The sequence below is a fragment of the Hirsutella rhossiliensis genome (genome assembly GCF_020360975.1).
Source record: "Hirsutella rhossiliensis strain HR02 chromosome Unknown scaffold00001, whole genome shotgun sequence".
In the NCBI taxonomy this organism is placed as follows: Eukaryota; Fungi; Ascomycota; class Sordariomycetes; order Hypocreales; family Ophiocordycipitaceae; genus Hirsutella; species Hirsutella rhossiliensis.
This window is the reverse complement of record NW_025408667.1, coordinates 11,341,658-11,478,092: the sequence shown is the minus strand read 5'-3', so window position 1 is coordinate 11,478,092 and position 136,435 is coordinate 11,341,658. Positions and strand designations below refer to the sequence as shown.

At 52.1% G+C, this 136,435-nt stretch overlaps 31 protein-coding genes across 31 annotated transcripts; 17 read left to right on the top strand and 14 right to left on the bottom strand.

Moving 5' to 3' along the window:
• Positions 1-25,364: 25,364 nt before the first annotated feature.
• HRG_01474 (PIF1 protein) lies at positions 25,365-25,805 on the bottom strand (the record flags this gene model as incomplete). The annotated part of the gene is made up of 1 exon (XM_044859945.1): positions 25,365-25,805. One exon carries the CDS (start codon positions 25,803-25,805, stop codon positions 25,365-25,367), a length of 441 nt encoding a protein of 146 aa, XP_044726345.1.
• A 70-nt stretch (positions 25,806-25,875) lies between these two features.
• On the bottom strand, positions 25,876-29,699 carry HRG_01473 (PIF1-like helicase domain-containing protein; the record flags this gene model as incomplete). Its single annotated transcript, XM_044859944.1, has 7 exons — positions 25,876-26,188; positions 26,254-27,001; positions 27,337-27,803; positions 27,865-27,956; positions 28,152-28,316; positions 28,369-28,920; positions 29,010-29,699. 7 exons carry the CDS (start codon positions 29,697-29,699, stop codon positions 25,876-25,878), a joined length of 3,027 nt encoding a protein of 1,008 aa, XP_044726344.1.
• Positions 29,700-29,747: 48 nt separating this feature from the next.
• On the top strand, positions 29,748-30,487 carry HRG_01472 (uncharacterized protein; the record flags this gene model as incomplete). Its single annotated transcript, XM_044859943.1, has 2 exons — positions 29,748-29,964; positions 30,036-30,487. The coding sequence occupies 2 exons, from the start codon at positions 29,748-29,750 to the stop codon at positions 30,485-30,487; spliced, it is 669 nt and encodes a 222-aa protein (XP_044726343.1).
• Positions 30,488-35,655: 5,168 nt separating this feature from the next.
• On the bottom strand, positions 35,656-39,272 carry HRG_01471 (cytochrome p450 domain-containing protein; the record flags this gene model as incomplete). The annotated part of the gene is made up of 14 exons (XM_044859942.1): positions 35,656-35,836; positions 35,889-36,049; positions 36,122-36,386; positions 36,475-36,585; positions 36,644-36,812; positions 36,883-37,149; positions 37,213-37,281; positions 37,337-37,406; positions 37,465-37,617; positions 37,988-38,012; positions 38,192-38,387; positions 38,439-38,583; positions 38,645-39,141; positions 39,206-39,272. 14 exons carry the CDS (start codon positions 39,270-39,272, stop codon positions 35,656-35,658), a joined length of 2,376 nt encoding a protein of 791 aa, XP_044726342.1.
• Positions 39,273-40,300: 1,028 nt separating this feature from the next.
• HRG_01470 (cytochrome p450 domain-containing protein) lies at positions 40,301-41,899 on the top strand (the record flags this gene model as incomplete). The annotated part of the gene is made up of 6 exons (XM_044859941.1): positions 40,301-40,358; positions 40,420-40,880; positions 40,926-41,049; positions 41,114-41,295; positions 41,354-41,567; positions 41,742-41,899. The coding sequence occupies 6 exons, from the start codon at positions 40,301-40,303 to the stop codon at positions 41,897-41,899; spliced, it is 1,197 nt and encodes a 398-aa protein (XP_044726341.1).
• A 361-nt stretch (positions 41,900-42,260) lies between these two features.
• On the top strand, positions 42,261-44,149 carry HRG_01469 (major facilitator superfamily domain-containing protein; the record flags this gene model as incomplete). The annotated part of the gene is made up of 6 exons (XM_044859940.1): positions 42,261-42,422; positions 42,484-42,679; positions 42,752-42,971; positions 43,033-43,760; positions 43,836-43,895; positions 43,989-44,149. The coding sequence occupies 6 exons, from the start codon at positions 42,261-42,263 to the stop codon at positions 44,147-44,149; spliced, it is 1,527 nt and encodes a 508-aa protein (XP_044726340.1).
• A 96-nt stretch (positions 44,150-44,245) lies between these two features.
• On the bottom strand, positions 44,246-45,271 carry HRG_01468 (transferase family domain-containing protein; the record flags this gene model as incomplete). The annotated part of the gene is made up of 1 exon (XM_044859939.1): positions 44,246-45,271. The coding sequence occupies one exon, from the start codon at positions 45,269-45,271 to the stop codon at positions 44,246-44,248; it is 1,026 nt and encodes a 341-aa protein (XP_044726339.1).
• A 994-nt stretch (positions 45,272-46,265) lies between these two features.
• Positions 46,266-48,239, top strand: HRG_01467 (cytochrome p450 domain-containing protein; the record flags this gene model as incomplete). Its single annotated transcript, XM_044859938.1, has 9 exons — positions 46,266-46,370; positions 46,441-46,510; positions 46,584-46,916; positions 46,972-47,022; positions 47,078-47,258; positions 47,326-47,430; positions 47,495-47,765; positions 47,848-48,008; positions 48,080-48,239. 9 exons carry the CDS (start codon positions 46,266-46,268, stop codon positions 48,237-48,239), a joined length of 1,437 nt encoding a protein of 478 aa, XP_044726338.1.
• A 690-nt stretch (positions 48,240-48,929) lies between these two features.
• Positions 48,930-50,496, bottom strand: HRG_01466 (hydroxymethylglutaryl-CoA synthase; the record flags this gene model as incomplete). The annotated part of the gene is made up of 4 exons (XM_044859937.1): positions 48,930-49,085; positions 49,138-50,213; positions 50,265-50,367; positions 50,440-50,496. 4 exons carry the CDS (start codon positions 50,494-50,496, stop codon positions 48,930-48,932), a joined length of 1,392 nt encoding a protein of 463 aa, XP_044726337.1.
• Positions 50,497-51,701: 1,205 nt separating this feature from the next.
• Positions 51,702-53,104, top strand: HRG_01465 (aristolochene synthase; the record flags this gene model as incomplete). Its single annotated transcript, XM_044859936.1, has 4 exons — positions 51,702-52,200; positions 52,274-52,360; positions 52,431-52,617; positions 52,699-53,104. 4 exons carry the CDS (start codon positions 51,702-51,704, stop codon positions 53,102-53,104), a joined length of 1,179 nt encoding a protein of 392 aa, XP_044726336.1.
• A 4,522-nt stretch (positions 53,105-57,626) lies between these two features.
• HRG_01464 (cytochrome p450 domain-containing protein) lies at positions 57,627-59,340 on the top strand (the record flags this gene model as incomplete). The annotated part of the gene is made up of 3 exons (XM_044859935.1): positions 57,627-57,874; positions 57,934-58,386; positions 58,446-59,340. The coding sequence occupies 3 exons, from the start codon at positions 57,627-57,629 to the stop codon at positions 59,338-59,340; spliced, it is 1,596 nt and encodes a 531-aa protein (XP_044726335.1).
• A 252-nt stretch (positions 59,341-59,592) lies between these two features.
• On the bottom strand, positions 59,593-60,798 carry HRG_01463 (uncharacterized protein; the record flags this gene model as incomplete). The annotated part of the gene is made up of 1 exon (XM_044859934.1): positions 59,593-60,798. One exon carries the CDS (start codon positions 60,796-60,798, stop codon positions 59,593-59,595), a length of 1,206 nt encoding a protein of 401 aa, XP_044726334.1.
• Positions 60,799-62,791: 1,993 nt separating this feature from the next.
• HRG_01462 (tannase and feruloyl esterase domain-containing protein) lies at positions 62,792-64,158 on the top strand (the record flags this gene model as incomplete). Its single annotated transcript, XM_044859933.1, has 4 exons — positions 62,792-62,944; positions 63,009-63,490; positions 63,548-63,770; positions 63,835-64,158. The coding sequence occupies 4 exons, from the start codon at positions 62,792-62,794 to the stop codon at positions 64,156-64,158; spliced, it is 1,182 nt and encodes a 393-aa protein (XP_044726333.1).
• A 307-nt stretch (positions 64,159-64,465) lies between these two features.
• HRG_01461 (aldo/keto reductase family domain-containing protein) lies at positions 64,466-65,618 on the bottom strand (the record flags this gene model as incomplete). The annotated part of the gene is made up of 3 exons (XM_044859932.1): positions 64,466-65,057; positions 65,117-65,455; positions 65,515-65,618. The coding sequence occupies 3 exons, from the start codon at positions 65,616-65,618 to the stop codon at positions 64,466-64,468; spliced, it is 1,035 nt and encodes a 344-aa protein (XP_044726332.1).
• An 835-nt stretch (positions 65,619-66,453) lies between these two features.
• Positions 66,454-71,491, top strand: HRG_01460 (reverse transcriptase (RNA-dependent DNA polymerase) domain-containing protein; the record flags this gene model as incomplete). The annotated part of the gene is made up of 11 exons (XM_044859931.1): positions 66,454-66,849; positions 67,013-67,398; positions 67,847-68,295; positions 68,363-69,201; positions 69,538-69,618; positions 69,662-70,025; positions 70,243-70,407; positions 70,686-70,727; positions 70,786-71,111; positions 71,164-71,397; positions 71,462-71,491. 11 exons carry the CDS (start codon positions 66,454-66,456, stop codon positions 71,489-71,491), a joined length of 3,312 nt encoding a protein of 1,103 aa, XP_044726331.1.
• A 7,890-nt stretch (positions 71,492-79,381) lies between these two features.
• HRG_01459 (RNase H domain-containing protein) lies at positions 79,382-80,382 on the bottom strand (the record flags this gene model as incomplete). The annotated part of the gene is made up of 3 exons (XM_044859930.1): positions 79,382-79,473; positions 79,518-80,195; positions 80,241-80,382. 3 exons carry the CDS (start codon positions 80,380-80,382, stop codon positions 79,382-79,384), a joined length of 912 nt encoding a protein of 303 aa, XP_044726330.1.
• Positions 80,383-81,898: 1,516 nt separating this feature from the next.
• Positions 81,899-82,382, bottom strand: HRG_01458 (mitochondrial ATPase inhibitor, IATP domain-containing protein; the record flags this gene model as incomplete). Its single annotated transcript, XM_044859929.1, has 3 exons — positions 81,899-81,938; positions 82,036-82,167; positions 82,258-82,382. 3 exons carry the CDS (start codon positions 82,380-82,382, stop codon positions 81,899-81,901), a joined length of 297 nt encoding a protein of 98 aa, XP_044726329.1.
• Positions 82,383-82,624: 242 nt separating this feature from the next.
• On the top strand, positions 82,625-85,824 carry HRG_01457 (VIT family domain-containing protein; the record flags this gene model as incomplete). Its single annotated transcript, XM_044859928.1, has 5 exons — positions 82,625-82,740; positions 82,999-83,308; positions 83,561-83,836; positions 83,884-84,148; positions 85,013-85,824. The coding sequence occupies 5 exons, from the start codon at positions 82,625-82,627 to the stop codon at positions 85,822-85,824; spliced, it is 1,779 nt and encodes a 592-aa protein (XP_044726328.1).
• Positions 85,825-86,629: 805 nt separating this feature from the next.
• On the bottom strand, positions 86,630-88,315 carry HRG_01456 (thiamine pyrophosphate enzyme, central domain-containing protein; the record flags this gene model as incomplete). Its single annotated transcript, XM_044859927.1, has 1 exon — positions 86,630-88,315. The coding sequence occupies one exon, from the start codon at positions 88,313-88,315 to the stop codon at positions 86,630-86,632; it is 1,686 nt and encodes a 561-aa protein (XP_044726327.1).
• A 762-nt stretch (positions 88,316-89,077) lies between these two features.
• HRG_01455 (alcohol dehydrogenase groES-like domain-containing protein) lies at positions 89,078-90,202 on the top strand (the record flags this gene model as incomplete). Its single annotated transcript, XM_044859926.1, has 2 exons — positions 89,078-89,138; positions 89,202-90,202. The coding sequence occupies 2 exons, from the start codon at positions 89,078-89,080 to the stop codon at positions 90,200-90,202; spliced, it is 1,062 nt and encodes a 353-aa protein (XP_044726326.1).
• A 725-nt stretch (positions 90,203-90,927) lies between these two features.
• On the top strand, positions 90,928-94,341 carry HRG_01454 (pyruvate phosphate dikinase, PEP/pyruvate binding domain-containing protein; the record flags this gene model as incomplete). The annotated part of the gene is made up of 9 exons (XM_044859925.1): positions 90,928-91,712; positions 91,783-91,939; positions 92,019-92,174; positions 92,233-92,497; positions 92,562-92,792; positions 92,887-92,951; positions 93,002-93,009; positions 93,094-94,204; positions 94,255-94,341. 9 exons carry the CDS (start codon positions 90,928-90,930, stop codon positions 94,339-94,341), a joined length of 2,865 nt encoding a protein of 954 aa, XP_044726325.1.
• A 1,029-nt stretch (positions 94,342-95,370) lies between these two features.
• Positions 95,371-99,000, top strand: HRG_01453 (ATP-dependent DNA helicase PIF1; the record flags this gene model as incomplete). The annotated part of the gene is made up of 10 exons (XM_044859924.1): positions 95,371-95,629; positions 95,711-95,807; positions 95,879-96,248; positions 96,458-96,795; positions 97,115-97,628; positions 97,898-98,260; positions 98,315-98,470; positions 98,514-98,609; positions 98,705-98,861; positions 98,915-99,000. The coding sequence occupies 10 exons, from the start codon at positions 95,371-95,373 to the stop codon at positions 98,998-99,000; spliced, it is 2,436 nt and encodes an 811-aa protein (XP_044726324.1).
• Positions 99,001-102,208: 3,208 nt separating this feature from the next.
• HRG_01452 (integrase core domain-containing protein) lies at positions 102,209-104,978 on the bottom strand (the record flags this gene model as incomplete). Its single annotated transcript, XM_044859923.1, has 2 exons — positions 102,209-102,321; positions 102,374-104,978. The coding sequence occupies 2 exons, from the start codon at positions 104,976-104,978 to the stop codon at positions 102,209-102,211; spliced, it is 2,718 nt and encodes a 905-aa protein (XP_044726323.1).
• Positions 104,979-106,290: 1,312 nt separating this feature from the next.
• HRG_01451 (serine threonine protein kinase) lies at positions 106,291-106,719 on the top strand (the record flags this gene model as incomplete). Its single annotated transcript, XM_044859922.1, has 2 exons — positions 106,291-106,359; positions 106,402-106,719. The coding sequence occupies 2 exons, from the start codon at positions 106,291-106,293 to the stop codon at positions 106,717-106,719; spliced, it is 387 nt and encodes a 128-aa protein (XP_044726322.1).
• A 1,800-nt stretch (positions 106,720-108,519) lies between these two features.
• On the top strand, positions 108,520-112,655 carry HRG_01450 (reverse transcriptase (RNA-dependent DNA polymerase) domain-containing protein; the record flags this gene model as incomplete). Its single annotated transcript, XM_044859921.1, has 8 exons — positions 108,520-108,758; positions 108,801-109,433; positions 109,488-109,492; positions 109,548-109,749; positions 109,819-111,879; positions 111,949-112,003; positions 112,076-112,553; positions 112,633-112,655. The coding sequence occupies 8 exons, from the start codon at positions 108,520-108,522 to the stop codon at positions 112,653-112,655; spliced, it is 3,696 nt and encodes a 1,231-aa protein (XP_044726321.1).
• Positions 112,656-113,953: 1,298 nt separating this feature from the next.
• HRG_01449 (kinase) lies at positions 113,954-116,269 on the top strand (the record flags this gene model as incomplete). The annotated part of the gene is made up of 5 exons (XM_044859920.1): positions 113,954-114,177; positions 114,244-114,823; positions 114,977-115,132; positions 115,205-115,381; positions 115,460-116,269. The coding sequence occupies 5 exons, from the start codon at positions 113,954-113,956 to the stop codon at positions 116,267-116,269; spliced, it is 1,947 nt and encodes a 648-aa protein (XP_044726320.1).
• Positions 116,270-116,961: 692 nt separating this feature from the next.
• On the bottom strand, positions 116,962-118,276 carry HRG_01448 (transposase-like protein; the record flags this gene model as incomplete). The annotated part of the gene is made up of 2 exons (XM_044859919.1): positions 116,962-117,887; positions 117,952-118,276. The coding sequence occupies 2 exons, from the start codon at positions 118,274-118,276 to the stop codon at positions 116,962-116,964; spliced, it is 1,251 nt and encodes a 416-aa protein (XP_044726319.1).
• Positions 118,277-120,099: 1,823 nt separating this feature from the next.
• Positions 120,100-121,892, top strand: HRG_01447 (transposase-like protein; the record flags this gene model as incomplete). The annotated part of the gene is made up of 2 exons (XM_044859918.1): positions 120,100-120,940; positions 121,105-121,892. 2 exons carry the CDS (start codon positions 120,100-120,102, stop codon positions 121,890-121,892), a joined length of 1,629 nt encoding a protein of 542 aa, XP_044726318.1.
• A 3,098-nt stretch (positions 121,893-124,990) lies between these two features.
• Positions 124,991-126,466, bottom strand: HRG_01446 (uncharacterized protein; the record flags this gene model as incomplete). Its single annotated transcript, XM_044859917.1, has 1 exon — positions 124,991-126,466. The coding sequence occupies one exon, from the start codon at positions 126,464-126,466 to the stop codon at positions 124,991-124,993; it is 1,476 nt and encodes a 491-aa protein (XP_044726317.1).
• A 2,362-nt stretch (positions 126,467-128,828) lies between these two features.
• On the top strand, positions 128,829-129,656 carry HRG_01445 (uncharacterized protein; the record flags this gene model as incomplete). Its single annotated transcript, XM_044859916.1, has 1 exon — positions 128,829-129,656. The coding sequence occupies one exon, from the start codon at positions 128,829-128,831 to the stop codon at positions 129,654-129,656; it is 828 nt and encodes a 275-aa protein (XP_044726316.1).
• A 348-nt stretch (positions 129,657-130,004) lies between these two features.
• Positions 130,005-133,224, bottom strand: HRG_01444 (uncharacterized protein; the record flags this gene model as incomplete). The annotated part of the gene is made up of 10 exons (XM_044859915.1): positions 130,005-130,195; positions 130,289-130,437; positions 130,483-130,678; positions 130,751-131,068; positions 131,408-131,428; positions 131,477-131,732; positions 131,794-132,029; positions 132,288-132,441; positions 132,707-132,784; positions 132,988-133,224. 10 exons carry the CDS (start codon positions 133,222-133,224, stop codon positions 130,005-130,007), a joined length of 1,836 nt encoding a protein of 611 aa, XP_044726315.1.
• Between the last annotated feature and the right edge of the window lie 3,211 nt (positions 133,225-136,435).

The following is a 136,435-nucleotide window of genomic DNA, read 5'->3' as shown; positions in this document are numbered from 1 at the left end:
CTATAGCACCTCGAGTTTAGCAGGTCTAGGTCTAACGGGTCCTGCCCCCCCCCCCGCGGATCCGCCGAGCAGCCGCCGTAGCTCCGGGTCGCCGGCGGCCCGTATCTACTTATCTAGTATAATAACCGTCGTAAACCTCCTCTATAGCGTGTGCGCCTTATCGTGCTGCCGCCGCTACTCGGCCGCGAACGCCCTGTCTTCGCCCTACGGTACGGCATAGCCACGCTTAGCAGCACGATCGACCGCACTTACACCGGCCGGAACTAATAGAAGTCGCCGTAGAGGATCGCTGCTAGGACCCTGCTAAAGTCTTAAGGCGACCCCCGTAGCCGGCAGAGCCGCTTATTAGCCGCGTATAGCGTTCGCGCCTCGTATATACTAACCTCGTTAATTACTAATACCTCCTTCTCCTACTAGTATATCTGTCTATCTATAACCGGCCGTCGACGAAGCGCTCGCCCTAGCTAGGCAGCCGCATCCCGTCTACTTCCCTTCTCGCTCCTCCCGCCTAGCCGCCTAGGCCGACCGCGAGGCCGTAGGCCGAGTGCCTAGATCGGTAACTAAGGTAAAGAGCAGCTACTTTTCTCTAGAAATCTTACCTATATACCTTCCTTATATTCCCTTCCTCTTCTATTACCTATAGCCTAATACCGCTTTAGCTACGTTCTTGCTTTTTTAATAGCTATTAAAGGAGACTAGCTTTAAAGGAGACTAGCTATCTCTTTTAATAATAGCCCCTTTCTTTACTTATATTCTTATATGCTTTAGTTTCTAACGCTACTGCCTGCCTTTCGGTTTTTTATTCGAACCTCTATCTTCGTTCCTCGGGGCTCTTTACGTAACTATAAGGGGTTAACTTACCTATAAGCCTCCTACTATAGTTACCGCCTACTTTAATAGGTCACCGCCTACTATATTAGTCACCGCCTACTATATTAGTTACCGCTTACTATATTAGTTACTAGCTACGATAATAGGCCACCGCCTACTATATTAGTTACCGCTTACTATAAGCCTATAGGTATAGGTAAGGCAACCCCTTATAGATTACGCGAAGAGCCTTAAGGAACGAAGACCGAAGATTTAAGAGATAAATAAGATAAAGATAGAGGCGAGAGAAAAAGACATAAGTAGGCGGTAGCGCTAGGAACTAAAGTATATATAAAGGTAGGTAAAGAAATCGGCTATTCGGGTACTATCCTATAGCCGGGAAGAAGTAGAAAAAGTAAGAAGGTAAGTAAAGCGATAATAACGGTTATAGGGTAAGCGAGAGGCGTATAATTACGACGAAATAGAGAGTAAAGAACGGGGGCTAGTAATATAATTATTAATCTCTAAAGAGCCTATTTAACGCTTAAGAGGTAGGATCCTTTTAATATAATAGCATCCTCCTATTTCTAACGCTTACCTCTAAAATATCTTAAAGGTCTACTTTAGCTAGCACGTAATATAAACCTAGATTTATAGTCGATATTAAGATATATAATTATATAACGGGGCGATCTACCTATATTATCGACGCCGAATAAGATATAAATCTTATTCTCTTAATATCGTACTAGGCAATAATAGCTTAGATAGACTTTAATACGCTAGTTAAAGTTAGTACGGGCTATAGCTAACCCTACTAACTATAGGGCGGCTAGAGCGGGTGCTAAGTAATACTTCGGCTATAGGTAGTAGAGGCGAAAATTTTAGCATAGAATATATAGCTATATTATTCTATCTTAAGTAATTAATAGTTATAAAGAGCATTTTATTATTATAACTAAAGGAGGATTTAAGATTAAATATATAAAGAAATAAGGTTATAAATAGCGTTAGACTATAATACTATTAAATATAAGGTCTAGCTATAAGCTAGTGCCTATATATAGTACCTTTAACCCTAAAAAGCAAATAAATAGTTATATATAGCCGCTACTAGCGCCTATAAAATAGTCTCTTAATTGCCTATATAGCTTACTACTCGGTACCTATACTTATACTCTTCTCTTTCTTCCTTTCCCTTTAAAAAGACACCTAAAAGGGCATTTATAATAGCCTATAACCTTAAGGCTATTATACGATACCTACCTAGAGCTTTATCGCTACCTACCGCGTATATATTAGGTAGGTGTTAGGCGTATAAGATAAGTGCTTATATTAGACTTATTCCTTTATTTTATAAGCTAGCCGCCTTCTTATACTCTTAAGCTCGTTCTAAAAAGGCATTAGCGGGCCCTATAAGGGACCGGTCTCCTATAAGGCTTTATCGCGTAAAGGATAAAAGTACTAATATTACGTAATAGCGCGCGTAATACCCTTAGCGCTTAGGTCTAATAGTTACCTAGTCGGCTGCTAGCAACTAAATATAGGCGCGCTCCTCGCTACTAGTAGCGAGAGCATAGTAGTTATAGGCACCTTAAGGGTCCTAGTAACTTTAGCCTAGCGGTTACCGGTATCTTTAAGCGAGCGACTAGTAAGCGCCCTAGTACTATTACTAGTATCTTAGTCTCGGCCTACGATATTATTACTAGTACCTTAAAACTCGGTTTACTATAGTTACTAGTACTATACCGGATAATAGGAGACCGGCCCCTTCTAAGGTCCGCTAATGCCTTTTCGGAACGAGCTTAAGAGTATAAGAAGTAAGGCGGCTAGCTTATAAAATAAAGGAATAAGCTTAATATAAGCACTTATCTTATACGCCTAACACCTACCTAATATATACGCGGTAGGTAGCGATAAAGCTCTAGGTAGGTATCGCGTAATAGCCTTAGGTTATAGGCTATTATAGATACCCTTTTAGGTATCTTTTTAAAGGGAAAGGAGGAAAGAGAAAAGTATAAGCTTAGTAGTAAGCTATATAGGCAATTAGGAGACTATTTTATAAGCGCTAGTAGCGTCTATATATAACCTTTTTTTTGCTTTTTAGGGTTAAAGGTACTATATATAAGTATTAGCTTTTAGCTAGACCCCGCGTTTAATAATATTATAGTCTAATACCGTTTAGTAACTTTATTTCTTTATACCTAGCCTATTTAATCTTAAATCCTCCTTTAGTTATAATAATAAAACGCTCTTTATAACTATCGATTACTTAAGATAGAATAATATAGCTATATATTCTATACTAAAATTTTCGCCTCTACTACCTATAGCTAAAGTATTACCTAGCACCCGCTCTAGCCGCCCTATAGTTAGTAGGGTTAGCTAGAGCCCGCACTAACTTTAACTAGCGTACTAAGGTCTATCTAAGCTATTATTGCCCGGTACGATATTAAGAGAATAAGATTTATATCTTATTCGGCGTCGATAATCTAGGCAGATCGCCCCGTTATATAATTATATATCTTAATATCGACTATAAATCTAGGCTTATACCCCTAAGGTAGCGTTCCTACGTCGGAACCGTAATACTCTTATAAAGAAAGTTAGTAGAAAAGGCATATAATATAGTAATAAGGTAGTTACATCGTATTCTATATCTCCGTCCTCCTCTCTTTCTGCCCTAAACCTAAGCCCCTATTTATATCCCTCTTTCGTAGTATAGGTAATAGGCTAAGGGAGGCCGGGTAACCCTAGCCTCTCGACTAGAGACGTTCTAGTCTTAAATAGCAGCTTTCTAGCCTCTCGTTTAACCTAGTTAACAGCTCCCTTATTAGCCTAGCTACCTATATATAACCTAGCTAACTTAATCGAGAGACGTTCTTCGCGATAGGTACCGGTGGTCGCGCGAATAGATAAGTAACCGTTGCTGCCCTAATATCTTAAGATATATAGATATATTATAGCTATATTCTAGACCTCTTTATAGAGGGAGAAGGTGCGCCGATATACTCGTATAATAGATAGGCATTCGAAGTATAGTTAGGCTATTGCGACGAATAGGAGGGGTTTCGGCCGGGTAACGGAGGTAATAACGATCCGGTTAATTAGCGAGCGGGGAGGTAGCCTTATAAGATATAGAGCCTTCGTAGGTTCCGAATAAAAGACCTATATTTATATCTCGCCCTATCCTATATAAGGATTTACTAACTTTTAAATAGTCGCCTCGTTACCGCCGCTAGATACGTTAACCTTTATATAGTATTAATAATACTTTAGTCTAGCTTATTCCTAATAAAATCCTAGGGTCGTATAGGACTAAGAAGTTTAATACCTTATAACGTTCTATACCTAGATAGTTATATATAGAGGCTATTAAAGCCGTATTTAGAAGGCTAACTATATATTATACGGTTTCCTTATAGCTCTAATAGTATATCCTTAAACGTCTTACCTTAAGCTTTATAGTTAGTAAGGATAAATGCCGGGATAACTAGTAAACCCCGCCGTATATATTTCCCCGATAGGAATCTATAGTAGGAGTTTACTAGATCGAGAGTATATATAATAGGCCGGATAAGCACGGTGCCTATTAGAAGGGCTAGGATAGCTAAACCCTTTATTTCTTACGACTCTAATAATATACTTAGTAGTAGACTAAAGTAAATAGTAACGTCGTCCGTAAGATAGTAGCCCGGGGATTTTATATTAGGAATAACGTCCGCGGCGGTAAACTCGGCCCTATTTATAACTTTTAAGCCGGTATACGTATTTTTATTAATAACTATAGGCATCCCCTAAGCGTAGAAGAAAACCCTAGGGATCTTATAGTTTAAGTTATCGCCTTATTCGATAGTATAAGCTACCTCCTACTAAGATAAGGCTCGACTACGCTAGGTATAGGCCGAGACGAAGATTAAGATATATCTCTAGTAAAAGCGGGCCTAATCTACCACGGCTTCTATATTAAGGCTCTATCGGTTGCGATTAAGCGGTATTATAGCGCGTAAGTTATACTTAAATATAATTTAGGAGCGGTCTACGAGCTTAGTATTAAGTAAGTTAAGATCCTCTATCGTCTATATTCTAGCGCGTACTCTATCTAAAAGAGCGCCTAGCTAAGGATCGTTTCGCGCGCGGACTTATTCCTCGAGAAGGATAATAGTACTAAACATTAGCTATAGACTATAGCCACGGTAGTAAGCAATAGTCGCCTACCCTAGGGAGGCTATATAAGTTAAATCTACTACTCGGTGTACTAAGAGACTTACCTTAAGTATAGGGGCGAACTAATAGAAGTCCCCTATTAAGAGAATAATAGGAATACCTCTAAATAGCTTATTAGGATAGTTACGGAGGGCCTAGAGGCGGCAGTTAGCGTTAAATAGAGTGGCTCCCCTAAGTATACTTACTTCGTCGATTACGAGAGCTAACTTTTACTTCTATATCTATTTTTTCGCTTCCGAGAATATTAGAGGCTATTATTTATCGTAAGGACGACTAATATCTAGGCTATATACCGAGTAGAGTATCGTCCCGCCGATCTAAGTAGTCGTACTGCCCGATATACCGGTAATCTAGAGGTAATATAGCTAACCTCTAGCCGTAAATACGCCCCGTAAAGTATCGACGATCCTAGACTTCCTAGTACCGCCTAGACCTTTAACGTATTAAAGATATTAACCGGCGGAGTTAGGATTAGTAATATACTTATCTAAGAACCGGTATATAAGTTAAAGTACTATACTCTATAGATCGTTAAGCGTATAGCTAGAGGCGGTAAGAAGTCCTAACTCTATAAATCCTTTACTAGAGCCTACCTTAATAACTATCCGAGGTCTCTATATAGCCGAGTCTTTTAGTTATCTTAGAATAGGGATGTCCGCGTTATACTACCGAATAAGTAGATCGTCGGTGTCCGTATCGCTAATAGAGGTTATATTACCTTAGACGCCGCCTTCTATCTTATTAAGCATCCGGAGATAGAGCATGTCCTAGGCCTTCGCCGCCGCCTAAATATCTTCTATAGAAGGAATTAGACACCGAGATAAGAGGCTATCCTAACGAGCGCGAATCTACTAATAGAAATCGTAGTAACGTTAGATAAAAGGCTAGTCCTCTTATATCGGGTTCTCCTAGTAAAAGTCTCGGATTAGACTTTATAGGACTAGAGAGTCTCTCGTTACGTTAGAGTCTTATATAGCATTTTAAAGAATCTAAAGGAAGGCCGTATAGTTTTAGTAATACTTTACTATAGTTAGGTCTTCGTTATAATCGCCTTTATCTAGAGGAAAGTCTATATCTACTATATCGTCGCCTTCTAACCGGCTAGCTTAGAGCTTCGCGTCTTTATAAGTATCCTTAGCTAATTTTCTAAGGAGGGAGATATTTACGACACGGGATCTTAGGCGGGGGCAGAGGGTAGCTATATAGTTCCTCTATATGCCCGTAATATTACCGCGCGTCTCGGAGAAGAAGTTTTCCTATAGTATAAATAAGGCTAGGTAAAGAACCGAGTTTCTACGTAGAATATTAAAGCCGGCTTAGGGGCAAATAGGGTAGTAAGAGGAGCATACCGTTTAAAATACACCGGGTGCTCGTCTATATAGTCGTCGCTAATAAATCCCTAAAAGATTAGCACCGCGTACTTAGGGGGCTATCGAAGCTTTTAGATCTATCCGTAGCACTCTAGAGGACCTTCTAGAGTAATATAGGTTTTATCCTTATCTCGGCCACGGCGACGCTCTAGGGTAATCATAGATATATAGTTATAGAGGTATACGTCCCTTAGAACCGGGCCTCGATAGGCGTAGGCATCTAGGTATAATAAAGTCCGGCTACTTTCCCGGAATTATACCGTCTCCGACGGCTCTTTAGCGTCGGTTTATATACTAGCCTATCGACGGAGGTAAGTCTAGCGCCGGAAAATAGTCTAATAGAGTACGGTTAAATTTATATAGGACTAGTACGGTATATTAGTAAGGCTAGTTTAATAGCCTAGTAGGAAGTAATAGACCTCTATAGCCAAAAGCTATCTATTAGAAAATATTCGGTTAGCCGCTCTTATTAGAAACTAACGACTCTCGTTTACTATAGCCTAGCGTTAAGCATCCTATTCGGTAAGATTTAGACCCCTTAACGCGGTAGATTTACAAAGCTATTAAAGAATATTAGTAGCGAAGATAAGGCGTTTCTATATAGGCGTGTTTAACTTAGTAGCGTAGTATATAATATAAAATACTATAGCGAGTCCCTTAGTTTTCGTTAAGATTATTAAGACGTCGTAGTTATAACGGAGGCCGACTACTATAGCTTTATTATATCGTTTAATAAGCGGGTGGTTCCGCCGGATCTTAAGTAAGCTATCTTCTATAAATCCGGATTCCTCGACGATCTTCTAAGGCGCCTTAAATCGATAAGGCGTCCGTCTATACTTATACGCGCTATCTCCGACGAGTCCCTTTAAAGAATACTTAATATATATATAGGTATACGAGTAAACCTAGCAATAGTACGCAATATAATTAGACTCCTTATTAAAGACTACTACGAGAGCCTTAGTATTATATATTATTCCCTCGACCGGATTAATCGGCTTTCTCTTATTTCGGATAGCTTTTTTAGCTTCCTTATCTAAGCATTCGTTAAAGACCGAATCTAGATACCGAACTACTTAAGCATAGTATCCCTCCTCGTTAGGCTTTACTATATTATCGACTAAGGAAGGTAACTATATATTACCCTCTAACTAGAGTAGTCTATATAAGTATAGACTGCCTTAGTTATTTGTCTCGACTATAGCGTAGTAATAGCTAATCTTTCCGAAAATCGATTCTTAGCCCGTCTTAACGTATTTCTTAAAAAATAGCGAGATTTCTTAATAAAAGAAGATAGCCGCGCTAACTAGGTCTATAGTACTAAGGGCGATCTTATTATATCTTCCCTAGAGATCGGCTAGTAGTTCCTTTACTATATTATACTCGTAGAGCCTATAGATAAAGAGCCTTATCTTAACTAGGTTATTAATATCGTTAGGGTTAATAGTAATCTAGATAGTAAGTATACCTATCTAAATATTAACTACTTATATCTTCCTTTATATTAAGAGTCGAGTTTCGTTAGATAGTAGTTATACGTAGGTAAAGATAGATAATTCGTAGAGTAAAAACGATATATCTAGATCTATCGTAGTCCTTATCTCTCGTATCTCCTTTATAGCTCTTTTTAGGCGGTCCGCTTTTAGCCGTCTATAGACTTACTTTAGCCTATAGAAAGATCCCCTTACTATACGGACTATACTAATACGGCGGTTTATAGATCGGAGAAGGATATTAAAGACTAGGAAATAAAAGACCGGATATATAGTAAATCGACCCCTATACTATTATAGTATATATTTAGCCTAATAATTAAGCGAGTAATTCGCACTACGCTATATAGGCTATAAAGGATAAGGTCTATTACTATCTTACTCCCTTAGCGCCTTAGGGCCGCTACTCCCCTATAGAAAAAGTTTCGGAAAGGTCCGCGGAAAGAAGTCCTCGTATAGATTATCCGTAAAATCCGCACTACGCTCGACCCTAATAAATAGTTAGTCTCTTACTATATAGACTATTATAGCGGAGGGTTTAGTATTATCGCCGCGCTTAATCTAGCTCGTTTAGTAGGCTTCGGCTAGGAAAGATAGCTTATTAACTTTAGTAAAAGCGGCCGGCCTATCTAAAGGAAATACGCCGGAGGTTAAAGTTTTATATAGAATATTACCGCCTTAGTCGGCACTCTCTAGATTAAGAGTAGATATATAGAGATCCCGAGGCAATATATAGGGCTATTCTACCGCTATATTACTACCTAACGGGTAGGTATCGTTGCTAGGGTCTGCCTATAGCGAGGTAAAGAGCTCTTTAATACTTATAAAGCCGTTCTCTTTTAAACCCCGATTAATATTTAGGACGACGGGATCTATATATATCCTTTCTATAGCCGAGAGATCCTCTCTCTATATCCGTTCTATAAGAACGGCGGGAACTACTAAGCCCTCCGCGTACTTCTAGCCCTATATCTTATCGAGGTTAATTTTAACGTCCTTATATAAGGGATTGTTCCTCTAAAGCTATAAAAGGGCGGCTATTATATAGGACTTATATACTTAAAGGAGAGTTCTTATATCCGCCGGGCTAGGTCTATTAGCGCTGCTCTAAGATATATTATATATAGATGTTCTTAACTATCTAAAGGAGTAGGTAGGGGAGCACCGTAGTAACTAGGTCGTTCGTATTATTTAGAAATATAATAATATATCCCTTTACTTATTTCCGGTAACTAATACTAAACGGCGTTTTATTATTAACTATAAACTTTATAATATAGCTAAAGGGGGCTTAGAAAGCAATTAGTCTCTCCTTAAGAGGAGAGAGACTATTAAGTTCTTTAGGATAACGATACTTATATCTAATATCTATATTATTAACTAAGTAGGCCTTTAGTAGCTTCCTATATTCGAAACTAGCGCGGCACTCTAGGTAAATATCGACTTAAGGGTTAATATCTAATAGGAGGCACTTCTTATATTTCTAGAAAGCCGTCGTAGCCTATACTAACTAGGGGGTTAAGCACTCTCTCTATTAAAGGATAGTAAGCCTCGTAGGCGGGAATTTTCTATAGTAAAAGATATAGTAGGAAATAGGTAGCGTTCTCTTATCTATAAAGGCCTTATAGAATAACTTTAAGGTCTCGACTTAAAGAGCGAGGGGTACTTCTTTATACTAGGATCTTCCTACTAATATATCTTTCTAAGTATAAAAGTAAGACTCTCGGTATTATAGAATCGCGTTAATAGACCGTTACTAGAATTAGATAGCCTTATATAGTAGCCTTAGTCTTTTCTAGGGCCGGCCTTAACCCGAGGGTAGTAGAGTTACTAAAGTTAGAAGTCCTTCTTATCGTTCGCTACGGCGCTTATAGGAAGGCGGCGTCTAAGGAGGACGTAAGGTTATTTCCGGGGTATTTAGCCTTTATACCGGCTTAGTATCGCTCGCCCTCGGCCGGGCCTAGGCCTTAGCGCGCTATCGCTCTAGATCGTCTAGTATACTAACGATTTCCTTAAGGGGTACTATAGCTTTCCTATTTCGGGGCTATAACGCCGTGGCTTCCTACTAGGGAACTCCTTATCCCCGGCGGGCTCTTTCTTTAGCTCGCTAGCGATCTAGGCTATATAACGTACGGCGAATTTTATCGAGCGAAATTTAAGCGGGCTCCTACTAAGGCTCGCGGAGTGCCTATAGAGTCGCCTCGTCGAAAAGTACTCTAACTAGCTTATCTCGAGGCCCCCTTCTAGCACGGTATCGCGCGGGTTAGCGTTCTTAATCTTCTATTAAGCGAACCTCTTTAAGCGAAATCTTAATACTCCTTACTAAAGGGATAGAGTAAAGAAAAGAATAACTAAATAAAAGGATACTATACTTAACCGATTAGGGTTGAACGGAAGAAATATACCGTTTTTATTATCGAACGAATAGCTAGGAAGGAGTAATAGAGGCACGGGGGGGTTAATATATAGCTATAACTTAGTCGGTAGAGTAAGAGCTTTATAGAGCTAGCAACCTCGTAAAGCATGCCTAGAGACGCTTTAAGATCGGAAGGTCGTAGGGTACCCGGCTTAATAGATAGTATACTAACCGCGGCGTTTAGTCTAGGATTATATCTCGTAAGTTAAGAGGTCTAGCTAACTTTCGTAGGGCTAAGCTAAATAGGATTAAAAAGCAATATAAATAGGGACCGATGCGGGTAATAATATTATAACGCCCGTTTCTAGGGTTACGCGACTAATTAATACCGTCGTTATCGGACCCTAGAGCTAGGGGCCTTATCTAGCCCTCTCTTATATACTATTAAGTAAGGCTAGGAACGATCTAAGAGATAAATAAGTAGAGCATTACTTATTACCGCTGCCGTCCTAGCTTATTATATAAGTACTAATTAGTACTTATAACTAAAGAGCTATATAGCGAGGGATCTTCTCGTATTATTAGGATATATTCTATAAATATTATTTTATTAGGCCTAATAAGGGTTATTTATATATAAGAATATAGTAAGACCTCCTTATAAGAGGGCTAGAGACGTTTTTAATATACCCCTATTTCCTCTTATCGCTATAAGTACCCGCTAAGTTAACTTCTACCTAGAATTCCTTAAGGGCTAGAATCTAATAGTAGATAATTAATAGCTTATTCGTCGGTATCGGGACTAGGGCTAGGGCAGCTAGCTCTAAACCCCCTAGGAGTATAATTCTTCTCGAGCCTTAAGGGGCTAGAGATAGCCTTATCTACCGACTAGTAGCTTATCCGAGGGTATAACTTAGTTAGTGCGGTCCGACTATAGTTCGTTAAGCTAAGTTTCTTCGACGATAAGGCTAGGGAGTATAGAGAACTCCTCGATAAGATTAATAGAGTCGATATACCGCTATCTATATACGTATATCCCTTCCCCTAAATAGATAAGTAGGAGAGCTAGTAGTTCTTCTTCGACGCCTAGCTCTATCTATATTAGCTATATTTCCGCTATAAAGTCGAAGATAGAGACGAGTTAGCTATCGGGATATAGGAAGACTTATACGTAAAGTTAGCTTAGGTCCGTAGATATATATATATTTAACTATATATTAAAGCCCTACGTATAAGTATTACTCCGATAGAACCCTAACTCTATAAGCCTAGGGAAAACTAACCGGCCCTGCCTCTAGGATCGAGATAAGGCCTTTAAGGCTTACGAATAGTAGTTTCCTAACTATAGCACCGCGTGCTAGCCTCTATAGACCTATCGATATAATAATATTCCGTTTTAAGGCCGGATCGCTAAGTATTAACTAGCTAAAGTGCTATAGCTTCGTCTAGTATAGTATATATCTTATACCGCCCCTTAGTAGAGACCCGATATTTAAAAGCGGCTAAATATTCTATATCTTAGTATACTTACTATATAATTAGTAGCCTTAGAAAAGCTATATTAATTAGATAAAGAGCGCACCTAAAGGCAGCTTCGTAGCTAGAAAATAGATATATAGGAGAGGCAGTATCGTCGGTGTGCTAAACCCTACGCTACTAAAAGAGGAGCTCTAGCCTAGTTAAGATATCCTAGTAGTGCTCGCGGATAAGTTCGGCTTTATATTAAACGCTACGTTTAATAGTACTATAACGATAAGGAAATAGTCTTCTCTATAGAACGTAAAGGCTAAACCGGGGAAACAACGAAACCCTTTTAATAGTAGCCCGGTTACTTCGCTATCTAAACGCACTAAGGATTCTTCGTTAAGTAGTCGGGCGAATAATAGTATATTAGAGGCCGTAAACGGCTAAAATATCCTTATCGACCTATGCCTTACGTAGGAATCTATAGATTACGAGACAGGAGCAATATTTCTAGTAGGTTAGTATTCGATATAATACCGGGAAAGGCTTTATAGAGTAGAACTAAGTAAAAGACTAATATAGAAATAGAGATTTAATAGAGTCCTAGTTAGAGAAATAAGGTATATCTATTCTATTAGCCGGATATAAAGTATAACTATTAAAGCTCCCTCTAGAAGGCACTACTTACCCTTCTTTTAAAGAAATAAGATAAGAGCTCTTCGAATTTACTAAGTTATAAGGCTACGGTATTTATATTTATCGATCTTTCTAAAAATGCTCGAAAGTTATAGGAGGCCTAGTTATAAAGAAGAGGCTTATTTAGGAATATAACCGCGTAGGGAGGATAAGAGAGGAAAGAAAGATAGGTTATCCTTTTTCGTTTAATGCTATAGAGATTTAGATAGGCACTAATAGATAGGAAATAAGATATAAGGAAAAGGCAAGTTAATATATCTATAATTATAGACTAAGCGATAGATCTATTATATACCCTAAGGGAGGAGAGCGGATAGTATAAAGCGAAAATAGGTTAATAATATAATTACGGTAGAATACTAGCTTACTATATCGTATACTAAGATAAGAATCCTAGCTAAGTAAAGAGAGGTAGTAGTATAGATAGATACGCGAAATTTAACTTACCCCGTTTAAGTATACCTAGATAATAAGTTCCTTTATAATAGTAATAGCCCTAGAGGTCGGGGGCAGCTATATAAGGCTCGGATATCTTACCGAGCTTAAGTTCTCTATAGTTTAAGGAAGGCCCTTTAAGGGACTCCCTTAAAGGCATAGTAGATATAATATATAGTATTACGCTATTTAGATTAGATCGTAGAGAGTGCCTAGTTATATAGTATAGTATCGTCCGGTATATAGGCTATAAATAATAATAAACGATTAAGAGTGCCCCGTAGCTTTAGCCCTTAGCGACCTTTTAGTCCGACCCTAGCCCGATATATATATAAGGCCGCCTATAACCTAGGCATATAGAAGGAAGAGGCTCCTACCCCGTCGATAAAGTTTAGCTAGCTATATAGCTTATAGCTAGTGCGTAAGGCGCAGCTAGCATAGATCGTTAAGTAGCCCGAGCTTCGTTAAGGACGGGGCGGAAGAAAGACCCTTAAGTTCCTTAAGGCATTAAGAGATAGGAGACCGGCCCCTTTTAGGGTCCGCTAATGCCTTAAGGAACGGGACTAAATTTAGTTCTATACTAGTAGGTCTACTAAGATAATAAGGCTTACTCTTAGTAGTATAGCTGCTTAGACGCTATTTTACCCCGCTATAATAAGGTAGGTTAAGGGCGGGCGGGGTAAGAACGTAGAGGTAACTTATAAGGGGCTATTATCTTAAAGGGTAAAGGAGTCTAAACTATTCGCGAATTATATAGTAAAGTATAATAGTTTATTAAGAATCGACTTAATGCCTTTAATTAATTACTTAAAGTAGGATAATATCGATACCGATTTAAAGCTAGAGGTATCGCCTTAGTAAGCGCTAGTAGTAAAACCTACCCCGCCGCCTACGTATACCTCCCCGCTAATAGGTATATTAGGTTTAAGGGAAACGTATAGTAAGTTAGGGTATATTAAAGCTATTATTATTTAATATAAGGCCGAGAAATATAAGTTTCCCCTTTAGTTTACTACTATAATCCCTATAAATTATATTATATTTTCGTAGTCGGTACTATTTATCCTAGGGCTTATTAAGGTCCCGCTAGTCTTAGATCGGACGGGGACTTAGTCTATTAACGAGGTAGACCTCGATAACTAGATTACTATATACCTTAATATTAATACTAACCCCAGGTTTATACCTTTAAACTAGTAGTTATAAGTTAGTACTATTATAGTCGTACGTAAGGATAGGAAGCTATTTTATCTATAGTATCTTAAAGGAGTATAGATATTCTATAACTATATCCTAGACTTATTTAAGAAAGGAGATAGGCCGCCGAGGTAGCTTTATAGCCGCTAGGCGTTCGAGGAATAGTAGGTAAATTATTATAAGGAGTAAAAGCGCTTACGTCCTAAGAAGGGAGGGGAGTAAGATCTAAACGACTAGCGTATAGTCTAGTTACCTTATAAAGTATAGGACGTCTACGTGCCGCGTTATAATATATAAAAGGTTAAACTATAAGGATAGTTAGTATATTAGTATTACTTTTTAAAACCTTAGTCCTTATATAACCGTTTTATTTTTATAGCTAAGTTCTTAAGTCTTTATATTTTATTAAGAATAGCTTAATCGAGCTTATTACTAATAAAGTTATAGTATCTTATAAGATTAAGAAGCTTAATACCTTAAAGCGAGGTATACTTAGATAGTTATATATAAAGGCTTATAAAATCGTACTTAAAGGGTTTACTATTAGTTATACGATTTCTATATAGCTTTAATAGTACTTCGACGAATATTTTACCCTAGGCTTTATAATTAATAAGAACGAACGCTAGTATAGTAGGCAGTCTACGTCGCGTATATCTTATAAATAAGAACTTAAAGTAAGAGTTAGTCGAATTAAGTATATACGATATAGGCTAGATAAGTACTATCCTTACTAAGAGGGACGGTATCGCTAAGGTCTTTATCTCCTCGGACTATAAAAGAATGCTAAGCGGCGGCCTAAAGTAGATAGTTATATTATCTACTAAGTAGTATCCTAGGTAATTAAGATCGATTATTACGTCTACGGTAGTAAAGTTAGCTTTATTTACTACCTTTAGGCTAGTATAGATATTCTTATTTATAACTATAGGCATGCCCTAGGCGTAGAAGAAGACGCTAGGGACTTTATAGGTAGAGTCGTCGCCTTATCCGATAGTTCGCGCTATAAGGTTTAGAGATAGCGTACCGTTACGCTAAGTATAAGTTAAGATAAAGATATAGATATACCGCTTATTAAAGCGCGCCTAGCCTATAATAGCTTCTATATTAAGGGCCTACTAAGTATAGTTTAGTAGCGTTATAGCGCGTAAACTATCGTAGAAGGTAATTTATAAGCGTCCTATAATATTAGTATTAAGTAAGCTTAGATCTTTATAAGTCTAGCGCCTATTACGAACTTAATCTAGGAGTATATAGAGCTAAGGATTATTATATATATAGACTTAGTCTTTAAGGAGTACTATAGTTTTAAATAGATACTATAATCTATAGCCGCTATAGTAAGATATAGTTGCTTATTATAAGGGGGTCTTTATTTAGTCCGGCGGTCTAATAATTAGTAGGCTTATCTCCTATATAGGGGCGAACTAGTAGAAGTCTCCTATTAGTAGAACGACGGGCATCCCGCTAAATAGTTCGTCTAGATAGTTATAGAGTGCCTATAGGTAATAACTAACGTTATATAAAGTAGCTCCTCCTAGTATACTAACCTTATTAATTATAAGTACTAGCTTTTATTTCTAGATCTACTTCTTTGCCTTTAAGAAAGGGGGAGGCGGTTTATTTAGATCGCGATAGGAATCTAACCTATAGGCCGAGTAGATAGTTATGCCGCTAATCTAGGCCGCCGAACTACCTAACGTGCCGGTTATCTATAAAAGATATAGCTAGTTCCTCGCCGCGAATATATCCTTTAAGGCATCGATAATCCTCGACTTTCCCGTGCTACCTAGCCCGCTAGTATATTAAAGATACTAACTAGCTAAGTCTAGATTAGTAGTATACTTATCTAGAAATAGGTAAACGAGTTAAAGGGCTATAGTCTATAGATAGTTTAGTATAAAGCTAGCCGCGGCGGTATATCCTATCTCCGCGAAGCTAGTTACCGGACTAACGTCGATAAGTATCTAAGGGCCTTATTTATTAAGGTCGCTACCCGGGAGCCTAGCAGGGGACTCCGTATCGCCGTAGCGAGCTAGTATATCGTCGATATCGGCGCTATCCGCGGAAAGTATAGTCCCTTAGGAACCACCCTTAATATCGTCTAGCATCCGAAGATATAATAGTTATTAGGCCTTAGCCGCTACTTAGACATTGTCTCGAGATATAGGGAGTTAATATAAGGCGTTACCTTAATTATAGGGTATATTCCGGTATAGATCCTCTTAACGTTAGATAAAAGGTTGCTCTTCTCTAGCCGGGTTCTCTTTATATAGATCGTATATTAAACCTCTAAGGATAGGTAAGTCTTTTATAGCGTCCGTGTCCTATACGGTATTTCGCAAAATCTAGAGTAGAGCTCTATAGGCCTAACGATAAGCTATCGCTAAAGGCTCTTCTTCGTATCGGCTATTATTAAGCGGGTACTTAATATTAATTATATCGTCGCCCTCCGACCGACTAGCCTAGAGCTTTACGTCCTTATACGCGTTTTTAGCAGACTTTCTTAAAAGATAAATATTAGAGATATAGAAACGGAGGCAGGGATAAAGGCCCGCTCGATACATCGTCTATATATCGGTTATATTACCTAGGCTCTTAGAAATAAAGTTTTCCTAAGGGATAAATAACGCTAAATATAGGATAGGGTTTCTATATAGAGTATTAGATAGAGCTAAAACGGTGCTAGGGGTTAGATCGTACCGCTTAATATAGACTAAGTAATCGTCCTCGTAGTTATCGCTAATATATTCTTAGAAGATCGGGATAGCGTACTAGTCGGGCCGTCGAAGCTTTTATATCTAGCCTTTATAGTCTAAATCCTAGCTATCGAGAAAAATATAAGAGTTATCTTTACTCTAACTATTTCGACGTACTAAGTAAATTATTAATATATAGTTATATAGGCATAAGCCTTATAGAATATAACCGCGGTAGGCGTACGCCTCTAGGTATAATAGGGTTCGCCCTCCTTACCTTAGAGGGATTGTCTCTAAGGGCTGTTCGGCGTCTATAAGCTCGCCGGCCTAATAGCGGAGATACGCCTATAGCCGAAAGATTATCTAGTATAGGGCCGTTAAGTTTAAGAAGGACTAATACGGCACGTTAGTAAAGTTAGTATTATATCTAAGGAGGTAGTAATAAACCTCGATAGCTAAGAGTTATTGCTCGGAGAAGATACGATTTACCGTTCTTATTAGGAATTAACGGCTTTCGTTTAATACTGCCTAGTACCTCTCGTTAGGTAGGGCGGGACCTAGCGCGTAAGACGTCGGACGACTAGCCTCGCGAAGTTAGCGGGCAACCTTAGTAGCGAGAGCAATACGCTTCTATATCGGCGTATCTAGCTTAGTAGCATAGTTCGTAATATAGTATACTATAGCTAGGCCCTTAGTCTTAGTTAAGATTATCGAGATATCGTAATTATAGCGAAGGCCGACCGCTAACGACTTATTATACCGGTTAACGAGTAGATAGTTACGCCGAATCTAAAGTAAGCTATCCTCTATAAATCCTATTTACTCGATAATCTTCTATAGTACCTTAAAGCGGTAGGCTATCCGACTCTATTAATCTACCCCCCGGTCGATAACCCCCTTTAAAGAATACTTAAGGTAGGTATATATATAGGAGTATACTTAGTAATAGTATACGATAAAATTAGATTCGTTTTTAAAAGCTATAGTAAGAGCCGAGGTGCTAGTTATAACCTCCTCTACGAGATCGATAGGCTTCCTCTCCTATCGCACGGCTTTTCCAGTATCTTTATCTAGACACTTATAAAAGACAGAGTCTATATATCGAATTACCTAGGCGCGATATACTTCTTCTATAGGATTAGCTATATCGTCTATTAAGTTCGGTAAGCGTATATTGCCGTCTAGCTAGAGGAGTCTATATAAGTAGAGGCTGCCTCGCTTATTCGTTTCTACTATAGCGTAGTAGTAGCTAATCTTCCTAAAGATCGATTCCCGGCCTATATTTATATACTTTTTAAAGAATAGGGATATTTCTTAGTAGAAGAAGATAGCCGAGCTAACCGGATCTATAGTACTTAGGGCGATCCTATTATACTTTTTACGGAGATCGGCTAAAAGCTCCTTCGTAGACTTATAATTATAGAGCCTATAAATAGTAAGCATTATCTTTACTAGGTTATTAATATCGTTAGGACTAATAGTAATCTAGATTATAGGTATACCGGCGCGGATATCTAGAGCTTATATCTTCCTCTGTATAAGTAAACGGGATTCGTTCGAGAGCGGCTATTTTAACGGTAGCTGCGGTATATACCTAAAGACACACCTACGCTAACGGCAACAGCAGCAGCTAGATACTAAAGGACGAGGGGGTCTAAGGGGGATAAAGGAAAAGAGAAAGTACTAGGCAGGGCAAGGTAAAGGCAAAGAGGGCTAAAAAAAAGGTATATTAGTAAAAGAGGATATAGAAGAAGATAATAATATAAGATAATAATAGAAGAAGATACTAATAGAAGAAGATACTGTCTGCTAGCTAAGGAGGAAAAGAGACCTCTTTTATAGACCGAATTTTCCCTCCTTCTTCCCTAGATAAATAGGGGCCAAGGGATTATCTAATTAAGAAGAGGGCTAGCTAGAGACTCTACTAAGGATCCTATTAAGGACCCTACTAAGGACCCTGCTAAGGACTCTACTACGCGGGCTATATATGTTCCTTAGGGTATAGATGCCCCCGTTAAACTATATATAGCTAAAGATCGATAGCTCGCGAAGTAAGAGCGATATATCGGGGTCCGATATAGTCCTCGTCTCCTATATCTCTACTTCGGCCCTCTTTAGTCGGTCCTCGGTTAAGTTTATATAGGCCTACTTAAGTTTATAAAAGGAATCTTTAGCGATATAGACTATATTAATATAGCGGTTAGTAGAGCGAAGGAGGGTATTAAATACTAAGAAATAAAACATAGGATAGGTAGCGAATCGGCCTCTATGCCGTTATAATACGTATCTAGTTTAGTATTAAAGAGAGTAATTCGGACGACGGTTAGTAGCGTCGCTTTATCGGCTATAACTTAAGTCGCCCTTCGATTTTAGGCCGCCCCTTTCCTACGGGAAAAGCTTTAGAAATATTTAAGGGAAGAAATCTTCGTATAGGTTATCTATAAAATCCATACTATACTCTACTCGGATAAATAGCTAGTCTCCTATAGTTCGGACCTATATAACGTACGGTATAGAGTTACTATATCGGTCCGGATTAGCGTTAACGATATCGGCTAGAAACGATAGTTTATCGGTCTCGGCGAAGGCAGCTAGACTATCGAGAGGAAATATACCGGACGTAGACGTCTTATAGATAGGATTAACTTCCTAGCCGATAGCGGCCGAGCCGGCGATAAGAGTCGCCGGCTTACTAAGGGAAGGTTAAGTCTACTTAGTCGATAAAGTACGATCTAAATCGTAAGATTTAGCGATAAGGGTAAGATTAATAGAGTTTATAAGTTTATTAATACTTATAAAGCTATTTTCCGCTAAGCCTCGGTTAGTATCTAGGACTATATAGTCCGTTTATATCCTCTTAACGGTCGACGGTTTCTCTCTTTATATACGGTCTATAATAATAGTTAGAATAGTAGAGCTATCGGTATACCGCTAGCTGTCTATCTTTACTTAGTTAATCGCGATATTCTTATAAAGTAGGTTATTGCTTTAGAGCTATACTAGGGCGGCTGCTACTCGAGATTTATATACCTAAAGTAGGTATCTAACGTCTACGGAGCTAAGCTTAGCTAAACCGCTCTAAGAGACGTAAATATTCTTAATAGCCTATAGTAAGGGATAGGGAAGAACGGTAGTAATAAGATCGTCTACTTTATTTAGAAATATAACGATATACCCTTTTATATACTTACGGTAGCTAATTCTTAAATAAGTCTTATTATCGACTATAAACTTAGTAATATAGCTAAAAGGCATATATAGGGCAATAAGTCTCTCTTTAACGGGGGAGAGGTTATTAAGCTCGTTAGGGTATCGATATTCGTAGCCGATAGCTATATTATTAACTAAGCAAGCTTTAAGCAGCCGTCCGCTATCGAAGCTAGCGCGATACTCGCGATATACGTTAACTCTAGCGCCTTTATATAACGGAAGGCACGCGCTATACTCTTAGATAGTCCTAGTCGCCTATAGTATAGAGGGCGATAAGCGATCCCTCTACTATATAGTAGCGAGTTCGAAAGGCGGTGTCTTCCTATAGTAGAAAACGTAGTAAGAAACCGGTAACGTCTATTCCTCGGTAAACGCTTAGTAGAAAGATTTCGTAGCCTCTACCTAGAAGGTAACTAGAACTTCGTTATACTAGGATCTTATCGATAATACTTACTCTTTAACGCGGAAAGTAGCGTTATAGTAACGTAGTATAGATTTAATAGAGTCTCGTTAAAGCTAAACGGTTTCTTACGTAGTATTATAGTAATATAGTATAGATTTAATAGAGTCTCGTTAAAGTTAAACGGTTTCTCGCGTCGGCCGGGGTCTTTTAGGGGAGCGCCTTAGCTACGTCGGCGGTGGAGTAGGAGGCGCTTGCTCTTATCTAGGTCGTTTCGGTGACGGAGTGGCAGGCGGCGGCGTCTGCGCAGCGAATCGGGATTAAGCAATAAATCGGGATTGAGCTTCACGGCGGCGGGTTCGGTCTTCGGCGCGCTGCAGGAAGCTATTAAGTAGGTGGCGGTGAAGAGTGGCTGGAGAGCGCACGGGGCATCATGCGGTCCGTGTTTTAGGAGGGGGAAGGGCGCGGAAGAAGGATCCTTTCGTCTCTTCGTTCCTTAAGGCAAAGATCCTTTCGTCACGTCGTTCCTCGTTCCTCAAGGCATAGGAGACCGGTCCCTGTAAGGGAATGTGAGGGAATTACGTCGGGATCGGGATTAGTCATGCGGTCCCAACCGATTGTCGAATTAAAGTGTGGGTCGATTCTAGACAGGAGACTGGTCCCCTATAGGGCCCGCCAATGCCTTTTCGGAACGAGCTTAAGAGCTTAAGAAGCAAGGCGGCTGCCTTATAAAATAAAAGAATAAGTCTAATATAAGCACTTGTCTTATAAAGCCTAACACCTACCGAACACATGCGTATTTATATATTAGGTAGGTGGCGATAAAGCTCTAGGTAAGTATCGCGTATTAGCCTTAGGGTTATAGGCGATTATAGATACTCTTTTAGGTGTCTATTTAAAGGGAAAGGAGAAAAGGAAAGAGTAAGCCTAGGTGCCGAGCAGTGAGCTATATAATAGGCGCTAGTAGCGTCTGCGAGCGACCAGTCTTTTACTTTTTAGGGTTTATAATACTACGTATAGGCACTAGCTTATAGCTAGACCCCGCGTTTAATAGCATTGCAGTCTAACGCCGTTTATAACCTTATTTCTTTATATGTTTAATCTTAAATCCTCCTCTAGTTATAATAATAAAACGCTCTTTACGACTATCGATTACTTAAGATAGAATAATATAGCTATATATTCTGTGCTAAAATTTTCGCCTCTACTGCCTATAGCCGAAGTATTACCTAGCACCCGCTCTAGCTGCCCTATAGTTAATAGGGTCAGTTATATCCGCAATAACTACCGGTAGTCTCTACGCTAAGCTTCTTACGGCTCCTGCTTTTATAATTAATAATAATAGAACCTTTAATATTATCCTATAATACACCCTTATAGTTTAGAATCCATGGCGATAGGGGAAAAGGGATTTACGTATGTCTATAGCTTAATTAGCGACATACCTAGCTAAGTAAGCACTACCCGTGCCACGCCCTATAAAGGTAGTGCGAGTTCTACGAGTAATAATAAAATAGGGCGTAGCACGGGTAGTCGAACGTCGGTGTTTATTACTTAGCTATATAATATAATTTATTATTATTAAATTATACGCTAGGGGCCTAGGATAACGTAATCTACCCCCTTCCCGGTTAGACCCCCTACTCGGTTAGAAAAACTCCCCACCGCCGCGACCTATACTTAAGGGATTTCCCGGTGATCTGCCGGATCGGGCGATTCGCCGGATTCACCGCCAGTTCACGTCTCCACTTCAATCCTGAATTTCTCCACCACCATGGCCCCGATTGATGAAGCGCTTGAGTTTCTGAAGCTGTGTGACACTGTTAACTATGCCAAGACTGCGCGTCAGTTCAATTGCGACGAGACTACCCTGCGACGGCGACACCAAGGCAAACAGAGGTCAAGACGGGATGCCGACAGTTTGTATAAGTCACGTCTCTCAAAACAGCAAGAAAGGGATCTTGTTGCGTATATTCGCAAGCTTTCATCACGTGGGATTCCGCCTACGCTGCCGATGATCAAAGAAGAGTATTCTCTGTTCGTGCCAAGAAGCAAGGAAAATTGATCGGTGCTGCGCAGGATGGCAACAGATCATGGATCACGTTCCTGGCATGTGTCTGTCAAGACCTGACCGCGCTACCCCCGTTTCTCATCTACCAAGGCAAGCCAGGGCAAGTTCAGGACTCCTGGCTCACGGAGTTTGATCCGGAGCACCAAGCGGCGTTTTTCACAACCTCAGAAACGGGTTGGACGAACCATGAACTTGGAAAGGAATGGCTCATTGGTGTTTTCGACCGGTTCACGAAAGAAAAGGCGCGAAACGGCCGGGATTACCGCCTCCTGATTACCGACGGACACTCTAGTCATGTCAATATGGACTTCCTGGAGTGGTGTGACCAGCATCGGATAATCGTTGCCGTGTTTCCGCCGCATTCCACGCACAGGCTGCAGCCCCTTGATGTGTCCCTTTGGCCCTCTTTCGACCGCATACACCAACCAGCTCATCCAGTGGACTGCAAAGACACAGGGACTCATCGGGCTATCGAAACGCGAGTTCTGGTCGTTATTTTGGAACGCATTCGGGTCATCTTTCTCGGCGGAGAACATCGCAAGTGGTTGGAAACGGACCGGACTCCTCCCATTTGACCCTGAAGTCGTTTTGTCGCAGATCGCGGAGAAAACAGAAGATGAGTCTGAGTCTGGCGACAGCTCCGTTGACTCGCTCGCCCTGCAGCAGCCCACTGCTCGGGATTTGCGCCGACTTGTCGACAAGGTAGTCGATGGATCCTCAAAAACGCTAGCCGAGACAGTCGGAAGCTCAAAGTACTCTCGAAAGTCTCCAATCTCAGAACGAATTGCTTCGATATGAGAATCAGGGACTTCGGGAGACTATATTTCACGAAAAGCAGCGCAGAATGCGCGGTAAAGCTCTGAAGGATTACCTTTTCGATCGTGTAGATCCTAACTCGGCGCAGGTATTTAGCCCTGCAAAGTGGCCCAAGCGCGCTTGAAGAAAGCAGCCATGGAGACTCAGAAGCAAGAAGAGGCCTTGGAGAAAGAACGACAAAGGTTTGAGCGACAGCAAAGGCGGCAAACCTCAAAGTTCTCGCTCTGGAGAAGAGAAGGCAGCGGGAGGCAAAACTGAGCAAAGACGTCAGGCAAAGGAAGCCAGACAACAAGAGCGGGAGAAAAACAGGCAGATACGGAAAGAGCTCAAGCGAAAGAACCAGAAAAAAATGTCGGAAATGGGATCCGGACCCTCTGTTGCTCCACAGACTCGCGAGAAGAGTCCGGGCGTTCGAGACGAGATTGTCGTCGCCATTTCGGCTCCACCAGAACCGACGACAGCTCCGGAACACTCAAAATCGCCAAACATTAAGTTGCGTAAAGATCCAAAGCCGGCATTGACCACTTCCTCACGTCCCAAAAAGCCATCATTGGCTGTCGAGCGCGACCAGGAGATGGTAGTCGCAATGCGGGGACTTGCGCGATCGGGACGCCACAGGAAGCGGCCACGGTGGCTTGATGACTGCGAAGTAGATTGAATGGAATTGCTAGGCATCTTTCTTGCTTCTGCTTTAATGTGAGATTGTTTCATATTATTTTCGTGGAGTTTCACTCAAATCTTCACCGGAATGCAAGGGAACCAAAATCCGGCGAATCGTCCGATCCGGCAGATCACCGGGAAATCCCTTATAGCAAGATAAACCGAGCATAACGGCGACGGCAGACCAATCGGTTCTACGCGAAGAACGGGTCCTACTCGCCGTCAGGGCCTATCAGCAGGGCCAATTCGAAAGTACCCGTAAGGCTGCGGCCGCATACGACGTCCCTCAATCGACAGTATATAAGGAGCATAATCACAACGAAACAAAGAGTAAAGAACGGGGGCCAGTGATGCAATTATTAATCTCTAAAGAGCTCCTCTAGCGGGCTATAGTTATCCCCGCATCCTTATATAAGTCCTGCCGCGCGTCGCGATCCCTACTTCGGTTTTAGATGACGCAACCTAGGTCTCTAAGCGCGTGATATAGTATCTAATCGACTGCGCGGTGTCATTCGCCGACGCGACGCTTAGATAAACAACCTAAAGTTAACGGCGACGGAAGAGACTGCCCTAGTATAATAGATCTTATCGATAGACGAGCGAGGGATGCCGCCGACAGTGGCTTACACTCGTCGGATGGCTAACTTATTGCTTACCGAGCGAGGCAAAGATCCTGTCGGGGAAAACTGGGTGCGGAAGTTGGCCGCCACGGCGATATCAAGGCAAAAGTCTTGGATCCGAATACACGGCGCCGTACGGTTGGTACGCATCGACTTCTTATTCTCGACGGGCACGGCAGCCACGTCAGGCCGGAATTTAACAAGTACTATACGGCCAATTCCATCGTGGTACTGCAAATGCCTGCACATTCCTCGCATCTCTTGCAGCCTCTTAATGTCGGGTACTATTCGCCGTTAAAAACAATATACGGCCGGAAGGTTTAAGAGAAAATGCTCGCTAGGATCCATCATATCGACAAATAGGACTTCCTTCCTATATACTTAGAGGCTCGCCGACAAGCACTTTCGCCGTCGAATATCCGAAGCGGATTTATGGCAACAGGCCTCTTTCCGTTCGACCCAAACGGGGTATTCTTATAAGTCGGTGGAGAATTTTTGACCGAGTAGGGGGTCTGACAGGGAAGGGGGTGGATTACGTTAGGCATCTAGAACCTCGGCTAAATAATTCAGCCGACGGCTGACTCTACATCAATCCATAAGTGCCTTGAGGAACGAAAGGCCTTTCTAACGTGCCCCGCAGACCCCGCCCTCTCCCCCCAAAAGTTCTCCGCCCCTTGATTGGTCCCTTGTGATTGGCCCCTCCTTGCCTCCCTCCTCGTTGGTCGCTGCCCTTCCCGGCTTCTGTTGCCTTTTCGCGTGCCTTATCCCACCACTGGGCGCCTCCCACCCTGTCTGCCGCCTGCCGACTCTTCCCGCCTGCCGAACTCTTCATCGCGTCACCTAGCGCGGCCGCCTTGACTCTTCAGCATCACCGTCCAGCCAGCGCAACGCCTCCTCAACGGTCCTCTCGCTCAGTACCTCGAGCCTGGCCTGTGCGGCAGTCATCTCCTCGGGGACCCGGTTGCCCACCAAGTCTCTGTCCCGCACCTTGGACACGAGCATGATGCCGTCTAGAGTTCGGCAGCGCGATAGCTGCACGTACAGGCCGTACGGGTCGCACTGCGAGGGCACCACCGTTCCATCCATCTTCGTCGTCCGTGTCCCTCGCAGCTCGAGGGCCACGCGCTCCAGCGTTTTGCCCTGCACCTTGTAGTCCGTGCACGCGAACGCTGCTGCGCACGGCAAACCCTTTCGGCTGACGTCGTTGCGTTGCCACGGCCTTTTTCGCTGGCACTGTATCTTAACGGTCATGGGTGTCAACAAGATCGTGCCCGGCGGCATCCCGACGAAGTGGAGATATCTCGTCGTCTCCGATTCGAGAATGATCCCGCCGGCGGCCCGAAGTGGATCGTCATATCGGCCGAGATCCGATGCCCGGGTACGCCTTGTCGACAATGACCTCCACCGCCGAGTAGCTCGCGCCGTTCACTAGCTTCAGCCCCTGGTGGGTGTTGTGGTTCACGACGATGGGCATCCCGGCCACGAACATGAAGACGGCCGGCACCGGGATCGCGCTATCGTCGCCCTGGTTGAGTATCATGATCGCCTCTTCCTCCGTCGGCAGCTCCTCCTTCCACTTGTGCTCGGAGATGAAAATGCGCATCGTCGACCGCTGCTGGACCCGGAACGCCAGGCTCGCCTCCATGTTCAGGTTCCACCGATTCCTATTGAGCGGCGTCACCACGGTGATGCCCGTCTCCCAAGGGATCCGCCTTCCTCCCGGTAGCACCTTGAGTTGAGGAGGTTTAGATCCGTGCGATCCTGCACGCCTAGACGGATCCGCTTCAGCAGCCTCTGCAGCTCCGGGTCGCCGGCGGCGCGCATCTGCTCGTCCAGCATGACGACCGTCGTGAACCTCTTCCACAGTGCGTGCGCTTTGTCGTGCTGGTGACGCTGCTCGGCCTTGAACGAGTTGTCTACGTCCCACGAGATGGCCGCGCTAGGCAGGACGATCGACCTCTCTTGGACCGGCCGGAACTGCTGAAAATCTCCGCAGAAGAGGACGATGGGGATCCCCCCGAAATCTTGCCGCGATCCGCGAAGCCGGCGAAGCCGCTCGTTCACGGCGTGCAGCGTCCGCGCCCCGAGCATGCTCACCTCGTCGATGACGAGCACATCCTTCTCCTGCCAATCCATTCGAGACTGGCCGTGGATGAACCGCTCCGCCTGTTTCGGCAGCCGCACCCCGTCAAGGTCTTTGACCATGTTCGCGCCCCCCGCCCCTTGGTCTTTGGTGAACCCGCAGGCGGAGTGGATCGTGATGCCGTTGATCCGCGCCGCCGCAGTCCCCGACGTCGCCGTGATCAGCAGACGATTCGAAAGGCTCTTTTTACTGAACAGCTCGACGAGTGCCTCGATGATTCGCGACTTGCCGGTACCGCCCTCGCCACCGACGAACTGGCGCAGCTGGCAGGCATCGCCCCGTCGGTCTGCTGCATCAAATCGAGCTGGCGGCATATTATCAGAAAAGCGATGGACTGCCTCTTGTTCAGCGTCAGCCGCGTTGCCAACACCTTGCCCGCCGCGAGGAAGGAGGTTGATGGGCCAAACTGAACGTCCATTCCCGCCCCTGCGTCGATAGCGGTCTCGTCGGAGTCGGCCATCGTCATTTCGACCTCGTCCTCCCGAAACCGGTCATCACCCTTCGCAACGCTGCGCGGCGATCGCTTTCCCAGGCGGCGGGCGTGCTTTGTATCCCTTGGATCATCCTCTCCTCTCCTTCGAGGCACTTACCTGCTGCGACTTGATAGCCTTGACCTGATCCTGCGGCGGTAGTGCGGCCCCGGAAAATACCCGCCCTGGCATTCTTAACCGCCTCTCCCTCGTTCGATCAGCGCCGTGGCCTCGAGCTCGGCCGTCGAGCGCAGCGCCGATTGCTGAAACCGACAGAGCTGCTGTATCATTGCCATGAGCTCCGGCGACTTGGCCGTCACCTGATTCGCTCCCACTGCACCTCGGACGACGTCGATGAGCCGCGTTGCGTCTCCGATGCTGTTGGGCTGATATGTCGCTGCAGACTCCGCGCCCGCCTCGCCTGCTCCACCCTCCTCGACGTGTGCGACCGTCGGGTCGCCATCGCCGGACGAGGCTGCCCATTGCTTGGCGTCGCGTTTTGCGTCTTCGGCGGATCGTCGAAGCAGCTGCACGTTGTCGACGAGACATGATATTCTCGGGGCCAGAGCGTCTCGAGCCCGCGCCCAGATGCTGTTGATCTCACCTGTTCCTTCGCCCAGGAAGGACTCCCACGGCACGAACAGCGCAAGATGCTGCACGGCTGCCCTTCAGGGGGTGGGTTAGCCTCTCCGATAACGCCCGCCGACAGAGCAGTTGCCATACACACCTCCGGTAGCACGACTCGTCATCGTAGGTGAAGTCCTTGCTCAGGTAGCCGTCGAGGCAGACGGTAGCGTGCTTGCCCGGCCGCCTGAGCACCTGAACCCAGCGTCGTCCCGGCGCCCATCCATCCTCGAAAGACATCTCCCCAAGCCGCCCAGCTCTCGTCGTTGCCGATGCGTTTCAGTCTGACGATCGATATGTAGTCATACAGGCATAGGCCTTTCAGCAGCTCTCCCGGTGCTGGTACGCCTCGACGTGGGAGATTCTCAGGCCTTCTTCTTCGACGACGACCGACTCATCCAAGGTGTCATCCATAGCCGCAGCGCCACTGGCTTCTCGGAGATGCCGCCATCGCCGAAAGACTTCCCAGTACAGCAGAGAACAGTTCAGGTACGTCCACGCGCTGCTGTCGGTGAACTCGGCCGGATATCCGAGAAGGTGAGCGACGACCTCGACCTGTGATAGCGGACGCTCCGTGAACACGCGGTTCGCCACTCTCATCAGGAACTGTCGCGTCCTGTTCCCTGACAGGGTCATCGGTGGCAGCGTCTCCGCCACCGTCCCGCCCTCCGTTGGCCGTGCCATCACCTGTTGAGGCGGCCAGGAGCTCGGCCGCGGCCGCCACACGCTTCCACACCGGGTCCTCCACCTTGGTCGCGTAGTTCGTGACATAATAGATGAGGGCCATGGTCTTGCGCTGCGTCGCAATGAAGGAAATATCATGGTTGTGCCGGAGCCCGACAGCAATAGCCTCGTTCCATCGATTGACCATGCTGTGTGTCCTCCGGATCTGCAGCACCCCGTCTGCCGTGAGGGCGGTCTTGTCGACTAACCTCCATGGCGCCTTGAACCGGCAGAGATCCCTTTTCCGCCCTCCTTTGCCCAAGGAATACTTCACACAGGTCGGGCTATGCGTGTGCACCTGCGTCGCGCCGGCACAGAAGTTGGCCTCCTCGATAAACGCGGCCGAGAACTGCGCGGCGTTGTCCAGCAGGAAACCAATACCGCCCGTCACAGATCGCTCCGCTTGCACGGCGCAAAAACTTTCCTGGTCCAGATCCTGCCTTGCACGTCAACCCGGCCCCACTTGGCCATCAGAAGAGTACTTCAGGCTCCCGGTGGCACATCTTAGGTAGTAGGCATTCTTACCTCTGAGAAGACGCTATCGATGTATCGGACGATTCGCTCGCGATACGCCGCCTGATCCTCCCCGTGGATGTCGGCAAGCATCGAGCTGAGATGCGCGTTCCCGTGCAGCCAGAGCAAGCCGTGAACATGAAGCGCCCCTCGTTCGTTCGTCTCCACGGCGCCATAGTACTTGCCGATGCGCCCGAATACCGACTCTTCACCGACCTTCACGTAATGATCGAAGAACAGCTTCATCTCGCGGTGGAAGAACACGGCCGAGCTCATGGGATCCGATATCGCCAGCCGCGCCCGCTTATACGCATCCCCAAGGCCTTCTAAGAACTCCTCGGCCGCGTCGGGATCGCGTGTGCGGTATGCCGCCAGTCGCAGCTTCACCGGGTTCGTAATGTCGTTCGGGTTGATGGTGAACCAGATGGCCGGCACGCCATAGCCGACGATGAGCGACTGGATTTTCCGCCGCATATTGAGACGGACCTCTCTCGACATGGGCTGCCGGTGGCCGTAAAGCGAGAGGCTCCTGAGAAGCTCCTTCACGTCACCATCGGTCGTCTTACCCGAGCTCTCCAACTCGACCCTCGCCGCCGCTAGCCTTTCTGTGGTCATCGAACGCACGATGCACTCTACCTTGCGGAAGTTCTTCCTCCCCACACTCAACATGCTGACCCGGCGGTTCCTCGACCGCACCCCCATGTTGAAGACGAGAAATGCGAAGATGTGGTGCAGTGCAAATCGACCACCATGGCGCCGGAGCACGATCTCGGCCCACGCCTGAAGGTTCAAGCTTCGAGACGATACGGGGTCTCCGCGGCCGCCTCTGCCTCGACAGCCCTGCCTCGCAAGTTGGCCGTGACCTTCCCGCGTCGACCATGGTCTCTTCAACCAGCCTTGGTCCCCAACGCCAAATGGGAACAGGGTCGGGAACGTCCTGGCAAGGAAGGACGCCTCAAAGGAATCGGTAAACTCACCCCCGCGAAACCCGGATGTATGGCTCACAACCACCGTCGCCACGCCCCGAACCCCGGCTAGGGACCCGACCCACGCTCTCGGCCCGCACGGCCGTCGTCGGCACCTTCACCAACAGCGTCACAGGCAAACTGCAGCTTCTCCACGTCCGCGACGTCTGGCGGTCCGTCGAGCGCGAACATGCCAGAAGACGTCACCTCGTTGATCGCTGGAACGTTCTGGTCGGGGCAGGCGTCACTTCCATCGCGAACCGCGCCTTCTCCGTTGGGCCCGTGACCTTCACCCTGGCCGCCGGCTTCTTGTCCTTGGTTGAGCAGGGCGAAGAGCTCCTCGATCTCCACCGGCCCTCCTCGTCCATGGCGCGTTCCGTGGGCGGCACAACGTGCGCCGTCCGCGCTTTCTCCCACCCAGACGGCTCGTTCCGCTCCATACGATCGCACACCGACGACGGTACCCCGTGTATCGAGTCTCCCCAGCTCTCCATCTCCGCCGCGTCGATCTCAATCTCAGCGTAGTGGGGGTTGTTCCTCTTCAGCCAGACAAAGGCCCTCTCAACCACCCGCCACCTCACCGACAAGAGACTCGACAGGTCGCTCGGTGCCGGCTTCTCCGCGCCCTGCCACGAGATGTGGATCTCGTCCAGTGCTTGCAAAAGGGGGTGCGGGAGCACTTTGGTGGCCAGCTCCTGCACATTGTTCGGAAACACCGTGATGTGGCCCCTGACATGCCTCGGATACCTCACGCTCTGCCTCTGCCCGCCCGGAATGCTATATCTCGTGACAAAGCCGTAACATGAGTTCAGCGAGATGAGCTTCTCTTCGACCGGCGTCAGTCCCTTGAGCTCATCGGGGAACATGTGCTCGCAGCCAAGGCGACTGTGAAGGTGGATCGCCGGCGACAGGCTCCTGCGCGCCAGGCATCGGCCACACTCGGCGCACACCGACACGGACTCGCCCTCAGGAAAGCAACTCCGGCATGAAAATGGTGAGCGGCCGCCCTTTGGTACGCAGCTTGACAGCCAATGATCCCATGTAATCTCCTCAACTCTCCTCTCGTACACTTGCGGTAGCACACCATGCAGGTCCGTATCGGCAACGTGCTCGCATCGTGGAACGCCTGATAGAAGTCTCGCACCGTCGACACCTTCCTCTCGAGCGGTATTGGCGTGCACCACGTCTGATCGTTAGACAATCTCTCCTTCAAGGCAAAGTCTTCCTCCAAAAAGCGCAGCACACTCGCCAGGTCTTCGGCCTGCAGCTCCCGTCTCCTATGCCTTCCGATTCCACTTCGGACCTGTTTTATCGGGCGCCCATCCCGGCTAGGAAGACGGGCTCTCATCTCCGCCTCCGGGACTGCCTCTGTCCGCGCAGCGAGCCGTCCGCTGCCTCTGCTGCACCATCGTCCACACCCACCTGTGCCCTTGGCCGCCGAACCGGTCCCCGACGGAGCTTGGGCAAACCCCATGCAATCGATGCTGCAAATTGCGCCGTTCGTCTTAGGTCTTGGAATGTCGTATCCTTGGGCTGGATAGGTCGGAGCGTCGGTCCCTTTTCGAACGAACACCCGGGACACCGCCGGTCGCCGCCTTATCTCCCTGCCCGTCACCTTCAGGACCCTCTCCTGGGGCAAAAACGGCCGATGAAGGGGCGGACTGTTAGAGCCCACTGCCCCCTGGTCTCCACGTTCTGTAGGCAACACGAACCTCGGAAGCGGACTCGGTGACTGACGTTGCGCGGAATTTCCGCTGCTGACCAAATTACGGGACTTCCGTGCTCTGCTTGACCGCAAACCGCCTCGCGGCGGTCTTCTCGGCAGTGACTTTGCGATTGCCTCTGCATGCTTTCTCCATGCGGTTTCTTCGACCGCAGACTGCTTAGGCTGAATCAGCCGGAACGTTAATGCTTCATTCGCCACTGATCTGTATCTCCCGAACCGCCCCAACCTTGTCTCCCGTGCTCCGTGCCCTTCTCGGAGTTGCCCTGTATCATCTCCGCACCCCGAAACAGGCACTCCCCGTTCCTACCCTCTTCTCCATCCTCGACTGACAACGAACAGGCTCCACGGTGAGCGGCCGCCTCGCTAGCTTCCCTGCAGGACTGTCCGCCATGCTACCGCCTCCTCGACGTCGACTAGCGTGGATTGGCAACAGGCTAGAAAGTTTTGGCTCCGGAGCACTTCCACTTGGATAATCTCGCTTGTTGGCGTACACTATTTCTTTCCGAGTGGGAAGCTTCCTAACGATCACTACTCTCATGGCCGTGGCGTTTCTTCCCTTATAATGCTTGCCTATGGCACCGAAGCGATGCAATACTACTTACTACCCCTTTGTAATCCCCCATTTACCCTCCCTATGTGCGTCCACCGTCCCGGCCCTCGGCTGGTCTCCACGTGCGACCTGCTACCCCAGCTTTGCCAAGGCGGCCCTTCCATCGCCGTGCTCTCTTTGCGCACTCCAGCGAATCCCTGGCTACTGCCGACCTCCGGCACAGGGGGTGGCCGCGCCAACCGCCCGCCGCACACTTCCAACCATACTCTCCGGCCCTTCCAACGCCGTCCCACCCACCTTGCGCATCAGTTGCTCCATCAATATCTGCCACTCCACTCGTCGAGCAACAGCCAAAAGGCTGCCGGCGATAACATGTCCACGGTGTCCCTCGTGCAACCGGACTACCCGGCTAGGTTTGCTCCCTCGCCACCACCAACGTCGCATCAACGGCCTTCATGCTAAAGCGACAGCCAGGATCCCCCTGCCTGTCCTCTTGTAGTCGCTAGCCACCGGAGTCTCGACTTGCAAACCCTGTTGGAGAGTTCTCGTGACCAACTCGCATCCTCCTCCTCAGGTCGTCCCCTATATCCGACTTCACCGTGTCCCAATAGTGGACTCGACACGGTCGGCACCCGCCTCGCTCAGCCGCACGCAATGCCCATCCAAGTACCGACGACCGTCAAAAAGGGACCCCTGCAATTCTACCATAACCTCTTCTTTCCTTCACTCTCATTCGTTATTGTCGCCTTTGCTATCTACTCCATGCAACGATGACACCGAAGGGTACTGCTGGACTTTCTTTCTCCGCAGACTTACCCACACTAACCTTACTGTTCGCCGACCTCCAACTTCTCGCGACATAGCCATCACCCCTACTCAACTTCCAACCCCCGGCTCCCTACTTCACTCACGACCATAGAACCAGATGGTCGAGACTGTTCAAGAACCTCGCCAGCTCATTCCGCATACCCCGCTTCTGATCTATCACCTAGGTAGCATTCTCTGACTCTTAAGTCTCCCCGACCCTAGCCGCGAGCCCTCTTTCGAGCAGCAAGAAAACCTGCTTTATAGGATGCCCACCTCCACTCTGCGTAACCCCTCATTTACACTTCCACGGTGACTACATCTGCCATGTTCTCACGATGTCGGCCTCCCAGATCAACGTCGATACCTCGTCCTCCCCGCGGCAACCTCTTGACAGCCAGAAAAATGCTGGCGCCGACATGTCCATGATGGCCTTTGTCCAGCCCGGCTGCCCGGCTAGGTTCGCCTACCAGAATGAGCATCGTCTCAAAGGGCTCAACGCAGAAACCCTAGCGAGGGTCTTCCTTCCCACGCCCTCATGGCTGTCGGCTCCGGAGTATGCAGCAATCCGGTCAGATACTGGTAATCCATCGACCTGCATCTTCTTCAGCCTTAACATTTCCATATACAACCAACAGATAATCTCCTCGGAATGGACCGAGCAATGGTTCTTCATGGTCGGCCGTGTTCATCCCTTTGCCCTGACGTGGGAAATCGAGCGACGTGATGGCTTGAGTCGGACGATGATAACATCACAGAATACACCGTCCCCGCGCTTATAGTACGCGATCACAGCTACCAACCGTGAGTCTATGCTCCAAATCTCTGTCGCCACTGCCCTCCCTGACGATATCCATAGAATTGTCACTCGCACCTCAGCTCGGTGGATACTTTCCCAACGATACAACCCATTGTCTCCTTCACGGGACCTGTCATCGGCTCCGGCCGCGACCTCCTGCATGGAAACTCGGCTGCGGCCCTTGACGACACCCAGCTGAGCTGCTGCGGCTTTGTCCAGCTCTCCACCTTTATTTGTCCTGGGATTCCCGGCAAACCCCCTTCAAGGGCTTTCACCCTTCCAAGTTTTCGTCATCTTCCCCATTCACGCTAATCCTTGGACCTCCTATGCAAGAAGATGACCGAGAGGGGCGACAGCCAGTTCCAGTCGAACGCTCTCTTCACCTGTACGGGCAAAATCGCCGGCTTACTGGATCACCAGATCATGAAACATGCCCCGGCTTTCGACCAAGACTATATCTTCATCGTCGTCCCCGACACGTGGACTTTCCACGACAAGGCCATGTCCGACCAGGCTTCTGCAACACAACTACTGCCGACGACACCCAAGAGCGCGGTCGGCACATCCTCGGACTATAGCGTTGCGTTGGCCAGGTTTACCTCTACGAAGAAACGCAAGGCCGCCCAAAGCCCCGCCTCCCCACGCCGCATGCTTCTGGCCCAGTCGATCCTTATGCTGGCATCAAGTCGGTCATTGCCCGATCCCTACCAAACCCCAACCAAGAGACGGCGACTTTCTCCGAAACTTCCACCATAATCACCGACTGTGACGGTCAAGACTCCCCCAAATCCGATACCTCCTCCTTTCTGTCCCCGGAAGACCCCGCAGAGTCAGAGACGGACACCGAACAGGTCAATCACCAAGACACATCCGTCTCTGGCTCTATCAGACCTCCCGCGTCGATATCTTCCCGACCACTGCGCGCCCGACGTCCGCCCAAGAATATTCTCTAAACTTTATAGCATCAAACGAAACAATACAACATGACAACATGTCTCATCATCCTCAAAATCAACTGCCAAAGGCTCGAATAGCACATTCTCTTCTCTTCTTGTTCTCCTTTTCATGAAGACGATCAAGTCAAAACTTCCCAATATACTCCTTATTCTGTTTATACCTACGACTTATACCGGTAGCACATGTAAATTTTCCGAGCCTTCCACTCGCCCAGACATGCATTACCCACTCACATCTCTCTTCAACCCTGCCGTCTCTCCACGCCCTCTGAGTTTGCGCCTTTTAAACAAAATCTCCCTCCAGCGGCCTAGCCTGCCTCCCCGACGCTCTGTCTCGGTTTCACTCACGATAATGCTCTACGTCTCTCGCCGTGTCTCGTATCTCGACCTCACTCTTCTTCCTGTCTCCTATCTACTGTCGCCAACTCTCTCTCTCTCTTCTGTAGCCAACTCTTCTCCGGTTCTCTTGTCGCCAAATTTCGTTCCGAAAGGCTTCTTTGCGCGAGCCGCGGCTGGCGAGCCTTCCTCTCGTTTCCCGAATAATGAGGGTTTGGTGCAGACAGGGGTCAATAAGTTTCCCGAGTTCTGATTGGCCCGAATTTTGTATGGACGGCCGCAAAACGTGCAACAATTGGACAACGGCTGCAAAAAGGTGGGACTAGGTGTCAGTGGCCCGTAGCAACCCTGGTTTGTTTACTTGCGCGTCGCCTTGACGTGGAAACTTCGTTGAAGCAACGCGTCTTGATGCGCGGTTCGCGAAGTACTGAGTCCTAAGTCTACTCCCTCAAGGGCTTCAAGATGGACTTAATTTCCATCGTCTGTGCCCGCTGTGCTTCCTTGAGCTCACATCATTGTTGGCTACATCTCCCGGTCATTCGAAATGGAAGACCTCCTTCGAAACCTTACCCTTAGTTCCGGCTTCCACCACATGACAAATACTTGGCCGTCTTTGATGAAATCAACCTTGTCGTTCACAAGATCAAGGTCATATGTCCAGAGCATCTTGGCAAGAAGGAGGTTGACCTCCATATACGCAAAGCTACCCCAAGTCAGCCATGAATGGTACGTCGCAGGCGGGAGCAAATGCATACTTTCTCCCGAGGCATCCCCTCGGTCCCAAAGAAAATGGTTGACTTGCTTCCTTTACATCTGAGCTGTTTTTGTCCATCCAGCGCTCCGGCTTGAATTCCATTGGCTCAAGAAAGTGTTTGGGATCATGCGTCACGGTCCACGCACTGGTGTATATCTCGGCCTGACTGAAGTGTTAGCCCGGAGTCGCTCAAACTCTGATGTGATGATTAGGTGGGTGCTGATTATGAAATACCCCTTGTGGAATGTGTTGGCCATGAATTTGAAAGCCAGGCGAGATGCGCGGGAACCCTTGCGACCCAGGAGGATACAGACGCAGGCCTTCATTGATGACTGACTGTAAATAGCGCAGCGTCTGGGCGGCCTGGGCCGTAATATCCTCATACGACTGGAATGATCCCCGTATCTCGTCTGTAACGCGTTTGAGGGTGGCTGGGTTCTTGAGGAGGAAAGACGTTGTTGCAGCCAGAAACGTCGAAACAGTCTCTCCGCCAGCAATGCTGTTCATAAATTGTCAAGTCCAAATTCCCCAGACGATCTCGATCTCACATAGATGGAAGGCGGCAAGTTGAGCGCCTGGTCACTTACGCGAGTGTCGATACGTGAGCCGTCATTTCCTCCTTGTCCACTTCCCCACATCGCACCTTTTGTGCCAGCAGACTGATGAAGTCCTTGCGTGTTGTTTTCATAGCCAAGATTCTTGCAACATTGTTAGCCGCCCAAACCTAGGTGTTCACCGAAGAACATGAGAGAATACCTCTCCACTTTGGCACGGCTATATTGAGAGTTCTTGTTTCGAACCAGCAGGTTGGACGGGATGAGAAATCGAGCTGCCTTGGCAAGAGCACCGATGCGGCTCAGATTATCAAGTAAAGTTATGAAGTAGAGGTGTTCTTCGACGAGATCGGACCAAAAGTGCGGCTTCCCTACGGGCATCGACATGTCAGTTAGAGCAAAGGCACGTTTTTCGAACCTTGCGAAAGAGCTAGAACCTACCAGCTTCTAGGCTATAAAACGATTCTCCGAAAGCCATTTCTCCGAGGATATCAAAGGACACCATCTCATACCACTTGGTCAAGTTAATGCCATCTGACTCGGCCGAACCCTTCACGCCGATGATCTCGACGAACTGGTCGATTTTGTCGCTGACAATCTTTTCCTGGTCCAACAGACTCTTTTGCGAGAACGCGGCGGACAGCATTTTTCGCATGTTTCCATGTTTTGAGGGGTCGCGCTCGCTGCCGATGCAGAGCTTCTTGAACCCTGCGCCGAATATCTCGTAGAACGGAGCTTTGATTGGCGTTGGCCTCTCTGAGTTAGAATGACCATATATGGCTTTCCATGACTCCACAGATCCAAACGAGAGTTCATTTGGAGAGACGCGCACGATTGGTCCTACAAAGGTTACTATGTTGATGGACTGTTTGCCCAGCTCATGGCGCTGACATACCAAACTTGCGATGCTGCTGCTCAATGGCCACGTGGACGCGTCCAGTTGACGTATGTATGAACCTCCAGAGCTGATTGTTTTGTGAGCTTTAAGGTTACAGGTCGCTCGAGCTTTTTTGTGAGGCATACAAGAGATGAGCGGCCGAGCCATGGCCCGGGGAAAGCCGCCAGCGGGTGAAAGTAGAGGTTGTACAGGATGGTGGCCAATCCGTATAGCACAAGCTGAATATGGAAGTCAATAATCGTGGTTTCCTCCGGCTCCAGAAGCAGGACCCACGAGTTCTGCACAACTCCTCCAGTCCCATAGACATTGCAATGCTTGCTGAATGTCGATCATATTATGGAGTACTCCGTAGTACGAAGTATTTTCGGGTGATTGTGAGTTGCAATAGGAATTTACGGGACAAAGTTGCCTTGGGCCCCTACCAAGTTGAGAGGTAGGGAGTGCTCCGTGCGGGTGCTCCGTACAAGTATTAGTTAATACGGCCGCATGGTGAGCAATTTGCGTCCGAAAGGGGTTATGCGGGCCGGGCCACCGCAGGTTCCAAATCAGTCGACAGATATTACGGTGTAATATCAATTAATTAAGATGGTAAAAAGCGAGAAAGGCGGTTTGAACAAGACGCATTAGTGCCTGATGCGTACTTCGTACCAGTCTTCGGATCCTAACCCAATGACTGGAAAAAGACGGCTTGAGCATGGCACACGTTGCAGGAGAAACTGGTGGATACCGGCGAGATTTATTGTGAATTCCAGCATATCACTGCAGGCTACTCATTTTGAAAATGTATTGAGATCGTGTCCAAGGTTATAGTTCGTTCCGGATGTTGAGAGATCCGCTTCCTTTGTTATCTACCTCATGTCTGTGAGAACTTGCTGGAAAGCCGTCTTTTCAGTGTTATATTCGCCGAACCACTGAAGCCTCAGAGCGGCAATAGGCTCCTCCAACTCCGTCCAGCAGTCTCCGAGCGTTAGAATGACGCGGCCATTCCACCGCCCCAGCGACCGCACCTCGTTGGGATCATCCTTTCCATACGCCTCTACTTGGCGTTCTGCCGTTGCGGTGGCCGAGTACGCTACAGCCAAGCCGGCGTGGTAAGCACTGCTGACCGGAGAGCCAGCTTGGATGATGGGGGCGGCAAGATTCTTGGGTAAGAGCTTGGAGATGGTGGCCGCGGGTGCGACGCCGTTGATGGTGGCTCCAAACTTCTTCATTGACGGACGAAGGGCCCGAATCAACCCCACAAGCTTGTGGGCGAGTTAGTCGGCCGGCTGCTCATGTTCTGGCTGAAGGGGTGGCAATACTCACAGCGGCTTTGGAGGCACTGTATACCGGCAAGCTCTGCTCTGGCGAGTAGGCGGTGGCGCTCGCAGTTATCACAATGCTGCCTCCCGGCTTTTGCTTGGCGAATTTGTTCAGCGCCAGCTTCGTGACGTTGAGCACTGCTTTCAAGTTGACGTCAATCACCTCGTAGGCTGGCTCCTGCAGATTCCCCTCCGAGTCGTAAACATCCGAAAAGAAATCCGCCTCCTCCGAGATGCCGGCGTTGGCTACGACAATATCGACTCCACCAACCTTCTCAAAGACAGACCGGAGCTCTTTCCAGTCCACCACGTTGCACTTGTGAAAAATTACGGAAACCTCTGAAAAGGGACCGAGCTCATTTGGCTGTGAACCAAGTTCATAACCTGGAACTTCGAATATGTCAAACTGGTAATCGATGGGGACCCTGTCGAGCACATGCACCGTGGCGCCTTTGGAAGCGAAGATGCGAGCTGCTGCAAGCCCTATGCCGGATGCTCCGCCTGTACATTGTCGGACGCTGGTAAGAACTATGAGTGCGGCAGCTTGTCGTCATCACAGACTCACCAGTTAGCACGACGACTTTCCCCCTGAGGTCGGGGATGTCGGCGCTCGTAAGATGAAGAGCTGTCATCTTGTGGTTTGAGCCGTGCTCCCGTGTGGACTCGTGCAAAAGTTGAGCGTATGTAGGTACGAGTGCTGACTGACATCTGCGAGCACTTCAGCAACGGTTCCTTTTGACAAGTGTTGGAGTTTTCCGTCTGTGCTTGGCCGGCATTACAGGGGGGACCGACCTACCCGTTGGTCAAAGACCAACTTAACTGCCGTTAAGTTGGCCTAAAAAATCCGGGATAGCACAAAAACCCCCGGGATAATCTTAGAATAGTAGAAATTACTAATATAACTATTAAGAATTGAGTATCTTAGATTTTAGCGTATTTTCGAAGAAGTACTAACTTCTTAATACTTTTTTTAGTAAATTACTAGGCCTAAGGATTGTCCCTAGGGTTTTTATGCTGTCCCGGATTTTTTGGGCCAACTAAGTGGCGAAGACACTTAGTTGGGCTGCTGTGGCCCCACACCTAGACCAACGGGTAGTCGGGAAGCCTTGATCATCGACATGGATGATATGACCGGACTACCTAATGGAGTAACTGCTCAAGTGGATTAGCACTTGCAAGTCTATGATCTTTCCCCACTTTGTAGGCTCCGCGAGTCCAGGAGTCCATAACACCCAAGTTTATGTCTCGGGGGCTGCTGCAGGTGACAACTCGGGCGCTCATGTTTGGCGTCTTCGTCCCCTCGAACACCTTCATCATGCAGTACATTTCGTGGGCGCAGACCTTTTTCGCGCTTTTAGCCGCCATCGCAGTAACCAAGATGTGCAAACTCGTCCTGTATATAAGATCAGCGAGGAAAACTGGACTCCCATACGTCGTGGTTCCATGCCTCGAAACGGAGATTGTGGCACAACTCCTGACCCCTCTGCTCCGTCGGATATATACTCAGCAACTCGATCGCGGGCGAGGCTGGCCAAGATGGTGTCGGTTCATGATCAAGGACTGGTCATGGGAAGATAAGCGTCTTGCCCACGACGAGTTTGGCGATGTGTTTCTCGTTGTGTCGCCGGAGGGAATTATCTGCTACAGCGCGGACGCCGCCATGGGATGGGACGTTTTGAATCGTCGATACGACTTCACAAAGCCCCGCGACAAGTACAGTACGTTTTGCACGATCCCCAGTCCGACAGGGTCAAGCATCTATCTGACAGGATTGGGCAGAGATCTTGGAGCCATACGGCCCCAACGTCGCCACGGCTGAAGGAAGCACATACCGGTTCCACGTCCGCATTACCGCGCCGCCATTCTCGGACGGCAGCGGGGTCAACGAGCTTGTCTGGAAAGAGACGCAGCGGCAGACGCAGCTTTTAATGCAAGACTGGACCGAGAATCAGCCAGAGAATATCGGCGAGGATGTCAACGCCCTGACACTCGCCGTCATTTCGCTTGCCGGGTTTGGCAAGAGGCTCGAGTCGGTGAAAGACCAGACCCAAGATATCCCCCCTGGCTACAGGCTGAGCTTTCTGCGCGCCATCAGCGATACCACGGCATATATGCTTGCGATTCTCGTCTTCCCGAGCTGGCTGCTGGAGCTTACGCCGTATGCAAAGGCGAGTCTTGCGAAGAAGCAGCTTGAGAAATACATGTACGCCATGATTCGCCAGGCGAAGCAGCGCATCGAAGTTGGAACCTGCTCCCAGGAGACAACTCGGGGAAACTTGCTCCAGTCGGTTGTGCAAGCTGCGCATGACGAGTCCGAGGATCGGTCAACAAAGGAGCCGGCCCAATCTCCTCGAAGGGGCTTCAATGAGGATGAAGTCGCCGGAAACCTATTCATCTACCTGCTTGCCGGTCAGTGATCAAAGCCCAGTACATGACAAAGACGTGTTGTGTCTAAGCATTCTTTTCCTGGCAGGTTACGAGACGACGGCCAACGCTATTGTTTACGCTCTTGTTGTGTTGGCGCTGAGGCCAGACATCCAGGCGAAGGTTGTGGAGGAGGTCGACCGCGTCTATGCCGAGGCCGCTGCCGACGGCCGCAGCGCACTCACTTACAAGGACGATTTTGCCAAGTTGGCATACTCTTACGGCTTCATGGTAGGCCACCACCATCTCACTCTACTGAGTTGTGCGAACAGGGGCTGAGCACTTGCAGTACGAAACGTTTCGTCTGTACCCCGGCGTCACCCTCATCACCAAGATATGCCGCCAAGCGCAACATGTCCAGGTTTCCGACGAGTCTGGCGGCAGCGCGAGGGATGTCATTCTCCCCGCGGAGTGCAGGGTCTACCTCTCCTGTCCAGGAGTGCATTACAACCCCAAGTACTGGCCAGAGCCGCAGCAGCTCGACCCGGACCGATGGTGCACGGGTGCAAGCAATGATTTCGGAAGAGGGAGCAACGTGAAGTCGGAAAACGCCGGCAAACACGTCGTTGCCGCCGACAAGACGCGACATATGAGAGGGACTCTGCTCACATTCTCTGACGGCTCGCGCGCATGCCTAGGGCGCAAGTTTGCGCAGGCAGAGTTTATTGGATTTCTAGCCACCTTGCTGCGGCAGCTCGAGGTCTCTTTTGCACCCGGCGTAGACGCCGAGAAAGTCCGGCGGGATCTGAATCGCAAGTCCGCGGGCAAGATCACCCTGGCGCCCGTCGAGGAATTCCGGCTGGCACTTCGCAAAAGAGAGGCCTTCACCACCTAAAGGCGAAAGCAGCAGCGTCCTGAACTGGCCCACACATCTTAGAGTCTAGACCAACGGCTACGAGTACGCACGAGTTGGCCGAGTACGAGTACGAGTACGGATGAGGCGGCCGCTTATCCGGGGCTCTCCAACGGGCAGAAGACCATGGCATTGCTATATGGGGCTTTTGCTCCTTTTGGAAATTATTTCCCGTTGATTCAAGGTGTGTGTGGGCCACACACGGCAGACCAAATAGCATGTGTCGGGTAATGTCTGTTACATGTACTCCGTAAGCGAGCTCTCATTAAATTCTCGTAAAACATCGCTCCAACTCTGGAGCTCTTGGGAAAAGCCAGCCTTTCCAAAAACCCCAGTTCAAACCATGCTCGTCTCCGGCGAGCCACAGGAGCAAAGTGAAGCTGTCTTGAAAGATGCGCCCCCGGCAGCGAGCGAACCGAACGGGGAAGAGTGTGTGTCGGGGGGCCGTCTGGGCCTGCTGATGCTTGCACTCGTCCTGTGCATGTTCTTGGTTGCTCTCGACATGGTAGGCAGCCGTGGAGATGCTTCTGGCCGAGACTCAGCAGCTAACCAACGCGACTTGGTAGACTATTGTTACGACGGCCATTCCTCGTATTACCCAGGAGTTTAACAGCCTTGATGACATTGGCTGGTACGGCTCGGCCTTTTTCCTCACCATATCTGCCTTTTCTCAGGTATGGGGGAAAGCGTACACGTACTATTCGCTCAAGTTTGTGATTCTCGCTGCAATTTTCGTCTTTGAAGCCGGCAGTTTGATTTGCGGTATATGACCTCTTTCGCAATGTGTTATCAGTCACAACATGACACCAGTTACTGACTGACCTTGGCTCGCAGGTGTTGCCCAGGACAGCCGCACGTTGATCATCGGCCGCGCCGTCACGGGCGCCGGCGGCGCAGGCATCACGAATGGATGCTACACCATCATTGCTTTCATCGCGGAGCCAAAGAAGCGCCCGGCGTACACGGGCATCCTGGGAGCCACGTATGGCATTGCCAGCGTTATTGGGCCGTTGATTGGTGGTGCGTTCACAACCAACGCGACATGGCGGTGGTGGTACGTTGGATATGGCAACCCCCTTCCCTCCCGGCAAGACTTCTCTTACTCGTATGCTCAGTTTCTACATGAATCTACCAGTCGGTTTTCTCTCAGCATGCGTGCTCGTCTTCTTTTTCCAGCCGCCTCCTTCAGCAGCACCCCGCAAGGCATCAACGATGGACAAGTTGCGAAACATGGACCCCGTCGGCACGGCGCTGATTCTGGCATCCCTTGTCTGTTTCCTCCTTGTCATGCAGTGGGGCGGAGTGTCGAAGCCCTGGAGCTCGGCAGATGTCATAGGAACGCTTGTCGGATTCGTCTTGATCATGATGCTCTTCGCCGTGCATCAAACCTGGCTAGGCGAAACGGCAATGATGGTTCCGCGACTGGTGACAAACCGGCGCGTCTTCTTCCTTGCTTTGTTTAATTTCTTCCTGGCCGGGTCCTTTTTCAACTTTGTCTACTACCTTCCCATCTACTTTCAAGCCATCGGCGGATATTCCGCCAGCGCGAGCGCGGTGCGCAACCTCCCGCTCATTCTCGGCTCATCCGTCGCCACCATAGCTGGAGGTGCCGCCTTGCCTCTGGTTGGATACTTCAACCTGTATCTCCTTGGCGGTTCTGCCCTAGCAATCGTAGGTGGCGGATTCATGTTAACTCTCACAACCGTTATGGAGATGGCAAAGTGTGTCGGGTTTCAGCTTCTCTTGGGCGTTGGGGCTGGCCTCTGTATTCAGATTCCCGTCGCCGTTGGGCAAGGATTCGCAGAGCCCGCAGACATCGCCGCCACGACTGCCGTTTTACTATGTAAGTTGGGCGCTGACGCTGAATGTGCTACACCTGAATCCGCTCATCTAACAACGAGTCATTATGAAACTGCAGTTTTCCAAACAATGGGCGGCACCATCTTCATATCGGCCGCGCAGAGCATCTTCACCAACAGCATAGTCCGAGACATGGCACACTCGGGGATTGATCCTTCTCGAGTGATATCGATTGGTGCCACGGAGCTGCAAGGCGGCTTATCGTTTACAGAGCTTCCCGAGGTCCTAGCGGCCTATCTCTCTGGGTTGCGAAATGCATGGATACTTGGTGTTGTCTGCGCCGGCCTATCTCTCCTGTCCGGCCTATCCTTGCGATATCAAACCATCCATGACATGAAGGAAACGGCGCACCAGAAAGACGCGGAGGCGTAGAGCTGCTCGTGTATCCGAGACTCCCCCGATGGATAGAAGAACTACGGAGTAGCGACACGTGCGCATCTTCATGTGGCAATCGATTTTGACTACACACTACATGGCTGGCTTACAGCTAGGTGCCCACTGTGCCGCGTAGTTGCGAAATTCCAGGTCCTGCACCAGGTTCTGCATGTGAGCCTCTGTCATCGTTATCTGAAGCTCCACAGATCCATCCTTGCGACGGGGCATCAAGAAGCAGACGCCGTCGAACACGCCTTGTGGGAAGCGAAAGTAGTCTGGCGTTCCCTGCTCGCCGAAAGTGTTCCCCCAGCTGATGTCGTAAAATGGAAGCTTGTATAGCGAGCTGAAGACGACGTCATTCGCAAGCCATGTCGGGTGAAGCAGACCAAGATTATGAACATCCGGAATGGAAGCTGCTAGCTGCAGCGTTTCCAGAATGACTTGCGGCTGCCTATGCTCGCGGAGGCTAGTACGAAGCTCGTTGGTGATGGAACCCAGCGAGGTCTGCCTATTTGATAGTTGCCTGGTGGTGCTGCAGGTGTGACTGTACAGGACTGCGTTGCCGAGAAACCCGTCGGTGATGGTCGGCGAGACGTCGTTGCGGACATCCATGGCCATCATCAAGGTCGAGGGCTCGTCTCGATTCTGCTCGTCCAAGCCTGTTCGTGCGCGTACGGCGCATCGCCATAATAGAGCCGCGACTGCTTCGGTTGTCGAAACCCTGTCGGAGATTGAGCACGTATTCTTCAGGCGCTCGAGGTTGTACCGGTCTATCAAGAACATGCGTGTCACGGTTGTCCCAGGGGCAATCTTGGCCGCCAGGACTGTGCTCGACATTTCCCTTGGGCGGTAGTCTAGTCCCAGCATCCGCCATGATCGAGGATTCTTCTTGAGTATTGCATATAGACCCTCTGTCACAACCGGATCCAGCGTCTCCGTATCCGATTTCCTCGGGCCAAAAATGTGCGTGTCTATGATGGTGGCCGAGTGTTGCTTGAGCGTTTGGGCCCAGTCTACATCCACCTCGTTGTCCCAGTCTTTCGAATCCACGATTTCTGCGATACGAGCTGCATGAGCCGCCCAGGCAGCCTTGACGGCGGCAACGCTGATGCCGTCCATGAGCGCATGGGAAGTGTTGAATACAAGGAGGCAGCCTCCCGAGACGAATATTGCTCTCATCGCCGTTGTTAAGCGGACACCCGGTTTGCCAGTGTCCCTGGTAGGCATTACCTTGGATGCATCAATACATCTCCGCGGGACTTGCATCTCCATAAGCCCTTTGTACGACCTGAACTCTGCGGTTCCGTCTTGGATGTCAAGTTCTGCTCTGGATGAGGAAGCACGTAATATCTTTGTCCCGGCTCGCGAGACTCCGTCGTCGGCCGGCATGATGACTCCTCCCAAGACTGGGTTTTCTTCCAGGAGACGGCTGTGGGACAGCTTCAGGATAAGTTTTGCTCTCGGTTGTTGGCGCTGAGGGCACGGAAAACAGAGTACATGACAATTGTCAATGTCTGGCATGATGTCATCCAACGGCCCAAGCTTCCAGAAGTCGGCCATGTTGAAAGGTGTTGTGTCTGCTGAGGAGTTGGGACTAGAGTTGTTTGTTTGAGGGACGAGTTAACAACATGATGTGAAAGGAGAGGGTGATGATGCCTGACATGAACTGATTTCAGTGCACGATAATACCCGTACAGCACCGGGCTACGCCACAGTTCCCAAATTAGCCAGCCACCCGGAGCTCGACGAATTGCCGAAAGAGGAAATTTTGTCGGGCCTTGGCCGGGTCCCTTAGAACCTACGGAGGAGTACTTCGTATTATTCCTGCTAAACCTCCGGCTGTCGACAATGGCCCATGCATGCTGCCGGACGGAAGATGGTAGTCGTACAAATCAGGTCGCCTTTTCTGGCCAAGGATCTGGGATGCCTACAACAACACATTCAGATTCAATTTGCTGCCCCCGTTCTGAATCGCAGGCAACAGATCTGCTCGACAACGGACCCCATGACATTTACAACAGCTCCTGGGAGCATGGGCATAAGCACCGCTGTTGCCGTTCTGGGTCTCGTCAGCGTGAGTCAAGCCGACAGAAGCCTCGCAAATCCAGACTAAATGAGCACCAAGTTTCTCGCAAGCCTCGTTTCGTTCATCATCTACCAAATCTACTTTCATCCTCTATCCGGGATTCCAGGCCCAAGGCTAGCTGCCGTAACCAATGTCGGTCAACCCCCAAGACTGGTCCATCTCTCGATCATCCTTGGAAACGTCCATTTTAACGTCGACGCAGCTTCCGTACAGTCGAAGCTACTTGGGCGGCCGACAGCCATGGGACATTCTGAAATTGCATGAGAAATATGGTCAGTGGCGCCCTACCAAGCCGACGGTTTCGCTTCGTTATTGCGACTGGCAGTGGCTCATGGAACGTCACAGGCCCCGTGGTCCGCATATCTCCCAATGATATTTCCTTCAATAGTGCCAGGTCGTGGCACGACATTTACGGTGTACGCAAAGGAAGATCAAACTGCTTCACCAAAAGCGACTTTTATGATGGGGGCAACTTTGCCGCTGAGGCCCATTCCATTGTCAGCGAGCGTGATCCGGCCAAACACCGTCAGATGCGCAAATTTCTGGCCCGTGCCTTCTCTGAATCGTCACTTAGGGAGCAGGAGGCGCTCATCGGGGAGACGATCGACCACTTCGTTCAAAGGGTTGGCAAGGAGGGCGTCGCCGACTTGACCCACTGGTTCAACTTGCTCACCTTTGGTACTACATACATTCGTCGGCATGGGATTGCCCTTTGCTCACGCTGCTCCGTTAGATATCATCGGCAAACTCGCTTTCGGCACCGACTTCCAAGGCATCGCATCTGGTAATACTCATGCATCACTCTCGGTGGCTTTCGTGTTGTCTGACGTAACCTACAGGCCAGACACACTCCTTGATTGATGACATCCTGGGTAGCATGTCTCAAGCCAGCCTTTCAGACACATGGAAACGGTTCCCTGTCATCGGAAAGATATGGATGCTCTTCAACTCTCGATGGGCGGCCCAACTTGTCGCAGCTGCAACGAGACATCAGAAGTATACTGTCGATTTAACTGCCAAGCAAGTATTAGCATGCGGCTGCGTGCCCGAGACAGCCGCTCCTGCGCAAAACGCTAACATTAGCTAGGAGGATCAATGAGCAGACTTACCGCAAGGATTTCATGAGTTATCTGCTCCGTGACCGTGCTGAGATATCCGATATTCAGCTAGCGGCCCACGCCTCCGACTTTGTGTACTTGACGTCCCCCTTCCTCTTGAAACCCTCCCAGACCAGCGCCTGACACAATTGTCATTAGAATTGCAGGAAGTGAAACCACCGCTACCACCCTCGCAGTCGTTTTCTACCACCTTTGCAGGAACCCCTCCGTCAAGAAGCAGCTTGAGCACGAGATTCTGTCGTCCTTTGGCGCATACGAGGACATCAACGCCACCTCGGCTTCTGCGCTCAAGTACCTGCACGCAGTGTGCCTTGAGGCCCTCCGAATGTTTCCTCCACTGCCTCTCAGTCTCCCCCGAGAAGTGCCAAGCCCGGGCGAGATGGTGGAGGGGTTCTTCCTGCCAGCAGGTGTAAGTCCTTTCCGCCCGTGCCTACGGCCGACGTAGCAGACGCATGGCCACCTCACCTTGGGGCAATTGCTAACTTTGGCAGACAATTGTGGCCACGAGTCCTTACGCGGCGAGCATGAGCCCAAACAATTTCGACAGACCCGACGATTTCCTGCCGGAGAGATGGCTAACAGGCGAACCGACGGATATCCTGGAAGCCAGCAGACCGTTCTCCTACGGACCCCGAGCATGTCTGGGACGAGCGTACGTTATCAACATATAATGGACCGACCTGGACCGACTTTGGCGCTCGTGTCGGCTAACATGCCCAATAGACTTGCGTGGGTGGAAATGAACCTCACAATATGCAGACTGGTGCACAAATATGAGTTTGCCATGTCAAACACGGACCTGGACTGGAACAAGAAATCGAAAATGCAACTGCTTTGGAAGAAGCCCAAAATGCTGGTCAAGCTAACAAAACGGCGAAATTAGGACAGTGTCGGCTATAGAACTTTAAATAGAAATGGGTGTGGCTACGGTAGCGGCCGTGTATGAATCTAACGGATAATATTCCAGATGCTATCGTGAACCCATAGCTTTATGTAATACAGCAGCGCTGTCGATGCACACCTCAAACTCGTGCCATCATGTCTCCAGGGCCCTCCTTGCCTTGGACTCGATTGTAACTAAATGAAGGATGCTATTGAGAGAGCCCCTATGTGCTAGAATATCAGTCATCTCCATCGGAGGTGCCTCCAGTTTTGGTGGCTGAGTTCAACAGATGCTACCGTACTCTCAAGCAGGGGCTTGAGAGCACAGTGGAAGAAATAGGGGCACAGAAAGGTGAATTTAGTGATGCATATCTTAGTCTATCTATTGGGACAAGAGAGGGGCTTATATAGGTACAGTGACCACACATAGCTAGCCAAAAGAGGGCATTGAGATGTTCCTATACCTGAGTCAGGCCTGCATGATGTCCTTGGGCTAGGGGAGTCATGTTGGTCAGGCAGGCTTCCTTGTGCATGACTATTGGGTCCACTGGGCATGACTGTGGCATCTTATGCCCACTCTCCACAACACGTACATTATACCTTCAGCAGAGAGAAAAGTATATTATCAAGGTCGTAGTAGCCGGAGGAAGAAAATTAATCATGTCTAATATGTGGGCAGCCACTTTTACACTCAAATCGGACCGTCATGTGGTTCCTTGATGGCGTAGGTCCTCCGAAACGATTTATCGATGCTTTCTAAGTAATATGTGCCAGCCGTCATGGTAGACAGGCTGCCAGTAGGGGTGTAGTCCTTGGCGCCATATGCCTTCTCCCTCAGAGCGCATGCCTGGCAAACAACTTAGCGTATGCACCTTGCACAAACAAACGGACAGACTTACCGCTTCGTACTCCTCTGGCGTGGCGATATGGCGACGATCCAGGCGGCCCATGAGGTCAATATTGTCCACCATGTCCTTAAGGTCGCCGGTGACCTTGACAGCGAACAAGGTGCTGGCAATGCCACTTCCATAGCTAAACAGGCCAATCGTCTTTCCACGGGCGGCCTCGACATCGATATTGCTTATCAAACTGATGAGAGAGCAGTATAGGCTCGCCGTGTACATGTTGCCGCATAGGCTGGGTGCGGCAATGCAAGGCTTGACGCGCGAGACGTAGCGTTCTTTGCTCAACGCCACAAAGGCCTTTTCCAGATCTTTGCATCGCAGTGACTCGTCGTAGCTCAAGTCACGCAGCTTGGCTGGTACGGTGCTCCAGATGACGTCGTCCTGTGACTGCAGCGCGTCGTTGTAGAGCAGCCGGCCGTAGGACTTGCTCACCAACTTGCAGTTTGGCGTGTGGAAAGCCATGTAGTCAAAGAGATCGAGGATGCCTTTTTTGGTGTCATCCTTCGGGCCATGGCCGTTGGCAAGACTTTTTTGTTTCTCCCTCCGCTGCTTCAGGGCGTTGTAGCACGCGTCGATGGCAGAGAGGTAGCATCTGATGGACTCTTGTCCGTTGACCAATGGGTACTCGGCCTTGAGGTCCGGCTTGTAAAAGTCAAAGGCGTGCGTCATGAAGGTCCCCCGAAGAGACACATCTACAGCGAGAGGAGCATCCGGCCCGACGAGGAGGGCAACGCAGCCGGCTCCGCCTGTAGGGCGCGAAGAAGGCTGATTGTATATCGCAATGTCCGAGGCCACGACGATGGCGTCTCGGCCGTCCCAGGATCGAGACTCTACCCAGTTGACGGCGTTGAACAAGGCATTGGTGCCGCCGTAGCATGCGTTGACGGTGTCGGCCCCTTCGAGGCTCGTGTTGCCGCTCGGTTCGAACAGCTGCGTCAGGACCGTCTTGACGGACTTGGCCTTGTCGATCATGGACTCGGTCCCAACTTCCAGCCGGCCGATCGACTTGGGGTCGATTTCGTACTTGCGGAGGAGTGAGGCCACGGCCGTCAGCGCTAGAGAACAGACATCTGCCGCATGTCAATAGGCGCACATGGCGGCATTCCTAAGCACTGACGAACCTTCCCTGTCGGTGCAAAAGTTCATGGATTTGAGGCCTAGACCGATGGTGTATTTGCCAGCCGACACGCCCTGGTGTTGCTCAAAGAGCGTTTGATCAAGACACTACTCGTAATCCAGCGATGAGCCTTGAGCTTCCTGGCGCCCTTACGACGGACATGTTTCGCACGGGCGTACCTGTCCGGGGACATAAATTTCCATGGCCTTGATGCCAACATTTTGAGGATACGCCATTGTGTCGGTCGGTGTTGAGCTTGGTTCTGGTCTCGGGAGCATCGGCCAGCGGTTTTGGGACGCAACCGAAATTACGAATGACAGGCGAAATGAACGAAACAGCATCTACTAAGTACTCATACTCGTACTGCGCTGCCAGCACTCGGCGGAGCGCCATGGTGCTTGAGTGGATGGATCACATCCCCTGTAGCCGACCAACCGACGCGGGTTTATCACTGGTATTACGGAGCAATTGCCCCTTCGAACCCGAAACCCGAGGTTTTCCGCACCTACTTCTCCACTATTATCAACGGTGAGACAACGTTCGCATGGCGACCTTTAAACACGGCTTCTATTGCGGTTGGAATCGCCGGGCTCGTCACTCCGTATTGTGGGGGTGGCTCGATGAGGGACGACGGCTCGTACATGGACGTGGGCTCCGATACCGTGCAAATACAGTACACGAGAAGAAGGAATTGGAGTACAGTACGGAGTAAGAGGAAGATATTGGAGCCCTTTCTAACTACCCGTTGGTCTAGGTGTGGGGCCACAGCAGCCCAACTAAGTGTTTGGCCCAAAAAATCCGGGATAGCACAAAAACCCTAGGGACAATCCTTAGGCCTAGTAATTTACTAGAAAAAGTATTAAGAAGTTAGTACTTCTTCGAAAATACGCTAAAATCTAAGGTACTTAATTCTTAACAGTTATATTAGTAATTTCTACTATTCTAAGATTGTCCCGGGGGTTTTTATGCTATCCCGGATTTTTTAGGCCAACTTAACGGCAGTCAGCCGCGCCTGCCTTTGACCAACGGGTAGGTTAATGCAATTGAGATGCAACCACGAGTGCTCCGTACGGAGTATGAGTACGAGTACGGAGCACTCCGTATGAGTACGCATATTATTACTCCGTACCTATAATACGTATTAATATGTGGGTAGACCGACAATTGTACACAAAGGGCAAGACGCGGATAACCCCTTTCGGAAGTCCACACCTCCCATCGGGTAGTCGGAACGAGCCAACAGTCAGCACGATACTGATGACTCCCAATGCTCTCGAGCGGCGTATATTTTTGAAGGTTTATACGGGCTTTGGCCTTGTTCAGCAGTGTACGGAGTAAGATTATTAGCTTTACAATCTGTGCTCTTATACCACCGCTTTTCTCCTCCAAACCGTCATCGGAACTACGTCACAGGTCTCAACCGACACAGCCGATTCTCAACATGGCAATTCACAGCGTAGAGCCGAATGGCATTCGGAATACCACCGCTGCAGTAGGGAGCAACACGGCGCACATGGGAAATCACCACGGCCTAGGGCAACTTGTATCTGCTCTCAACGGCCAAGTCACTGCCAACGGCACGGGCACGACTGCCACCGACCAGGCCCCCAAGCTTCAAAACGGCAATGACACCTCAAAGTCAACTGCAGAATCCAAGCTGCCCATATACAGGACCCTATTCAGCTCGTCACTGTTAAGGAGCTCGACGCGAACAATTCCCCCGTCGCCGTGGGCCCCCGCGTGTCACCGTCTGGTCGACCACGTCACCCGAGACGTAGACTCATGGTTTCTAGACAATTGGCCATTTCCCAACGACAACGCCCGGCAGGGATTCGTGAACGCCGGTTTCTCTCGCGTCACTTGCCTTTACTATCCGCTGGCAAAGGACGATCGCATCCACTTTGCCTGCCGTCTCCTCACGATACTCTTTCTAGTTGATGGTGCCTTTAACCCCTCCTCTTGCCTCCATAATTCATCTTGGTCTTGCCGCTAACATCGGGGTCTTCGATATAGACATACTGGAGCACATGTCATTTGAGGATGGCGAAGCATACAATGCGAGGCTCATGCCAATTGCCCGTGGCGATGTGTTGCCAGATCGTGAGTTGCCACCCCCAAGCTCTGCCACGGTGTCTTGAAACAGATGCAGCTAACGTTGGATGATGAGCAGGGACGATCGCAGTTGAGTTCATGTTTTACGACTTGTGGGAGAGCATGCGGGCGCACGACAAGGAGCTAGCGGACGAGGTCCTCGAGCCCACCTTTGTCTTCATGCGAGCTCAGACGGACAAGGCCCGGAAAGAAATCATAGAGATTGGGCAGTATCTCGAATACAGGGAGAAAGACGTTGGCAAAGCGTGAGTGATAGTGATGGACACCCTCCTCTTTGAGTCCGCCGAGCTTCTCAAGTAGGGATGGGATGCTAACATCTCGTCAAGGCTGCTGTCTGCACTGATGCGCTTCGTGATGGACCTGCATCTGACCGCCGCGGAACTGGAAGAGATAAAGCCAGCAGAGAAGAACTGTGCAAAGCACATCTCCATTGTCAATGACATTTACAGCTGGGAAAAGGAGCTCAAGCAGTCAAAGGCCAGCCAGGAGGAAGGTTCATACCTTTGTTCGGCCGTCAGGGTCCTGGCCGACAGCACCGGCCTAGATGTCGAGGCCGGCAAGGCGTGTCTCTGGACGATGGTACGGGAGTGGGAGCTGAAGCATGAAATTCTTTGCTCCGAGCAGCACGTCTCCACTCCGTACAACAAGGCGAAGTTGCTCTACTTGAAGGGTCTGGAATACCAAATGAGCGGGAACGAGCTTTGGAGCAGGACGACGCCGAGGTACATGTAGAAGAGTTTCACGGTTTCACTTTTTGAGCATATCTATAGTTATGAGAAATACACGGCTTTTTTGAGTAGGCACTTGACTGGGGTTGTGGCGCTGGCCAAACGGAAATCCGATAACTAAGGTTATATTATTAATCCGGTAAGAAATTCTGTTGAGGTCTGTGAGACCTAGCGCGCTAGACTCCTGTCCTCTTCAGTAAAGAACGATTCGACAGAATACTCGGACTAGACAAAAGTACTCGAGGTGGTTATTAATCTGGGTTTTAGTTGGGACAAAAGCTGTGGTGACGACAACGGGGCCAGCGTACATTGACATGGAGATGGCTTTCTTGATTGCAAAATGTCAACTGAGAAATATATCCCTAACCATGGTGCAACAAACACCGACCAGAAGCCCTCGATAAGTGAAACCCAGTGAGTATACTCGTACCTTGACTTATATGAAGGACGATCTTGTGTAGTGACCAACGGGTTTATAGGCATCTCAACGGGTCTTTAGAGATGTTATGCAAGCCATTCTACCCTATATATTCCAGAAATGGCTACCATGTATGCCGCTCAACTCTCCCCTATAAAAATTCTTCCCCCGCAAGAGCTGTTAATGGCTCGCTAACAGGGGGCCGAATTTGCAGGCCACCCGACCGCGCTTTTGCTGCCCGGGTCCATCGTGGCCCTAACAGCACAGAGGAAGACCTTAGGAGAGTTTATATTCCTCTGCAAAGCCGGTCTCGACAACACGTCCACTCGGACCTCACAGCTTCCTTCGGAACCAAGGAGCTATGGGTATTGGAAGGCCGCCCTTCTAAACAACGGTGGCTGGTTGCGTAGGTTTTTCTCCCTAAAGGCAAGCTACACGACAGCCTCTGATTCCTTCGAGGGTTTTTCCCTGCCACCGCTCCTACGCTATTTCTATCGTCTAGTTACTGAGGCATAGACTGCGATAGCAGCGTTAGCGAGAGAGCGAGAGAATTCTAACCGGATAAAACTAAGGGTTAACTATTGTGGCAATCGCTACGCGCCTAGACGACCCGCTAACGGGCACTAGGCTCCGATACTAAGCGCCTTAGAGCCGATAAAATACTAGATAGACTTCGGGAAGGCTAGCTATAGAGGATAGCCACGGACACTTATATTAGCGGGCTTAGCGATAATCTACTAGTAGAGGGGGTAGGAAAGCCGTCTCCGGGGATTAAGCCCGATAGCTTATTGCAGTACGAGATGGGCAGCAAGCATTGATCTTGAGTGGAACAAAGCTCTTGATTCTTCTATCTAGAGAGGGAGTGTAGATGATCTTATATAGCTAGAAGAATCAGTGGAAGTGAATGAATAACCCAGCTGTTGGGTTGTGGCTGTGAAAGGCGTAGGCAAAAGGAAGGTTAATTGCCTGCATTAGCCTAGGTTGACTGGAAGACCAAATGAGCCTTGGCTGAGTATACGGCCGAATATGCCTCGACTGAGGGAATGGTGAATAAGCCTTGCAAAAGAAAGGTTGATGAGGCTTGTAGATACTGATGTGCCAGTGTAACAGTGCAACAAGCCGTGCCCTTACTGCCTATATAGCCCGGAGGCTCTTCTTTTTCTAAGCTCTAGGGGGGGCTAGGGGGGGGGGCTAGGGCTAGGGTCCGGGGTCGGAAAAAGGGTCGTTAAAAAGACCTCGCATTTTTCCGTAAAGGTATTAGCTTTTACCTCTATCCCTTCTTTTATATACGAGATACTAGAAAGGGTAGGGTTAGCTTTAGCCTTAGTATAAGAAAAGGCTATAAAGATATCCTTTCCTATACTTCTATTAAGAAGCTCTCTTAGTATTGCTTTTTAGTAGCCTTAATAGTATACTTAAAGCTATTTCGGGCCTCTATAAAGCTCTTCTAGCTCCCCTCGTCCTAGGCTAGCCTATAAGCCCGTTAGGCTAGGCTTAGGGCTTTCCGAAGGCAGGTTAGCTCGTCGGTCTACTAGGGCTTAGATCCCTTATAGGGCCTCTTTTTCGGTATCGCTGCGTTCGAGGCCTCTATAAGGGTTCTTATTAAAAGGGAAGCTATCCCTTCTAAGTCGTCTCTTTTTATAGCCCTCTTTATAGCTATAAAGAGGTCCTATTCCTTCTTAGCTAAGTATTCTAAAAAGACCTTCTAGTCTACTTTCCTATAGTTATAGGTAGTAGGCCTAGCTAGTAGGGGCCTATTAGGGCCCCTTAAGCTAGCTTTAAAGGCTATAGGCTTATAGTCTAAGCCCGTAGCCTCTAGGAAGCGGAAGTTAGCCTAGGTTAGCTATTTAAAGGGGCTATAGAAAGCAAGGTCTATAACCGAGGCCCCTTTTAAGCCTTTCCTCTAATAGGTGCCTTCTATAGTTACCTTAAGGTCCGTTAGTAAGGAAGCCTTATAGCGGTCGAGCTAGCTAATAAGGGCTTCTGCCTTACGGGCCTTAGAGGGTTCCGTAGAAGGGTTCTAACAAGGGTAGTGTAGGTTAAAGTCCCCTACTAGTAGGAAGGGCTGCTATAGGAGTTAGGCTGTTAGCAGCAGCCTTTCTATCGTAAGGGGCCCTTGCCGGCCTTAGCTAGCTAAGGCCCAGCTGGTATCCCTTAAATCCGCGGCATAGATCTCACCGCGTCAATAACATACACTCTATCCTCTCATAATTTACAAAATACTCTTCTAGGAAACTAGCTAGGTAGATCACTCACGGCGATAAAATTAGTTTACTCTTGAACATGTAGCAATCACGCAATTCTGGGCTCGTCAGGACATTGACAATGGTTTTCTCACGAAGAAAGTCAGCAGAAAGGGCATATAATGTAGTAATAAGGTAGTTTTATTGTATTCCGTATCTCTGTCCTCTTGTTTTTCTGCCCTAAACCCAAGCCCCTATTTATATCCCTCTTTCGTAGTATAGGTAATGGGCTGAGGGAGGCTGGGGGACCCCAGCCTCTCGACTGGAGACGTTCCAGTCTCAAATAGCAGTTTTCCAGCCTCCTCGTGTCGAGAAGAAGGGTCTAAGACTTGGTCCTGAAGCCTGATAGCTAGCTGAAGGTGTAGGGGCGAGACAGGATAAAACGGGGAGGACGTGGCACGCTGACGCGGAGAGATGGGTGCCTATGGATTAGTAAGTCCGCAAGGAAGAAGATGGAAGACGGAGGAAGAAGCAGGGCAAGGGGATAAATAAAGGGCCTATGACAGAAGGGAAGAAGGAACACACATGCACCCAAAAAAAAAATCATGCCCTTTGCCCTGCTTTCTTCGTGAGACCTCGTTTGACCTGGTTGACAGCTCCCTTGTTGGCCCAGCTACCCATGTGTGACCTGGCTGACTCAATCGAGAGACGTTCTTCGCGACATGTCGGGAACAGTCATTGGATGTGTGTCGGTTGCAGCGCACCTGTTGGAGCGCGTTCCACCTTTGCCTGCGTGGCGCAATGGTCTTCGCGACAGGTTTCGGTTATAAGAAACCTCGCTACACATTGATCAAACGCGGCGCGATGGTTGTAACTATTGTACCCGCTAATATGTCTTGTGTCCGACGGTCGAATTCTTACCGTACTCTCTGAAGGCAGCCAATAGCCATGCCAGGGTTTCGTAGCCAGATATAACCCGGTCACGGAAACTAATAATGCCCATCTTTTTGTCCGTAAAGGAAGCTCAGATATTAATTGAAAAGAGGAACTGCCCAATTTGGCAGATGGCCGGCCCTGTAGGTATTTCCCTTTTTCGTGGTTCCATTCAGCAGCGCACGATTCCGTTAGACCCGTCACCCGGGACTCCCTTCGATGCTTGACACGCCACTAGACGGTCATCATTCTCTTCTCTCACCCCACCTTTTCCTCTCAATTCTTTCTGTTACCTGCTCCGACCGCGGGCGGTGTCAAGGTCTCACGACCATGCGATCGCCGAGGTCATCAAGGGCTGCAAGGCCCCAGAAGCAAATTGGCTGATCTGACCACGGGACAGCTTTCTCTTCATGCCTGGACGTCCCGCTGACGGGCAACAGGTTTGTCATGAGCGCCCTTGAGCCGATGAAATGCTGGATAGTGGGTGAAGTGTACGATATGTAGCATGCAGACACCCGCTAGCTCAGCACGTCCTGTGCTCCCCTGCGGAGACCTGAGCGGCCAAAGGCTGCTGGACGGAAAATACACTAAACTAAACTAAACTAAATGTTGCGAGCCGCCAGAGTCAGCGGCGATTGACCCACTCAAAAAACCCCCATATGGAGATATCCTTATTAATATTATCAAGGGCAAAAATACCCCTTATGGAAAGATATTCTTGTTTTCCACGGCAAGGGCCACCACGCAGCGAATCAGTTGCGACGAGGCAGGCTTAGGGTGCCCCGTTCAAGAGCGTGACGGGGACCTCCTTCGGAACATTTTCAGATGCCCCAAAGAGACAATCAGATTCAAATTGTGTTACATATGGAATACAGAGGCCAGTTCGTCCAGCCTTAGAGTGGTACAATAGATTCAATTACGCTCTTAGTTGCCTGGTTGTTCGCACCAGACATTCACCATTTCCATTTGAAACCGGCAGCCACGATACCAGGATGACGTGGGCGCAACAGATTCTACGTCTTGACCGGCTGGCACAGTTTCCACTCTTCAATGAACAGCGGCTGTACGAACAGCGACATAGTATCCTCGTTGCTATTGCCGCTGCTTTCTTGTTGTATCGCCTCCTCTGGGTATACGCCCTCGATCCAGCTGAACCGAAGCTCATCAAGCCCCTGATTCCCATCGTCGGCCATGCACTGAGCATCTACAAGCATGGATCCCGCCATTTCACTTGGATTGCGTCAGTATTGGCCCTCTGTTCAGATTCGGCATGGACCTAACCCGTTGGCCTCCGCGTAGGCAAAAGACTGGCCTGCCCATCTACCAGATCCCAGTCCCTTCGGGCAAGATTGCCATTGCAGGCACTCCAGAAGTCCTGAGCTCAATCGACAAGAGTCCCAGAGCTGTTGCCTTTGTGCCGATTGCAGCTCGCGTCATCGAACGCCTCTCCGGCCTCTCCCCCCAGGGCTCTAAAATTCTCCTGGACAAGACTGTGGGCGAAGACAGATGGGAAGGGTACATGTACGAAGTTTCGAAGGGAGTTCACGCCACCTTATCCCTAGGACCCGACTTGAAAGCAATCACGGACCGCGTGGCCTACGACCTCAACGATTCCATGAGGAAGTTTCACGGCAAAAAGACTAGAGTAAACGTCTTGACCTGGTTCCGGCATGAGTTTGGCATGTCATCGACGAATGGCATCTACGGACCCAAGAATCCGTTCAAGGACCCCAAGGTGGAGGCGGGCTTCTGGTGCGTCGCGTGCTTCGAGAGGCCGGGCAGTGTTCAAGTCGTGCTAAGGTTGCAAATAGGGCATTCGATGATGCAATCACCGACCTCCTCGTCTCTCGACACTTTTCTCCTCGTGGCCACTCCGGCCGAGTAGATGCCTGGCGCGGCTTCATCGAATATTTCAAGAACGGGGATCACGAGCAGGGCTCGGAGCTCGTCAAGGTGCGACATCAGGTGGCGCTTCGGCGCGGTTTAAGCGTCGAGGACACCGGCAAGCTCGAGGTCACCATGATCATCGGCATCCTGACCAACACGGTTCCAACGATATTCTGGGCCGTCTACTACGTCTACCGAGATTCGGCGCTCCTGGAAAAGCTGCGCCAAGAAATCGCCCCCCTGGCCGAGCTAAGCATCGACTCGGAGACGGGCTCCAAGACATGGACCCTGCCGGTGAGCGGCCTCAAGGAGAGGTGCCCCTTGCTGGTGGCCACGATCAACGAGACGCTGCGCCATCGAACGTGCGGCATCTCGAGCCGAATGGTCACCGAAGACGTCTTGCTCAGCGACCGCTACCTTTTGAAGAAGGGGACGATCTGCGAGCTGCCCAACAACGTGCTGCACTCCAACCCGGCATACTGGGGCTCTACCGTGGACGAATTCGACCCCACACGATTTCTGCTGGATGCGGGCTCCAAGGAGGCTCGCCGGGCGCGAGGGGCTTTCCGGCCCTTTGGCGGTGGTGTCTCGCTCTGTGCCGGGCGGCACCAGGCCATGTCGCAGATGATTTGCGCCCTGGGGCTCTTTGCGATGGGCTTCGACTGCAGCTCGACGGATGGGGGCGAGTGGAAGTTCCCCGGTGCTCACGGCCACACGATTGCTGCCGCGGTGGACCTGCCGTCGTCCGACTTGCTGGTTGACGTGCTGCCGAGGGAGGGATTTGAGGCGGATTATTGGCAGCTGGATACCGCAAACTGAGGCTGGAGGTGCCCATCACTATATAGTCTTAGAGGCATGGTTCAACCGCTGGCCACAGAGGAGCTGAACGTCGAGGCGATGTTTATACTCGGAACATGTACGCCGAGTGAATAAGTGATGCATGTTAGAATCGCGTTTAGCTTCCATAATCGCGCTTGGCTTCTAATACTTGGATCATGTACTTCGTACATGGCACACAAACTGGGGGAATAACGTCCATTATTGCGTCTTGTTTAGGACCTGGTGGGCTTTTTAAACTCTATTGGACAAGGAAATTGCGAGATTCGGCAACAAGCCTAGCCTCGCGCAACAATCGTCATGGCCATTGTCCATAAACGTGTTGCGAATCGCCTTGATGAAGCGGGCCAGTTTCAGCGCCCGGGTGTGCAGAAGCTGTCCGATAATGATATCCCTATCTTCCGCATCCTCTATGACAAAGCTACCAACGGATATGGCGCTCTGTTCCGACGACGAAGACGCAGCGCCCACCAGGTTGGATGGTTGGGGCATCTTCCCGAGCTCGCTGCGAGGCGTGCGCAAGCCGGGGGATTTCCCAACGCCCTCTCTGGCCGCCACCGCAACGTGGAGATGGGTGAGCTGCTCGACGTTGAGCAGAAGCAGCTGCGCCACCTCGCGCCGCGATATGCAGCTGCCGCAGCGCCGCTCGAGCCGCTCCCACAGCTCGGTGCTGTCTTTCTGGACGGCCAGGAACTTGTCCACGGTGGGGCTTGGGCTATTGGACGGTCCCGCCTGGTGGTTTCCAGCCCAGACGCTGAGGTTGTACAAGCTAGCGGTGAGCTGCTGCAGGCATGTGTGCGCCGCCGTCGAACAAGCCGAGGCCGGCGCTGGTTGCGCCTTGATGTCGGTGTGCCCATGGCTGCAGTGACGGAGTGCGGAGTCTGGGATGGTGGCTACCAGGTTCTGCATGTTTCCAGACGCCATCGCAGCCGCTGTATTAGCTTGTGGATCTGTTCCATGTGGAATCATGGATGGTGCATTATCGACGGCGGTCCATTCCGCTGCCGCGTCACAGTCCATGTCGTCCGTGGGGATACGCGGAGCGTCGCCTGCGTCCATATCCATGCTCGACTCATATTCTGTGAGAGCAGCCGATCCCAGGAAATCCCACATCCAGGAATCCCTACATGCACTTTGCGGGGACGCATCTCCAGGTTCACCAAGAGTGGCATTGGGCGTGGGGATCTGCCAAGCCGCGGCAGCGTGTTGCCCTGGCGTTGTGGGCAGCGTCTCCGGACCCGGGTCCGTTAGAGCCTTGGACGGTGAATCTATGGGCGTTGCTGAGCTCGAATGGTCATCGACAAGCTCAACGAACCCGCTCTCGCTGGCCTGCGCCGGTTGTTGGCCGGCCTCTGGTGCCTGCTGTTTCCCCTTCTGCCCTGCCTGGCCGGTTCTCGGTTGCTTCCCGCCCGCGCATCGGTATGCTCCCGGGTCGACCATGATAAACCTCGACCCATTCTTGCCATGTCCATGTGCGGCCGGGCCAACGCGCTGGGAACCGCGGCGAGCAGAACTCGGAGAGAAGGTGCAAATTTTCCCAAGACTGACGCACCGATAGCAGCTAGACCTGCTGCCGCTGCATTTGACCTGCAATACGAAGCGTACCTGTTAGCCAACAAGGTTGTGCGCATCAACGGGTCAGCCTGGCGACGAGACCGATAATATCAGTACCTTGTAGATCCTACACTCGTCACAGGCGAAACGCCGTTGCGTCTGATGCTGCTGGGCTCCTCGGCCAAGGCCGCTCAGTGGTTGTATCATTGCATGTCCGGCTCTCGGCGGGCGAAAGACATGGAGCTAAGCATGGGTTTGGAGACTGAGCAGACGGACGGACGACGGCGAGGGAGGTCGAATGATTTGTGTCTCTTCGCAGACGCTCCGCCTGCTCGGTCTTACCACGGACCGTTATGTCATCTAAGGTACGGATATCCCCAAAACTTGCCCCCGGTTAGCTCACATGGTGGTTGAGCTGTTGGCTTGCGTACTCGCACCGCCGCCTGCGCAGTTGCGAACTTGCGAACTGATGACTCTGCAGGTAAACTCCACCTGCTGCTGACTCTTCGGCGAAATTCCGACTGAGCTCCACCTGCGTTACAACGGATGGCTCAGACTCCGAAGGGACCTTGGTCCTTTGAGGTTTAAGTGCGTACGTAATCCTCTTTGCAGCAACGGTTTTGATATCTGTGGACCACTAATGGAGGTTACGGTCCGGACTCCGGAGTATGAGCATTTCGAAATATCTACGTCGCAAACACACAAGTGACTACGAAGTAGCAACTGCTGGCTTTGAATTGCAAGGCGCGTGGGAACTTGTCGAATCCCGACAGCCTTACGAAGTACTGCGTGCTTGCCGGTGGCTATAATTATCGTGCGAGGTTATGCTAACCGCTTGTATGTTTACGAAGTACGAAATACTCCGCAAGTCCGTTCTTCGTTCCGTAACCTCCACATATATCAACATTGTTGCTGCAAAGACCTGCGTACGCACTTGAACAGTAAAGGATCATAGCGGGGCATATCGTAACCCGTATGAGTACTCGTATGTTTCGTACCACATGTCTTCGACAGCACTTCGCCTGTGCCGACCCGTCTGTGGTTGCATCGCGGCTCTCGGACTTGCTGATTTCGGGGGCCGAGGCGTCCCGTTCGCTGACTGCGCCCACTTGAAAATTCATACGAAGTACGAGTACTATGCAGCCAGCTTCGGAGTGCATCGGATGCAGTGGGTCACGGTCCGTTATCATCGGCGGAGCGGAGCACACAGTGATAGATATCCCAAGCTCCGGGGTGGTGCCCCTGGCGGCGCGTCTGCAAGGGGGAAAAGACGCCGAGAACGCCAACACGAGTGCGGTGTTTGTTCATCCGATTTACTGTGGGACGGACCAGCCTGCCCTCCGGGTCTCTTCCAGACTACGGAGAGAATCTGCACCTGCTTCGGCAAAACACGAACTACTACTCCTGGCGAGAGCACGCGACCATGAGACTTCGAGAGGTCGGCAACAAGTCGTTTAGCGATCCGTTATCCGCAAAGACTCTTTTACTCTCTTGCAGTTTCGCAACTGGCGTACGGTGCAGAGACATGGAACCGGTCCGACCGCTTCAAGGGCTCGACGTAGCCCTCGGGGTCATGGAAGCGTGCCAACCCTCGACATTCACAGCCCCCAATCTTTTTGGCTTGCATGTCCTCTCCTTAGCAGCTGGCCTAGTTACCAACTACACCAAAACGGCACCTCAAAGAGAGACGGTCCACCATCCGACCATCGAGGTAGAAAACGCCACGTTCTGCAATGTTACAGTGACGTACACACACCCGGGGCAGGGCGACACTGTCAACGTCGAGACGTGGCTTCCCATCGGTAACTGGAATGAGCGTCTGCTTGCCGTGGGCGGAGCAGGTTATGTGGCGGGCCGGTTTGCATATTCTGAATTCGCCATGGCGGCGGCACTCGGCCAAGGTTTTGCGACGGTTACTACGGACGCGGGCTTGGGAGATGAGTTCTCTCCCGATGCATGGGCGCTCCTCAGTGCTGGAAACGTGAACCTCTATAACCTTCAGAACCTGGCGTCCAAGTCTCTCCACGACCAGGCGAGTTTGAGCCATGCTGCGGCGGGCGCCGAATACCTGAATGCTGACACACGTTGATGCCCAGGCCGTCATCGCCAAGTCCGTTGTCAAAGACTTTTACGGCAAGTCGCAAAAGTACGCTTACTGGAGCGGCTGCTCGCAAGGCGGAAGACAGGGGCTCATGCTCGCCCAGCGATATCCTGACGCGTACAACGGCATTGTCGTCACAGCCCCGGCTATCAACTGGGGGGAAGTCGTGCCTAGTTTCTTCTGGCCGCAGCTGGTCATGAACGAGCTGGGCGAGTATCCCGCCCCATGCGAGTTTGCGTACCTGGCGCAAGTCGTCGTGCAAGCCTGCGACGGCATCGACGGCGTCATAGACGGTGTGATTTCGCAAATGGAAAAATGCGCCACCAGGTTTGATCCTTTCCAACACGTGGGAGCCGATCTGCAATGCGCTGAACTGGGACGGTCGGTCAAGCTCAGCCGTGCCGCTGCCATCGTCGCCAACGCAACTTGGTCCGGCCCCCGACGCTCCGACGGCAGCTTCCTCTGGCACGGCATTGGGTTTGAGTCAAACTTTCAGGGTTCCTACGGGCCAGGCATCGCAGCAACGGACTGCAGCCAAGGCAGATGCGCGGGCGCGCCAACGCCGCTCGGAACGCAGTGGCTGCAGCTGTTCCTCAAGAAGGACCCGACGTTCGACGTGAAAACGGTAACGCGCGCGGACTTTGACGAGCTCTTTCACGCTTCGGTAGCGGAGTACACGTCGATGTTGGGGACGAGGGATCCAGATCTATCCGGATTTCGCGACGCAGGAGGCAAGATCCTCGGCTTTCATGGTTTAGTAAGTTCATGCTGTCGTCTCCGTGTAAGTGCGGAATCGAATCGGTGATGCTAACTCGGAGCAGAGCGACCAGCTGATCCCATACAAAGGCACTGATGACTACTACAACTCTGTAACCAGAGGCATGTCTGATGCGCACGACTTCTATCGCTACTTCCACATCCCCGGCTACGGGCATTGTGCGGGTGGGAATGACGCTTCGCCAATGACGGCCTTTGCGCAGCTCCGTGCATGGGTCGAAGAAGGCAAGACTCCAGAAACGGTGGCCATCCGATTCAAGGACGCCGATGGAAGGGAGTTTCACAGGCCCCTTTGCCCGTACCCACAGGAAGCATATTACGATGGGGGAGATCCCACAAAGTTGGAGAGCTTTGTTTGCAGGGAGTAGACTGCGACTACTTGTCGCTCAATTGTACTGCCATGTACGTCGAACTGAGAGATTGCACGCGAGTTGAGGCTGACCGTCATTCTTGATGACTGAATAAAATCAATCCCTCGCCTACATGCGCCTATGTTGATTTCGCGGAGGTTGCAGCATTGAGCTGCTGATGCGAGGGGATGCAAGGCAGCAGGTGCAGTGCTGCTGTGGTACGATCTCGAGTTTGTGACAGATGGAGGAGAGTACAGGCAGGATCCGTAGGGAGGGGAGACTCCTCCCGAGTCCATGCTCCCCATCAATTCTGAGGGCCTCGGCTTCAACCACATAGCGACTGCTCCAAGGAAACTGTTGTAACAAAGTGGCCAAACATCGGATCCCTGCCTCCTTTGACCTCGATGCTTTCGACCAGTTGTCTAACTTCTCTCTGCTCTTCATCCGTAACGTGCAGATGCGACGCAGCCACGTTCTCCTCCAAGTAGTTGACGCTCCTGGTGCCGGGGATGACAAAGATGTGCTCGTTTTGACGAGTCAACCAAGCCAGGACCAGCTGAGCGGATGTGCAACCCTTGCGGTCGGCAATCTCTGCCAACTTATCCACGAGCTGCGCGTTCTCTCCAAGGTTGCCCTCCTCAAAACGTTGAAGCATGCGACGGCTGTCGTCAGGCTCCAAGTCACTCGCGGAGCGGTAACGACCGGTCAAGATGCCCCGGCCGAGCGGCGAGTATGCAAACATGGCCACGCCCAGCTCCTTGCACGTATCCATCAAGTTGGTGCCAGACGGTCCCTCGATGTCGCGGGTCCATGGGTTATATTCCATCTGGACCGCAGATATTGGATGCACCGCGTGGGCTCGACGCAAGCAGTCCGACGACACTTCGGAGAGGCCAATGTACTTTATTTTCCCTTGCCTGTCACTCGTTAGTCCGTTGCCTTGTTCGTCCTTGCTCGTGGCTGTGCGCAAACTCACTCGACCATCTGCTTCATTGCGGCAACGGTTTTCTCGATGGGCACCGCTGGATCCGCGCGATGCACGTAATACAGGTCGATCTGTGTCACTCCCAGGCGCGCAAGGCTTTGCTCAATGGCTTCCCTGCAGAAATCGGGACTGGAATCCGCATGGATGCCGTCGCTGCAAGCGCGGAGACCAAATTTTGTCGCGAGGAAGATGTCCTCGCGACGCCCCGGATGGAGCTGGAACCATTTGCCAATTGTGTCCTCGGAATCCCCGTAAACGTCCGCGGTATCCCAGTTGGTGCAGCCTAGCTCCCAAGCGCGGTCCAAGAGCTTGAGTTTGTCCTCATCGGTTCTGCAAAGGTTAATAGCTGCAGTTGCAGGGCGGTGCAGGCAAGGAGGTGGGACACGCACCCAGTGGAACCGTAACCAATGCTCATGCCCATGGCACCAAAGCCAACAATGGGGACATAAGGGCCGAGCCTGCCTACTCGGCGGACGGGGAGCTTGGACGGCATGCTGAGGGCGAGTGTGCGCGTCCCTGTTGATTGTGATACTTTGTACGAAGTATTCGTATGAGATCTCGGCTGGGTCGGTTTTATAGGAAACAGTTCCGGCGGCTACCAGTTATAATCATCAACTGTACATGGCTCAAATAGGCATATGTACTCGTATACTCCGAGTCTCCACATGGCGACTGAGATTTTCCTCTCTGGGCTGGCGATGTGGCAGCACCATCGGCGAGGCCCGCCCCGACTCTTGGGGTCAGCCGGAGCCAGTTGCGCGTTTTCCCTGGAGTCCCCAAAGAATACATGCTGCAATCAGGATACGTACCCTTTGCACTTACTCGTGCCCGCCCCACCTTTTCTGTATTCCGGCAAGCCTTCACCAGCCAAGCTGCACACACTCCCTTGTATTCTTACTTTCTTGGCACCATCTGTTAAGGACTTCGCTGTACACAACACACATCCGCTAACAAGGGCGTTTAACACCACGCTCAGCGCAAGCTGAGGGCGGCGATGGCACCCAACCCCGCGGACCAGGCGCGACTGCCGCCCCAGGAACAAGAGCCGATGACTCCCACGAACGCCCCAGGAGCTAGAGAAGCGCTCCTCCGGCAGGCCCCACGCGCGGGTCTTGCCGAATTACTGTTGCCACGACGCGCACAGCAACCCGACGACTCTCCATTCGGCTCCACGAACAGCGACAATGCCCACACCGACACCGACCAGCTAGACGCTGTAATGGGAGACGCAGCAGACGAAACCGAGACCGACGAGCCGGACGACCTGCCCGAGGCTCAAGGCCCAGCAGTAACGGTTGCCCACGCGGCAGAGACTTATCGCCAACCAGATGGAAGCACAACAGGCAAAGCTGGCCGTCTTCCGCGCATTCTGCACCGCCTTCGACAAGACGGCTGCCCAGTTCAACTCGGGCCACGCGCTCAGCTTCGCGAAGGAATTCTCGCGCGGCTTCATTAGCTACTGGGACGACGCGCTCAACGGCGCGCCCACACGCGCCGGTCAGAATGTCAACAGCCGCCACGGCAGAGACGGGACCGCACCGACCTACGCCGCTATGGCCCAGAAGGGGATGGCACAGACAAGGGCCCCCCTGCCGGCACGCCTCGGCCCGAAGCCCTGGAAGGCGCCTCCGGTCCAGCCGCCTAAAGATGACCTGCGTGTCTTCGTGCGGCTCGACGACAAGTCCCCAGCATGGGGCTATCAGGGGCATGCCATCAGAGCTCACGTAGCTAAGACTCTCAACCTAGGGACAGAACGCATGCCACAGATCGCCCGGGTTAAGACTGGATGGGCTATACGGGCCTCAGACCGGGAGGCGAGGACCTGCTTGTGGAACGGCAGGACGACTGGGCGGCCCGCCTCGGGGCCGCGGCGGTTGAAGGCTTCAGAAGTGGCACACGTACGCTGTGGCGGACTGCCCCAGGCAGCTCACGGATATCTGGGGGGCCGCCGTGGACTATGACCAAGCTATCAAAGAAGAGATCAAGCTCCAGACAGGTGCCGAACCAATTGATGTGCACATTGCTAAGAGATACTCCGAAAGCTCCGACCAGCCCACTGTGACAATGATTGTGTCCTTTCAGGCGGCGATACAGAGGAGATGGCGGCTCTTCGGCACCAGCCGACTAGCCCGACTGATCGCCAAGACCGCCCGGCCCGCGCAGTGCGACACCTGTTGGGATTATCACTCCCGCTACGCCTGCGACCGAAAACAAGCCTGCCGACGATGCGGCGGGAAAGACCATCGCGATAACGACTGCAAGCAGCCGGAGAGGTGCGCGAACTGTTCCGGACCCTTCCCGGCGGACCATAAGGAGTGCCCTGCCAGACCCAGGCGCTCACGGCCAACTCGTGCGGCTCTCCAAGATCGAGAAGTACGCCGTAAGGAAGATCGGCTCTCAGCTATACCGGCAAGCCAATATGGAGCTCGAACGGGCCACGGCGACCGCCTCCCCAACCCTCCCAAGGACCGACCCGTCGCCCTGCATGAGAGCTGCCGAGGCCCGCCTAGGCAAGCAACAGGACCAGCAGCAGCAACAGCAGCAGCAACAGCAGCAGCAATGTCGACCCCAGCGGCTGCCCCACTAGCGCGCAGGCGCCAGACTCCACAACGCTCCTCCACCACAGGAAGACAGATCCGAGTCTCCTATGAAGAGGCGCCGACGAAACGTATCCCTGGACCCCTATGAACAATAGGCCCTAACACTAACAACTCGCGACAGGAGGACGATCCGAGTTCTCCAGGCCAACGTGGCCAAAATAGGGGCCTATCATAGCATAGCCCTACGACTAGCGGAAGCAGAAGACTACGACGTCGTGCTCATCCAGGAACCGAACGTTTGGATAGAAAAGAAGGCGGAGCCTGCAGGACCCAGACGCACCGCTCCTTCCACGCATTCGCCCCAGAACGCGCCTGGGAACCGGATCAGGCCCCGAGTGATCTCGTATGTCCGGAACCACCCAGATATACGGGCAGAGCAACTCTGCCCCGCCCCTACGCGTGATATCCTGTGGCTCCGGGTAAACAGCACCCTTATTATCAACTTCTATCGACACGCGAAGACACCCGAGCCACTCGACTACCTCCTCCACCAGCAGGACGTCCCCGAGAGATGCCTCATCGCGGGCGACTTCAACGCCTGTCATTTCTCCTGGCAGCCTGGAGCCCGGAGTGCGAGGAACGGAAGGACATCGCCCAGTGGGCGGCCGACAAGGGCTCGGACTGCTCACCACGCCAGGCGAGGCCACACACGCCCGCGGAAATACCATTGATCTAGCCTTTGCCAATATCCCTCTGCTGACGCGCTTATCGAAGAGCACCTTCATACCGGCTCGGACCATTACACGATCAGCATTACGCTCCCGGCGGATTCCCCCAAGGACGATAGCTAGACCAAGGGTAAGCTCCGAGGAAGAAATGAAGCGATTCGAGGAACTTGTGCGGGCTGGGGCCACAGCACTACCCCGGCTGGCCGTTGAGCCCAGAGGCCTGGAGAGGCTGGCCGAGGCGCTGTCTCGCCTACTCCAAGAGGCGGCCGACGCAGCGGGCCGACGGCCCAGGAAGAACGCGAGAGGCACCCCATGGTGGAACGATCAGTGCGCCGGTGCAGCGGCCGAACTAAGAGCTATGCGGCGGATCTACCCCACAGGGCACGGCAGAGAGGTCCAGACTGCCCGGCGGGAGCTGCGCCGGGCGGTACGGCGGGGTAAGAGACATTTCTGGCAGACTGTTCTAGAAGGCGCCGAGAGCAACCAGGATATCTATAAGATCATGCGGTGGTCGAGGAAACCGAGCCCGTTCCGGGCCCCGCCTATACAGGTAGGCGACCAGGTCTTCGAGACCCAGACGGAAAAGGCAAACGCGCTCCGAGTCGAGATCCTAGAAAGGCGCGGGGCCGCGGACGACATCCCGGACCCCTGGGCCCCAGAGGTGCTGGCCCCAGGGAGGACTCTCGACTGCAGCGTCACGCTCGCGGATGCGGCATGCGCCTGCACCTCTACGGGCAACACCTCCCCGGGGATCGACGGCATCACGGTCCGAATGCTGCGTCGCGTCTGGAACCACATCGGCGAGGCGGTGAGGGGACTATATGAAGGCTGCCTACACCTGGGCTACCACCCCGCTTGTTTCCGCGCAGCAGAGGTCGTAATGATCCTAAGCCTGGCAAGAGGGACCTGTCTATTCCGAGAGGCTGGAGGCCGATTTCTCTCTAGCTTGCCTCGGCAAGGGACTCGAACGCCTAATAGCCCGGCGCCTAGCCTGGGCTGCGATCACACAACGAGTCATCCACAGCCAGCATGCGGGTGCCCTGCCCAAACGTTCAGCGCTCGACCTAGCGCTAGCATTGCTCCACGACGCGGAGACGGCCCTCACCGAGGGAAAGTCGCCACGCTAATCACGATGGATATACAGGGCGCCTTTGACACGGTTCTGCGGAACCGGCTCCTCCTACGCCTACGGGAACAGGGCTGGCCAACAAACCTGGTCCGGTGGGCAGGTTGCTATGGAGCAGAGATCGGCCAGAATACGGCTCGAGGATATAACGACGCCGACAACCCCCCTGACGTGCGGGCTGCCACAGGGCTCCCCGGCCTCCCCGATTCTCTTCCTCCTCTATACAGTGCCCATCTACTCGATAGGGGAACCGAACTCGCGCTTCGGCTACGCAGATGACGTGGCCACCCTGATCCGGGGCCGGTCCCTACAGGAGACGGCCGCCCGGGCCACGCGCGCCGCGGGTGAGCTCATCCAGTGGGGAGCCGATAATGGCGTAGTGTTCGACCCGGGCAAGACAGAAGTCATCCACTTCACGAGACCGAGATACAAAGGGGACCTGCCGTCGGTCTGGCACGGGTCCGTAGAAAGGAGCCACAGCAGGACCTGCGCTGGCTCGGCGTCTGGTACGACAGAAAGCTCTCATTCCGCACGCATGTGGAGAAGTGGGCCGCGAAGGCGATGACGGCCGCAGGGTTCCTCCAGAACCTCTCAAACACCCGGCGCGGAATCCTCCCGGTCGACACGGCATGCGGTCACGGCCTGCGTCCTCCCGATCCTTTATACGGCGCCCATGTATGGTACCCGGGGCGCTTCGGCCTGTGTGGGGGACTGCCCGCTTAGTTCCGTCGCGGATCACCTACCTGAAGAATAGGATCCAGCTGACCTTAAACGTCGCGATGCGCGCCATCGCGCCCGTCTGGTGTACCATGCCCATTGTGGCCCTCCACCGAGAGACCGGGATCCCCTGCCACGCTGCTCCTCGCAGACGCTCAGAGACGCGCCGCGGTCCGTCTACGCTCCTAGATGAGCGGCACCCTTGACACCCCGTATGAGCATCCTCCCAACGCCTGGCCGGGAGCTAATGAAGAGGCACGGTATGCGGGCCCCTCGCGCGGCCCAGAAGCAGCACGCCTCGAGACTCCTGCGTCTTCACCAAATGACGGCCCATGCTCCGAGGCCCCGACTTCTCCCCCCAGCACCCCCTCAGCCCGACCCGACAGGGGGCGTAGACAAAACGCAGGCGGCGAGAGACTTCAACTCGTGGCTCCGGGTATGCCCTGAAGATACCCTCATCGTCTACACTGACGGCTCGCAGAGCGAAGACGGCGCCTGCGGGTATGGGTACTCAGTGTGGCTAGGCCCTAGCGAAGTGACCTACGGCAGCGGTCGGGTCCTACTCGCTGAGGTCTACGACGCAGAGGTGGAAGGCGCCCTCGAGGGCTTCGAGCGGCACTCACGTGGTCCCCAGGACCCCGGACCAGCAGTGCCGGATAGTCGTCTGCCTTGATAACTCTGCGGCTATAAGAGCCATACGAGGCAGCCCATCGATCTCGTCGCAAGCGGCGGCGGAGAAGTTCGCTGAGGCCGCGGCTCGGCACGGAGACGTCAGGACGCGCTGGTGCCCCGGCCATACGGGGATCGCCGGCAACGAGCGGGCCGACCAGCTAGCAAAGGAGGGCTGCCGGGCCTCGGCCGGACAGGCCGCCGACGTACGCGAACATCAAGAGACAGGCCAAGGCTGCGGCCAGGCGCGACTTCCAGGACTGGTGGGCCGCGGGGGCCCCGAGCAGCTACAAGAGCCTAGGGCTCAAGGCCTCGCTCGGGTGCCCCCCGGAGCTGCACACCAAACGACAGCACCTCCATCACCTGCTCGCTGCGAGGAGCGGGCACGGGGACTTCGCCGACTACCACGAGAGGTTTAACCACGAAGAGGCCCGGATCGAATGCTCCTGCGGGAGGAGAAAATCACCGACACACCCCTTCTACTGCCGGAAGGTAGGTACTCGACACCGCCTAAGGCTAGCCCCCACGGCGGGCAAGGCTATCAACCAGGCACTAGGAAGGGGATTTGACCGGTTCCTCGGGCTAGTAACGGAGGCAGGATTCTTTGATCGGATTTGCCACCGCCACTAGCTCGAGGCAACCCCCCAACCTAATATGTACAATTCTCTCTTTTCTATGTTTTCTGCCCGTAGGCTCCCCGTGGGCTAAGAGGAAAATAGGTCCTTAGCTATAAGTAGGTCTTTATCTATAAGACTAATAAACACGGCTTCCTTTAAAAGTGCAAAGCCCGGCTAGTTATCTATAGGAATTAATAGGAAAAAGGGGATCTTCCTACTAGGGCAACTACCTTAGTAGGGATGTCTTTTCGGACCCTTATAGCTATAGTAGTAGAATTCGACCTCGAGCTTAAATAGATAGATATAGTTAACGCCTTTATTAATAATCTACTTAAGGAAAAAAAAGAAGTTATCTATATACGCCTTCTACTAGCTTCTAATAGCTAGGAAAGGTTCTATGGCTTAGGAAAGCTCTATATAGACTACGAAGATCACCCCTTCTTTAGCAATAGCATTTAATAGGTTCCCTCGAAGCCCTAGGCTTTAAGAAAGTCCCTTAGGAACCGTATATAATATAGAAGGGTAAAATCACGGTCTTCTTCTACGTCGACGATATTATCTAGGCCTACCTAAAAGAGGAAGAAGCAACTACTAGGGAGGCTATAAAAGGCCTATAATAAAGGTATAAGATAACTAAGCTAGGGGAGCTAAAGTAGTTCCTAGGGATATAAATCCTTAGGAATAGGTCCTAACGGACTATCTAGCTTACCTAGGACGCTTATATTAATAAGGTCGCTTATAAATTCCTCCCTAATTCCCTCGATAAGAAGCTTCCCTCTACGCCTATATTAGACGAAGAGCTTTTACCTAATCCGTCCTTTTAAGCTAGGGAGTAAGAGAAATACTAATACTAATAGAAGGTAGGCTCCCTGCTTTTTTTTAGCTATTTCTACTAGACCGGATATCTCTTTTACGGTCTCCTAGCTAGCTAAGCATAACTAGAATCCTAGCCCTAGGCATTAAGAAGTAGTAGATAAAGCTATCCTTTATCTCTATTTAACGAGATTATATAGTCTGCGCCTAGGAGGGCAGGGAAGGAAATCAGCTGCCGAAATCTTCCTCTATTCGAGCGATTCGTCCTTTATAGACAATTTATTAGATAGAAAGAGCTTATAGGGGTATATTATATCCCTTTTTAGAGGAACTATTGCTTAGAGAGCTTCGAAGCAAGCTACCGTTACTATATTAAGCACGGAGGCAGAGCTACTAGCTCTTTTAGAAGCGTTAAAAGAAGCGATTTTCCTTAGCCGGCTATTAATATCGTTACGACTATAAATTCCGTCCCCGTTAGCTATAGAATGCGATAATACGCAGACTATACGAATTCTTACGGAGGAAAATAGCAAGCTATCGACCCGGCTACGGTATATTGATATCTACTAGCATTAGTTACGCTAAGAGGTCTAAAGGGGACTTATTTCCGTCCGTTAGGTTCTAACGGCATCGATAAAAGCCGACGGTCTTACGAAGCCCCTACCGAAGTAGAAGCTAGCTGTCTTTTTATAGTAAATAGGGCTAGAAGACGTTCGAGAAAAGCTATCCTTAGAGGCCCGCCTTAAGAGTCTATAAGAGGAGCTAATAGCACGTATAAGAAGGTAACGTCTATAGCCGAAGAAAAGGAAGAGGTTTTTCCCTTTAAAGGGCCCCCTATTTTAATTAGGTTTTTCCCTTCTAAGAAGGCCCCCTTTCTTATAGGACTTAATTTCCTCCTTAAGGCCCCTTTTTCCTAAAGTAGGTCTAAAAGAGCCTAGGGACCTAAAGGGCCCTTGCTTTCCTCGAGTAAAGGGAGAAGTATAGAGCTAAGAACCTCCTCTATACGCTTACTAGCCCAGCAGTATTAGCTATGCCTTAGGGCAGGCTATAGCTAAGGGTATATCATGGCGTGGCTATTCGTAGTTCTCGGAGATATCCCTTAGCACGAGGGACCTAGGAAGCTAAAAACAGGTTTTAAGGAAGGAGCTAAAAGGAGGTATAGAGAGGAGGGTAGGGGTATAGGGGAAGCAGAAGTAGCAATAGCTTCCTATAGAGGTAGCGAGAGATAAGACGGATATACCGGCAACGGCTAGAAAGGAGGAGAAAAACCGGCAAAAAGCTCGGTAGTTAAAGGGATATTAGTAGCTTCTTTAAGTAGGATCTTCTTTATTAATTAAGATGCTAGACGGGTATAAAGAGGGGGTTAGATAGAGGAAAGAAGGAGAATTAAGGCAATATAATAATTACTCCCCTACTATAATTGCTGCCCCCGTAAGATTTAAATATCTCTGCCCTGCCTATCCGACCCCTTACTTTTACTTTTACCTTCGTGCATTTTATATATACTTCTCGCATCTCTCTTCGCGAGAGTTATAAGCCCGGGCGGAGGGGCTACCCCTCCGGGAACTTCCCGGTAACTGCGCACGCACTTCTTCTAGCTAGCCTAGCGCGTATTACCCGAAGGCCCGTAGTTCGAGTCCCGCTAGCGCAATTAAGCGCGGTTTTAGCATAGGGCCTGCCTATATAAAAATTCCCGCTATAGTCTAGGATATCTAGGTATCCCGGGACGAATTAACCCGATATCCCTAAGGGGGTGTGTCGCGTACTCTATATACGTTAATTAACGCTATCGCTTATATTTAATAGGCGGCTATATCTTTTTCGTAATAAGTTAACGAAGTAACTATAATATAGGGGCACCTATAGCGAAAGGATAGCTCCTAGAAATCAACGAAAACGGGAACTACTAGCAACGATAGCTAAATATAATATTTAAAGTATAACCTAACGACTTAACTTACTAGAAGATCCTAAAATAGATAAAAGAATATAAAGCATTAAACGGATATAATATAGAATATTTAGAAGTTCTAATATATAAAAACAAAATCTAGATACTACTAGAATTACGAGATAAAGTTATATATAATATATACGAATATCTAATATATAGATACTAAGGAATCTAAAGAATAAAGGAACGGATTAAACGATAATATAACTTCCTATAGCTTAAAGAAGTAATATAATAAGTTATTAAAAAATATAAACTTTATATATAAAGTAAAGCTAAACGATATAAACTATATAGAGAATTATAACCGCTACTAGTACTAAAGAAACTATAGGATTTAATAGCTTTTAACTATATTATAAAGCTACTACTATTAAAAGAACCTATAACTAACGTTAAATACGATAGTATATTCGTTATTACTAATAAACTAACGAAGTATAGATACTTCTTACTATATAAAGAAGTAAGTAATATAGAAGAGCTAGTATATATATTCCTATAAATAATTATTAGTAATTATAGACTATTAAACGAGATTATCTCTAATAAAGGAAGTACGTTTATAGCTAAGTTTTAGTAAGCTCTTATAGTATAATTAGGGACGAAATATAAGCTTAGTATAGCTTATTACCTATAAATAGATAGATAAATAGAACGACTTAACTAAATACTTAAATAATATTTACGATACTATATTAGCTACGAATAAAACGATTAATTTAAATAGCTATTAATAGCGTAACTAGCTTATAATAGCTTAGTTACGGAAATAACTAAGCTCTTACTAGTATACGCTAATTACGGATATAACCTAGAAGTATTTAAGGTTACTTAATAGGGACTATAAGCGGAACGAGCGATACTATAAGTAGATTAGCTATAAAAATTATATAAAGAAATATAATAAGAACTTTAATTTATTAGAGAACGAATATCTACTTACTATAATCGGAAAAGATTATAGGGACTAATCTTTTAAGAGGGAGATATAGTCTACCTTATACGATAAAATATTAAAATAAAACAACTAAGCAATAAATTAAATTTTAAGAAACTTTGAACCAGCAACGTTTCAGGCAAGAGCAACGACGTTACGACTGCTGCTCAACGAACACACTCGCGTTCGTCAGATCCCAGAAAGGGTTGGAAAGCACTCAAAGCGCATCGATAAAGCATTGCCGGGCAAGCACACCCGCAAGATGTACGACGAGCTAACTAGAAAGGAATCTGAAGTGTTGGTACAACTTCGAACTGGCAAATCACGACTGAATGGCTACCTCTGCAAAATCGGGGCAGAGGAATCGGATGAGTGCACCTGCGGACAGTCGGCGGAAACGGTGGAACATTTCCTCTTTCGATGCAGAAGATGGACGGTACAACGAGAAATCATGCTTCGATATGCTCGCGGAAAGATGGGAAACCTGTCTTTCTTCCTAGGAGGCAAGGCAGAGTCAGACGACGACAAGTGGCAGCCCGATATGGGGGCTGTACGGGCGACAATACAGTTCGCATTGGCAACAAAACGCTTCAGTATGGACCGACGAGGGACCATGTACTGATCAAGGGATAATCATACTAACACAACAGCCTTAAACTTGGCAGACCGCGCTTCAGTCGCTGAAGGTAGGACGCTGAACACTTGGAGAAACTGACCTTCAAGTAGGCCTGTCATGTCACAGCGAACGAGGCTGAAACAGATGAAAAGAAGCGTGGGGCTTCAGGTGCGATGGAACCAGGTACAGTAGGTACGTAGCTTAGCGTAGTGGCTCTATGGGGGAACCCTCCGGGCGCAATACAAAAAAAAAAAAAAAAAAAAAAAAAAAAGTTGGTGCTCACCACCAGTATCCCCACACCACCGGAATACCCAGAATTTCGACTCCCCGACTTCAGCATCCCTATATCTTAACCAATTCACGATCTCGTCGATAGCCGAAATGGAAGCACGTGTACAAAACGCTCTTCGATATATTGAAAATTTTCCGGTGCTAAAGTCGCAACCGTAGCGCGAGAATTCGGTGTAACACGTGATCGATTGCGATACCGTCTTCAAGGCCGACCTCCTAAAACTGGCCAGCGAGCTAGAAATACGAGGCTTTCCGAACCAGAAGAGAAGGCCCTATGTCGCTATATCGATCGTTTGGATAATATAAACCTTGCGGTACGCGTCGAGTTCGTTACTGACGCGGCAAACTGTATCTTGCGCGAGCGGTCTAGCCAGCGCGACGCTCCTACCGTGGGGCCAAACTGGACTTCTCGCTTCTTAAAGCGTCACGGCTACTTCAAAAAGCGCCAAAAAAGGCTTCAAGCAGAGCGCCAAGTCTCCGAGAATCTTACACGAGTTAACCAGTATTTCCAGCATCTTCGGCAGGTTATCCAAGACAATGGTATACCTCCTGAGGATATCTGGAATATGGACGAGACTGGTTTTCGCATCGGGGTTGGAAAAGACCAGCTGATTGTGACAAAACGGAGGAGAGCTCATTATTTTGGCATTCCTGAGAATAGGGAATCCGCTACTGCGATCGAAGCTATCTCGGCGAATGGGGAGGTTGTTCCGGCTTTTTTGATACTCGCTGGCCAGATGCACATGGCTTCATGGTATCAAATACCTGAGCTAGATCCTGACACAGTTATTCGACCCACGCCTACTGGTTACTCAAACGACGTGATTAGTCTGGAGTGGCTCCAGCATTTTGACAAGCACTCGGAAAAAAGCTCAAGAAGCTCGAAGCGACTTCTAATTCTTGATGGTCATGGCTCTCACCATACCAGGCAGTTCATTGAATACTGCGACAACCACAATATTATTCCCTTCGGCATGCCGCCTAATCTCACGCATGCACTTCAGCCTTTGGACGTTGTCGTTTTCCAGCCCCTAAAGCACTATCACGCCAAGGCTTTAGATGTCATGGTTCGAGATGGCCTCGTCAACATAACCAAGCTTGAGTTTCTCTCCTGCATTCAACAAGTACGATTGCATGCTTTCAAGGAGAGTACTATACGCTCCGCATTTCGCAAGACAGGAATCTTCCCATTCAATCCACAAGTAGTACTTCAATGTTTGGAAGCTCGTCAAGCCACGACACCCACACCTCCTCCCAATTCAGGACCACACTCCTCACCTTTCGAGACACCATTGACTCTACGACAAATAAACAAGGTAGCGGACAAATTAGATCTCGTCCTTGAAGACGATAAAAGCCTGGATCCCGACTTTTCTCACGATCTCAGTCGATTTATTCGAGGATCGCTATCTCTGGCGACTGAGCTCGTGCAGACTAAAGGGACTTGGGACGAACCAAAATGGCGGAGCGGATCCAAAAACAACGTAAGGCTATGAAGAATATACAGTTACAATCAGGAGGAGTATTGTCAGTGGCCCAAGGACGGGAAATGGTGCAACAAAGGGAGATGATCAGATTGCTAAAGCAAGGAAGGTAGTAGAAGACGCGGAGAAAAGGCGCATAACGCACGCAAGCGATGGTTTGAGGAAGCAGCAAAAAAGGCACGCCAATGGAGGGGTTCAGGAAGGTTAGAACGAGTGGAAGTACGCGATTCTGAGCGTGGTACGCGGTGGTTGAAGCGATTCTAGGTCGGGGAGTCGAAATTCTGGGTATTCCGGTGGTGTGGGGATACTGGTGGTGAGCACCAACTTTAGGAGGTAGTAGTAGTAGTAGTAGTATTGATTACCGTCTGGGACATCCCTATAAGGGCAAAAGACGTGCTAGGCTAGAGAAGACTAGATACATAGAATATCCCGAGTACCTGGACTAAGGACCGTGTGTAGTACCTAACCACTCCATCTAGCAATTCTGAGGCTCTGAGGCCGGTCGGAAATTCGGGGCCCTTCCCCCGTCAGCGGGTTCCAGGCACGGCAGTGAAGCCGTAATAGTAGTCAGTCTTTGGCCGAGGCCGGGTGACTGAGAAAGCCCACGAAGTCATGGGCCGGCCGCAAGCCCCCTCGAGGAGGGCCTACGGGGCAGAAAGAAAAAGAAAAGAAAAAGGGAGCAGAGAGTGTAGCAATGTTAGTCGGGGGTTCGCCCCGATGGCGATTGTCTTCTCCCGCAGGAGCGTTCGATCCGGGACCACTTCGTGGTCATGACAGTTGGCGGAGTCCCCGTGCCTGCTCCTCGTAGCAAGCAGGTGGTGGAGGTGTTGTCGATTGGTGTGCAGCTCCGGGGGACACCCGGGTGAGGCCTTGAGCTCTAGGCTCTTGTAGCTCCTCGGGGCCCCCGCGGCCCACCAGTCCAGAGGAAGTCGTGGCCGCTGGGCGGCAGAAAGGCCGCAAGGCGGCAAAGTTCGAGCCGCGAGACGGCAGAAGGAGGCAGAGCCGCAAGGCGGCAGAAGGCGAGGCCAGCCAGTAAAGGCGGCAGAGGGTGCGAGGCAGCGCGAGGCGTGCCAGGAAGGGCGAGAAGAAGTCGGGCCGCGAGGCGGCAGAAGAGGTCGGGGCCGCGAGGCGGCAGAAGTCGAGGCCAGCCAGTAAAGGCGGCAGAAGAAGGCGATGCCGCGAGGCGGCAGAAGGCGAGGCAGCGCGAGGCATGCCGTTATTCGAGACCAGCTTCCCAAGAGGAGACGAACTCTCCAAAGTCTGCCTTTTGGTGCTTGCTAGAGCCCCGTTAGGGCTAGAGAGGCAGAAGCATGGTCGGGTGACCTGAAAATAATTATCCACTAACAGGCTGCTAACAGCCCGCAGAAGAGAAGAATTTTTACAGGGGAGAGTTGCAACTTTAGGAGGTAGTAGTAGTAGTAGTAGTATTGATTACCGTCTGGGACATCCCTATAAGGGCAAAAGACGTGCTAGGCTAGGTATAGTACAAGATGAGGGTGCTCGCCGGAAACCCGTCGCGCCTTCCTTACTTCTCTCCCCTATCTAGCAATTCTTGGACTCTGTGGCCGCTCGGATTCTCAGGTCCCTTCCCCGTCAGCGGGTTCCGGCACGGCGGTAAAGCCGTAATATTAGTCAGTCTTCGGTCAGAGCCGGGTGACTGAGAAAGCCCACGCAGTCAGCTGGGCCGTAGGCCCACGGGAGCCTACGGGCAGAAAACATAGAAAGAGAGAATTGTACATATTAGGTTGGGGTTGCCTCAAGCTAGTGGCGGTGGCAAATCCGATCAAAGAATCCTGCCTCCGTTACTAGCCCGAGGAACCGGTCAAATCCCTTCCTAGTGCCTGGTTGATAGCCTTGCCCGCCGTGGGGCTAGCCTTAGGCGGTGTCGAGTACCTACCTTCCGGCAGTAGAAGGTGTGTCGGTGATTTTCTCCTCCCGCAGGAGCATTCGATCCGGGCCTCTTCGTGGTTAAACCTCTCGTGGTAGTCGGCGAAGTCCCCGTGCCCGCTCCTCGCAGCGAGCAGGTGATGGAGGTGCTGTCGTTTGGTGTGCAGCTCCGGGGGGCACCCGAGCGAGGCCTTGAGCCCCAGGCTCTTGTAGCTGCTCGGGGCCCCGCGGCCCACCAGTCCTGGAAGTCGCGCCTGGCCGCAGCCTTGGCCTGTCTCTTGATGTTCGCGTACGTCGGCGGCCTGTCGGGCCGAGGCCCGGCAGCCCTCCTTTGCTAGCTGGTCGGCCCGCTCGTTGCCGGCGATCCCCGTATGGCCGGGGCACCAGCGCGTCCTGACGTCTCCGTGCCGAGCCGCGGCCTCAGCGAACTTCTCCGCCGCCGCTTGCGACGAGATCGATGGGCTGCCTCGTATGGCTCTTATAGCCGCAGAGTTATCAAGGCAGACGACTATCCGGCACTGCTGGTCCGGGGTCCTGGGGGACCACGTGAGTGCCGCTCGAAGCCCCTCGAGGGCGCCTTCCACCTCTGCGTCGTAGACCTCAGCGAGTAGGACCCGACCGCTGCCGTAGGTCACTTCGCTGGGCCTAGCCACACTGAGTACCCATACCCGCAGGCGCCGTCTTCGCTCTGCGAGCCGTCAGTGTAGACGATGAGGGTATCTTCAGGGCATACCCGGAGCCACGAGTTGAAGTCTCTCGCCGCCTGCGTTTTGTCTACGCCCCCTGTCGGGTCGGGCTGAGGGGGTGCTGGGCAACTTTAGGAGGTGGGAGCTTGCGAATTCCAAATAAAGTGGGGCGGGGCACGGGTAGCCCATCCTGCCTTACCAAATGGGGAACACAGCCTCTAGGGACCTGGGTCATCCCTAGCGGGGGCGCTCCCGTCATTTTACCGCCGCCTCGAAGCACCCGTGTGGGCGACATCACACGCATGCGGACGACCGCGCCCGATGGTCGAAAAATCCTCGGGCCGCCTGCGCAGCGCGTCAGCCACGCGACCAACACCTCAACAACGCCGCAAACTCTCAACGTCACCGAGTCCAACCCCTACGATATCCACCAACCACGATAGGCGACAAGATGCTCAACGTTGAAAGACATATGCGCAGACAGGATGGAAGAATACGGGTTTTCATCCCGGGCTTTGGCTATAGGGTTTTTCCTGTATTGGTAACGAATAGAGGTTCTAGGGCTACGGCCGGCTAGTGTAATAAACTACTACTACTACTACTACTACTTCTAGTCATATTTTGTATGCAGAAGCGTTCCTCTAGCTAGCTCTGGTGCCTTCATAAGGTCCGGGAGGTGATGCGGGAATATCGAGACTTAGGAGCGGGCTAGTTAGGTCCGCCGGCGGGCCTGGATACGGGCTGCTGTTCCCGACCCGGGCGGCAGAGAGATGGCTGGGCTTTGCTCCATGCTGGTGGCTGTAATTCCAGTGGGGCCTAGAATAAGCACAATAGCACAAGGTATTATGCCATAGAGGTTGCAATAACGATGCGCTCACTCGCACTACCTGCATGCGAAACGATGTAGAGTGAGATATTTGGGCGGTCTGTTAATTCTCCTTTAAGACAAGTAGCATTCTCAGCTGACGCCTAAGCGGCACTTGCATCCTGTCGAGGCAGGTGAGGCGTTTGCACAGTTCAACTCGGTGCCCATGCGTCTCATGCTTGGCTGCCTTGGGTACATGGATACTGAGGATGCCGCCGTCGATCCCGGCCGCAACACCATCTTGCTAAACACGCGCCGGAAACGTCAAGCTGCGGTAAAACTAGCCAATGCTGAGCTCCGATGCCCAGTACCTGACTTCATCACGCTCAGCCGCACCTGTGGCAGTCCCAGCAGTAGCCGGGGTCTCTTGCTTCCCCTGCTCGGTGTCCTGCTCGGTGGGCCGTGGGCAGGCGCCGTGGCATAGCGTTGTCCAATAACGTCCCGACCCGCCAGAGTTTGGGGCTGGCAAAACTCAATGACAATGTTCTTTTCTGCTCTCCGGCAAGCTCCCTGTGCAGCTCAAACGCGTCGTCGGCAAACGCCCTTTTTCAGTACATATACGAGAAACCTCAATATACATGAACATGCATGCTCTAGTGGCTCAGGAGCCGTGTTTAGCTCGCCGAAAGTAGTGCACAGATTGTCAACGGACCCCTACCATCATCCCAGGCAACAACACTATCTAGTTCTAGAACATGTGATTCGAGTAAACGTAGCACGGTGCGCAGGGGGTTTCTCGTCATCATTTATACAGTCTCTGTCCGGTGAAGAATGCCCAATCCAGCATGGGTGGTGTGACTCAAACGGGGCATCATGCAAGTCATTGTCCTCCCAGAGGCTTCACTTCCGTTCCCCGTCCGGTTCTTTGGCTATCTCATCGCTGCGACATCCGAGTTAGCACCACGGCCTCAATTCTTGGTCCTCATGAATGAATGATGTGACAAAAAGGGAGTTAGGGGTAGAGATTTTGGACCAACATGTGCTTGGAAAGCCGGCCAAGATGCTGCTGCTGCTCGGCAGCCTTGTTCTTGAGCTGCAGGAGCTTGTGCTTCTCACGCTGGCGAATGGCGTAGTCCTCGCTAGCCCTTTCGCGGCGCTGAAAAGCATCGCTGCGCACGTGCGGTTAGTCTCCATTTACTGCCCAGCCGATGACGACGACTCCTGTCCTGCACGGGGAAACTGGCAAGCAAGCCCCGTACCCTTGACCACCCGTCTTTGGGGGGGCGCCTGTGTCCCCCTGGGCCATGGCTCGGGCAGTTGTGGTGATAGTGGCAGCTCCGAGGGGACGCATGGCAGCCGTCCTGGCCAAGGTTGTACGGAGCATTGCGGGCGGCGATGAGAGGGAGAGTGCGATGAAGCTGTGCTTTTCGCCCGTTGGACTGATATGGCGTTGTGGTTGGACAAGATGCCGTGGTGTGGTGCAAACAAGAAAGGCTTGTGTTGCTAGAGAATGAGAATGAGCTGACGGTTGAGGACCAGGTCCGGGCTAATAAGCGGCAGGTTGACCATTTGCCATGGGGTTTCGGGACGTGGACCCGCCCCAGGCGTCACTCTCCCTTCCGGCAAATGCACAAGGTGGCCATACAGTTGGAGGACCAATTCTCCACTGCGCAAAAGTGCAACAATGACACTGTGTTTCTGAAGCAGGACTTTGTTACTGAATGGGCCATTTCATGCGCAGGGTGATTCATAGATGAAACGCACTTCTTCAAACAAACAAGGAACACGGCCGGAAACAGAGCCTGGTTCAAATCGTGACTGTGAAGCTAGTTTGCTCCATGCAAGACCGGACAGCAGCGACCAACTACGATTCTCCCCATTCCGGCCTTTCTTGCGGCAGTACGTCGACTACACTGCAATCGGGGACAAGATGGCCGCCTTGGTCGACGAGTGGCAGCTGGGCAAGCTCACTCTGACCGAGACGGGCCTGCGGTGCGCAGCCTGTTCCATCGCTACAACTGGCCCGGCAGTGCTGCAACCGCCATCCCGACTGCCTATCGTCAGCTTTCGGCCACCAAGGCGCGCATCGAGACGCTGAGCGTGGTGGTCCGCTCCTGCGCGAAGGCCAAGGACCTGCCCGATGCTAGCTTTGCCGGCCAGCAGGAGACGTACTTGAACATCTCTGGTGAGGACACCCTCTTGGACGCCTGTCGAGGCTGCTACGCCTCCCTCATCACGGACCGAGCCATTAGCTGCCGTCAGATGAAGGATCACATGAGCGTCGCACTCTCGATTGGCATGCAGCTAATGGTCCGCTCTGACTGTAGCGGCGCAGGCGTCATATTTTCCATCGACACGGAGAGCGGCTTCGACAAGGTTGTGCTCATCAACGGCGAACGCGGCGTGGGGTCGTGGATGACGGTGACGTCGGAGAAGTGGCCCCACGCCTGTATCATGGCGGCTGCTCCGGGGCGAGAACGTCGTGCAGGGGACTGAATCCGGATGAATACGACGTCTTTAAGCCGATCCTCTGCAATGCCAGCCTGGTCCCCCTTGGGCAAGAAGCGCAGCGACAAGGAGATGAAGATGGTCTACGGTGACCAGCAGACGCCCACCCGCAACGTGCCCATAGCCAAAGCCGAGCGAGCTGTGATTGTGCTTGGGGATGACGAGGTCCTGGCGCTGGCGCGTTGGGCATGCGCGATAGAAGAGCACTACGGCCGCCCGATGGATATGGAATGGGCGAAGGGCGGCGTCACGGGCGATCTCTTCATCGCCCAGGCCCGGCCAGAAACGGAGCGCTCGCGCCGCGACATGGCCGTCTTCAAGACGTACGAGGTGATCACCAAGGGCCAGGTCTCGCGTCCGCCGGGGACATGGACTAGTTTTTCGATGGCTCCATTCTGGTGACGGGAGCGACGGAACCGGATTGGGTGCCCGTTATGAAGCGGGCCGACGCCATCACCACCGACCACGGCGGGCGCACCTCGCACGCCGCCATCGTCAGCCGCGAGCTGGGCCTGCCGGCCATTGTCGGCACCGGCAACGCCACGTACGTGCTGCACAGCGGCCAGGACGTGACCATCTCTTGCGCCGAGGGCGACACGGGCTTCGTCTATTGGAACATGAGCTTGAACAAAAGTTGTCATGGTCGTCATGAGCATCTAGTTTATCGTGCTTTACGTATTCATGTCCTGGAAATCAAATGTCAAACACCACACATGACCCCGGTATTGAGAAAGGAATCCGAGTTTGTCTCGCAAAGAGACGCATTGAGCATGTTCACAGTAACAATCCCGACCATCCCTTGGACATCCGTCTTGTGATAGATACTTGATCGAGCCGGCACCTTCCATTGGCAGTTTTGACTGTTTTTGGGCATATCGGAACAGGACGTGAGCGTGCATTGCGCTTGTCTCTGGACTCCACCTCACTCCTAGATGGAAAAGACCTTGCCAGGTGCCTTGGCGTGTCCACTGCTGGGTCCCGGTGAGGAAAGAACCGGCTAGGCTTAGCAAGGTGGGCGACCTCGCAGTCTAGATACCTCGTCCTGCTACCTTCTGTTGTTCGAAGCAAGTGTGCGCCTCATTCACCCTCTTCTCCGTCGCTGCATGGGTAGTCTGCCTGCATCCGCCTTCCTCCCTTTGCTCTGATTAGGCGCTATCCACCACCAGCCACTTTCCCTCCCGCCCCAAGTGTGTAGTACCATTGACACTTCTTCACCGCGTTCTGTGGTCTACAGGTAGTCACGGGATCCATCACCCGCAACAATAGGGCTGGATAATCCGCTCCTCTCGTCGCGGACCATCTTTGGAGGGGTTTCCCGAATCTCTTCAACTTTTTGTGGGATTTACGGTCTCATGACTTCCAGAACCCTTAGGACCGCATCTCCGAGTTCGTACCGTTTTCCCGTACGAGTCAAGGAATAACAAGCAAGCTAGCTCTCGCTTGCCGTACACAATCTGCCCCGACCTGAAGCAGACCACAGCCATCAATTGATGGCGCACGTCCCAGAAAACTCGCCCCTTCTGGGGACGGAGCCACAGTCCGAGCCGCCGTGTCCCGGTTCCGCCAACAACGAGCCACCCAACCGCGAAGTCTTCCCATCCTCCTCGTACTTCACTTGGTCGTCCTCAGCAGGCTCCGCATCCAACTTCGGTGACTCGCTCCGCGATGTCATCATCGGCTTCTCTGACGGGCTCACGGTACCCTTCGCCCTGACGGCCGGCCTCTCGTCGCTCGGCAGCACGCGGCTCGTCATCATGGGGGGTCTTGCCGAGCTCTTCTCCGGCATGATCAGCATGGGCCTCGGCGCCTACCTGGCCGCCGCCACCGAGAGCGACCGTTGCCGCTCAGCGCTGCGGCTCCGCGCCGCCCGCCCGCTCGCCGAGCGTCGCGCTGCTGCCTACTCCATCCTCGCCCGCTATAGCCTCGAGCCAGAAGGTGCGCGGCCCCTCGTCGACGCCCTCTGCGCCAACGGCGACTCCGGGCTGCGCTTCGCTACCGACCTCGCCCTCGGCACGGACAAGCTCCCCGGCCACCGCGCCTGGCTCTCGGGGCTCACCATGGGCCTCAGCTACTTTGTCGGTGGCCTCGTCCCTATGCTCCCTTACTTTGCCATGGCCCGCGTCCGCGACGCGCTGCTCGTCTCCATCGCCGTCACCATTGTCATGCTCCTCGCCTTTGGCTACGTTAAAAACTACGTCGCCATCCGCAGCCACCGCGCCGGCGTCTGGGGCGCCCTCCAGACCTTGGTGGTGGGCGTCCTGGCCGCGAGCACGAGCTACATTATTGTCAAGGCCTTGGATTCAGTTGGCCCGGGATAGGGATAATTTTTTTTTGGGTCGCGAACTGTCTCTCTCTTCGTTGGCTGTCATGCATCTTTCCGCTACACCCATTGCCGGACGCGCATTGGACAGTCTCAAAATGAGGTGAGTGAGGCAATGGGTGATGCAGAAATATCCAAATCGTCTGATACTGCTGTCACATAGGGTGTTTCAGAGCATCACACCCTATCAACGTTAAGTCGTTCACTGCCTACTGCCCTGGCAGTAGAAAGTAGGCGAGCTGCTGCCTGCAGGTAGCAGCGCCACTCACTCTATCAACTTGTGTATATAAGGATGAACCATTCCGCTCATTACATAGACAACCAAGAGTTCTTCAGTCCCTGATCTATGTGCCTACTTTTCTGTCTCGCAGGGTATATCTCTCGCGATGAGAGGGTGCAATTGATTATTTGATTAGGTTTTATTAACAAAAAGTGACTTCTTATAGTCCTGTCAACTGTGGTTGCCTTGGGGTGGCGATGTCGCCACCCAGGCAGCCTAGATGACGTTGCCATCTAGAAGGTTCGATACCACCGCTTAACAACGACTTCATCCTTCTCAGTCACCTTTGCTAGAGTCAGCCCGACTAGGTAACCTTCGGACCTAGATCGTTAACCCGTTTTCACGACAACATCAGCATACCACAGTCTGATTCGCCTATTCACAGTCGTCTCCACAAAGCTATGACGACGGGGATTGGGGGGCTGTTTAAACATGTGATTCATTATATGTAACTGTGTTCGATAGATATCTTGGCCACCTTTTCCCCTATCAACGACAAAAGCTCACCTTACTCAGAAAGCCACTACGCAGTAGCCTGTGGACGGGCGTTGGCCACAGCAACAAAATGCCCCCAGGTAATCAAGTCTCTGCTACAGTCGTCTTGATGGATGCTGCACTCGATGAGTGCTGGCCCGTCAGTATGCGCCATGGCCCTCTTAATGGCTGTGGAAAACTGGCCGACGGTGTGGGCTTTGAGCCCAAGGACATGGTTCTCCTCGCTGCACGCGAATGCCTTAACCAGGGCTGCATAGTCCCAATTCTGAATGCGGTTGTACATGCCATCGTGGATCTCGACCTCGATGGTGTAGCCTCTATTGTTCATGAGCAGCATAATGATGGGCACGCGGTGGCGCACCATCTGCGAAACCTCCTGGGCAGTCATCTGAAAGGCGCCGTCACCCACCATGACTATGGTTCTCCTCTGCGGCTTGCTAAGGGCGTAGCCAAACGAGGCAGGGATTGACCATCCAATATGGCCCCATTGCATCTCAATCTCAAATTCGGCGCCGCGTGGCAGGTGCAGTTGGATGCCATTAAACCACGAGTCGCCCGTGTCGACAAAGACCGTCGTCGTGGCAGTGAGGAGCGCCTGAGTCTGCTGGCTTACATGCTTCCTCGTCAACTTGTCGTCGTTGCAGGAGCTATAGTCTACAGTAGGGTCTGGACGGAGCCGGTTGTACTCGACCATGGTGCTGTCGTTCCAGCCGACGGCGCCTGCCAGTGTGGACAAGAAGTCGGCCAACCGGACGTGGCTGAAGTGGACGTCGGGATCCGTGACGGTGTTTATGTCGGCGACGATGAGCGGCACGCTGGGCAAGGCGGTCCAGCCGACGGTGCTGTAATCGGTAAAGACAGTGCCGACGCAGAGCAGCACATCGGCCCAGTTGACAATGGCATCGGCGGCAAGGGTGCTGACCTGGCCCCAGAAGACTCCGGCAAACTGGGAGTGGTCCTCGAAGAAGCAGCCCTTGGCAGCCGGCTGCAGCACGACGGCGCACCCCATGGCTTCGGCCAGCCGCGCTAGCTCCCTCTGCGCGTCCGCCCGCTGCACCTTGGGCCCGACGAGCATGACGGGCTTTTGCTTGTCGCCGAGATACTTAGCCACACTGGCCACGGCCGCCGCCAGGGCAGCTCTGTCGCTCGGGGCCGGCTCCAGAAGGGCGCTGACGGGCCCGGGCTGGACACAGGGCTCTCCCGACAGATTGGTCGGCAGCTCAATATAGACGGGCTTGCGCTCTCGCAGGGCCTTTGAAATGGCGCCGTCGATGAGGGTCGGGGCCTGGGACGCCTTGCGGATGGCCACGGCAGCGCACGTCAACCGGCGGGCCATGTCGAGCTGGTAGGAAAAGTCGTCCTCGCCCAGCGTGTGGTGAAGGAGGTGGTGGCCTCCGTCATTCGTGTTGGGGGCACCGCTGACGAGGATGACGGGCAGGTTCTCGGCGTAGGCGCTGCCGACGCCGTTGAAGGCCGACAAGGCGCCCACGCTGTAGGTGACGACGCAGACGCTGACGCCGTGGGCGCGGGCGTAGCCCTCGGCGGCCAGCGAGCAGTTAAGCTCGTTGGTGCAGCCGATGCCCGTCAGTTGAGGGTGCGCTTCGAGCTTGTCGAGTAGAATGAGGTTGTAGTCGCCGGGCACCATGAAGTGGTGACGGATACCCATCTGGGCCAGCCGTTCGGCCAGGTAGTCACCCACGGTGAAGGGAGTCATGGCAATGGAGTTAACAGGGAGTCGCAATGTAGCTCAAATGCAGCGTTGAAATCCGACACGGCACGATGCGGCCGTATTATTCACATTCGATAGCCGTCGGCTACATTTCATTGTGCCATGACGCGTCGGTGCCGTCACTCTACCCATCTCGCATCCTTCTCGATCGAGTCGATGCGGCCCTAGAATATCAATGGTAGCACACCCCCACAAGTCTACAGCAGCTGCGGAGTAAATATCCGGAGTACAAATCCGACGACTGACAGGGTTGCTCGATCATTGGAGGCAACGCTTTCGGCAAGCAGCACTCCTGGTGGTCCAGGCCCTGGGAGCAGAGTCCATCGACATTGTTGTTCTCTCATCACCTTGCATATATGACGACTCACATCTTGGCTACAGCAACAAGTACTCGGGGGGTTGAGTACGTACCTAGTAGGACCCCCCCCGGAGTAAAGAGGAGATAAACCAACTGGTGTGACCGCGGACCTAGAACGTCCGTCCGACCAGCTGTACTGGAGGACTTCTACGGCACTCACTACGCCATTCAGGATAGCCAATGTGGTAATCTAGATCGAGGTCCATTAAAAATTTTTGTCCTCCCTTTAATACGTAAACAAGTCATGTCATGCAATTTAATACCGGTTGTCTTTGTCGCCTTGGCCACCAGAGTATACAAATCCACAAACGACACGCCCTCACATTCGGTCGCGATACCAACATCAGCAACGGTAACAGCACGAGCAGGAGATCGCTGTCTTGGTCATGATGGATTCTCCCCAGATCCCCACGGAGCAATGGGCTCAGGTGGTGGAACAAACCGGCGGCCGTACGATTCCCCTTGAACCGATCATGTCTCGTCTGGCCGTCTACTTACTAACACGTTGCGCAGCGGTCGTGTACAAAAAGATCCCCGTTCCGCAACCTGGCCTGGACGAGGTGCTCGTCAACGTCAAATATTCGGGCGTGTGCCATACTGACTTGCACGCCATGCTCGGCGACTGGCCCATCCCCACCAAGCTGCCGCTCGTCGGCGGTCATGAGGGCGCCGGAGTCGTCGTAGCCCGCGGCGACCTTGTTGACGACATCGATCTCGGCGACCACGTGGGCATCAAGTGGCTAAACAGCTCGTGCCTCAACTGCGCCTTCTGCAATCAGGCCGATGAGCCGCTCTGCCGCAAGGCCCTTTTCTCTGGCTACACCGTCGATGGGACATTTCAGCAGTATGCCGTCGTGAAGGCAGCCCACGTTGCCCGCATCCCTAAAGAGTGTAATCTCGAAGCCGTTGCCCCGATCCTTTGCGCCGGCATTACCGTCTACAAGGGACTCAAGGAATCGGCTGCTCGGCCAGGCCAGTGCGTTGCAATTATCGGCGCCGGCGGCGGCCTCGGTACCCTCGCTATTCAGTATGCAAGAGCTTTGGGCCTCGACGTGATTGCGATTGATGGCGGCGATGAAAAGCGCAAACTCTGCCTGGAACTCGGCGCCGCTGTCTTTATCGATTTCCTCACGTCCAACGACATCGTCGCCGACGTCAAGGCCGCCTCCCTCGACGGTCTGGGCCCCCACGCCATCCTCCTCATTGCCGCCGAGGAGAAACCCTTCCAGCAGGCGGCAAAGTATATTCGCCCCCGCGGAACCATTGTGTGCATCGGCTTGCCCCACGACGCCATGTTCAGCGCTCCCGTTTTCGACACCGTCATCAACATGGTGAGCATCAAGGGCAGCTACGTCGGCAACCGTGCCGATACGGCCGAGGCACTCGAGTTTTTCCGCAAGGGGCTCATTCACACCCCATACAAGACGATTGGCTTGAGCAATCTCCAGGATGTCTACCAGATGATGCAAGAAAACAAGGTGGCAGGCCGCTACGTCGTTGACACAAGTACATGAGTTTTCAAGACGGGACTCTTTTTTTTTTTATTCTGTTTCCATTCTGTGTCCCAAGCGCCTCTCTCTTGTGCTCTGGTGTTCTACCTTGTTCATGTATGTATATGCCTGTCGATGCTCCAGAGTAAGGTAATATGTACCTGTAATTGCGGTATCTACAACTCCTCACGGCCGTTAAGGCCTAGACTCTACCGGGCCATGTTTGACAAGGTTCCTCTGTAGACTATCAGAAATGCTATTTATATGACCGTGCATGCACAGCCCGATTCCCCGCCGGACAATCGTCGATGACCAGCATGGTCTAGACGGAGCCTGTGGCCCAAGTCATCACCTTTGAGTGACATGATCAAAATGGCTTCATGCCGGTCGATCGAGGGATTGGTTGCACGATCGGACTCGTCTCTTCCCCCGTTACAGTACTGTAACACGGCGCTAATGTACTGTAACGGATTCACATGCTTTCATTAAGTTTCCTTGGCCTCCCCAATCAGTATTTCTGACATCCCTTATCTTGTTCCCCTCGCATCCACCTCTGAGAGCGCCCAGGCTTCCTTTCTCGTACACTCTCGTCACCAAGAAGAAAGGTTGCCAACAGTGGTGTATGCACTACCCTCTTATATCACCAGGCTCTCTATTCCCGTACACTCTCGCGATACCAGGGACAAGGTTACCCAACAGTGATTTGTACTCGACGCGCCAACATCAACAGTGGTGCCACCTTTGTACAAATGGCCAACGTGCAAAAGACAACCAACGCTGGATCCGCCGAGGATTTGGTGGTGGGCTTTGAGCATCTGGGCCGTGGCGATGTCGCCTTGGTCGGCGGCAAGAATTCGTCGCTGGGTGAGATGATCAGTGCGCTCAGTGCGGACGGAATTGCCGTCCCCCCTGGTTTTGCCACGACTTCCCATGCGTATTGGCAGTATGTCGACTGCAATGACATCCGGGACAAGATGGCTGCAGTCGTCAAAGAGTGGCAGGCGAGCAAGCTCACTCTGGCCGAGGCGGGCCAGGCGGTGCGCAGCCTGTTCCTCCGCGGCACCTGGCCCGGCAGTGCAGCAGCCGCCATCCGGACTGCTTATCGCCAGCTTTCGGCCAAGGCGCGCGTCGAGACGCTGAGCGTCGCGGTCCGCTCCAGCGCGACGGCCGAGGACCTACCTGATGCCAGCTTCGCCGGCCAGCAGGACACGTACTTGAACATCTCGGGCGAGGACGCCCTCTTGGATGCCTGTCGACGCTGCTACGCCTCCCTCTTTACGGACCGAGCCATTAGCTACCGTCAGATGCAGGGATTCGATCAGATGAGTGTCGCCCTCTCGGTTGGCGTGCAGCAAATGGTTCGGTCTGACTCGGGCGGCTCCGGCGTCATGTTCTCCATCGATACGGAAAGCGGTTTCGACAGCGTGGTGCTTATCGGTGGTGCCCGCAATTGCGTCGTAATTCACTTAGACCACGTGACCACTTATCGCCCGCAAAACGCCGCCCGTGAAATCGTGTGCAGGACGCCTGATAAGTGCATTTGATAAGTTCCCACCCGACTTATCGGGTTTCCGGCCAACCCAGCCCAGACATTCGCCCCGTAGGAAGGTTGCCCGATCGACCGAGATGGCCGCGGACGACTCGTACACGGCAGCTGACGAGCGCGCCCGTGCCGCCCGGAGGGCGGGCATCCAGGCGAAGAAGGACGAACAGCCGGCGAACACGACGCGGAGTTACGCGGCGAAGCAGCGGGAGTGGAAGGCGCGTCCCCCGGCCGGTCCTCCACTTCGATCCCTGTCACGTACGGCCCCCTAGGCGGCTAACAGACAAATGCGTATAGGCCTGGTGCCATACGCCTCGGGCTGCAGCAGACGGCTCGCTCTATAGCTGGCCCGACGGCGAGCTCGTAACGCCGGACAAGCTGGCGGCGTGGCTCAAAGAGGATATCCTGTTACGACGCGTTGTGCCGCCGCAGAAGAAGAAGCCGCGCGCGCGGGTAAGATTAGGGCAACGGCAACGGCGAGGCCGTACAGGTACGGCAACAGCGCGAACAGGAGCAGCTCGAGGCCGCGGCCATGGCAGAGGCCGAAAGCCTGGCCGAAGCTTTGGAGGTCCCCCTGGCCGAGGCCGCCGAGCTGCTCGCTGACGACCGCGAGGGCTACGTGCCACCCACAGGCCTCGCGACGGCTGCAGTAGACCTTACCGAAGGGTCTTTGCTTACGAGGGGCACTATCGACGCCTATATCGCGGCCGTTATCGAGCTATGGAGGCTCCAGGTGGCTCACGGCAACGCGAATACGGAGAATCCCGGGCGCCGCCGTACGAGGATTCCTTGAGCAACGGGGCCGGCAGCGGGGGAAGCACGACCGCGCCTCCTTTAAAGACCGCGGAAGCGACGGGATCCAGGCCGGCTACCTCCCCGATGAATGGCTTCGGATCCAGGATCTCCTTCTCACTGGCGCCGCGTATACGCCGCAAAACCTCCGTACGCGAGTCGACCTCCTCTTCGGCCACTACTACCTCTTACGGGGGGAGAACCGGCGCAAGATGGAGCTTGCAGACCTATCCCTACTCGACTATCCGCCTTCGGAGGCCCGACCCCTGTGGTTGCCTGGTAAGCCTTTTACGGGACGGCAAGCTAAATAAGACGGCGAGGAAGGAGTTTATGGGCGCGCTCCGGCACAAGGACCCCTTATTCTGTACGCAAGGGCCTAGCACAGCTCTTCTTTGGCGCTGGCACGTCGCCGGCGAACCGCCCCGTCCTTCCGGCGCCGTCAGGACTGGTATCGGATCAAGGTCCTCGTCGGGCGGGACCGCGAGCAGGAGCTCTCGTACCCGACGCAGCTACAAGAGACCTGGCGTATCTTCGGCGCTGCCGGCCTTATCGCGTCGAAGAAGACGCACCTCCCGCGCAGGGTGGGCGCCCAGGACGCGGAGACCCATGGCACGTCGCTCGCCCAGATCTCGCAGGCCGGCCGCTGGAACCAGAGCGTGCTCTGCCAGGCATATCTTACGCACCTACCGCGGCAGTTCATGCGTATCGTCGCCGGCTTCTCGGCCTCCCGGGGACTACTTCCTCGCGCGTGCGGCTCACGAACCCCGTACGTCTTACAAAAGCAGCTGTGGCCGTGGATCGAGGTGGGAACCCGCTTTGAGGCGCGGGCGCGCCGGCAATGCTGGGCAGAAGGCGGTCTCGACGACGACGACCTAGCCGCTGACGGCTTCCTTAAGCTTATGCGGCGCCTGCGTATAGTACTTCTGCAGGACCTGGCCGTCCTACAGCTCCGCTACCCGTCGCTACCGTTCTTCGCCTACGCCCCTTTTGGCGGGCCCGAGTGGGACGAGTTCGCCGTCGCCGTGCGGTCCACCGCGGTAGGGGCTATGGAGCCGGTAAGCCTGCTCGTACGACGCGCGCTGCCGGAACTAAGCGGCGTCATAGAGAGCACGCGGGAGGCCCTGTTACAGAATAGTCAGCGGCTCGCCATCCGGCTTGAGGCCCGGCTGGACGGGATTCAGGGCGGCCTCGATGCCCTCCTCCAAGGCAAGGTCCCTATCACCTTTACCGGCTACTTCGGAGCCGGGGCAGCAGAGGCGCCGGCCCCCGCCCCCGCCCCGTCAACAGTACCTACCTTGAATCTCAATACAGCTCCGGCCCCGGCCCCGGCCCCCGCCCCAGAGCCTCTGGTACCAGGCATGCCTATCGTCACAGCCCTGGCAAGGGTCTTTACGGTGGGGGACGTCTGGAAGGAATGGGGTGAAGGGTTTGCAGGTCAGAAGGCCGTACGGGAGCTGGAAGAGACGTGGGAAGCCGCTGGCGCCGGGAACGGGGTCAGAGTGCAGTTCTGTCGCCGGAAGGTGATCTGGGACGAGCTGTTGGCCCGTATGGCGTCCGGCAAATGCAAGGAGGCGGCCGTTGCAGAGCTAGAGCTGTTACGCGCCGGCCGAAGCTTGAACCGACTCGTCGACGAGCTCAAACAGCGCCGACGGCGGGGCCAGGATCGGGGCCAGGGCCAGGGCCAGATACGGGTACAGGTAGGGACCCCGTGCCCGATGACCCAGGTCCAGGCCGGGACCAGGTCCAACTCGAGGTCAGGGCCGTCGGGGCGGAGGACCCGGCTGGGAAAGCGGACCGCCCTCGTCGACGTAAGCCAGCCGCCTCGTAGAGTCTTTATACATATTTATATCCATGTAACTAGACATATTTTTGAGGATCAAAGGGCCGTAGGATCGGTGCATTACTATCTCGCAGTTCCTGTAGCCGAGCCTAGCCCCATTACCCATTCGCGGCGCTGCAACGCAAATATCTCGACGGACAGTAGCCTATACGGAGTGCTCCTCGACCAAACGCGCCGCCGGAGTGGAGTAGTCCCCCAGGCCCCGGAATGGCCTCGATTGGGCTGCTGGCCGTGGAGATATTCGCGTGCGCGGCGCCGGGCACTTATCAGATGGTAGATATGTAATCGCATACGATTTCCCGAAATTACTCCGCAAATCGACCCCACGATAAGTCCTGCTTATCACGAGCGCCGTTGAGCCGATGAAATGCTGGATAGCGGGTGAAATATTTGTAGCATGTAGAAATCCACTAGCTCAGCACGTCCTGTGCTCCCTCGCGGAGACCTGAGCGGCCAATGGCTGCTGGACGAAAAATACACTGAACTGAACTGAACTGAACTTGCTACAAATTGCTGCCCCTCCAGCTGCGGATGACGTTGTAAACTTACGATGCTGCTTGTAGGGCAGACATTGCAATAATTCAGCCCGAAGGGCGTTCTACTCAGTCAGAAAGAAGAGCATAAAACCTCTTCTGATTGGCTACTTGGCCTCCCCTGTCCTCAACTCGTGCACGAATTGGTCGGCTGATAACGCCACCAAATGAAGGCCCACTACAAACCCCTGAGCGTTGTCTAGGTAACTAGCGAGCTCTCGGAGAGCTCGCCGAGAGCTTTCAGTTCTTCTTTTCTTCAATGCAGCCAATTTGTTAGTTTCTACGCACGCTTCTACTTCCCCTTTCCGTCGAATCTATCAAACCCATCGGGTTGCTAACGGTATCTAGGTTCCCATATCACGGCAGCCGACCTACCTCTCCAGATTCCCCAAAGCACCACCAAGCCCTTACCGAATTGAACGCTCTGCAGTCCCGATTTCTTGATGGGACCCCTAACCCTGAGGGCATGACTGATCTGGAGTATATGCCGCGTAGCGCGCAGACTCACCACCAGATGCCACTGCCTTCCATTCGCAGGACCCCTATCGACGAATTCAACCGTTCCCAGCCGCTGTTAACGCTCGCGTTCCCTACCCTCTACCCTGACGGCAAGGCCGACTTCGTGGAGCCTCGCCTACGGAGCATCGCGTACCAGGACTACCTTGGCCATGCGATGAGATGGCATGACGGACGTTTTGCCCGCCATAAAACGTGGCCTTTCGTCGCCCTCAACACGCTGCTACGTGCGCAGGTCCGAAAGCGAAGTGACTACTTCGTCAAGCAACGCGACAGCCGCCGTCAACCCCTTACACGCGCTGACCTAGAGGAAGCGATGGCTGAGCCTGACGAGCCAGAGGCTCAGGACCTGATCCAGTCGATCACGCGCCAAGCCGCGGTAATCAGGGGCACCCGGCCGTATTGGTATAAGCAAAGAAAGGAATTGGAAGCATATGCCTACAATCTGGGCAGACCTGGCCTTTCGTTACTGCAAGTGCGGCCGATTACCACTGGGAGTCCCTATATCGTCACATGCCTCGATTCCAAGAGTGGAAAGCAGCTCCTGAGGCGGCGCGCATGGTCCTGTCCCGGCAACTACTGCGAGACAACGCCCACATCGCCGCTTACCACTTCCATAAGCGTTATACGCTGTTTAGGACTATTGTCCTGAAGCAGAAGTTCAACCTAACGGACTTTTGGGGCCGTTACGAGTGGCAGGGCAGGGGTTCCAGTCACCACCACGGCCTATATTGGCTAAGTGGCCACCCAGACTTAGATCCTGACAACGATCAGTCCCGGGAGCAATTCGCCCGCATCTGGGGATATCACATATCTGCTGTCAACCCAGAGCCTCAGCGAATACAGGCGCCTGGGGAAGGGAATCCAGATCGGCAATCTATTGGAGCAGCCCTTACGGTTCAGTTCCTATCAATGGTGGTCGACCGCGTGCAACGCCACCGCTGCAACAACTACTGTATGCAGCTCAATAAGCATACCAAGCAGGTTGAGTGCCGCTTTGGATTTCCTCACGGACAGCGCCTGCTAGCCTCCTTGACAAGGTTCCTCATTCTAAGCACTGGAACTTCAGGGGCGAGAGGAACGATGGCCAGATTAACCACTACAACCGCTTGCTTACCGTTGCGTGGCTAGCCAATACAGACGTTTCGCCCTGCACGAGCCTCCAGCAGGTAATCGATTACGCGGCCAAATACTGCTCCAAGTCGGAAAAGAAGAGCGAGTCTTTTGCCCAGATTGGGAAGGCTTTGATGTCCCGGGTCAAGGACCACAACCCCCTGATTTCCTTCACGTCAAAGCTCCTCAATCAGCTGGTTGCTGAGCGGGATTACTCTAAGCAGGAGGTCAGCCACTTGCTCCTCGGCCTGCCGTTACAGGAAGGCTCACGAACCTGCCTGTACGTTGACTGTCGTAATCCTGACAGGCATTCCCGCTCCCTCCGTATTGACGGCGATGAGGTTGACGAGGCCCCCAACGTTTTCGAAAAGTACTGTCAACGCCCGGAAGCCCTAGCGGACCTAAACTACGTCTCCTTCCTGAAGTGCTGGAATTTCCGCCCTAGGGACCCTTCCAAGTGGAAGCAATGGCAGCCAGGCAACGTTAACGGCAGGCCTCGTGTGCTGGTTTGCTTTCCTCGCTATCAGGCTGATCCAGAAGGCCAACAGTGGCTTGATTACTGTCGTGCAAAGCTAACATTAAATCACCCACATCGGCAGGTTGATGATCTCCTCACATTTGACGGCCAGCTTTTTGGTTCTCACGCTGAGGCCTTCTCCTATTGTTGGCAGCACCACAGTCATGGTGATGACCATTATGGTCGGCCAAAAGAGGCTCGATTACAGCCTCAAGATGATCAATACGAGGCTCTGCCTGTGGAGGAAGAATTTGATGATGAAGACTGGATTCGCCTCGCCGCCCTTTACCTGGGAACCCCTTACCCAGGAAGATCTTGACCTTCTTGGCCGCCGTGATATCGACGTCAATTACGACTGGACACGGCATGTGGGTACATATCCGGAACTTCGAGACGGCTACTGGAAAGACCTTATCGCTAGCCACCCCATGGCCAACGATGTGGAGGTCCTTGGCCCTCACTGGCGTAATACGCTGAATCCGCAACAACGGCTCGTGTACGACACATTCATGGGTCACTTCCAGGCGAAAAATCCTACTCAAATCCTTCTCCACGTTGATGGTGGTGGTGGCACCGGCAAGTCGTTCCTTATCAAGGTGCTTTCCTCCCATCTTCAGGCGGCCGCTCTACCGAATCCTAGCCCTATTTGCCGCGTAGCGCCAACAGGCGTTGCGAGTAACCAGATACAGGGCAGCACCATTCATTCATTGCTACGCCTCCCAGTAGGTGGTGTTTTTACCGACCTTCCCCCAGCCGACGCAGCCGCCCTTCAGTCCCGCCTACGGCACGTCAAATACCTCGTGATCGATGAAAAGAGCATGCTGGGATTGAGCAGCTCGCGCGGATCGATTCCCGTCTGCGACAGGCCTTTCCACAGCGTAGCCTCGAGTTCTTTGGTGGTATGAGCGTCTTGCTTGTGGGCGATTTCTTCCAGTTACCACCAGTCCGGCAAAAGCCCCTGTATTCGACTAGCACCAGCCTGTCTGCGTTGGAAAGGAGAGGGCATGTGGCCTACCGGTTATTTGATCGCACCGTCTTCCTGACCACGGTACAGCGCCAGGCTGGTGATGATCAGGCCCAGTTCCGTCAGGCGTTGCAGGAACTGCGTGAAGTCAAGTTATCCATACCGTCCTGGAACCTCCTTAGCAGTCGGGTACAGGCCAGGCTAACGCAGAGCGAGGTTGACAGCTTCAAGGCCGCTTTGCGGGTGTATTCTACAAGGGCGCGGGTCAACGAATACAATTACGAGCATATGGTTCATCTAAACTCTCCGGCAATACAGGTGGAGGCAAAGAATCAGGGCAAGGGCGCGGGGCAGGCACCAAGCGACAATGCTGGCAATCTATCTAACAAGTTCCCCATTGCTAAGGGCGCCAGGGTAATGCTCACTACTAACCTATGGCAGCCAGCTGGCCTAGTTAACGGTGCCCAGGGTACTGTATACGATATCGCCTGGAACGCAGGCGCCGAACCATTGGAAGATCCCCCCGGCCGTTATTATGGTGGACTTTGATAGCTACGACGGACCGCCATATCTAACAACTAACGAGGGCAGGAAAATCTCACCCATCCTCCCAGTCAGGCGAGACTTCCTTGTGGGCAACGAGACCTGCGCTCGCACGCAGTTTCCCCCCTGATTGTGGCGTTTGCCATCACTGTTCATAAATGCCAGAGCCTAACGAAGGATCAAATAGTTACTGATCTCGCTACACGCGACTTCCAGGCCGGGATTAGCTATGCTGCTGTCTCACGGGTTACGTCGCTGCAAGGCTTACTCCTCGAGGCGCCTTTCGATCGTCAAAGCCTCTATAACCACACGCCGACGGAAGGTTTACACGTCTGCGTTTCCTACGTACCGCGTTCACGACTAACTATAAGGCAGGGATGAAGATGCGCCTCGCTGACCAACAACGGCGTCAGGGTCAACAGCTGACCGACGCACCATATACACCACGCTACCTTGACTAAACGACATCTTCCTCTCGGCTGGGGGAAAAGGGAGGTTCGATATATAGTATATAGTTTACAGTTAGGTTGGGCCTGTTAGGAAGCAGCAGAGACTCCTAACTATCAATTCCTTAGTGCAGGTTTGGGGCGATTTAAACAGCTGGTTGCCCGCGGCAGGCGAATGGGGGGTTCTAGGGGGTCTCCCCCTAGGAAAGTGAATTGCAGGTATACGATATTTACCCTTCGGGCTGGATATTCAGCCGTTGAGCCCCTTTCCTTGGCAACTTAACGGGTGTTCGAAGTATTTTAAATAAATACATATTTTTGGCATATTGTTATGTATTGTTAAGAGTGTGGCTATATTGATATGTATTGTTAAGCTTATCAATAATTATTAATATAACGTCGAATGCTCGTCTCCGTCTCCGTTGCCGCCGCCCACATCCATGATCTCGTCATCAACCGCAACGTACAGTTTGCGAATCAAGTCGTTCCTCACCCAATTACTCAAGCATTGCAGCTTTTCAGTCCTGTCCGCGGAAAGTCGAGCTCGATCCCAAGAAAGTGTCCGCCTTGTGCAAGAGAACACCCGCTCCGGGTCGTCCGACATCGCTGGGACGCTGAGTATGTCAAGAGCCATCTGATGCAAGCGTGGATACTCGGCTCTCTGTTCCTCACGACACCACCATTCAAGCGGATTGGCAGTCAGCATATGTCTCGGAGGAGCATTGATGAATTTCTCAAACTCGTCTTCATCGCCAGGTTCATCCAGGACACTCATTGACTGCCTTATGCGCTCGTAAGAAGCGACCTCTCGCGCTTCACAACTGGGTCGCACGGTTCTCTCCGAAGAAATTGGTCTGTCCTTATACTTCGCCCATTGCCGCTGTGCTGCAGCAATGGCTGTCTGCCGCCACTCTGGTGCCCAATGACGGTCGAGATACCTCCGCCGTTTTTCTGGATGGAGCAGAAGTGCCGTGGCATACGGGGTTTTGTCGGTTTCTTCATAATACTTTGAAAGAACCCACCAGCCCATGTGAATCGAGCTTACCATGTGGGCGTTTTCGGCATACTTGACCTGCATCGAAGTTGAGCTTCTTTTCTTCAGCCCGAAGGCAATACTTGCAGAGTCTACGACTGACCTTTGCGTCTTCGAATTGCACGAAGAGGATGTCCATGTTCTCTAGCACCTGATCTATTGAAGCCCAGGCCATTTGCTGCTCCAAGGTGGCCTGGTGAAACGGCTGCAAAAGCTCGTGTGTCATCTTCAATACTTGCCAGTCATCGTGAGTCAGGATGTCGTCCTCAAGCTCTCGATGATACTGATTGACGAAGACCGACAATGGGCCTTCCTGGCTGATGGCGGCATCAAGCAGCTTGAACCACGAGTTCCAGCGCGTGATGTTGTCGATACCGAGGGCTTTCCCCGCAATGTCGTCCCATGCATCGTTGTGAATTGTAGAGTTGCGAATGAACACAGCAATGTTGTGAAGTTTCCCCATTGGACCGATGCTCCGCCAACCGGCAGTATCATTTCTTTTCCTGCGCTTGGCGTGAGTTCTTGGCGTAGATTCTGAATGGAGGTGGTCATGCAAGGCATCTGCGACAGTAGTTTGATTCAGTTCGTCGTCCGCCTGTTCAACGGCGGCCTGAAGTGCACTTTCGCTGGTCGCAAAGAGAAAGGCTTGCAGGAAAGGTTAATGATGTGGCCAGCGCATCGTGTTCGAGACGATATCGGATCAAAGGTCAGCCCATGCTCTTGCGATAAATCAGCAGAAAGTTGACGGAGGCAAGTGTCATTTTTCGCATCATTGTCTCCGGTGAAATAGCCGAGTTTCTGTGTGATGCCGTATCTCCGGATGATCTTCAGTAGGTGCGGCGTCATCGCTGCGCCCGCGTGCGACCGTCGCAGGTTTGGCAATCCCAGCAATGCCTTGCGAGGCTTGTATGCCTCGTCGACCCATTGCGCATGAACAGCGATGTATGCCTTGCGTTGAGGAGAAGACCATACATCCATTGCGATATGCACAAGACTCCGAGCGCCTTCGAGCCACCGACAGACGGATTGTTGATGCGTATCGTACGCTATCTCACGGAGGATGAGCAAAGTAGGCATAAAGATCAGGGACTGAAGAACTCTTGATTCTCTATCTAAAGAGTGGAAATGATGCGACTATAAATACATAGTGCAAACAACTAGAACCTTCTAAGTGATTGATAATGCTCACGTTATGTGGCAAATAGTCAGCGTGGCAGGTGGCGAAGGTTGCAAGTGGCAATAGTAAGCAGTGGCGATAGTAGGGTCATCTGACCACCATGGTGAGGGAGCCTGTGAAGGTGACTGTGCGAATAGGGGGATCAGACTGTTGGAGGCTGATATTCCCTGTGTGACATACCCCCCCAGGTTGTGCTGGCGGTAGGTAGTGCAAACTGAAGAACGATAGAAGGAAATTACATCCCTAGCACAGTAGAGATATCAACGAGGCCGAGTTGTTGCACGAAAGTCTTAAACTTCTGGTTCGGCAGAGCTTTCGTGAGGCCGTCTGCGATCATTTGAGCTGTAGGCGTATACACAAGCTTATAGAGGCCTTGCTCGAATGCCTGTCTAGCCCAACAGGTGTGAATGTCGATATGACGAAGGGCTGTGCGAAGGCGAGGGATATCTTGTGTAACAAGACGAATCGTCTGAAGATTGTCACACTGAATGGTTGGAATTCCATCTAGCTTTAAAGAAAGCTGTTGAAAGAGACGGAAAGTTGCAATGGTCTCCTTTGCTGTGTGCGTGAGAGCAAGGAGTTCGGCTTCTGTAGACGAAGTCGTGACGGTGTCCTGTTTCCCGGCTGTTGAAGATCTCCACGAACACAGAGACGGGCTTTGAACTTCGTGAGAAAGCCGTGCTTATCGAACTTGTATTTGAAGACCCAGGTTAGCGGCAAAGGCTTCCCTGTGGCTTGGTCCTGCGGAATAGCCTTGAAAGTTCCTCTCTGCTGGAGAGACTTCCATTCTGTGTGGGCTGCTTCCTTGAACTGAGGGCCAAAGCGGTGGGTCTGTAGTTCTCGAAAGGTCTCAGGCTCTGGAGGGAGTGATCGGCTGTGCAGCTTCTCTTCTCGTCCGAGAAAGAAGGAACTATGAAAATGGCTTTTCGAACTAGCCATGAAAGTGCCCAGCTTGCGCGGTTTGGGCTGTCGTGATGATCGTCGTGGTTGAGGAGGTGAATGCTCACTGGGTCCTAGATCCGGCGTTGGATAGGGATTCTGAGCGTCGTGAAATTCATCCTGGTCATCTGATTCCTCGTGATCAGATGGTTCGGGTAGAACTTGAATCGTAGACCCGTCTTCCTGACTTTGAGTCGTCGAGGAAGGGTCTTCTGGGGAGAGTTCGAGATCTTCCATACGAGTAGCAACTTCCTCGTATTCCGATTCGTCCTCGATGTGGCCTGGGAGCCGAACTTCAATGCGCTGTGGGATAGGCTCCGGCGGCTTATCGATCCCATCGTAGAAGAGGCTTTCGTTGAAAGTCACATCTCGGACCCTTCGGACTTCCGACGTGGAAGGGATCCAAATCCTGAAAATGTTGGTGGAGTCGTATCCTACCAAGTAACCGATCTCAGCGTGAGGGTCGGTCTTGAGGTCCTTCTTCTGTTTGTTCTGAAGGGCCTGCTTGTTCAAAGGGTAGGCTCGACAGCCGTACGCCTTGAGAAAAGTGATATCAGGCTGAGTCTGTTGATAGCCTGTATCCTTGTTGTTGTCTTGCAGCCACTGGTGAAGCAGCTGAAACGGGGTTTTGAAACCGTGGTTCTGCATGGGCGATCTGTTATGCAAAAACACTGCGGCTTTCCAAGTCTCTGGCCAAAGATCAGATGGTAACTTGGCATCAATTCCCATCGTTCTGGCCTGGGTGCCTATTACCCCCCCAGATCGTTCTGCAGAACCGTTCTGAGCTGAAGTGTAAGGGGCGGTTGGTTCGTCTTGAATTCCCCTTTCTTCAACCCATGCCTCGTAGGCGGTCTGAAGAGCACGATCGTTGTCTCGGTGGATAATGCAAATGTTGAGATCCCATTGGCGCTTGATCATCGCCTCATGGTTCCTCAGGGCGGTCATGACGGAGTCCTGGGTCGCGTCATTGAGAAAGTGGATGAAAATCATGGAAGTAAATTCATCCTTGATTAGAAGGACAGCTTCCTTGTCATTGAAGGAAGTGTGAAGACTGAAGATATCAATGTAGATTCTCCAAAATGGTCGTTGTGCCTTGTTTTGAGGGGATCGTCGTGATACAACCCTCTTCCCTTTGCCAAGGGAGCAAGATTCGCAGTCAACTGTGACTGGACCTTTGATCTTGCATCCTGTTGTGTTCTCAACAAGATGCTCTAGGGCTTGAGCGTTCAAGTGGCCTAGACGTTTGTGCCATAGCGTGGCATCCGCGATTTGCGCCGGGCGAGGCGCCGAAGAAGATGTGAAGTTGGAGGATGGTGCAACCTCCGAAAGTTGGTTATACTCTATAACCGGTTGACGGAACAACCGTCTGGTGTGAAAAACTATCTGATCGTCCTTGGAGACGAGTCCAGACGCTGGGTTCCAGTTGTATCCCTTCGCAAGAAAGCGGTCGAGGGATGCGATGTTCGTGTGGAAGTTTGGCACGTAGGCGACTTCGTTGAGCTGAAAAAGTCCTCCTTCTTCAAGCTTCATGCGAACTGTGCCGTTGCCAAGGATCTGAAGTTGACTATCTCCTGCGAAGAGATCTTCGGGTTCTGCAAGAGACGAGTAGTCGAGGAAACGGGATCGGTCGTTGCAAATATGCGTGTCAGATCCAGAATCAAGGATAAAAGAGTCACGCAGCGGGTAGACTGCCTTTCCTGCTGAAAAACTCGTTGACGGTGGAGGTGTGTGTTCGGGAGTAGGCGGAAGACCGGCAAACGCTGTGCCTTTGACTGAGGAGCCATTAGAGGAGTCTGACGCCTTCTCCTTTTCTTTCTGCTTGGATTGTTGTGCTCTCTCCGTCATCGTCTTTGCCCATGGATTGGAGTCGAGGATATCCTTGATCTTCTTCTCAACCGTCTGATCTGCAGTCCAGCCATCAGGCCTAGCTGACTCAATGAGATAGAAGCAATCTGCGAAGAAATGGTGTTTTCCGCAGACACACAAGGGGATCCCCTTGTCGTTCTTCCTCGAAGACCACTTAGGCTTATCCTCTTTCTTCTCCGTTTTCTCTCCCTTGCCCTGGAAGGCAGCTCCAAACGATCCTTTGTTGTTTTTGGCGGCCTTAATCCGGTGAGCTCTCTCAAAGATCTCACTGATCTTAATGCCGTCAGGGAACACGGTCTTCCAGTTAGGCTTGCCGAGTGCGGCTTCGTCCTCCATTTTATTGACCCAGTAGTCAGTGAATGGGGTGTTGATAGATGAAACAGCCTGTAGGAAGTCTTGAGTAGGGCGTAGGTCCTGAACGTCAGGGAGCCCTAGTTGTTTTGCCTCTGTAAGGACTTTTTGCCATTGGGTGACCCAAGCTTCGATCTTGGTCCGGTTAGGCGATTGAAGGGTTGAACGATAACGTTGAAGAACTTCCCTCTCGAGTGCCCAATCTGTGGGGGCCACACGAGCCTGAAGTAGGGTGAGTTGCTTCGCAACGTCGTGTTCCTCGGCAATGGTGCTGTAGTAGTTGCCGATTGTCTTGACGATGTGTTGTTGAAGGCTTGCAAGGGCCTTCACTTGATCCCTGTACCCTTGAAGCTTCGAGCGGTACTGGGTGTGGAGGAATTCAAGTCTGCGAAATTCCTCCGAGGTCAGATCCACGAGATCAGATACTTTATCGTTGATCAAGCGGAAGGTTGGTTCAACAGGCTGCTGAAGAACCGGCTTGCCCTCCTGAACGGCAGGGTCAAGGAATTCCCAAAGATTATGGGAGGTCGCGAATTTCTTGACGATAGAAATCCATTGTTTCCAGTCGCAAGGGCCGTTGAGCACGGTACCCTTGGAAGAGCCATCAAGATCTAGAGCTGAGCTCATTGTGGAAGCGTTTTCTGTGCAGCGGAATGAACAAGAATAAGATACCCAGTCAATGGCAGACCGGGCTCATAACTATCTCACGGAGGATGAGCAAAGTAGGCATAAAGATCAGGGACTGAAGAACTCTTGATTCTCTATCTAAAGAGTGGAAATGATGCGACTATAAATACATAGTGCAAACAACTAGAACCTTCTAAGTGATTGATAATGCTCACGTTATGTGGCAAATAGTCAGCGTGGCAGGTGGCGAAGGTTGCAAGTGGCAATAGTAAGCAGTGGCGATAGTAGGGTCATCTGACCACCATGGTGAGGGAGCCTGTGAAGGTGACTGTGCGAATAGGGGGATCAGACTGTTGGAGGCTGATATTCCCTGTGTGACATACGCCCTATCTAGATCCGAAGCGACCGTGTTGCTAGAGTCGACGAGGAACTCCTCGACTGCGGGGTTGATCGCGGTCAAAAGTGCCTGATACTCTGGCCACGTCGCGCAGCTCAGTGGCAGATGCCTATTCGCGGAAAGTAGCATCTGTGCCTCTCGGAAAGCATCGACATTGATCACGCTCCGCAAAATGTTGACCTCGCTCTCTTGAGTCAGCCTCAGCTGCTTTTCGCTTGTTCTCGCAAAGGCATTCTCGATGGCTACTTGACGCTTGCATCGAGCATTCGTATCTTCTCTGACTTGTACGTGATGAACCTTTTCGAGATGATAGCGGGCGTTGCCAGAAATGTGGGTTGACCACGATGGATTGCGACAACGTTTGCAGTAGTGGAGTAAATTGCCACCTGCCGTGCGTGGCTCATCGCCTCGAGCCTGTCGAAAGTGATGCCAAGTCGACGTCGCTCTCAACTTCCTCCTCTTGACTGCTGCCGGAGGAATGCTCCGATTCTGAAGGTATACTGGCAGATTGCGAGACACTATCGGAAGGCAAAATTGATGATGAAGGGTTCGATGCGATGTCAACCTCCGGCACACGGGATACGCAGTCTTCCATTGCCAAAGCCGAGGTATCGAGGGGGCGTGCACTTCAATTAGCAAAATGGAGGGCATGAAGAATCTTCAACGAAAGAATGCTACCATTCTGTGCCGAGCCCCTTTCCACAGCGCTACGGCTGACGAGTGGGAAAAGTAAGTACGCCTAAGACAGGCAATCAGAGCATAATAGGGGCATATTAACAATACATATTGATAGGGGACATCTATATTTTTATCGATATCGATAAGCTTAACAATAAATATGCCCATACTTATCAATATATATTGATTACTGAGATGTCTGCTGACGACGACCCTATCTCTGAGCCCCTGGAAAATATGACTCTTGGCAGTGGCGGCTCTGGTGCCGTGGCGTCGGCGTCTGCCCTACAACCCGCGGCTCCTAAGGTCCGTCGAAGGGCTAGGGGTAAGGGCAATCGGGCAGACCAGTTCTGTATATACAGGACTTCGGACGGCCAAAATATCCCCGCTCTCGCTATCGAATACAAAGCGCCACACAAACTAAGCGTCGACGAGGTCGTCACGGGCCTCGAGTCGGAAATCCGGCCGGAACGTGACGTGATTAACCAGGACGGCCAGGGCTTTGCTTTCACAGCCAAAGCACTTGCCGCCGCCGTTGTCACCCAACTCTTCTCCTACATGATCGGAAAGGGCATCCAGTACGGCTACGTGTGCACAGGGCAGGCCTTCGTCTTCCTCCATATCCCGGTGCATCATCGATTTGGCGGTCTCCACATTGCTGCGTGACTTTACCTCGTCGCCTCTTTCGCTTTCGTTACCGGCCGATGTAACCCGTGTCGTCCGGGCCGTGACTCGCTTCGAAGCCCTCGTGGTCGCATTTTCCAGCGATCGCAACGTATCTTGCACGCGTCGATGGCGATGGGCTAATTGGATCTAACCCCGCCCCCACGTCCGCCGGAGGCGCCACTTCAGGCTCTGCCATGATGGCAAGCAAGAGCCACACCTACCCCAGAGTAAAGAAGGATGAAGAACTATCTACGATGACAACTCTCCCCTGTAAAAATTCTTCACCCCGCGGAGCTGTTAGTGGCTCGTTAGCCGGGACAGGATCTACAGGCCACCCGACCGCGCTTTTGCTGCGGGGTCCATCGTGACCCTAACAGCACAGAGGAAGACCTTAGGAGAGTTCATATTCCTCTGCGAAGCCGGTCTCGACAACATGTCCACTCGGACCTCATGGCTCTCTTCGGAACCAAGGAGCTATGGGTATTGGAAGGCCCGCCCTTCTAAACAACGGTGGCCGGTTGCGGAGGTTTTCTCCCTGAGGGCAAGCTGCAAAGCCAGCCTCTGATCCCCTCCAAGAGTTTTTCCCTGCCGCCGCTCCCCAGTCATTTCCACGGCTTGGTTACTGGAGCGTGGACTGCGGCAGCAGTTTTGGCTGCGAGCGAGAGAATTCTGACCGGACAAAACCAAGGGTTGACCAATTCTTTGTGGCTGCGACCACCCGACACTTTGCCTTGACATCCCGCTGACGGGTACGAGGCTTGACACGAGCGCCATCGAGCCGATGAAATGCTGGATAGGGACAGAAGGGTTGTTCACGGGTAGCGAACTACGAGCGCTGGGTGCATTTAGATGGACAGTGGTTTTTCGAGGGAACTCATTCGGGACACTTCTCTGTAACTAGCTCAGCACGTCCTGTGCTCCCTCGCGGAGACCTGAGCGGCCTGAGCCGCTGGACGCAAAATACACAACAACAACAACAACTATCTACGATGAACCCTCGCCGACTGCAGCAGTCAATCGCGCAATAGGCAGAGACTTCGACAAGTTCGTCAAGCTGGCGAAGGCGACCTCCTTCTTTGAATGGGCTTGCCCTCGCCACTAGGCGGCTGCATCACATCTTTCCCTCATCTCTTTCCTTTGTTCAAACCCCCCCGGATTCGGCCAGGCGGAGGGTGCTACAACACCCTTTGCCCGGCCGGGTCAACTGAGGCTGCGGTCTGCAGTCTCCGACAACGGTCCCTTGGAGACCAACTGAATGGCAATCTCACTGCCGCGCCTGTACGACCCGCTGACGGGCACCAGGTTCAACACGGAGCGCCTTAGAGCCGATGAAATGCTGGATGGTGGTTTGTTTATGTTTGCGAGAGGAGACTGTAGACAGACCAACTAGCTCAGCACATCCTGTGCCCCACCGGGACCTGAGCGGCCTCACGGCCGCTGGACGGAAAATACACATACATACACACACACAGACACACTATACATATCGATACACAGACTTTCAGTGACGCGCTTGACCCATTTTCAATCCGTTGAGTGTAGGGTGGTGCCTTTATCTTCACCATGGCGACGCCAGACGGCGATGCGAATGTGAGTGGGGCTGATTACCCCGCGACGCCAAAACGACGCGGTGGGAGGCCCACGATCAAAGTCCGCGACGCAGCGAGACAGCTTGAAGAAACGGGAAAGGAACCAAAGCGTGCTACCCGACAAGCGACAAGAACAGCGTCGATTGACAATGATGTGGAACGAGCGAATGATGCGAGGCGAGCGGCGAGCAGCAGCAACGATGGGAGGGCAATGCTCCTGCAGGCACTGGAGATGCTTGACGCGTACAGTGACAAATTCCAGAATCTCCACCAAGTTATCAAGGCTCAACAGGATACGATCCAGGAACTGAGCCACAAGCTTGACGATACTAAACGAGAAATGAATAGCAAAATGGAACAAATCAGAACGCAGATGGGAGGCGAGTTGCAGCAACTTCGCGTGCAGCTTGAAGCCATCACCACAAGCGTCAACGAGTCTCCACAATTGTCGTACGCGGAGGTCGCTCGCTCAGCGCCATCATCGCAGCCTAGCAGGATGGGGACCCTTTCGACCGGCAACACAACGCCTTCCAACCTCACCGACACATTCTTTTGCACCATTGACACGTCGCGAATCGAAGATGGCCAAAGCAGTCGGGTCACTGCGGGTGCTATCCGCACCATGGCCGAAACCGAGATCAGAGCGGATCAAGTTCATGCCAACTGGCGATGCCGTGCTGTCATCAAAGATCCCAGGAAGCCGAACCGTGTTCGGATCGCCTGTCGCGACAAGGAAGAGCAAAGTATGCTGAAACGGGTGGTGGGAGCTAAGCTTCCCCAGGGCGTCAGGATGTTAAGAGACGAGCTCTACCCAGTCAAGGTTGACCACGTCAATCGCACGGCGGTCCTGGACGAAGTGGGCGACGTTCGGCCTGGAACGACTGAGACTTTCAGTGAAGAAAATGATGTTCAGGTCGCGAAGATTGTGTGGCTTAGCAAACGAGACATTCCGAAGGCGTACGGCTCCATGGTCGTGTATCTCACAAAGGGATCGGACGCCAAAAGACTGCTCTCAGAAGGCTTCTTCTATGCCGGAGGTGAGTCTGGGTACACCGGATTCTTCGAGCGCCGACCTCGCCCCGACCAGTGTTACAACTGTCAGCAAATTGGCCACAAAGCATTCCAGTGCGAGAAAGTTCAGATTTGCGGAAGGTGCGCGAAAGAAGACCACCACCATAGCGCATGTAACGAGACGGTGTTCAAGTGCGCGCTATGCGGCGGACCCCACGAGTCGTTCAGCAAGAACTGCAGGAAGCTCCACCCATCCTCACATGAGTAGTGCGCTTCGAATGATCCAACTCAATGTGGCGAAACAAGGCCCGGTCCATGACAGCCTGGTGAACGATCAACAGATTGAGGATGCAGCTGTGTTGGCTATCCAGGAACCACAGGCGCGAATGATAAACGGCCGTCTACTGACCACCCCTATGGGTCATCACAGGTGGGTGAAAATGGTTCCGTCGACGTGCAGGGAGGGTAGATGGGCGATCCGAAGCATGCTATGGGTTAGGAACGATCTGGACGCGGAGCAGGTGCCGGTTGAGTCTCCCGACATAACGGCGGCGCTGCTACGGCTCCCCGAGCGCCTAGTCCTGGTTTTCTCGGTCTACGTACAGGGATTCGATGATCAAGCGCTGCTGGAAACGTGTGCCGTTCTAGAAGAGGTGACAACGAACACCAGACGAAGCGCAGGCAGGGTAGTCAATGTGGTTATCATGGGCGACTTCAACCGTCACGACCAACTCTGGGGCGGGGAAGATGTTGCGTTGGAGAGGCAGGGCGAAGCCGACCAGATCATCGAACTCATGAACGAACTGGCCCTTGACAGTCTACTTCCAAGAGGCACAAAAACCTGGCAACGACGCGAACTCGAGACAACAATTGATCTCGTCCTTGTGTCTGAGGATCTCACAGCCTCGGCGATCAAGTGCGCTGTTCATGGTGCAGAACATGGGTCCGATCACCGAGCCATTGAGACCGTCTTTGACGTCTCGATGCCGAGGCCCTTGGTTCAAGAGCGTCTTCTTTTCAAAAATGCACCTTGGAAAGAAATTAATGCTCGAATTGAGTCTGCTCTGGAAAGCAGTCCCTGGGGCGGGACGGTACAGCAGCAGGCAGACAGGCTCATGTCGGTGGTGCTGGAAGCCGTCCATGCCTTGGTGCCAAGGGCCCGACCGTCTCCGCATGCGAAGCGGTGGTGGACTTCGGACCTCACCCAACTCCGGCAGATTCATACCTACTGGAGAAATCGAGCCAGGTCATTGCGGCGAGCAGGGCAAAGATGCGACAGGCTTGAAGATATGGCCAATGGAGCTGCCAAGCAGTACCACGACGCCATCAGGCAGCAGAAGAAGACGCATTGGCATGAGTTTCTAGCGGACAACGGCAATATTTGGAAGGCTGCAAAGTACCTGAACTCAGCCAGCGACACAGCGTTCGGCAAGGTACCGCAGCTCGTACGAGCTGATGGCACGAGGACGGTCAACGGCAAGGAGCAAGTCGAGGAAATGCTAGACACCTTCTTCCCCCCCCTGCCGGAGGTCATCGAGGATGAAGGTGAAAGACCTCGGCGAGGGACAGCTGTCGAGATGCCAGACATCACGCTTGAGGAGATTGAACGGCAGCTTTTTGTCGCCAAATCGTGGAAGGCCCCTGGCGAGGATGGACTACCTACTATAGTCTGGAAACAGACTTGGCCGGTGGTCAAGCACTGGATCCTGTTGCTGTTCCGTGCTTCGCTAGAGGAAGGCGAATTGCCCACTCAATGGAGGCACGCCAAGATCATCCCGCTCAAGAAGCCAGACAAGGACGACTATGCCGTGGCGAAGGCGTGGAGGCCTATATCACTGCTGCCCACACTTGGCAAGGTCCTGGAGTCGGTCGTGGCTGAGAGGATTTCACATGCGGTCGAGGCCCACGGACTTCTGCCCACCAACCATTTCGGGGCGCGCAAACAGCGATCCGCCGAGCAAGCGTTGATGCTGCTGCAAGAGCAGGTATTTACAGCCTGGAGAAACCGACGCATACTGAGCCTCGTGACTTTTGACGTGAAGGGTGCGTACAATGGAGTATGCAAGGAGAGGCTTGTTCAGCGCATGCGCGCCAGGGGCATCCCGGAGAGCTTGCTCCGCTGGATCGGAACTTTCTGCTCGAATCGCACGGCGACCATACAGATCAACGGGCAGATATCGGAGGTGCAGAGCCTTCCACAAGCCGGACTACCCCAAGGCTCTCCTCTATCGCCAGTTCTTTTTCTCTTCTTCAATGCAGATCTCGTTCAACAGCGAATCGACCGTCATGGTGGAGCCGTGGCTTTCGTCGACGACTTCACAGCGTGGGTCACAGGCCCCACGGCGCAAAGTAACCGCAAAGGAATCGAGGCGATCGTTGAGAAAGCTTTAGATTGGGAAAGGCGGAGCGGCGCAACCTTCGAGGCACAGAAGACGGCGATCATACACTTTACTCGCAAGCCGCACAAGTCTGATGCGCAGCCATTCGCGGTCAAGGGTCAGCTCGTCCGACCCAAGACCAGCGTCAAGGTTCTCGGAGTGATCATGGACTCTGGCCTCAAGTACAAAGAGCATATGGCGAAGGCAGCTAACAAGGGATTGGAAGCTGCGATGGAACTGCGGAGACTCAGAGGTCTCACCCCGGCGACAGCAAGGCAACTGTTCGCATCTACAGTTGCCCCTGTGGTGGATTACGCCTCGAATGTCTGGATGCATGCATGCAAGAACAGAAGCGCCAGCCCAATCAATCGGGTCCAGCGAGTTGGGGCTCAAGCTATCGTGGGAACGTTCCTCACGGTCGCAACGGTTGTGGCGGAAGCCGAAGCACACATCGCCAGCGCGCAGGAGCGGTTTTGGAGAAGAGCCGTCAAGATGTGGACTGATCTCCACGCCTTGCCCATGACCAATCCACTTCGCAACGCTACATCGTGTATTCGGAAGTTCAGAAGATACCATCGCTCACCGTTCTACCAGGTGGCGACGGCACTCAACGAGATCCCCATGGAGGAACTGGAGACAATCAACCCCTTCACACTGGCGCCATGGGTTGAACGAGCCCAAACCATAATCACCGACGAAAGCGGAACAGAGGCAATAGAAGTCGGAAGTGGCGAAGCGGTACGCATCGCATTGAGCAGCTCAGCAAGAAACGACGTTGTCGGAGTTGGTGGCGTCATTGAGATCCCAACACAAGCGCATGGATCCTCCACACTCGAGCGATTCTCTTTCACCCTTGGTATGAGAAAGGAACAGAACCCGTTTTCCGGACAGCTGGCGGCCATGGAATATGCGTTGGAACGCTTGCCTGCGCTCAGACATCGGGGCGTATTGTGCATGACGAGCAACAAAGCTGCCGTTCTCTCCCTCCGCAATCCGAGTCAACAATCTGGTCAAGAGTATATCAAGCGAATTTACGACTGCATCGAGTCCCTGAAGGACGATGGAAACATAGCCTCTTTTCTTTGGATACCCACCAGCGCTGAACATGAACTCTTAAAGGCTGCGAAGCAAGAGGCACGAAAAGCAACCGCAGAAGGCGTCACTCCAGCGCGAACATCTCCAAGAATGCGATCAACGACCTTGACCGTGGCTCGAGCGAACCACCAGACAGACACAAGCATTCCAGACCACATTGGCAAGCATATAAAGAAGGTTGACATCGCACTCCCGGGCGGGCACACCAAACGTCTATACGATGACTTGTCCAGAGAGGAAGCGAGTGTGCTGGCGCAACTGAGAACAGGCATTGCAAGATTGAACGGGTACCTATACAACATCAGAGCAGCGGCATCGCAGCAATGCGCATGCGGACAATCGCCAGAGACAGTTGCACATTTCCTATTTCAGTGTAGGCAATGGGCAGCGCACCGACACGAGATGATGAAGTGCACAGAAACGCGGCGAGGGGACCTTTCGTTCTACTTGGGCGGGAAGTCGCCTTCGGATGACACGAAATGGGCGCCCAACATGGAGGCAGTTCGTGCGACAATTCGATTTGCGATAGCGACGGGACGACTCGCGAGTACACGACATTGAGAACAGATTGCAAACCCTCACCTTCCATTCTTACTCCTTTCCTACTAACACGCCCCCCTTTGGGCTCGGGCCACAGGTCGCAGGCACCGCTTCAGCCGCCGCAGATAGGACCCTGAACACTTGAAGAACGACCTTCAAGCTCGCCTGCCCGGAACAATTTCAACCGCCCGGATCCTCAGAGTGCGATGCAAATTTTGTTGAGATTTAAATTGCCGAGATCGAACACACTATGGGCTTTCAGGATACCATGTCAAAGATTGAGAAATGAGTATGTCCGTAATCAGATAGTAGCCTTATTGGCCTACGGCCACCAGGCGTAATCAATACATACATACTATCTACGATGAGGTAGCACCAGCTTATGGAGCTGGTGAGGAACGAACGCGAAATAAGTGGGGCGTGGCACGGGTAGTCTAAGCAACATGACTTTGTCCTAAAATGGTTAGACTTCTCTTGTCCTTAGCTTTGCTGAGGTAAGTCGCTTCCCCGCGACACGAACGTGATTAGTCGCGCCTGCCTATCTATTTTCTTGTTTACCTCTCTCCCTTGCTTTCCCCTTTTCTCCGCAAAGCAATCGGCAATGCTCTACCCGACACCAAAATGAGTCTTACGGAGCAGCAGATCAAGGTTATCTCGGACCGCCCGTTCAACGATACGCTTAATCACATTCAAGACAAACTACGCGACTTCAATGAGCCCGACGATTTGCGGCAAGAAGATATTGCAAGCCTTTTGGGTGCCTTGGTCGCCTCTCCGGCCGCGTTCAGCCTCCTGTCGCCGGACGAGAGCGGCAGCGTGGCAGTCAGGTTGCTCTCCATATTACAGCATGTTCGAGGAGGCGGAGTAAAACCTGAGCTATTCCGCCCTCTCGTTCGTCGCGTCATCGCCAGAGCTCCCGACATCGACATCTGGAATGCCGTCCTCAGACTCATCGACACCCTCAGCTCCCTCACTCCCCCTCCGTCCAGCATCGTCCCAACCTACAACGGAACACCCGTCAAGACCAGCTCGAGCCGACTTGACGATAGCGAAACTCGCGACATTGTCGAAGGAGAGCTCTTCTTCGAGATAAAAGACTGCACCTTTCGCAATGTGGGAGGATTCTGCGACAAGTTCTTCGACTCCAAGAGCTGGCGCAAAGAACAGAAAGAGATGCTGACGAGGATGATGATGGCGCACGACGGAAAGAAATGGATGGACTTCCCGTCCACTCCCGATGAAAAACCGGTCTGGACATGGCTCTGTGCGCTTGAAGAACGCTTCTTGACTGATGCACCCCACAAGTTATACACCACCCGAACCGCCAACCAATTCAAGGAACGGAAGGGCCAGATGGATCTCTTCTTTCAGACAACAGACAGGGAAACTAACAGCACCTTTACCTACAAGGACGTCCTTGTCGTTGGAGAGCAAAAGAAGTCACACGATACAAGCAGGTTCAAAGCGGATATCCTCCAACTTGCGCGGTATGTACGAGGTGTCTTCGCTGACCAGCCGACACGCCGATTTGTCCACGCTTTCTCCCTCTGCTCTTCCAAGATGGAGCTCTGGGTCTTCGATCGGTCTGGGCCGTATAGCTCGGGCTCATTTGATATTCACGACGAGCCGGACAAGTTTGCGCAGGCTCTTGTTGGATACGCTACAATGAGTGATGATGCTATGGGCCTGGACGCGTTCATCGAGCGAGAGGAGGGTCATCGCTATGCCACCCTGGAGGACGTAAGCGGCAACGAAACAAGAGTCACGCTGGAGGAGCTGATAGTCAGGCAGCGCGCTATCGTGTGTCGCGGGACTACTTGCTACCGGACCCGAAACGGCCATGTTGCTAAGTTTTCCTGGGCATCGGATAAGCGGAAACCAGAGGGGGACCATCTCAAGCTGGCAGGAGAGAAGGGCGTCAAGGGGGTGGCGAGAGTGGTGGCGCACCGTCAAATCACCACCATTGCAGACATGCGGAAGGGACTGGAGTTTCCAAAATCTCACCGGTTTCGGGATGAAGATGTCCACTTCAGAGATCTACCATCGGCCGTAGGAAGCACGAGCTCAGCAAGTCGCAAGCGCAAATCGTCCTCTGACAATACGTCTGACAACACGTCTGGATCCAAGAGGCCGCCGTCCAAAAGCCAAAAACCGAAGCTGGTTAAGGAGTTCAAGGAGCAGCTGTCGATCGGCAAGACGAAACCAAGCTTGTATACTTCTAGGAGCGAGGATCCATTTGAGAACAGGATCTATTCTTGTCTCGTCGTCTCACCAGCCGGCCGTGTCATCAGCGACTTCAAGTCGATCAGGGAACTGCTGGAGTCGCTCCGAGACGCCATCAGGGCACACCAGTCTCTCTACATCGATGGCAACATCCTGCACAGAGATATCTCCTCGAACAACATTATCATCACGGGTTCGAAAACAGTTGACGGCTTCAAGGGCATGTTAATCGACCTCGATCTAGCTAAAGTCAGAGACAGCGGGCCGAGTGGAGCACGGCACCAGACCGGCACGATGCAGTTCATGGCGATCGAGGTACTGCGGAAGGCCGACCACACCTACAGACACGACCTTGAGTCGTTCTTCTACGTTCTCCTCTGGATGTGTGGGCGCGAATCCTGGGAGAGAGGCGGATTTGGGCAAGGCGAGGAGCCACCTAAGGAGAGCCTTCTACGGGCATGGGAGATTGGAAGTTTCCAATCTATTGCGAGCGCCAAAGTGGGTCACATGACCATAAATGGCCTGGAAGAGATCATGAACCAGTTCCCACCAGTGTTTGATGTTGTCAAGCCCCTCTGTCTGAAGATCAGGACGTTATTGTTTGGGGAGACAGCGAGGCTGGATATCGGAACTCCTGCAGGTGATCCGGACCAGCTCTACAACGCTATCAGAATAGCCTACGACGAGGCTATCGATAAACTTTTGAAGGATTAATATTTGGACGAGCAATATTCACTTAAGTACTTGGCCCATGGCTGGTGCGCTCTGTTCGCGCGCCGACAAACCGTGCCGGCATTGCCTTTTGTCCAATCCAATGCCTGGCAATGGACCTGGGATGATGGCCGCTCAGTTGCGTCCCAGGCAGGTGGATCCCTCCAATCAAGGGCACGGAGAACAGCAAGCGTTGTCGACATGCATTTCGACGCTAAGCACCTGTTTTTTCTTTTCCTGGAGGCGTCATGGAAGCTTGCTTGGGCCAATCGAAATATTCAAGACACACACCTTCGCGCCAACCAGACGCAAGCTGCAGCTGGCTGAAGCGGGGCCAAAGGCGCCAAGCACCCCTCTCCCTCCATCCCAACCCTCTCCCCACTTTCGTTCTTTCGCTTCTATCAGCCTTAGCATACGTCATGACACACGTGGACCACGCATTCTTGGGCAGTACCATTTGGCAGAATTGCAGCCCGAGGCAATTTGGTCTACCACTATTTCGCTGCTTGTAAACCTTGATGCCTTTTGTCGTGTAGAACGCAAAGCAGCTATCGTAGTGATAAAAGGAAGGATCAAAATAGAGAGGGTACTGCGTGGCACTGATCCAGCTGGTACATCCCGAGGTTCTGCCCGAGTTGGTGAATGCAGCAAGTCGGTAACATGCGTTGCGTTTTTAAGCAGCACTACTACCGTATTTACACCAGACCTCTCAATAGCCACTGCTTTTGAAGTTGATCTGCCTCGACTGCCTCAGGCGCCAGGCGATTGCGTTCGTCCGTAATCATCTTCTTCGCCTGACTGAACACCCTCTCGCACTCAGCACTCATACCAGGAATTGAGAACAGATCCAGTGCCATCCTGTACAAGACCGGATATTCCAATTGATGTCTGTTCCACCATTCAAGGGGGTCTGCCACGTCGAGATCGTGGGCGTAGATTGGCCGCGTCTGGAATATGTCCAGCTCGGTCACTGCCTTGACCTTCTTTCGTTGTGTGTTCAATGAGCGGATCGACCTCTTCCCAAAGGAACTGTAGTCGTTGACCTCAGCCTCAATCTGAACATCGCCTTCCAGAAGTCCCGCTTGAGCTTGAGTTTCGACTTCGGCCTGTCGCGCGTATTCGTCGAATAGGCTACCCACAGCGGACTGCATGTCGCTATACCATTGCGGCCTATTCATCGCACTTTTCCAATGCCGCTCGAAGTAGTCGTACCCATACGATGGATGGAGTGCTAGGGCGGCTCGGTACACAGGAGTACGGTCTGTTTTGACGTAGTAGTCCTCGAGCTTCCTCCACCCGCAGTCGATGCCCGACTTAAAATGGGAGGGCTCCTCGAATCGAGTTTCCTCCGCCGCCTGCTTGAACTTGACAAACAGATAGTCCATTGTCTTGAGGGTCTCCCACACCGCGCCGTGCCCGCCCTCTGCGCTAGCATTGTTGGCGTTGCCCTCCATTGTCTTTGTAAGGACGTAAAACGGCTTCAGGAAGTTGTGGAAGCGCTCCAGTTCCGCCCAGTCCGCAGCGCCGAGGAAATCTTTCGTTAGGTCACGATGGACGCGATCATTCTTCGGCTTTTGCCAGCGAGATTGATACAGTTCAATGGCGCTGCGCAGCTCGAGCGCTGGATAGTTCGATATCGCGTCAGCAAAAGGACTAACTGTACGGACAGGGACAGACCGGCAAACCTCGGTTAATCATCATGTGAATGGAGTTCCAGCGTGTCTTGCCATCAACAACAATCTCCAATGTAAATATAGCATCGTCCCCTGCGAGCTCGGTCTGCAAGCGCCGGAGCGCTTGCCTTCGCTGGTCCGTCCGGCGGATGTAGGTAGCAAGGTTGTGGAGTCTGCCGATGGCCCCTTTCTTGGCCCAGATTTCGAAACTGAATTCATCCGTCGCGCCACGAAGCTCCGCCTCGAATCTGCTAACGTTTGAGCCGAAAATGACGGCTCGCACGACCAGGTTGATAATATGGCCTATGCAGCGCAGCCGACGTCGGCCAACGTCCATTGGGAACCATTGAGCAAGCGTTTGAAGGCAAGTATCGTTGCTGTCCGCGTTATCGAGCATGAAATATCCAAGCTTGGCGCCCATTTCGTATTTATCGATTACTTCTTTCACATGAGGCGCAATATTCTCACCGGAGTGTGGACCGACTAGGCGTGGCAGTCCAAGGAGGACATCACGCTTTCTGCCATTCTTGTCAACAAAGTGGCCGACAATGCCGACATAGTGAAACCCGTTGGAAGCAGTCCAGAGGTCAAACCTAAGGTGAATTGAGCTCCTCGCATCCTTGACAAGCTTGGCAATTATGTGCCGCCGGGATTCAAAGGTTTGGCGGATCCATGAACACACCGTGGTGTGATGCTCCGGCAGTAGCTGGCTTGCCAGCTCCACACCGTTCGCTATGGGCCACCGAAGCCGCTCGCTGGATGCCTGTCGAAATGTGACGTCTTCGACTATGACCCAGTCAACAAAGCGAGCTTTCCATGCCCCCTCGTCAACATGAGAGGCAAGCTGCAGGCCTAGGCTAGCCTGCCGCGACAAAAGGTGGGATGACGAGGAGCCATCCGTCGCCGCCAACGTAATCATAAGAACAATTACATTATTATATTGTCACTATATGGGGAAACATGCTGATTAAGTATGTTTGTCACGCGCTTGGAGAAGGAATACCTCCGAGATGTCTCGGAGTAGGCCGTCAGGAAACGGAGGATGCTATAATATAAGAAGGGTGCCTATTCTCGGGATTTTATGGGATCTTCAGAGATCAATGAATTGAATGATTGACCCCCGTTCCTCACTCTCTGTCTAGTTGTGTGCGCCTTACAGTTTGATCTCTCTCCCCTTTAGGGCACAGAGACCGTTGAACGGGACCGGCTTGAATCATGGACTTATCGCAGCTTCCTCCAGAACTGGCCAGAGCAGTGGAGCGCCACATGCACCAATCTCAGGTGGCGGCAGTGTGGCTAACAATCAAGCTCGAACTTGACAAGTCTCAATCAAGTTTGACTTCCCGTCAAGTCAAGTTCTCAAGTCAAGTTTAATAGCTGTCGTCAATCAATCAAGTTGCAAGAGTGTCAAGTTGTCAAGTACTTGATGTCAATAATTAAGAGGAGATGACTACCCTGGACCGGTGCGAAATTGGCCAATTACATTGCTTAGAATCGACGTACTTTGCCCATTGTGGGGCCGTTGTGCGGTTATGGAACGTAAAATAGCTTAGCGCATTGCCCCCACTGAGATTTTCACCCAGGCGAAGTGGAACCCTACTCCTGCTCCACCAAGCCGCTATCCACAACGCGTCGAATCGACGCGTTATGATGTCGCTACACGCGTTTTGGGGCCCAAGCCGGTCGTCAAGTACGCGAAGCTTATCTGTGACGTCTTCCTCGAGGCAATCTACCGATCTAAACGAGCCGATACCGTCAACCGAGCAAACGTCAGGCGTGGAGCAACCTCTCCATCGGTCTACCTGCCCTCCACATTCTCTGTCGTTCCCAATTGACTGGGGCGTGCTTCGGCGGCACGATGGCACGATTCTCAAGGGTATACAGTATCGCATACGGGACAAGAGGAACGTGGGCAGACGAGTGAAGGTCTCGTGGATCTATTCATATGGAGCAGAGCTGGAGCATAGTAATGACAAGTACTTCCTATGCGCCGATTGCCGTACCAAGAAGCGGTATACCAGTCAGTTATTCGCAGCAGAATCGACGACAGCCGCAATCCAGCATCTTTTAGAGTTCCACAAGATCAAATGGCCTTCGAATTCGACCACCGATGACGATGATATCGACGCCACCAACGCCGCAGAAGTTTTCCAGCTCGTCATGCCATTTAATGAGGATGAGTACAAGCAAAAGCTCATTGACTGGGCCATCAAGCTACGCCTTAGCTACCGAGAAGTCACGGACGAGTCGACCACTGATTTACTCACATACGGCAAGCCTCCGCTCGCGCGCCTGTTGCCAACGCATCACTCAACGCTCTCGCGGTGGGTGAAGGATTCGATGGCAGCACGCTTACCATTCATCATCGAATTTGTGCAGTCCGCACTCAGCACCATCAACCTCTCGATCGACGGATGGCGGGCTCACAATCGCAGAGAGTACATCGCTGTTTGCGGACAATTCGTCGATGGCCAAGGCCATCCTCGAACACTCCTCCTCGGCTTCCCACGACGTTATGGCGGTCACACTGGCGACGACCTCGCAGCACTGGTAAAGCCAGTAATTCTACAATACGGCATCGGCGAGAAGCTCGGCCCCTTCGTTATGGATAACGCTGATGACAACGACAAATGCCTCGAGGTGCTACAGCGTTCCTTTTCCTCGATCGATCCAGAAGCAGACCGTATTCGCTGTATCGGCCATATTATTAATCTCGTCGTTAAGGCTCTCTTATTTGGCGAAGGCGTCAGCGCGTGGGAGAAGAATCTTATTGAGGCTTCGGAGGAGCAGCGTGTAGCTCTCTGGACCCTCAAAGGCGTCATTGGCAGGCTGCATAACCTCGTTGTCTACATTAATCGAAACGACGCACGCCGTGAGCAGTTGAGAGCTCGCATGCGCGTCACGAAGACAAGCGACGGCATGCTGTTCGTCGGCGTGCTCCTCAGTGACGGTGGCATTCGATGGAACGCGACGTTCTACATGATCGAGCGTGCTCTTAAGTGTCGGCCTGCCATCGATCTTTACCAGGCGCAGTGGAAGCCTCCAGATAAAACGACAAGCACAAGAATGACTTCCTCACCGAGGCTGATTGGCACGAGCTTGAGCTCTTCTATAGGCTCCTGCAGCCCTTCGAGCGACTCACGAAGCGACTACAATGCCGTGCAGATGGCGAGGGCAACGAGGGCGGCCAAGGCTCGGTGTGGCAAGTACTTTACGCCATGGACTTCTTGCTCACGAAGCTTGAGAGCGTCAAAGAAGAGATACACGCAATGGATGCTGATAACAAGGACGAACTTCCGCACTATTACTCCGCAGGCGTGCTCGCTGCATGGTCGAAGATCAACACGTACTACGAGCTCACCGACCGATCACCGATCTACCGTATGGCCATCGCTCTCCACCCAGCCTACCAATTCGAATACTTCAGGGCGAAGTGGTGGAAGCGAGAGGATTGGATAAGGACAGCACAGAAGGAGCTAACTGCATATTACGATCGCTTCGCCGCAGTCACGGTGGCCACTGACCACGTCGACCAGGCCGAGACTTCTCCTTGTTCCTCGCCGACGATCGACGACGAATTCGATGCTTGGGGCCATACAACAGATCGACCACACCGTGGCAAGAGGAGGAAGGTGGAGACTGAGTGGGAGGTCTGGATAAAGCAGGTGCCGTCGAAGGACGACATGAACGTTAAGAATCCTCTCGCGTGGTGGGTGGACCGACGCCACGTTTGGCCCATTCTCAGCAAACTTGCCCTTAACATCTTCAGTACGCCGGCGATGAGCGCAGAGCCAGAGCGCGTATTCTCCGACGGCGGCGAGCTTATCACCGACAAGCGCAACGGCCTCGGCGATGACACAGTTGAAGCTGAGATGATACAGAAGAATTGGATTACTTCCAAGATTTTGCATGGGATTGCGACACCTCGAGGTCTATACAAATTACCGGATTAGGTATAGTACATCAAGTACTTGACAAGTTGTCAATCAAGCTCATTGACTGGTCAAGTCAAGCTTCAATCGAGTTGGACATACCTTCAATCAATCGAGTTCGATGGTCGAAATTGAACTCGATTGATTGTTAGCCACACTGGGTGGCGGACTCTGCATCACAGACAGCATTCCCATCTTCGGCGCAGGTTCCCCCTGTGGAGGAATCGGATGCAACGGAATCTCCATCAGATAGCGGCGAGGCTGAACCAAGACCTTCGCCGACGACGAACAGAAGAAAATCATGACACAAAAACGGCTAGATCAGCTCGCAGCGGCTGGAGCTGCGAAGAAAAGAAAGAGTCGCATGGTAGGCTCCAGCGGGGTGAGAATGTGGGGCAACAGGCTGAACCCACCACCTCCAACGTGGCCTTCAATGGAGCTCAGGGAACGCAAACCGAACTAGGAGAGATCCGGCAACAGCTGGATCAGCAGATCGACCATTCGCGGCGGCAAGGGGAGCAGATACAGCAGCTCCTGAGCGCCCTCTTAGAAAAATCGGGCGAACGTGGCTCACGACGACGGTCCAGGTCGCCAGAGTATAGCCCACCACCGCGGCAAAGGATTCGGGAACGCTCTCCCATTTACGAGCCCAAGAACAAAAACCAGGTACAGATTCAACAGTTCCAGGGCACTTCGGCAGCCGAGCTTTCTACCTTTGTCGGAACCCTTCAGTGGGTGTTTCGGGAGCACCCCCGCCACTACCAGGATGAGCAGAGGAGAATCAGGCTAGCAGCGGCCATCTCAGCCAGACATTGAGAAGGGATTTCCTAGACAATCTGCAACTCAAATTCGATGGAAGTGAAGAAAACATGACGTGGGGAGATATGGAGGACTGGCTCTGGAGCAATTGTCACACAGGGGATATCAGCCCTGTCAAGATCGTCGCTCCCTGGCTACTGCCTGGCAGGCAGTATACACTAGGCAAGCTGCTGCCTGCAGGCAGCAGCGCCACTCACTCTTACAACTGATGTATTTAAGGATGAATCATTCCCACTCATTAGATAGGAACAAGAGTTCTCCAGTCCCTGATCTATGTGCCAGCTTTGCTCATCCTCCGTGAAATAGCAATATCAACAATCCCCGAGGTCGCACCCGGAATGCATACACCAGCCTGACCAGGCTTAAGCAAAAGCCCGGCCAGTCATTCCGGGACTTCTTTCGGCAATATCGTGCGATTGAAAGCGAGTTCCCTCAAACTGTTCATGACTGGCTACGCATTGAGATGTTTTTGTTATGCTGTAACAAAGATATCAAGGATATCTTTCGATCACAAAACTACCCCAAATCGTGGAACGACTTGGTAGAAAAGGGCCATGAGTATGACGACGATTTCCATGACAAGGGTTACCAACCCAACCGTAGCGCCGGTGATCCGAGGTCGACAGAAGCGAATGGTGAAGAGGATGCATCGTCAAGGAAGGATAAGCCTGGCGCCTGTTTCAAATGCGGGAAGCTCGGTCATATACGACCAAAGTGCACCGAGCCTGATTGCAAACGATGCGGTGACGGCAGACACACTACGGCCCGTCACTCCGACCCGGTTACGGGTGCCAATGGGATACGAAGGATTCAACAAGAACCGGAGGATAAGGATTAGGAACCACACCGGCTCCTGTCTCAGAGCGGTGAGAACTGGATACCCTACCAGTTGCGACAGGATGGCCGGTGGTCCAAAACATGGTTGGCTTTGCTTGATCAAGGCAGCCACTACAACCTGATCTCTCCAAGGCTGCTCACTCAACGTGATTGGCAGCGAGTGGAACCAACGTTGGAGGAACCTGAAACGGCAGACCATAGCCGGATTGACACAAAAGGAACTATCAACGTCTTGCTCAAGGCAAGGGATAGCTGGGGAACCGAAGAAATTCTTCGGGTCTTCTGCTTCGTCTCATCTGTAGCTGACAAGGAAGGACTTTGGCTGGGAAAACCCTGGCTAAAACATATCAGTCTGTTGCTGGAGAGGGCAGATCACCTTACCTGGGCTTTCGCTGCGCCCCCGCAAAGGACATCGTTCGTCCGCGGCGCGAAACAAATCAGGCGTCTCGCAAAATCTCACTTTGGTATACCCCTTATCCACGAGAACAACAACGAAGCGCGTGACAGCCCCCTAGTGTGATCGACTCGTCTAGGGGGGCTAGACCGCTAGAGTGTAAATTGTTCGCCTGCTTGGCCCGAACTATACCGGCAAGTCTACGTAACATAGTTAGACCATGTCACGGGCTGTGCCCGGCTTGGTTACACATGCATTTTCACATACCCTCTGATCGGATGATACTCGACCTTCGAAAGTCCCTCTATCCACTTTTATGCCCACTTTTGCTCTCTCTTTCGCGACAGTCGTTGAGGGGAAGAGGTCGCCAGTGGTCGTCGCTCGGGGCAAACGTGTCGCTCAGGGCAAACGTGTCGCCTAGGGGAAAACGTGTCGTAGGGAAAACGTGTCGTGTCTGCGGGCACAGCTCTACCCCGTAAAGTGGGGACATCTCCGCCGCCTGGACCTGCTCTTTAAATCCGCGCCGCCTCTGCAGCAAGGCCTTCGGGCATTATTGGTCTATAAAAAGATAAAGCAGCAAGGGCGGAATATCGTTTGACAGATAGGACTCAGCCTGCGACAGATGAGTAGCCCGGAGGTTTCGGACTGCGTTTCCAGACTCACACGGACATCCCTAGCCTAGATGTGTCCTGTGTGAAGGTGGTCAATTGATGACAATAGTTTACACTATGTGAAGTTCCAGGCCAAGGTGTTCGGAGCCAAAAGAAGATTTACGGATGTAGGAATCCCAACTGCGTCGCATAGCCAACATTCACAGAACACGGTACAGTATGTACAGTACAGTAGCAGAGCAATCGCCCTGCCGGGGTTGAATGCTGTTAGACAAGGCAGCCAGCCACTTGCTCTCTTGCCAAACGCCAAATCTTGACCACCCACCCATTGCGTACCTAAGTCTTCAATATGGCTACACATATTTTCTAGTCCTGTTTTATGCGTTTGACTGTACCATGCCATGCATTGTCCGAATTCATCTTTCTCTTCGATGAATCGACGGAAACATTATCAGGCCTCAGGAGCTCAACCGCTCTTCCCCCATTTTCCTGTTGCCTCTGACCTCGGCTAGTGTCTCGAATGTGTACGGCAAGGTGGTCCTCGTGGCGTCGGTGATGGTCATCATCTTCACCCTCGGCGGCCCGCCCTCGTTCACGAACCCGAAGCAGTGGTCGCTGGTCTTCAGCAGCGTCTCGACGGCGGTGGTCTTCCCCGAGTCCTTGCCGTGCTTGGCGGCGTCGATCTCCCTCTGGTACAAGCTGGCGGTCATCTTCGTCAAGGCGGAGGCGCAGCTGCCGAACCCCATCCCCTCCGTGGCCAACACGGCCGGCACCGGCTGCGGGTCCATGGTCCTGACTCTGATGAACTTCTTGTCCCTGATCACGGTGGTGCCCATCATCATGGCGTCGCGCATCTGCACGTACGGCTCCCCGATCCCGTACTTGCTCATCATCGAGTTGACGATGCCGTCCATGGACCTCTCCACCCAGCTGTGCCAGTAGGTGTCCTCGAAGGTGGTCTTGCCCATCACGTTCCAGTTGCGCGGCTTCAACATCAGGAGGTCGTACATCTCCCCGCCCGGGTGGCTGATCATGTCCTCGAGGGGCATGGTGGTGTACATCGCCGGGTCGATGCTGGGGTCCCCGCCGGCCTCGTTGACGACCCTGACCAGGTTGGAGTAGATGCTCGTGCGGCCCTCCTTGACCCAGACCCTGTCCCAGGCCATCTCCATCTCCTTGATCGCGTCCCCGGACGCCATCTTGTACACCCAGGCCTCGTCGCCGTCGAAGTCGGTGTTGTTCATCTTGCAGACGTCGAGCGGCACCCTGGTGGAGAACTCGCCCTCGAGGGTCCTCCTGACCTTCATCGGCAAGGCGCTGTCGACCCCCTGCGACGGGCACCTCCCGTACGCCACCAGGTCCCCCTCCTTCATCCTGGTCATCTCAAACCTGCCGTCCTTGGTCATGAACAGAAACTTGCCCTTGTCGAAGAACTCGTTCGGCATGGCGATGTGGCCCAGCTGGTCGGACATCGGGTCGTTCGGGTTCGGCTTCATGGGGGACTCCACGCACCTCATGGTGTTGGTGGGCCTGGTAGAGTTGCACATCTTGCGCAGGATCCCCCTCTTGCCCTTGATTCTGGAGAAGCAGTACTCCATGACGTCCTCGGCGGTCTTGTCCCCGGCGCAGACGGCGGTGTTGATCATCCCGGCGTCGCTGTACCTCAGCTCGTCCCCGGTGGCGAACCCGAACGGGATCAGCCAGGCGGTGTCGTTCTGGTCCTTCATGTGGTGGCCCTTGCAGCCCTCGGTCTTGTGGTCGATGCAGCCGGTGATCGAGATCAGGTCCTCGGACTTGCACACGTACCTGTAGATGTTGTCGGTGTCCAGCATGGACCAGGTGCACGACACCACCATGGGCGCGGTGGTGATGGAGGAGCCGGGCTTGGCCACCCTCCTGATGGTGAACGGCCTGTCGTCGATGTTCTGGTTCATGATGCTGTTGATGGTGCTGTGCAGTTTTCGACTAGTACGTGGAGTCCTCGCGCAGCACCTCGTACGGCTCGTCGTACGGGTCGACCAGCTCGGCCTCGCGCTGCATGGGGTCCTCGACGGGGGAGTCCATCCTGGCGATCTTCCTCTTGCTCTTCTTGTCCTCCTTGCTGTTCGCGCTCTTGACGGTGGTCGTCCGCATGTCGTCGACCTCGGACGGGGACGGGCGCTTGGTCTCGGGCTCGAGCTCGGGCGTGGCCTCGGAGGTGGTCCCGGTGTTGTTCAGGACGGCGCTGGTGTCCATCCTCTTGATCCCGGTTATGCCCGTGGACCTGTCCTTCAACATGACGGCCTCCTTCATCAAGCCCATGTACACGTACTTCCTGGCCTCCTGGGTGGTCACCTCGTTCCTCAACATCCCCATCTTCGCGCACACGTAGACGATCTCGAACGCGCTCAGGGTTCCGCTCAACCTGCCGCTCGGGAGCACCGTCATGAGCATGTCGGCGAACACCCTCAAGTCGACGGCCGACACTATGGTGGTGAACGAGGTCATGGTCATGTTCTCGATCGTGTACTCGTAGTTGATGACCGTGTTGAGGTCGTACCTGAGCCACACCGGCTCCATGTTGGGGCCCAGGGCCAGGACCCGGTGCCCGTCCGAGCACACGAACTTGATCGTGCAGGTGTTGTTGCCCATGATGACCATCGCGTAGATGCGGGTGTGCTGCTAGGGACACGTGCTCCGTCTCCAGCACCGACGATGAGGATCGTGATGCAGTACATGTCGGTGTGGATCTGGCAGTTCCCCGTCACGCTCGGGATCGTGTCGATGTGGCTTTTGGGCGTGCTCGTCAGCATGGTCACCGGCGCCTACGTCGGCGACAGGCGCAGGACCTCGTTGCTCAGGCTGTCCGCGACCGCCTTGAACTGGGCGTACATGCCCATCCTCATGATGTTGGAGCTGGGCCAGATCTCCACCGCCTTCACCTGCAGGCCCACGGCGAAGATGGTGTACGCGTCCAGGTGCGCCGGGTTGCCCGCCTCGATGGCCATGGTCTCGAGCGCCAGCATCATGCAGAACGGCCCGGGGCCCAGGATCGACACCATGGTCTTGATGGTGTCCGAGTCCATGGACCTGACGCTCATCGTGCGGGCGCTCCTGAGCCTGTCGGTGTAGCCGGAGCTGTACCACTTCAGGTCCATGTCGCCGGTGTAGGTCATCAACATATCCCTGTCGCTGCACAGGAACAAGAGCGCAACCTCGACCGCCTCCGAGTTCATCACCAGCTCCATGAGCGAGGTCATCTTCGCGATCATCTCGTTGTACTTCATCGTATCCATGTGCCTGCCAGCCGCCACCAGGTACATGGGCTCGTTGGTGCAGATGGTCGTCATCTACCCGGGGATGACAGTCGGGTTTACGAACATAATCTGGTTTCTCATCACGTCGGCCTCCATGAGGTTCTTCTCGAACAGGGCGGTCTTCGTCTCCCTGCTCGTGTTGGTGTCCGTGACCATCTTCATCCTGGTGGAGATGTGGAGGATCGTGTACATGTCCAGGGTCCTGGAGCCGTTCCTGTTCACCCAGTCGAGCATGTACAGCATGACGGCCCTGAGCGTGTTCGGCCCCACCAACGAGACGAGGGTCTCGACGGTGATCGAGGTCATGGGTATGACCGAGAGGATCATCTCGCCCGCGGCAGGGGACTGGTTCCCCATCTTGTGCCACGTCAGGTGCTGGTCGTCGCGCCTGACCATCCTCACGGGGCCGTCCGCGCACATGAAGATGGTGGTGTCCATGGTGGTGTTCGGGTCTTGATCCTCTCGATGTGGATGTACCTGGTGCTGGGCTCAGTTGTGTTCATGTGGGTTTTCGGCTTGCTGTTCCGACCGCGACACCGGCGTCATGAGCCTGAGGTGTTCGTCTTGTGACGATGTCCATCACGAGGACAACGAGTCGAAGCCGTATGATGTCCGTGTTGATCTAGCACACGTGGCCCAGGAACCTGTTCTTGACCACGACCACATTCATGAACTTCCTGGTGTCGACCATCGCGACGTCCATGTTGACCGTCTTGCTGAGCTCGTCCAGCAGCTCAACCGTGTTGATGCACAGCATGATGCCTCTACTCTCCGGGCACATCTCGATCTTGGACTTCATCACGACCCCGCACTCGACGCAGGCGTTCTGCACGACCATGCACATGGTGAGGGTGGTGATGACGCCTCGTCTAGCCGATCGGGCCGGTGTGCATGGTCAACTGGGTGATGCCTGTCTCGTATGGCACCGACATCATGAGGAAGTCGGCGACGCTGTTGGAACACCTCCACGACCGTGCCTGGGCACATATTCGCGCACACGATGGACAACAGCCACATCTGCAAGATCTGCGGGGAGAGCAAGGACCCGACCAAGGCCAGGTTCGAGCACAGGAGGATAGGCTTGGACGAGCCCCCGGAGCCGGTCTTGTGCAAGTGCAGGGACCCGGACACCATCTTCAGCTCCATCATGGCCAGGGTCAGCTCAGTGACCTCGATCACCGAGACGGACAGCAGTATGACGATGGAGTCGTTGTCGTACCCCAGCCCCAACATGGTGATCATCGAGTCCGTCTCCCCGATTCCGGTCAAGGAGCTGGAGATCAGGCTGGACAAGGACCTGGCCGAGCTCATGTACATCAAGATGGACAGAGGCATGTTCGCGAGCGCGTCCAAGAGGAGGATCAGGGAGGTGGGCTGCACCTGGTGGACGGGCGTGGGGAAGGACGGGAACGCGAGGGTGAGGAAGAGGTCGAACGGCGAGATGGTCGTCAAGGTGCCCAAGATCAAGACCAGGATCGCGCCCGGGTACACGCTGGCCTACTCGGTCGAGCACGGGTTCAGCGGGATCATCAAGGACCCGACCTACATCGTCGACATGAAGGAGATCAGATACACGATCGACATGAAGCACCAGTACACCGACGAGTGGGTGAGGATCAACATGATCGCCAGGATGTACACCAACGACACCGGGGTCTCGTACGCGGCCGAGTTCGAGATCGAGGGCAGGGTGACGAACAACATCATCAGGAGGGTCATGGCCATGTCCGCCAGTATGGTCGGCCACCCCACCAGGATGCTGCGGCTCGCGCTGAGCGCGCCCTTAGCCCTGTCACCGAATCGCGCACCATTTCTGTCCGTTCTTTGACTATTTGAACAGGAAACCCAATAGGTGCGATAGGGTTTCGACAATTTCGAGGTGCCGCCTCTACCGACGGGTAACTATACTAACAACAGTCGGTGTGGATAGGCTAACTGAGGCTCAGTTGGGTCTTTGATCGGTGATCATGTTGTTCTTGTTATTCTTTTTCTATCTAGACCATGCGGTGAGGTTTGATAGGTTGTGTGTGTGTGTGCGGGTAATCGTTGTTCCCTGATGACGCACGTGATATCCTTCTGCGATGTGCGCTCTATCGTACAAATGATCAGACACTGGCAGCTCTTTTAAAGTCGAAGCAAACGCATCAGATAATAGGGGAAATAACCAAGGAAATCGTCAATCGTTAATCGCCTCTTCAATCGTCATATCTTCCTTCCTTTGAACCCAACCTTCAAGCCGGATCGTGATCTCGTTGTCGTTGACGAATCGGGTCAAGGCTCCGTTCGGAGATAGCTTCGTCATTGCATCAGCCGGGTTGTCCGCACCATTGATCCAACGGATGCTTGTGATGTCTCTCTGTTCGTACGCTTGCCTCAACGCCATGATATCGATCATCAGGCGTTTCTCCGTCGTAGTGCCAAGCTTCACGAGGCACTCGTATAGGCTATACGAATCCGTACACACCACGAGCGGGATTTGCGGCAATCCAAGGCGGTTTGTGATCTGGTTGATCGTCTCTGTGATCACATATGCCAAATCGAAGCCTGAAGCTAATCCATATATCTCAGAAGCCAAGACGCTGCGGGTGACTCTCTTGCACTTCGTCGAGCTCCAATGGATCAGGTTTCCGTGGATCGTGAATGACTCATCTGACTTAGTCTCGGTTGCAATGATTATAACGAATCCGATCTGAGAGCTTAAGTCCTTGTTGTTGGCGAATGATCCGTCTGTGAAGACGAAGACCTTTGCTGCTTCTAGACCTATTGGGACAAATCGAAGGCCTCTTTGTGGATTGTCGATCTGCCATTGGATCCGTTTATTCAACGCCTGAAAATCCTCCGCGGTTGGATCTTGTGATTGTGCCGCGATTGAATAATCGAAGCTAGCCTCTGGTTGACAAATTGAGGCTATATAGGCGCCACGGGCACGTTGTTCCACGTATCGTTGGGCCCGATCTTCCGTGGATAGATCGATAATTTTGAGGTTGTTGACCTGACCTTTCTGCATGACTAGAAGATAGCCCTTCTCTAGAGCAATGAGGCTGCCGTTGAAATCACAGGTATCGCCTTCTCGTAGGGTCTTCTTTGGCTTGGCTTGGAAGCATAGCTCGCGGTCTTCACGTTGCAGGAATGTTGTTGTGCCTACCAATAACGTATCATCAGTCTGAAGCGCGGCAACGCCGAAGGCATTAACCTGAAGTGCGGTATCCGCGTTGGTCTCTGCGGTCGTGACGTTGATCTCTGCGGTCGTTATCATTAAACATGGATCAAACGTTGACGGCTCCATCTGTAGCTTGATGCGGTGATGCTCATGATACGTATTGAACCAATGAGCGCCTGCTTCAGCGATTCCGTACAATGGCTTGACCACACGAAGGATGGTTCCCCTGGGTATCTCTCTTTAATTCGTGTGGCAAAGAGATGAGGATAGTGCGATTCAAAGTGGTCGATGCCTGCGTATAGGCCATCGTAATGTCTCGGATAGCAAGAGACATCTTCAAAGAGCAAAGGAAAGGGAAAGAGCGAGTACTACCCGCTGGGCAGGACGGGAGATTGTTGGAGCCTGCGTGAGGATCTCACGCTTCTCGTCGTCACCATATCCTTGTACCACAAGACGAGACTTCTCGTACGGTGTAGCAGTGTTCTTGCCTTTGACCTCCCGGACCATTCGTGACTTGAATAGCCTGTGTTTTCCATGCTTATTCATATCGTATCGTTCGGGCACGATGACGCCTGCGCCTAGCAGGTTCGTGATTTCGAGGTCATCAGAGGCTTCAAACGGTCGTCCGGCGGTAGTGATTTTCTTCTCTGCACGTAACTTTACGGCAAGGTCGAGGGCGGCGCACTCCTTATGCGATAGAAACATATTAGCGGGTGAAAATTGAGATCGAGGTAACGAAAAGGGCTAAGACTAAGGAAATAACTAGAAGGAACGAAGGTATCGTATTGCTGCTGATCTCGAGGACTTTTCTTGGTCTGCCGCGTCTGCGTGGTCTTTCCGGCTCGGGATATTCGAATGGCTTAGGCACTTCGGTCTCAACGTTGATGCTATCAGCCTGATTGTCAGCAGTCTGATTGTCAGCGTGTGGCTGCTGTAGAACATCGTGACTTCGTTGCTGCTGCGAATCCGGGTGGCGAAAGTAGGGCTGGACAGCCGTGCTGCGAAATTTAGCTGGCCCGTTGTCTAGCTCAACTGTGACTTCTGTGTCTGTCACAGCTAGGACCTTGTATGGGCCTTTCCATCCTCCTTTCTCACGAAATACTCGAACTTCACTACCAAGCGGCAATGATAGTGGCATCTTCTCAATCGAGTTGGGCCCATTACGGGCATTGAGGGCGTCATTGACCTTCCTTTTAGCTACAAGCTTGCGTAGCTCTGCCATAGCTTTCGTCACGGCTTTCGCACGTGTGATCGCGGAAGCAGAAGGCGGCGAATCCATCGTTATCCGAGGGTAGGCACCAAAGACTAGTAGTGTGGGCACTAGACCGTCAGGTCCGGCGGTATCATTGACGGATTTGAAGGCCATTTGAAGCAACGACTCAGCTGATGCTGTTTTTAGCTCGGCTTTCAAGATCTCGTATGCCCTTCGAATCGGGGCGTGATATCTCTCCACCTTGCCAATTGACCAGTGGGCTTCGACGGGCGCGGTGACAGGTTATTCCTAGCAGCTTCGCTTCTGCTTGGAACTCAGAGGAGGCAAAATTCGTACCAGCGTCGTGCGTGATAACATCTGGAGGGCCTAGGTATGTGTCAATCCAACACAATTTGAGTGCTTCCCACGTCTCTTTAGCCGATATATTCTGAAGAAATCGTCCGGCTTGGAAAGAGGTTGCTAGGTCAACGGCATGAAGGACTGGCCGGCTGTCAAGATGCATTACATCGACGATCAATTCGTAGTTGAAATCGCAGTTATCCTTTAACGTGAATTTGAACCTGCGCGGTGCGTCTGCCTTGATCTGGCAAAATGACAGAATTTTCGGATCATCGCGATTGCTTCGAATTCAACATCATGCCCAGCGCTTGTCAGTAGCTTATGTAGCTTGTGTACTGACGGGTGGCCAAAGCGAGTGTGTAGGCGCCGAAGCTCGGCTTCGGATAGGAAGGCAATAGCGGCTTCATCCTTCCGTAGGAAGAACCACGGATGACCCCATTTGCGTACGATCGGAATCCTCTTATCGCCGCAGATCAATTCGTTCGTGACGTTGTTGAGATAGGCACCGAGACGGTCCATATCCTTGAGGCATAGCAAGAAGGGCGTTGACATATTGATAACGTGGAAAACGACTTCTCCAATCGGGGTGATGACTGTTGTGATCCCGATCGTGTTCGTCGGCTCGTTTCCACCGAATCTGACCGTTGCGATCGTCGCATTCTTCCGTAGCTGGACCGTCGGCATCTCTCGTTGGAGCGCGCGGAATTGGTCGATCCCAGCTGTAGATATCTTCGCTGCACCCGTGTCAGGCAGGATCCCTTGGAAAGAGGTCCGGTTGTAGCGATCGAGCAAGAAATGCTGTGATTCCTCGCATATCGATTCTCCTCGACGGTGTGAATGCGGTGGCGAAAAGCTCTATTAGATAGGAAGGCAGCTGCAAAGAAGCTATCGCTTTGATCGTCAGAGTCATCGTCAGCAGAATCAGAGGTCTGATCTTCATCTGGGTCCCCTTCGTAATCGGCAAGGAACGTAGTAAATGGACGGGAAGATGACTTCTGGCCGTGAAATCCTCGTTCTCGAAGATATCTTTCCTTGGCCCTCTTTCTCTCGTCATCCGGATGCTTCGTTGAAAAACAGCCTTCTTTGCCGCAGACGTAGCAGCGCTTCGTCCACTTCTTCCTTTTGTCAGCGGGGTGCTGATAGCGGCGGTCAGTAAAGAATTGGTCTTGATCTTGAAGATATTGACTGGGCTGTCCGGGCTGTCTTTGGCTGACGGTTGTGAGTGACGATCTTAGCTGTGAAGATAGTCCCTCGAAGGTCTTAGCCGGCACGAAGAGGGCGAATTCTAATTCAGGCACGCCACGGCATGCTCGAATTGTCGTTGAAATTAGCTGGTCTTCGCCGCCATAGCTATTCCCAAGAGCTCTCTGGCATAGCTGCAATTTGTCAAGAAGAGCCTGGAGGATTTCACAGAGAGGCTTCTCGGAGATTCCTTCCGAAGCTGTGTGAAATTGATCGAGGTCCAGTCAGTGTGATACTGTTGCCTATTGACTTCCGTATCAAAGTGCTGCTTCATCTTCTGATACATCTCCGCGAACGTTGAATCGCGGCTGACTTGATGCACGAAGAAGTTCTTTGCTCTCTTCGTGAGGATATTTGAGAGCAAAGCGTGGAATTGTGACGGTTTGATGCTAGCTGTGAGGCAGGCATCGAGAAAGTAACGGATCTTATCATCTAGGATATCGTAGGCGTCACCTGAATAGTTGAGCTTTCGATCCCTTAGAAAACTGGTTGGCGATGGCAGGATCGAGGTCTTCATTGGGGACCTGGACTGGGGCACGGTCCGGTAAGCTTCGCGGTCGATAGCTGGTCTGATCATAAGTTCCTGCTGCTGTTGATTCGATCGTGACAGGGGTAGGGATTGGTCATTGGGGGGGTCTTGCGGGAGGTTTAGATCGGGAGTGACTGGTGCTGGGGTTGGTGCTGGGGTTGGTGCTGGGGTTGTTGCTAGCGATGGCGATCGTCTGAGGAGTTCTTGTTGGCGTCGGTAGGCGGCCGTTTTCTCGTATAAGATGGCATCACGAAGATCGTCTTCATCCCACTCAGGAAGTCGGTCACGGTTCTTCAGATTTACTAGGAATGCCGTGATCTTTGCGTTCAGCTTTCCTGTATAGATTCCTCTGAACCTTAGGGTATTCCGTAGGACCTTACGGACCCTTGGATCGACCTTCTTGAAGTCGTCTTCCTCCCAATCCTCAAAGTCTTCTTGGAATGATCCAAGCAGCTCGAGACCTTGACATGTTGAGGAGACTTTATAATCAACGATGCGGGCGAGAACGAAGGTATTATAGTGGATCTCATCGGAAGTCTCGTTGACTGGGGTGTTGAAGAGGTCCATGTTGAAGATTGTGGCGAGGCCACGGTTGAATTCAGCAATATCGAGGAATTCGTTGATGTCGAGCGTCGGTGCGTTCGCGTTCGCGCTGGTGCCGCTTGCGCTGCTGCTCATGATGTCGGATGGGGCTTGACAGGAAAATCTGCGAGGGAATAGGGCAAGAAGGTGTCAAGAGAGGTCAAATTGATCGAGAGTGATCAATGAAGCTGATAATCAAGCGGGATACCAGAGATTTGTATGTGCGATAGGGCACGCCTAAGAGGTCAGCGGCTGAGGCAAACAACTAGGCACGGTTGACTGAATAGAGTGGGCGCCGGTCGGGTCTTCGTAGTCAGTCTCGCGTTCTAGCAATCTTAACTTCGCAGGGCAATCTGATGCAGATGATGCTTAGAAAAGACTCTCTTCTATCTTGCTGCTCTGAGGTTACCAGCCAGGTAACAACTGATCAGTGTGGATAGGCTAACTGAGGCTCAGTTGGGTCTTTGATCGGTGATCATGTTGTTCTTGTTATTCTTTTTCTATCTAGACCATGCGGTGAGGTTTGATAGGTTGTGTGTGTGTGTGCGGGTAATCGTTGTTCCCTGATGACGCACGTGATATCCTTCTGCGATGTGCGCTCTATCGTACAAATGATCAGACAGTCGGCTTGAATGTAGGTGGATCAACGGCCCAATCCAGCGTGTGCGACGGTGTAGGAAAGAAGAGAATGTGCAAGAGGCTATAACAGACCACCTGGACCACTGGTAGGAGAGCACAACTACGGGAGACCGTCGTCCACTGGGACTAAGTCAGGAAAGAGACCCCCCCAGGGCCGCCTCCAGGTAGTTGCGGAGCTCCAGACACAATGCGGTGCTGCGCTCGATACCCCATTCTTCAACTTCACCGACTCAATGCTCCACTTCCATTGCTGGGTGCAACATGGTCCTACATGAAGTATAGTTATTTGCCACGTTAAGGGCTGTTGTCTTAACCTCCCGGGTCCTTCTCTCCACCACAAGCCGGTATAAGGAAGAGGGCCATTTTCTATATAGGTACGATACCCCGTCGTTCTATATAGGCGTATTCTGCGTGGCTCATCGCCTCGAGCCTGTCGAAAGTGATGCCAAGTCGACGTCGCTCTCAACTTCCTCCTCTTGACTGCTGCCGGAGGGGAATGCTCCGATTCTGAAGGTATACTGGCAGATTGCGAGACACTATCGGAAGGCAAAATTGATGATGAAGGGTTCGATGCGATGTCAACCTCCGGCACACGGGATACGCAGTCTTCCATTGCCAAAGCCGAGGTATCGAGGGGCGTGCACTTCAATCAGCAAAATGGAGGGCATGAAGAATCTTCAACGAAAGAATGCTACCATTCTGTGCCGAGCCCCTTTCCACAGCGCTACGGCTGACGAGTGGGAAAAGTAAGTACGCCTAAGACAGGCAATCAGAGCATAATAGGGGCATTGTTGGATCCACCTGTGCACTAGGCACCGATCGCGCACGTATAACTAATCGACCGCGCTAGTCACGTGCGAGTAAGAGGTGGGGCACAGGGAGGAAGGTCTTTGCACACAGTTT